Here is a 121896-nt window from a genome sequence, read left to right on the forward strand (position 1 = left end):
TAAAATAAAAATAGATATAATTCTAAAATTCATATATGTCTAAAAATAATTAGAATTGTAAAAATAAAAATATAAAAAATAAGGAAACTAAATAATAAAATAAATATAAAATTAAAAATAAATATAAAATTAAAAACGAATATAAATATAAAAATAAATATAAAATAAAAATAAAATAAATATAATTCTAGAATTCATATACATATAAAAATAATTAGAATTGTAAAAGTAAAAATGAGGAAACTAAATAATAAAATAAATATAAAATTAAAAATAAATATAAAATTAAAAACAAATAGAAATATAAAAATAAATATAAAAAAATAAAATAAATATAATTCTAAAATTCATATATGTCTAAAATAATTAGATATGTAAAAGTAAAAATATAAAAATAAGGAAACTAAATAATAAAATAAATATAAAATTAAAAATAAATATAACATTGAAAACATATAAAAATAAATATAAAATAAAAATAAATATAAAAATAAATGTAATTCTCAAAATAAATTTAGATATAAAAATACAGATATAAAAATAAAGAAACTAAATACTGAAAAGAAATATAAAATTAAAAACAAATATAAAATAAATATAAAATTAAAAATAAAGGTAAAAATAAAAATAAATATAAAAAATAAGGAAAACTGATAAAAAGGAAAGTCACCTGCTGATGTTGGCAGAGTCTTCCACCTGAAAGTAGCTTTCTTGGACTCTTTCCTGATCATGAGCAGGAATCAGAGAGGGAAGCCTTGTCCTTCCAGGACTCCCATTCCTGCAGCTACAAATAGCAGGATTTTGAGGCTGAGAGCAATGCCAGCATTCCCATGACAGTGTAGGGTCTGGACAGCCCAAAGGGCCACGGGAAAGCTCCTCGGAGGGGCTGGGGGGTGATGGAACCTCAGGAGAGCACCCCTGGCTTGGCAGGAGCTCCACAACAGCCCCTCTGCTCTGGGGACAGGCTGGGAGAGCTGGAAATGGTCACCTGGAGAAGGGAAGGGTCCAGGGAGACCTGAGAGCTCCTTCCAGGACCTAAAGGGGCTCCAGGAGAGCTGGAGAGGGACTGGGGACAAGGGATGGAGGGACAGGACAAGGGGGAATGGCTTCCCAGCGCCAGGGGGCAGGGAGAGGTGGGATATTGGGAAGGAATTCTTGGCTGTGAGGGTGGGGAGGCCCTGGCACAGGTTGCCCAGAGAAGCTGTGGCTGCCCCTGGATCCCTGGAAGTGTCCAAGGCCAGGTTGGAGCCACCTGGTAGCCACCTCTCGTGGTAGGTGTCCCTGCCCATGGCAGGGGTGGAACAAGATGGGTTTTAAGGTCCCTCCCAACCCAAACCATCCTGGCTTGTTTGATTCTCCAGACTCCCACCGTTGGATCTTCTTCCATCCCTTGAGATCAGCACCATCCATGGGCTGCCCTGGGGGAGGACCAGCCCAGCATCATCACCTTTCCTCCTGCACCCCATCAGGCTCCTCCAGAGAAATAAAACCAGCTGGCTTTGCCTGTTCCCAGAGAAATCTGGGCTGTGCCGTGACACAAAAACAGGATGAGCTCGGGAAATAAAACCTTCTTCCCTCAGAGTAAAAAGGTCAGTCAAGGCCAAATGTAGCCCAGGCTCCCTGATGGCCAAAGACAGGTGGAGACAAGGCTCAGCTGTAGACTCCTAGGCCTGCTAATCCTCTGGATTTTTTGGGAATGGCTGTGAGTGGTCTGATCCCCTCTCCCTCATTCCTACCATCCCAATTGTACATCCCAAAATGTCACTACCAGCAACGAAGCCTCAAATGGTACTTCCCCCACTGGGATTATAACTCTGCCACCCACTGACGAATCCAGAGGGAAGAAGGTGGTGATGATGGCTCAATGTGTGGGAAAACCTCTGGGCACCAAAGGGTTAAAATATCTGGAGGGGGGGATTCAATCCCATGTCTTCCTTGGGCCATCCTTGGGGCATCTGGCTCCGTATCTGCTCCTTCACTCGGGCACTTACAGAGCTTTGCAGCAGGTGAAACTAAGCCCAATTTCCTCAATCCTCTGCAAGTGTGGCTAAAGAAAGAGCCCTAAATTAGGTCCCAAATTCCTGTGATCCTCAGAACACTGCAAGGGGATGAATAGCTTTCGATAACAGCCCTGGATTTGGTGGTGTGGGGAGATTTATTCCCTGATCTTTTGCCCGTCAAAATCTTTTTCTGATCTTAATTGTCAATCACATTGTGTGATTTCTCCAGAGAAATGAAAATAGCAGCTATTTGTCTTGAAAATCCACCCCTTTGATGTCAGAATTCCAGGAAATAAAACACCTTTATAGTTATGGGATCCAGACCTGTCTGACCAGGATGCATTTCCATCAGGGCTTGTTGCATTTGTTGACTCAGGATTTAAGACGTTCTGCCCCTTTTATGGTGATTCACAGGGAGCTTTTCAGGGCACATTCGCTTTTGCAAGAACAGAAAGAGCCCTTTTCCTTCAAAAGAGTCATTTTCCTTCAGGGATCCCACATCTGGAGTGTGCCAGTTCTTCCCGACCTGAACTGTGCTTCCAGGGCATCGATATCCAGCCTGAACTAATCCAGCCCTCACTGTGCTGCTGGAATAACGACCTGGACATCCAGGCCTGCTCATAGGAGGGCATTGTCCACATCTCCACCATCTCAGACCAGCCTTGGATCAAGGCTTAGCCACAAACAACCTCTTCTCCGATCTCCTGGAAATGGCAGCATCCACTGAGCTCTTCCGGCTGAGCTCCAGAGGAGGAAAACCTCCCTTTCCCACAGCTCCATCCTTTGGATTGACTCTCCTCGGACCACCAGCTCAGCCACTGCATGTCCACCTCCACCTGGAGAAGCTATTTCTAAAAAAAAGCCAATTTTTTGGGGTAAAGATCAGGGAAGTGTGGGAAAGACTAAGTGAAATTTGGTTGCTTCAGCCTCATTACTTTTCCACTGGTTTTAAGGAGCTCTGTAGATTTTGGCTGCACACTTTGGGATTAAATGTGTGCCATGACCCGGGGGAAGGATCCTTGTTGGTCTTGCTCCTAAAAACTGCTTCCCAAGGATGTTGGCTGGGTGGGAGTGTGGATCTGACACAGCAAGGGCACTTGTATATCTATAGATAGATATAGATATATATTATATATGAATAATCCATGTATATATATAATATATATAATTTCCAAGTGAACTCGGAAAACCAGGTTCTGGAGATTCCAATCTGGAGCTTTGAATGCTGGAGAAGGTTTCGGTTGGAAAGAAAAAGAAAACCCCCAACCTGTGTTTTCCCTTGGTGGCTCAGCCTGGGAAAATGCATTTGAGACTGGAAGGGGGATGGAAGGGGTACATGGGACATGTCCCCCCTTGAAAGCCTAGGATCTCCTCCCTAGAAACCCCCAGCTCCTCATTTTGATGGAAATCACACAAATTCACCCCAGCACCAAAGGTGCCTTTCCCAGGTGAGCCCTTGGCCATCTGAGGACCTGCCAGACCAGGTAAATCCTGGCTGAGATCCCTGCCGGGACAGGCCCGGAGGTTCAGGACTCAGATTCCCTGTGGGTGTCTCGGTATCTCAGCTTTTTGGGTTCCCATTTTTCTTTGCAGCCACCAAAACCGTGTGAAACTTTGACCCTCAAGTGGAGCAACCACATTTTTCTCTCTCAGGAAACCCTTTGCACTCTACACTGCTCCAAAAACATTTCCCACTTGATTCCACCAGCTTGAAATTAGAGTTAAAATAACAATAAACAGAAGTTGAAAGGTTTGGGTCCAGCACTGAGCTTTCCTGAAGTCTTCAGTGTGTTGTGCCCTGGAATTTTGGTTCAGCCCATTGCAGAGGGATGAGCTGGGAGTGGGATAATCTTGGAGCTGAGGGCACTGCAGGTCCAGAGCTGGGGCTGGGCACGAATCTGGACCACAAACCATAAATCCCCTTTTTTGTGTTAAAAGGCACTTAAACTAAAATAGTGAGGAGGTTCAGTGCTGTGCCTGCAGCTGCACAGGGAGTGATGCCAGCATTTGAAATCTGGGAATAATTGCTTCAGGTTTCCAGAATGATTCTTACTGAAGTAGGGGAAAAAGAAAAAGAGAGAGATTGAGAGAGAGGTCATTGTTAAAAATGGAAATCCCTGGGATCTGAGCATCTGGTTGTACCCCTGTGTGAGCTGCCCTGCAATGCCACCAGCACTCCCAGAAATGGGATGAACTGGGCACTTGTGGCCAGCCAGAGGGATGCCAGAGGAATCAAGGATGCAGCTGAGAAAGCTTCCAAACAGTTTAATGCTTCCGACCAACCTCCCAAAGGTGGGAAACGCACCCAAATTAGGCAAAGTGCCAACCCACCGTGATGGGAAACGCGGCACACAGGGGGTTACACGGAGAGCTGGGCTCCAAGAGAGGTTAAACAGTCCCAGCCTGCTGCCTCCAGCCGGGATCAGGAGTGGGAATGGGCGGCAGAGCTGGCAGGCTGCTCGGGACAAGATCAAAGGAGCCATGCAGGTCTGGGAGCGGATGCCAGAATTCCTGGAAGCATTGGAATCGGGCACTGCGAGTTGTCTGCGGGGAGGGATGCGAGGCAGGCCGTCCTCTCCAACACCTCCCGGCCCACTGGAGGCCGCATGGAGCAGGGATTTCCCACTGGATTAGCGGGAGAACAGGTGGAGTGCTGGAGAAAGATGGCTTTTTGTTTGTTCTTACCAGACTTGCTGAAAATTGAAGTGTTTTCCATCCAAAGAGGTGCTGGATACCTGGTATCTCACCTTTCCCAACTGCTGAGCTGCTCTCTTTTAAATTTTAAAAAGGCTTATTCCAGGTTGCCTTAGAAGGGGAGAGAATTGTATTTTTATTGAGGATGGAGGATGTTAAAAACAATGAAATGAAGCAGCAGAATTTCTCTGAAACAGGCTTTTTTTCCCTCACCTGCAGATTTCAGCTGGTGGGTTTTGGTAGATTCTAATTTGATTTGACTTTGATGCCACATCAAAATGGGATTTTTTTGGTGGTTGTTGTTGACTTCCTTGTTCTCAAAAAAGCACCAGCAGAGGTAGGAAGGCTGTTTGCTGTTCAGCCTTCTCCGAGACCCAGAGATCCTTTCTATCCCAGCCTCCCAAACCTTCCCTTTCCAAACCTTCCCAAACCTTCCCTTCCCAAATCTTCCCTTCCTAAACCTTCCCAAACATTCCCAAACCTTCCCTTCCCAAATCTTCCCTTCCTAAACCTTCCCAAACCTTCCCAAACCTTCCCTGAAGCATCATTATGGAAAGCAGACGAGGACACAAGTCCCAGAAGGTCCTGGCTGAAGGAACAATCAGCTGGGAATGAGTCATGTTGGCAGCCCAATCCCAGGAATCCCAGCCAGATCCCTGTGCACAGGCCTGGAATAGATTCTACTTGATGGATTCCAGGCCCTGGCCAATCCTGGTGCCTTGGAGTGGTTTGCAGGGGGATCCAAGGATCAGAGCTATTATTAGCACTGCTATTTATTATCTGGGATTGCCTGGAGTGCTCTTGGAATTGTCGGCAAGAGAGTTCCTGTCCTGAGCACACGGGATCGTCAGGATCCAAGGGTGTGACTGGAGATGAGCCGTGGGATGGACCTGCTCCCAGTTGTGTGGCACCAAGAGGGGAAGGGACCATCAGTTCTTCCAGACTGGAGACAGGAATTCCTACCAGTTCCTCCATACTGGAGACAGGAATTGCCATCGGTTCCTCCAGACTGCAGACAGGAATTGCAGACCAAAGTGGCAGAAACTGGAGCGAACCATCTCACCCAGGACAAATTTTGGAAGCCCCTGGAGCAGCGGGAGGGGTGTGTGCCCCTGGAGCACCCTGGGAAAGGCTGTCCCCGGTTGGATCTGTGCCCCAGAGCCGGAGGGCAGGGGAGCATCTCTCTTACCCCGGGACCTTTTGCTCTGTGGCCACCAGGAGAGTTGGGTGCTGCCACCCAAATCCATGTTCTCCTGCAGGAACCTCAGCTTCCCGCTGCCGGGAACACGGAAAACATGACCCCGGCGCAGCCCAAAAAGGAACACCACAGAGGCTTATTTTTAGGAATCTCATGGCTCACAGGCTGGATTTTCCTTCAAGTCTCAGGCTTGGAGAGACTCTCCAGGGGGAGGAGGACACATCCCAGCTCCTGGGATGAGCCCTGATATCCCTTGGTGGTGGAGACGTGTCTAGACACTCTGGGAAGCATTCAATCGGGAGCAGTGGGAATGGGTCCTGCTGTCAGCAACAATGGAAGAGGAACAAACCAGCCTGGTTTTATTCCCTGCAGCTGCCTTTTAAAAGGATTATTGGGTCACTGGAAGTTTTATTTGCAGCAAAAAATAACTCAGAGGGGAAAAAAAAAACGCAAGAAAAAATTAGGAATGAAGCTGTGTTAAAAAAAAAAGAAAAAAAACTGGGAATGAAGGTGTATAAAAAAAGAATGAAAAAAAATTGGGAATGAAACTGTATTACAAAAAAAAGTGGGAAAAAATTGGGAATGAAGCTGTATAAAAAAAAGCAGGAAAAAATTGGAAACAAAGCTGTATAAAAAAAAAGCACAAAAAATATTGAGAATGAAGCTGTATTAAAAAATTGGGAATGAAGCTCCATAAAAAAAAGTGGGAAAAAAATTGGGAATGAAATTGTATGAAAAAATTTGGAATGAAGTTGTATAAGAAAAAAGAAAAAATCAGAAATGAAGGTGTAAAAAAAAAGCAGGAAAAAGAATTGGAAATGAAGCTGTATAAAAAAAAGAAAAAAGAAAAAATTGGGAATGAAGCTGTATTAAAAAAAAGAAAAAATGGAAATGAAGTTATATAAAAAAAAAAAAAACAAAAAAATGGGAATGAAGGTGTATTTAAAAAAAAGAAAAAATTGGAAATGAAGCTGTATAAAAAAAGAAAAAAGAAAAAATTGGGAATGAAGCTGTATAAAAAAAGAAAAAAGAAAAAATTGGGAATGAAGCTGTATAAAAAAAGAAAAAAGAAAAAATTGGGAATGAAGCTGTATAAAAAAAAAGCATGAAAAACATTGGGAATGAAGCTGTATAAAAAAAATAGCAGGAAAAAATTAGAAATGAAGCTGTATTAAAAAAAAGCACCCAAAAAATTGGAAACAAAGCTGTATATATTTTGGGGAAATTGCTTTTTTTATTTGAATAGGTTTTCCCTTTCATCTCTCCTCCACCTGATTTTTTTTCTCTGCTTTGAGCTGGATGATTACGAATGGTTGGAGCACTTCATGGCCTTGGAAAAAGCTCCTTGGAGACCATGTTTTTTGGATTAGAAAATATCTGAGAGAGATTTTGCTTTTCTCCAGCCAACAATTGCCCGGATTTCCCAAGCAGGCTTTATTCCGTGCCACGGCATCGGATACAGGGGACCAAAACTTGGCTTTGGAGATGAGTGGGAAAAGCAGTGTGGTCATGGAGCTCTCTTTATGTCCATGTGTGGGGAGAAGGGAATCCAAGGATTCCAGAGGCCTGGATAACTCCCTTCCACTCACTGGGGGTTTTCTGATGTCCCTAAAAAAACCCAAACTGAAAAAAAGTGGAATCCAGGAGTTGTGGGAAGAACTGTGGATAGACATGGATGTGGTTTGTCCATGTTTGGAGAAGGGAATACAGGAATTCCATGGTCCTGGAGGACTCCCTTCCACTCTCTGGCACATTGAGGATTTTCTGGTGTCCCTAAAAAAACCCAAACTGAAAAAAAGTGGAATCCAAGGGTTGTGGAAAGAGCCGTGGATAGACATGGATGTGGTTTGTCTGTGTTGTGGTGACTGAGATTTCCAGGGATTCCCAGCCAGGTCCAAGGAGGTGTCAGCCAAAATGTCCTTCCAGCCCTGTCCACATCCTCCCTGGAGGGATGTGGAGCTGGTTCCACACAATGTCACCTCAACAAGGAAACCACAACCAACACGGAGCCTGATCACCCAGGAAGGGATGTTGGAGCTTTTTAACACCCACATTAGACAACCCTGTGCTTCCCTGGGTCCCATTCCCGCCCAGCTCCAGGAGATGCCAACCATGCTCCATTCCTCAGTTTAGGTGTGTCCTGGTGGCTCCAAACTGGGAAATTCAACTGGAATATGCTACAGGTTGATGTTACCCAAGGGCCTCGGCTTCATTTTCACCAAAGGAAGCTCAAAACAAAATTCTCAACTCTGCTGTGATACACTCAGTAGGAACAGTAGTCCAAAGGCAGACTCCCATCATTCCAGCTGTCGAGAGGAGATGCCTAGGAAAAGAACTTTATAAGCAGACAAAGAAGGAAGGCAGCTGTTTCCTGGCAGATCTCGCAGTTTTTAGCAAACTTCTACCTCGGAGCCAAATCCTGGGATGTTGTGGATGTGCCCCCAACATCTGCCAACTGCCTGCAGTACTACCTGAGTGGCTCTTCCTGATGGAGCAGGAGTGAAGCTCCATGGTACAGGTCCTGCCAACCCCATGCCAGTGGAAGGAGGGACACGGATTTCCCAATCCCAGCAGTTTTCCTGCCCCTTTCAGGTAGCCTCCTGGCCCTTTAGGGTGCACCAATGGTCTCTTACACGTGCCCAAGTGTCTGCTTTCCAGAGTGATCCAGGAACAGCTCTCAAGGTCCTGCTCAAGTGAAGGGGACCAGGAGCTCAAGCCTGTTTGAGTCCAACTCTGCCATTTGGAATTTATAACCTCCTCACCCAGAGCAAGAATTCACAGAATCATGGAATCAGCTGGGTTGGAAGGGACCTCTGAGATCATCCAGTCCAACCCTTGATCCAACTCCGCCGTGGTTCCCAGCCCATGGCACTGATGCCACATCCAGTCTGTCCTTAAACACCTCCAGGGACGGGGACTCCACCCCTCCCTGGGCAGCCCATTCCAAGGGCTGATCCCTCTCTCTGGGAAGAATTTCTTCCCAATGTCCAACCTAAACCTCCCCTGGTGCAGCTCAAGGCTGTGCCCTCTTGTTCTACTGCTGGTTCCTGGGAGAAGAGCCTGACCCCCCCAGCTCCCCCCTCCTGTCAGGGAGTTGTAGAGAGTGAGGAGGTCTCCCCTCAGCCTCCTCTTCTCCAGGCTGAACAGCCCCAGCTCCCTCAGCCTCTCCTCATAGGATTTGTGCTCCAGTCCCCTCACCAGCCTTGTTGCTCTTCCCTGGACCTGCTCCAGCCCCTCCATGTCCTTCCTGATCTGAAGGCCCAGAGCTGGACACAGCACTCGAGGTGAGGCCTCACCAGTGCCCAGTCCTGGGGCAGAGTCACCTCCCTGGTCCTGCTGCCACACTCTTCCTGATCCAGGCCAGGATGCCATGGAATGATGCCAAGAATCATCTCCCTAGTTCTGCTGCCACACTCTTCCTGATCCAGGCCAGGATGCCATGGAATGATGCCAAGAATCATCTCCCTAGTTCTGCTGCCACACTCTTCCTGATCCAGGCCAGGATGCCATGGAATGATGCCAAGAATCACCTCCCTGGTCCTGCTGCCACACTGTTCCTGACCCAGGCCAGTATCCATTGGTGCCATTCAATGTACACTTTAATGAAAACTAGTGAAACCAAAGCTTCCTAAGGAAGAGGTTGAAATTCCAGCTGTAATGGGACTATTTCTGTTTAAAATGCTAAAAACGTGGTGGATGAGCAGAAGGGTGACAACAGAGTCTTTGAGGGAGCTCCTCTCAGTTCCTGGAGGGATCCTACAAGAAAGATGGAGAAAGTCTATTTACAAGTGCCAGGACAAGGGGGAATGGCTGCAAACTGAAAGCTAGCAGGGATAGATGGGATGCTGGGGAGGAATTCTTCTCTAAGAGGGTGGTGAGAGGCTGGGATGGAATTCCTGGAGAAGCTGTGGCTGCCCCTGGATCCCTGGAAGTGTCCAAGGCCAGGTTAGAGCAACCTGGAATAGTGGGAGGTGTCCCTGCCCATGGCAGGGGGTGGCATTGGATGAGCTTTAAGATCCCTCCCAACCCAAACTATTCTGTGATTTTATGATTCTGTTTAGCCCTCATCACCCATCATCTCTTGGAGGCAGATTGGAGAAGTCTGGGAGTCCTTCCCAGCGAGGGCAAGGAGACAGAACAGCAGTTGATGATTCTTTGACCATTCCTTTTGGATGGTCCTTTCTTACAGTGGAGAAGTTCATGGACGAGGTAATCCCAACTAGCTCCACATGGACACCCGAAGCTGTGGAGAGCAGGGGTTTGCATCCCTAGGGAATGAGTGCAGGTAGGGCTCATCTTCCAGTGGTTTCCCATAGCAAGAGTTCAACCAACATTTCCCATCTGTCTCCGTTTTCTCGGGGCCCCGGGAAGTTCAGCCCTCCACTAAAAATAACCTCTGCCTTTTACTGCTGGGAAAGAATCCCAGTGTTCACAGGAACAGGGTTTCTAATCTTCACAGAGGCAGATGCTGGAATACCCCAAAAGCCCAGAAACAGCCAGGCAAAATTAATGAGACTTTCCCACTTATTGTTAAAAAAAGAATTTCTCCTGTGAGTTTATAGCAGTTGCAGAGCCAAAGGCCCTTTTGCTCTCCAAATAAACTGTACTTTCCACAGTTTCAGGGTTGGCTGTGCTGTGCCGTGAACTTCAGAAATAGGAATGGATGAGGTCTCTGGCAGAAAAATCCAAAAGAAGTGGGCAAAGACCCCAGCCCTGCTCCGTGTGCTCTGCTGGGGCTTGTTCTTTAAAACACATGGATCTTCCGAGCAGTGGGATGGAGCTGTGGCTTCTTCCCAAACTTCTCGAAAGCTTTGTAGCCTGCAGACATCATTAGGAGAGGGCAATTAGCCCAAATCAGTCCTGCTGCCCAGGGGAGGAGTGGAAGCTGTCCATGCCTTGGCACCCCCTCCAGGGATTTCTCATGGAGCCCTGGAGAGGTTCAGAAATAGGAAGCCCTTTTCCAAAACTGGGAATTTTGGAAAGTCTTTCATCCATTTAGGTCTCCCCTTCCTTCCCAACTTTGTGTGTTTTGTCAGAGGGGGCAAAAAAAGGGAAGCCAAAAAAATTCTGGGGTCTGTCCTTGGGTTTCCTGAGGAATTTCAGGAAGAAAATCCCAACTGTTTCCCAGCTACCGGGAAAGGCTGGTGGTGAGCATTGCATGGAGCATGAGGTCAGACAGGCTGTGAGGTCAGAGGCCTTAAAAAGTGTTTCCTTGGACTTTTCTTTCTGAGGCTGGAGTAAGATAACCCTTTAGAAGAGTGTTTTGGGAACAGTTCTGTGCTCCCAAACTTCTGCTAAACGTCGAAGGGAGGGAGAACCCAGAAGGAAGCAGAACCAGGAAGGATCAGCCCAGTGCCATGTGAGGAACACGCTGCAACGCCAAGGGCAGAGCTGAGCCTTTCCAGGTCTCATCCCAGATATTTAACTGGAAAACCATCCTTCCACTCCTCATTCCAGCTTCTGGAAGTGCCTGCTGTGCTCACTGCTCCAGCTGGCATTGAGGCCAGAACGCTGCTCCCTGGTGCAGGAATTAATTCTTCCTTCCTCTCTCTTAACAAAAAAAAATAATAACAGCAGATACCATGGAGAGGTTAATAGGGAAGGACTATTTTTAGACCTCAAGGTATTGGATCATCCTTTGTTATGGCAACGAAACTTGTTATTCCTGGTTTCCCCCGGTCTTTTTTATGCATCAGAGTCATCGAGGCTTCCATCCAGCTCCCAGCAAACATGCAGAAACCTCGGGAGCCGAGAACTGCTTTGACTGGTAAGGACATTCAAAAGAGAGGTAAGAAGGAAGCCTGGCAAGGAAGAGTCTCACAAGGAAGGAGGAGGAGAAGCCTTGTGCCCCTGGAGAAATCCCCCCTGAGGCTTTGGGTGGGGAAGGGAGAGCAGATGACTCCTGGGGGGCCCTTCCAGCCCAGGAGGCTGCAGCAGCCCAGCCACGGGGGCAGCTGGGGGGCTCTGAGAGGCCGGAATGGTGCCTGGTTTGGGGCCAGAGCCATCAATCTCTCCTCACAGAGGTTACTCCACACTTGGGCCAGGTTTGCAGGAACCTTTGCCAAGGTTCAGCAAGGAGAGCAAATGCTGAAAGCAGGTGTGCTGTGCCTTTTTGGGGGTTGGTGCAAAGCCAAGTGCACGGACCGATTTCTTCCCTGCTGCTCCCAGATGGGACAGAGGCAAACCAGGAGCGTGTGCTGCCCTTTCTCCTCCCAGATTCATGAAGTAAAACATGCAGGGGAGCTTCATGTCTCCAGCTCCCTCTTTGGCACCACGGAAACTCTGGAAATGCACACAGAGAGCAAAACTTGGGGAGGGAAATGATCTTTCCCGCTGTGCCCAAGGCTCCCGGACAAAACATTCCTCAATCCCAGGAAAACCTCATGATTTCCTCTTTTTTTATTTTAATTTGCTTTAACTAGCATCATTAGTAGCTACATTTAAACAGCATCCTCTCAGCTGTTTGTACTACAAAAAAAACCCCGTGCATTTGAAAACAAACGGGGTTCCAGCATCTTTTAGGACAAGAGAATTCCGCTTCCAACCACGCCAGTTTTAGTTTTCTCAAAATGTGAGCAGCAAAAAAGACCACCTGCTCTGTTTGAGCTGAGCTGTAAATTCTAGTGAGGAAAACAGAACCATTTTGGAGAAAGCAACGGGAGAAATTTGGAGAGAAAAGATGGGAAAAAAAAAGAACCAAACAACAAAAAACAGCCTCTTCGAAATGGTGATCCCTGAGCTCTTCAGCACAAAGATATGGGCAACTAATGGCTTACACCAGCTTTTCTTTGTCTTCCTTACCTCAGCTAGGAAGTTTCATGCCCAGATATTAATTGGAAGGAACCAACACCGGGAGCTGCTGTCCCTGGGGAGCGTTCGTGCTTCAAAAAGGGCACGGGTTGAAATTCCAAATGAGGCTCCAGGTCTGTTGATGAGAAAAAAATTAAGATATTCTACAGAAATGTCACAACTGTTGAGACCTGGGCACAGTTTCAAGTGCTGAAGAGCAGAACAGGGGCTGAATGGTTTGCAAAATGCTTCTTTTCGAGGAGCTGAACCTAATTTGCCTGTCTGGTGGAGAGAACACGGGATCTCCACCTTGCTGTTGGCTCTCAGGGTCTCAGGGTAGTTTCCCCTCTTTATCACACTCCTTCGTGGAGCCCTTGAGAGGAATTAGGGGCTAGATGGGCTGGTTTCTGTCTTCCTGCTCTTCCTGGGGCCGTGCAGCCGTGCCCCTGGATTAACACATCCCCATGGACCCAGCCTGCACAGACTCCTGGCCTCTTGGGCATCCAGATCCTCCCAGGAGCACATCCATCATGTGGAGAAAGAGATGGAGCTGCATTTTCCCCAAGGAAAGTCGAAGCCTATTCTGACTTGATTTGAAACCAATCCAATCAGAAGAAGGAAATATTCCCCAGTCAGGTCAAACTGACCAAAATGAAGTGTTTCATTTCAGGTTTGTCTCCCCCAGCCCTTCAGAATAAAATAGGAGGGGAAAAAAAAAAAATATATATATATAAAAAGAAGGACTGCAAGTTTTCAGTCCAATCATATTTTTCCCTCATGGGAAACAGCAACTCTGTGAAGTGGCAAGTTTCCTTGGAAAAGTCTGTCTCATTAGCACTTCTCCATCGTGCACAACCTCCAAAAAGCCCATTGCTCTGATCTGGGGGCTTTCTCAGGATTTATGGCTCTTGTATTTGTCCCTAAATCCATCTCCCTGCTCAGATGATGTTTTCAAAAAAAAAAAAAACAACATGGATGGACATCCTTGGACATCAGGAGGCTGAGACCTAAAATAGGATTATAGCAGACATTGAACCCTCTAGTCCATACCATGCCATGCCATGCCATGCCATCCCATCCCACTCCTTTTCTTGTCCTTCTGTTTCTGTAAAAAGTCATGTAATCCTAGACACACATTCCAGGTGTTTATTTGTGTGAGTGTGGAAAATCCCATTTCTTTATAGCCAGAAATACATTTACTTATCTAAGATATATGAGAATATAAACCATTCCATCCTAGGGGAATATTGCTGCCTAACAAGGCAGGACTTCCACAGCATCCAGACCTTTTCCCTGCTCCACAGGTCCACGGCTGAGTGCTGAAGTGCAGCCATCTGACATGACACCAGCACAGGAGACTCCTGGAAAAGAGGAGGAAAGCCCGAGGAGTTTCCCCTTTCTCCTGACTGCACAGTACCACCTTAATATCTTTCCCATCCTCGCTCTGGCTGGAAAACAGCAAGCTGAAAACACTCAATTCGATTTTCAGGGTAGTTTTTTAGGAGCCGGAGGCACAGATTGCTCAAGGCCTTTCCGAGAGGGCTGGCACATGGGAGGGGGGCGGCTGTCAGCGCTCGCCCACCAAAGCACCTTTTCTCCTCCATAAAAGCCTTGCAACAGAGCCCTTCCTGCACTTTCCGTGGTGTCCCAGCTTGCCAAGGAGTTGTGCAATCAGCTGTCAGACACGTTTGGAGAGCACAGCGTGGCAAAGGGGCTTAATACAACCCTACGTGTTTATTTGGGAACAGGAACCCCAACCAAACCCTCTCCACGAGAGGAATAAAATCCGCCAGCTTCAAACCTCTTGCTGTGTTTCTTCTCTCTCCCGTCTCCCACTAAAGAACCTGGATGAAATGTTTTTAATAAAAACCTCTTTTTTCTTCCCCCCCCCCTTTTTTTTTATACATATATATATCAAAGTGCAAATAAATCTCGCCCGTAATCAGAAGAATGCAGAGAACTGTAAAAGTTTCGAAGGGGTCACTCCTGCCTGGCCCCCAGCACGTAAAGAGCAGTTTGATGTCCTGTAGTTTATGGCTGTACAAAGCCCAGCTCTTCTGCTTTCAGATTGGCTGTTAATGTTGTAATGATGTTTAAGTGCTGACAAATGGATCACAGGTGGGGAGAGTGTTGCCCTGGTAAGACAACGTTGCCCATTTAAGCAAAAAAATCTGTCATTTTTATTTACTTGCCTTTTTTTTGGGGGGGGTGTGTTGGTTTGGGGAGGTTTTTTGTTGTTGTTTTGGTTGTTTGTGGTTTTTTTCTGTTCCCCCAATGTTTCTTTTTAATTCCCTCGAGCAAACAGATTAAGGAACATCCCAGCCTGTCAAGTAATATATGTTTGTAAAAACCCCACATCCCTTTGAGGAGCCCGGAGAGAAGAGAGAGGGGTTTTCTTTCACTTGCAACGAAGCTTCTCTTTTCGTTTTTGCCACTAATTATGGAATTTCTCATTAAAATAACGAGGAGCATGTCTGGCTGGGGCTCCCAGCACATGTTTTCACTTTGGGAAACCAATGGGAACCTTATGCTTTCTCCCTCTCTCCGTGGCCCATGGCAGTGAGGAGGTCAGCGGTGCTTCCATGCCCCACTCCGGCAGTTCCCAGACCGGATGTGGGGAGAAGACCCTCTCCCAAAAGCTCACACCTGACACGGGGTTGATGCTGATTTTAAACCTTTAAAATTCATGCCATTCCCCAGGTTTTGGACTTGGGGTATTTTTTTTAATTCCTTTCCCCTCTTCTTCCTCTCCCTCCTGGTTCCGTCGCGTTTTTCCTGGTGGCAAAAACCGACTCCCGCAAACCTGAGGGGGATATTTATAAGCTGCCCTCCAACGCCAGAGTGTCATGAACAATCATTTCCCTCCGGTTTACAGGAACATTCAAAGTGCTCCGAAACATATTTTCAACATAACTCATTGCTTTGAAGATGCTTCCAAGCTTTTGTTCCTGTTTATTGACAGGAAGTTGTTCTCCATGGCTCAGGAGGGGGATGAGGGAGGCAGCTGCCAAGTGGTTTGTTGTACCCTGCAAAACCCGACCCTGCATTCCTGGCTTCCCCCAACCAACCTTTGCCAAGGGGGGAAAAAACATGCTCGGAGCTTGAAAAGGAGGGAATTTGAGCGGGGAGGGGCATGGGCAGGTGAGAGGGGAGGAGAACCCACGGTTATCCATCGTGGCTGTGGAAAGAGAGGGGGTTTTTGGGGCCCTGGAGAGCAGGGGTGAGGCACAAGCCCCCCGTTTCTCCTGCAGCGAGGATGTGCTGGGGAACGGGCCAGCACAGTGGGATCATCCCCTTTCCCAACCCATGGATTAGGGAAATCATGACTCATGGAAAGGGGAAGAACGGGAAAGGGCGAACTGGCTCAGTCACCCTCTGGGGTGGGCCCCTCCATCCCCAGCTTTGGGGGCTCACAGAGGGGTCTGGGGGGCTGCTCTCCCAAGGAAAAGGTCTGGAGGGTGGCCAGTTGAGGATGGGAGACCTTCTGGGCTGGGTCAAAGGGTGGGGGAGGAACTGGGAGAGCTGGGAAGGTGGTGATGGGAGAGGAGCAACACAAGTACCTCCTCTTGCTGCATGTCAGGAGAGAGACACATGGTGGGGCTCTTGGGATTGTCCTGTGCAGGGCAAGAGCTGGACTTCATGATCCTTGTGGGTCCCTTCCAGCTCAGGGAAGGTCAAGTGTTTCTGGTTCCCACCTCGAGTCCCAGGAAATGTGTCTGGGGCGTACCCTCTGCTGGTTTCAACCACCCTGAGCTCCATCCAGAGCAGCATCCCTTCCTGAAGGGCAGGGTGGTATCATCTGCTGCTCCACAGGTCGGTCCTAGGGGAGGAATCCAGCAGAGGAGCAGGACAAGCCCCCGGGGTGCACAGGGAAGTGGCAGCAGAGCCCAAGATGAGGATCTCAGCCACCACAAGGAAGCACCAGACCCGCTGGTCTTGACCTCCTGGACACATCCCAAACCACTCAGCCCAAAGCCCTGCCACGCTCCGTCTGACAGGGAGAAGGGAGGTTTTCAATGAGGTCCTGTCAAGGTTTTTATGTTGACAATGGGACTGTTACACACTCGGTGCCTGAGGTTCTTCCACTGCAAGGGCCGTAATGCAGCACTGGGGGCAGCTCTTGATTCCACTCACTCCCAATAATTACGATTTCTTGGCTTGTTGTTACACTATATAGTGTAAAGTTATTGCTTGGAATGGCATGTTAACTCAGTTTTTACTGGGACCATGTGTTCCCCCTCTTTTATCCCAGTAGTGTGTCAAGAACTGTTTTCCTGAGGACGGTCAAGGGAATATGACTGGAATATTACTGGGGATGATATAAAAACTTTTATGGACACTGTTCCACGTTTGAACTGGGAGCCCAGAATTCAGTCACAAGGGCCTTCATCAGGCACTGGAATTGCAGCTTTTGGAGGCTCAGGATTGGCCAGGGAGGTGGAAAAGGCACTTGTTGGATTCCAGGCGGTTTGAAAGCCAGGATGTGAGACCTGTACAGAACAAAAAACTCTAAAAGTCTGGTTTAAAACATGCAATTTCAGGCACCATTTGACCCCAGAAGCCTCCTGAAAAATACCCAAGGACACCTTGAGTGCTGAGTCGTTCCCATGAGTGGAGCCATAAAACTGGAGCTCTTATTGTGACGATCCCTGGCTTTGTTGGCAGAGCTGGGGGAACACAGAGGTCCCCAAAAGTCACAACAGAAGCTGCAAAAGGAGCTACAGACCAAGGAGGGTCTTTGATTCTCTCTGGCTTGGCAACAAAAGCTGCTTGAAGAAGGGGTTTGGGGTTTTTTTTAAGGTAAAGATGTGCAAGGGAAGGACTGGGACATGAGTCCCTGCTTGTTCGGTGAGATAGGAGAGCTTGGAATAGCTCTGCACAGCCCTGTGGTTCCCAGACAATGTGCAGAGCCTTGGACACTCAGGAGAAGGAGATCCAGGGGGTGGTCAGTCACTCCCAGCGCTCGGAGCGGTGCTTGGGGTGGGGAAGCAGAGTGGAGCTAGGCTGTTGGAAATTCTCCAGGGAGCAGAGCACAAGGATTTGTTCCTCTCATTTCTCTGCTTCATAGCAGCATTTCCAGAGCCGTTTCTGTCCCAGGCCTGCACCTACCTTTTGTGGTTTCTCCACCAGCTCAGCCCCAGGGAGCAACTGCAGCAACTGGAGCCTCGGCACAACCCTCGCTGCTGCTTTTGGGTGTCTGTGGTGACAAACCCCCTGTTGGCTCACCCAGGCATTCCTTGGGATGTTTGCAGGGAGAACAGGTCCGAACAGAAGGGGGTCTGAAGGCAGACAGCAACGGCAGGCCGAGTTTTCCAACCCGGCCAGGCTTTTACGAGCACTTCCGTAATGGCATTTCCATAATGGCATTTCCATAATGGCATTTCCATAATGGCATTTCCATAATGGCATTCCCAACGCCTGGGCTGCGGGGACAGTTGACGCCTCATCCATCACAACCTGTTTTCTGCTGGAAAAACAAGGGCTCTGGTTTATTGATTGCAGGCCGTTCCCTTCGGATTGCAGCCCGTTCCCTTCCCAGGCAGGAAGGGGCCGGGATATTCCAACACTTTTGCCTTGAAATAGAATAGAAGAGTTTGGGTTGGAAGGAACTTAAAGCTCATCCAGTCTCACCCCCTGCTGTGGGCAGGGACACCTTCCACTAGCCCAAGTGGCTCCAACCTGACCTTGGACACTTCCAGGGTTCCAGGGGCAGCCACAGCTTCTCTGGGCAACCTGTGCCAGGGCCTCCCCACCTCAGGGGGAAGGTTCCTTCCCAGTATCCCACCTAACCCTGCCCTCTGGCACGAAGCCATTATCTTGTCCTGACACTCCAGGCCTTTGTCCAAAGCCCTCTCCAGCTCTTCTGGAGCCTCTTTAGGCCCTGGAAGGGGCTCTAAGAGCCCTCTTTGCTGCAGGCTGAACACCCCCAGTTCTCCCTATCCGGCTCCAGAGCAGAGGGGCTCCAGCCCTCGGAGCACCTTGGTGATCAACACTCCACACCTGCTACTGGTACGACTTCTGGAGCTTCAGAGTTTTCCTTGGGGGTTTTGACACCCTTTTTTTTTGTGTGTGTGTGGTTAGGGAGCAAAGATCTCCTCCCAGGCAAAGAGTCAGACTCCATGATCCTGATGGGTCCCTTCCAACTTGGGATTCTATGAAAGAGAGCTGGAATTGGTGACTGCAGAGGGTGAGCCAAGGTGGCAGCTGGAAGGAGAAAACCAGGAGGTGCCCAGCAGATCACCAGGAGGGAGCTGAGGTAGACGGACACCAAATCCAGCAACTGCCACCTATGCAGCGTGGCAACACTGAAACAGTGAAAAACAGGGAAAAAGTCTCTACTCAGCAGCTCCTCTGGCTCTCCTCGCTCTGAAAACTACTAAGGCAAAGCTTTGGAGCTCAAGGCAAGCTGGGCTGAGCACATCTTGGACGGAAGGTTGGCTTCAGTGAAGTCATCTGTTGGCAGCTTCAGCCAAGTCACCGGCTCTGCAGAGCACAGCTGGGCTCAAAGCAGGACAAACACCTGCTCTGGAGACCTTCCAAAGCTCCCACAACTGTCCAACGCTGAGCAGAACTGCCCAAATTAGATCCAAGCATCCCCAATCCCTCCTTTTCACCCTCATGTTTGAATAACAGCCTCTCAGTTCCAAAGGACACATCCAGGCTGCCTGATCCAAACAAGGAAGGTCGCTCCCGTGAACCTTAGTTTGACATTCTGAACACCTCCTCGTGTCCCCTGAGGCTTTATCTGCCAAGCTTAGGGCACCCAAGCCTTTGAAAACCCGACAAAAATTTCTGCCTATGGCTTGCAGCCTGGTCAGGTCAACCCACCTGTGCCTCAGCGTGGCCTGAAAAAGAAATCCCCACGGAAAGAGGTTCCCTTTCCTTTTGGTGGCAACAAAGCTCTGCTTTGGCCCAGCTCCACCAGAGCACAGAGAGCCCATTGGAAAGGAAATGTTATCTGTGGAATCCACCTGGAAATGACCTAAAGGATCCTTTACCAGCTGCAAGTGAACCCCTTGGGCCACAGACATGGCACAACTCCCTTCCACGTGACGTCTCGTGATGGTGGGAGAGCCCTGCTGCATTCCAGACCTTCCCTGATGGGATTTCGTGGCAAAGGATCTTACCTGAGGCCACTGGGAGCCTTGTTTAACTCCTCCAAGAAGTCATTTCCTTCCCAGTGTTTCCCTGAATCCTCACTGGGAAGCCCTTGGTCCTGGTTTCAGGCTATTTTACTTCACGCTCTCCACTTCCCCATTCCCTGTAACTCTCTTTTTCCCTCTGCAAAATCCAGGTAATGCTCCAAAACTCCTTCACAGCTGCCTCAGCTTCCTGAAAGAGAAGCCCAAGGCATTATTATTCCATAGGAGTGGTTGGTCCACACCTTTATAAACCTCACAAGAAATTTAGGACAGCTGAGTGTTAAGAACCGCCAGGTTACAGCTACCGCTCCTGCTTTCCCTCTCACGCAGCAGAAAACTGGGATTCATTGGGAATGGCTTGCAAATGAGTCACTGCTCCTTAATGAGGGCAAAAGGAAAAATAATCTGCACGTGTGTCCACAGCAAACTGTGCAGGGAGAGCCTGAGGGAGGCTCTGGAGGGCTGGGATGCATGTGGCACATCCCACCGAGGAAATGCTGGCAAAGATGGCTCTGCTGGGTGCATTTTTTTGCCCAAAAAAACCTGACCTGGAAAGCATCAACATTGTTCCAGCATGAGGAGGCTTTTATTTGTTCCTTTTGGGACTGACATGCAAACTTCTGAGGCTGAAATTGGAATTTCGTGCTTCTGAAGGCTCGGGACATCTTTTAGGGATCAAACTCATCTCCAGAGATGAGTAATGAGGCCAAACGTTGGTTTGGGTTTTTCGGGGGGGGGGGGGGGGGCAGGGGGTGTGGAATTAGCACAAAAAGACACTGTGCTGCAGAACTGGATGTTTAAAGAATAAACTGGGATTGTTTTGTTCCGGTTTGGGGCAGTTGTGGGGTGGGGGAGCTGGTGGGGTGGGGGTTCATCCTCATATTGATCTGGAAAATCCATCATCCGAACACAATCTGCTCCAGCGAACGGGGGGATGAAGGAAACCACATTAAAAACCTGCTGAAAGTTGCCTCAAGGCTCCTTCTGTCACACTTGGGCTTGGGGCACTTGTTTTGTATTTTTTTTATTTATTTCTTTCCTTTTTCTTCATTTAATAAACCCAAACCCAGTACTTTGGTGTTAAGGGCTGAGAAGACCCCCTTGGCTTCACCCCCCAAACACTCACTTGCAGCCGGGGGTGAAAGCCATTCAAAGCTCACAGACAAGAGGGATTTGGGTTCCTTGGCTCCCTCTGGAATTTTCCAGGCCTTTCAGCAGCTGCCCTGCCTCCTTGGGCGAAGAAAAAGCAATTTTAATCCTAAATAAATAGTGGTTTAGGCCAAACTGGACAGTTCCTGTGGATACCAGGGTCCCTTGGCATCTCCCAGCAGCTCTTTTGGTGAAGGAAAAGCAATTTGAATCCTAAATAGTCAGATTGGTCTAGGCCTAACTGGACAATTCCTGTTGACATCCTCAGCATCTCCCAGTGGCTCCTCCAAGGGGTTCAAGCAGCAGAGAGGGAAGGGACAATGAGAGGGGAGGACCCACCTGGTTCACAGTGCTGGAGAAGGTAGGGAAAGATAACCCCCCCTCCCAAATCCCAAATAATAAATAAATAAAACCCACATACGGTTTATTTTTTGATTATTCCCTCCCCCACACACACTCCAGTCCACTCCCAAATGGATTTATGGGGCTGTTTTTCCTAACACACCAAACCCTCTAAGCTCTGCACTCCCTCCCTGCTCCTTCCATCACACAGGTGGAACTGCTGGGGAAAAAAAAAAAAAGAGGGAGAGGAAGGAGAGGGAGGAAGGAAACAGAAGAGAAAACGAGGGGGGAAAAGCAGAGCAAACATCTGCTTTGTGACTAATCCCGGCCATGGCACCCCCTTTTTATTGCTAACATTCCTTCTTAGTTAGAAACACTTTTTTTTTTTACCACCCCCTTCCCTTCCCCTCCGAACTTCAGATGTCCCAGAGGGATGTTTAAATTATTATGGAATCCCAGAGGGGTTTGTTGCTTCCCTTTTTAATTTGTTCCATGTTACTTGCCGGGTTTTTAAAGCAGTGCCCAGTTTACTCTTTCCTAAAGTCAAGCCCGGGGCTCCTTGTTCCGGCTCTGGCACGGGATTCCTTGGGACTTTGTTCCCCAAATCCCCGTGGGTTTATAGCCTGGCTGTAAGAATTGAACTCAAGGCTGAACTTTATGACTACCTGCCTTGATTTCTGAGCTTACATTTAAATAGAAATGCTAAAACCACTGACTTAAGTCAATCAAAAAAGGCATTTTTGGCCTTTTTCAGTCAGCTTTCACAGGGGAGCCGCAACCCTGCAAGGCCAATGAAATGCTTGGTGTTACCCAGACAGGAAAAAAATCAATGTGTAGGAAAAAGGAGAAGGATGGAGCTGGGATTTGACCTTCCTGGTCCAGGGCGAGTGGGAAATTGGGGGTACAGGAGCTCCTCAGCCTTCTTTGCCCCCTGAGGTGCCAGAAATTGGCTCAGGATTGTCTAGAAAATGTGCAGCAGGAAAATAAATTCCATATATTCTTCTCAAAATCCTGCCTGCAGCTGCTGGCCTTCAAATTTTTACTGATTTTGCTTCCCCCACCCCCCCCCATCACGAGTGTAACACAGGCTGATTGTACCTGGATTTGGTTTCCCTGTAATCCCTTTGTCCAAAGGAAAACCATTATGGATGCTCCTTAGCAACAGTTTCTTCCAAACCAAGGGCGGGAAAGCCTCAGAGTCGGAGCAGTCCTGAGGTGACTGCGCTGGGAAAGGACATTTTTACAAGTGCAAAGTGTTTTCTGAGGAGCCTTTTCTAAATATGGCTCAAAGAAAGAAATAAAAAAAGGAGGTGTCCAAAGAGTTTGGGAGGGAGGCACATCTCGCCCTTCATTCCCCCTCCTCCTCCCCTTTTCCTCAAATAATCTGGGCAAACACCAGGGGCAAAACTGGTTTTTCCCCAAACTCCTGGTTTTTTCCTGCAGCTCTGACCTTGTAAAGCAGAGAAAATTAGGGATGCTCCATCCCTGGAAGTGTCCAAGGCCAGGCTGGATGGGGCTTGGAGCAATCCAGGATAATGGGAGGTGTCCCTGCCATGCCAAGGGGGGACTGATCCCAAAATAATTCTCCTTCTGAGAGTGAATGTTTTATCCTCAATCCCTACTCTGTGACAGGCAGGACCACCGGGAAGTTGAGCTGATTCCTGATATGCTGAGGCATGGAATTGTCACTGCTTTTTCCATGGAATTGTCTCTGCTGTCCATGGAATTGTCACTGCTCTTTCCATGGAATTGTCACTGTTGTCCATGGAATTGTCCCTGCTATCCATGGAATTGTCACTGTTGTATCTGGAATTGTCATTGCTTTTTCCATGGAATTGTCCCTGTTGTTCATGGAATTGTCCCTGCTTTTTCCATGGAATTGTCACAGTTGCATGGAATTGTCCCTGCTGTCTGTGGAATTGTCCCTGTTGTCCATGGAATTGTCACTGCTTTTTCCATGGAATTGTCCCTGTTGTTCATGGAATTGTCACAGTTGCATGGAATTGTCCCTGCTGTCCATGGAATTGTCCCTGCTTTTTCCATGGAATTGTCCCTGCTGTCCATGGAATTGTCACAGTTGCATGGAATTGTCCCTGCTGTCCATGGAATTGTCACTGTTGTATCTGGAATTGTCATTGCTTTTTCCATGGAATTGTCCCTGTTGTATCTGGAATTGTCATTGCTTTTTCCATGGAATTGTCCCTGTTGTTCATGGAATTGTCCCTGCTTTTTCCATGGAATTGTCACAGTTGCATGGAATTGTCCCTGCTGTCTATGGAATTGTCCCTGCTGTCCATGGAATTGTCACTGCTTTTTCCATGGAATTGTCCCTGTTGTTCATGGAATTGTCACAGTTGCATGGAATTGTCCCTGCTGTCCATGGAATTGTCCCTGCTTTTTCCATGGAATTGTCCCTGCTGTCTATGGAATTGTCCCTGCTGTCCATGGAATTGTCACAGTTGCATGGAATTGTCCCTGCTGTTTCAGACTTGCTCCAAGTCTCTGCTGTGTCTCTTGTCTCAGTTGCTCTATATTTTTCCTACATTTTCCATGGTCCAGCTGGTCCTTTTTTCTCTGTTTTCCCTGCCCAGGGCTGTGGACTGTGCTACTGGTGTTGCCCTTGGAATGCCGTGCCTTTGCTCCCTCAGCCCTCCTGCTCTGGATCACTGGTGCTCTGGGGCAGAGGGAGTTGTTTTCCCCCCCTGGATGTCATTGTGGAAAATCCCAACCTCTGATGATTGGTAGTTCATCATTTGTTCTCAGTCTGGAAAGGCTGAGGGGAAGGAATGTGCGAAACCTCCCACCCCGAGAAATCCAGGGAGGCAGGACATGGATTTACACAAATAAAGACAGGAATTGCCCCCAGCATTCACGGATCACTAGGGAGCAAAGCCACAGCCTAGAAATCATCCCTTCAGCCTCAATATGTGCCTCTCCTTTCCTCTCTTCTCCTCTCCTCTCCGAACCTCTTCGAACCTCTCCTTTCCTTTCCTTTCCTTTCCCTTCCCAAACCTTCTCTTCCCAAACCTTCCCTTCCCAAACCTTCCCTTCCCTTCCCAAACCTTCCCTTTCCTTTCCAAACCTTCCCTTTCTGAACCTTCCCTTTCCTTCCCAAACCTTCCCAAACCTTCCCTTTCCAAACTTTCCCAAACCTTCCCTTCCCTTTCCCAAACCTTCCCAAAGGACAACATTTGATCCAACAGGAACTGTTTACAAGGGCCTGGAGGGACAGGCCACAGGGAATGGCTTCCCACTGCCAGAGGGCAGGGTTAGATGGGACACTGGGAAGGAATTCTTCCCTGGGAGGGTGAGGAGGGGCTGGGATGGAATTCCCAGAGGAGCTGTGGCTGCCTCATCCCTGGAAGTGTCCAAGGTCAGGTTGGATGGGGCTTGGAGCAACCTGGGCTAGTGGAAGGTGTTCCCGGACTTTAAAGTCCCTTCCAACCCAAACCCTGCTGTGATTCCATGATTCCATGATTACCTTACTGCAGGAAGCAGGAGATGCAAGAAGTTTGTGCACACCCCCAGAAAGGAAGACATCTGCCACACACAGATCCTTGGATCTTTTCAGCTCCTAAAAAGAAAAGCCAAACCAAAAAGCTGGGAATTTCTGAGCCGTCACCTCGGGGATCCTCCTCCCTTAACAACCCATCTCTCCTCTCCTGGGCCATCCAAGCCTTTGCAGCAGTACCCATTTGCACCTGCTGCCCACAGAGGAGATCTTAAATTGGAGTTTTAATCTGAAGTCAAGGAGCCTGAATTTTCCTGAGGCGAATGGAAGAGCTCTGCACATGGATGAGATTATCCTGTCCACCAGGAGCCATCGTTTTGAGCTGAGGGGGAGGTTTGCACGGAGAGCTCTCCCTGCAGCTCCTGCGAGCCAGATGTGGATGAGAGCGTGTGCAGCGGAAAAGAAGTGGGGTAGTTGGGTGAAAAGATTGGATATTCCAACAAGAATCTTCCCTGGAAGGGCGGTCAGGCCTTGGACCAGGCCGTCCAGGGAGGGGGGTGAGTCACCAACCCCGGGGGTGTTCAAAGACATGTGGGATAGGGATTAGTGGTGCTGAGTGAGTGTTTGGATTCCATGATACTACAAATGAAGGGGAAAAGGGGACAAAGGGACAATGATGGCCATGGGACAGGTCCCAGCCCAGGCACCAGCAGCTGTGCCAGTGACATCATTCCCAGGAGCTGTTCCAAGGGGCAGGTTTGGAGACTGTGTGATCCTGAAATGTCCTCTTTGCCCTCCATGGAGTTGAAGCTGGGGAGAATTAATGACTTTTAGCCTCTCATTCCAGATTTCCAAGCTTCCACTGGTCCCATCCCAGGCATAGCTGCTCCCAGACATCTGTCAGGCTCCTAAACATCCCAGACTTGGATGCAACATCTGTGCACAGGGCGCTCCAGCATGACAACCTCCAACAGGCGGTATTCCCAAAGATTCCCTCGTCCACGGCAGCAGATTCAAAGGCAAGCAGGACCACGAGTCCCAGGCATGCCCAGCTGCTCCCTCCCCTCCTCAACACAGCCAAAGGAAAGCAGGACACTCCTGGTTGCACACAATAGTGAGAAAACGAGGAAAACCCAGCTCTGACGGGGACCAACATTTTTGGGAGCTGTCCCGACACCGAGAAAACCCACTCTGAAGTCACAAAGAGCTTCGAGATAAGAGACAGAGTATTTCCATTTGTAGGTAGAGAGCCATAGCTGCACGTGAGGAGTGGGATTTTGGAAGGACTCAGCTGCGGCAATCTGGCTAGGAAGGGGTTGGAAAATCCCTCTCTGCCTGGACTGCAGTCACACAAGAAGGCAGGAGCACGGCAGGGACTTGCTTTGCTACCTCCTCACCCCACTTTGCCTGTGGGATCCTCCTCGGCCGGTGTGTGCACTGAGCACACATGGACCTCTCCTGGGGACAGTGGGAAGCTGGAGGTCAGGACACAAACCCTAGAGAACATTTGGATCAAGAGCCCTCGAGTTTAGGAAAAAGAAAGAGAGAAGAAACTGCAGCCCAGACCCCCTGGCCCAGGTCAGAGGCCATCCTGCCCTGCCTCTGCTCCCGTCCATGCTCCCCAGAACCGCAGCGCCCCTGCTCTGATTCCTGAGTTTGTCTTTCCAGAGGTGAAGGAGGCTGAAGGCAAACTCACAGCCTCCCTGTGTCCTGTGCCCCGTGAAAAGAGAAGCTGTGCCTTTCTCAGGCTCCGTGGTCAGTCCCATCACAGCCTTTCCAGCTGTCCCAGTGCCCTCCCCTCTCCCAGACGCTGACTCCTGCTTTTTCCTGGGCCTTGGTTTGTCCTCAGCCACATCACTTGAAAGGATCACTCAAAAGAATCCCAGAATATCCTGAGTTGGAAGGATCACCGAGTCCTGGCCCTGCACAGGACAACTACAGTCAAATCCAAACAACCTCTCCTGTTTCCTCTCAAAGATTTTCTCCAGGCACCTCCCTGGATCAGAACAACAGGGAACCAAAATACTTGCTGCAAGTGTCCCAAACTGCAACCACTTCTCAAAAGTTTAGGTTAAAGCCCCTGGAAATGCACCAAAAACATCTTTTCATCCCAAAAATCACTGTGGCTCCTGAGGACAAGGAGGCTGCCCATCATTGTAAGCATTTTCCCCAGGGCAGATGCTTTTTTCCCAGGGGAGGCCATGAAAGAGAACTGTGGGGGAAGCTGACATGCTGACAGCCTAATTAATTAATCCTGTCCCAGAACAAATTCCTGGGAAGTGCTGTAATGAGCCAGCCAAGCCTGTTGTCTGCAGAGGAAACAATAAAAGATGAAAAGTTACAAACCAGATCCTCTTGCGAAATCGGCATCCCAGAACTCCAAACCTGCAGGAATCTTGGGCTCACACCTCAAGGAAAGGTACCTCTGGCTTCATCTTTCACCCAACACTTCCCTCACTGCCAAATCCTCTAAATATGCCTCCCGTGTCTCCCAGACTGCCCCAGGCTGGGGGGATGTGGAGGGGAAGCTGGGAAGTGAAGCAATTAAAGCAGCAGATGCCTAAATGCCATTTGCTCAATGTCCCTCAAGCACAGCCAGGTTTCATCCCTGGAGCAAAGCTCCCTCTGGCAGCTTCTCCAGCTGTTTGCACCTTAGAATTCCCCAATGGAGAAAGCAGGTGTCCCACCCCAGTGCTCCCACCACTCTCCTAAAAACTGAGTGTAAAACCAAACCAAGGGACCAAACCCAGCCCAGCAGGTTCCTCCACCTCATCACCTTGGGAACGTGGCTCCAGCCTGTGCCATGATGGTGGAGCTGCCCGTTCCCGAGCTCTCCCTGCTCAGAGCCTCTCCAAAGTGCCCCACTCCCTTTTCAACTGCCAAAAAAAGGGATGTGCCCAGTTTGAGTCACTTCACCAGTTGTTTCACTGCCACTGGAAGGGACTGGCAGAGCTGGGGCTGCAAGGGGCACTTGCCAAGGAGCCAAACTGGAACCAGAGGGATGGAGCAGGAGAGAAACTTGGGGGACAAGTTTCCTGGCTGTTCAAGCCTGACCCTTCACCCCTGCTTTCATTTCTCGCAGTCCTGCTGTGCTCCAGATCACCCTTCCAGCATCATTTTCCATGTGCTCCAGGTCACCCTTCCATCATCTCCTTCCTTCTTGCACCAGGTCACTGTTCACTGGAACTCTGCCCTGGAACTTCATGGAATAACTGACCTTGCAGAGGGTGGTGATCCTTGGGGGTTGGAAGAAAACAAGAGGATAAGTGGCTGAATTATTTTCCTTTTTTTTTTTTTTTTTTTTTTTGGTGCTTAAAACCCCTCAAAAGCAGCTGGGGAAGTGGTGGGGGAGGCAACACATTGCATCACTGCAGCCCATCCATCCATCCATCCATCCATCCATCCCTGAGGATGGATGATATGGACATGGACAGTGCAAGCTAAACCCAATGCAGATACCGGCACTGATATTAATGAGGGGTAAATCAAGCCCTAATTTACATTTTATGAGGGATGACCACATAAAACCTACAGAGATTTACCTCTCTCCTGCTCTCTGCTTCCTTCAGTTTAGATCCACCAGGATACCTAAAGGAAAATCCCCACTAAGGATGCTGTTACCAAAACCCCTTGCAGGTACAGAAGGCAATTCTTGATATAATCAGGAGGAAAATGAGTGTCCAAAACATGCTGGAACGACCCAAATACCAGATTAATTGTTAGTCTAAGCTTAAAACAAGAGGCAGATGGATGGACTCTCTTCAAGCGTCCAACACCTTTTTACATCCAAGCTGGAAAAGCACAGCAGTGGATCACACCCAGGCTCTCTCACTGGACCCTTTCAGCCACCACTTTCCAGGGCTGCCTGAAACATTTGAAGGGGAAGCAAAGCAGTAAAAACAATTCTAAAAGTCACCAGAGACTGAAAGCCTGGAAATTTCCTGTCCCTGCTGAGTCTTTATTTTCTCTTGCTTTTCTTTTCACGAGTTGAAGGGACCCAGCAGAGCAGACTCCTCTGGTGAGCTGGGGGTGACCCTGGGTGCAAGTTAGTGGTGTGAACAATCTTTGGCTGCTCGTCATGGCTTGGATACCAGCCCAAATTCACACTGAAAGAGCCAAAAAGTGACCTGTGATCTCCCAAACCCCGAACCAGCTTCACGGGATCATTGCCCTTACTTGGAGCTCATGTTCCTTTATTCCCACAACACGAATGGGCCAACCTGCCCATTCCTTCCCCAGCCCAGCAGAAGATCTGATCAGGGTGACAGGGTCTCTCCAACTTCAAGCCCTTTACATCAGTCTCTTTCAAACTATAAATCAGATATTTACCACACAGTTTCGTACTCTGTCATGGGCATTCACGGGGACAATATGGTTGGGGACAAACATGGGGTTTCAACTTCATTTAAGAGAATATTTTATAAATTTTTAGGGTGGAGCAGGAGAAAGAACTTCAGGATTCTTTTGATCCCCTGGCCTTGAAAGGTGTGTTAATAAAGAATCCCAGAATCCCAGACTGCTTTGGGTTGGAAGGGACCTTAAAGACCATCTCATTCCAATGCCTTCCATGGGCAGGAACTCCCAACACAGTAGGGAGTTTGTTCCTAGTACAAATTTCCCTCCTCTTCTCCATCAGGCTCCTGATGGGTGTCACAGAGCCATAAAGCCCCAGACTAGGGTTGGAGGTGCCTGCTCTGTGTCCTAAACACATGCCTTGGTTTTCCATCCACAGATCTAGCAGTTCTTACAGGGGAAGAAAAAAGAGGAGAGTTCCAGCAAAGAGGGCAGGAATGAAAAGATCAGTAGGAAGGGCTTGGGGCAGCTTCTTATTCTGAAAAACCAAAGCAAATTTAAAATTAACCTGGTTTTACTCTTTCCTTTCTGCCATTTTAGCTTCCAGGAGTTTTCTAAGCAGTGAAAAGGGAATACAAGGACTCCATGTGAAAACTGGGAAGGATCAGGAGTGGGAATTGTGGAGCTCTAGTTTTTCAGGGCAAAGATGGGTCCAACCTGCACATGAAAGTCGTTTTCCTGAACTTTATGTGTGGACCAGCCCCAGAAGAATGGCCAAACCAGCTCAGCTGCCCTGTAAGAGTCCCCTTCTGTGGGGGATCTACAGGACTTACACTCAGCTCCTGTGGGCCTGAGACAAATCCCAGGCCAATGATGGGCTGGAGCTCAAAGAACCACGACTGTATGAGCTGTAAAACCCCCTGGTCAAATCCCAGCTCCCAGCCTCCAGCAAAGATGGAAAGCAGTTCCTGGCAGAGGATATTCGGTGCCTTGGACAAGATCTGGGAGGCTTTTTCCCTCCAGCTCAACACAGTCGTGTCCTAAGTTTCCCAAATCCCAGCAGGCAACTCCAAGGCTCCAGTACCTGGCTAAGAAGGAATCCTCATCTTGGAAGGGATTGCTGGAAGCATCTGGAATGGTTGTGCACCCAAACACAGTCCTGCAGGACAACAGGGACATTTCAGAAGACTTCGAAGGCTTCACTTATCACAAAGGCACCTCTGAAGAAGATCCCTTCTCCAGGGAATACTGTCTCCTGCCCAAACCAGGATCCAGGAAGATGTAGAAGAAGCCAAGGTATCAGTTGGCACCTCACAAGGTGCCTCATTGCATATTTTTATATGCTGATACTTGGATATGAGGTGCATCAGAGCACTTCATTCCTTTCTTTAACTGGGGTAGAATTCCCATCACATTTTTTCATCTGTTCTCTTTTTTATCACCTGCTTTTTATTTTATTTCTGGCTCTTTCTGGCCTCCTTTTCCAGCTGCTGACTATTATCACCTCCAATTCTAATCCCTCCTTAACTGCTCCCATAATCACCCCTAGATTTGGGAACCTGGATTCCTACCCTTCCATCCACAGGTTATCCTTGGATTTCCCGATCTCAGTTTCTTCCAGTGTCCTGGAGCCCTCATTTCCTTTGGCCTGTCAGTGTTTGCATGGGAATGAAGGGAATAATTAGCTGGAGCACGTGGAATTTTGGTGTTGGGAAGGAGTTTGATGGCTCCATGCACCAAGATTTCCTTTCCCTGCTCCTCCTGGCCCATGGCACCACTCCTGCCCTTGGAATTTGGATAAACAGCTGTGCTGACCCCACTAAATCCCAGCTGCATTCCAGACTTGAATTTTGCTTCCTGACTCATTTTGATGGAGCATTTCCTCTCCATTTCCATGTTTTACCCATTGTCCACCACATGCTTCTCCTCTCCAAGATCTCAAAGATGCCAGGGAACAAGGACTTCTGTTATCTCCCTTTTGGGCCAAAAAATTCCCACTGTCCACTCCTTTTGTTGAGGAGATTCCTCTGTTTCAGAGCTCACCAGTGGGGTAACCTCCCCTGGCCTGGGGCATCACACAAACCACAGGAATTCCCTGGATCAGGCCCAATGTGCATCCAACTGTGGATGTAAACCCAGGAAGACACCAGGGATACAACACCACCAGTGTGAGCCCAGCAGTTCGTTTCTGAATTCCAGGCAAATGGATCTCAGGGAAAAAATCCCCCCATGATGCTGCAATGAAAATATTGCAGTGGCTGATTCAACTCCTCAGTTAACACTGATGGTTCCAGTGACTCCAGCCCCTCTAGAGCACATCAGTTTGAAATTTCCATTTTCTTGATGGCAGCTTCTCTCTGGAACTGCTTCCAAAGTCATAGTCCAATCCAATTTAATATTGGATATTAATCTTTCATATTAATACACTCTCCCTCCTGTTTTCTCTCCCCATCCAGTGCTAAAGTGCACTAAGATGAGTCTGAAAAACAACAAGGGATTTGTTTCCCACGTGCGAAGTGCTCACAGTGCAATCCAGGAGCAGCATGGGAATGGTGAGAATGGGAATTACCTTCCTTGCTGTAGAATCGTGGATTTCTGACAGCCTTGTCCTGAGCTGATACATCCCCACATCTTCACCTTCTGCATAAAACTCTCTCCTATCCAAAACTGTCTCCCCAGAGAGGTATTTACAGATTGAAAGTGAGTCAACACTTGCTTTTCTTCCAAGGAAAGTCTGTTTTCATCTGTCTTCCCGTACCTTCTCCTTTTTGTTGCTTCTTCAACTGAGAGGACTCTCACTGCTGAGAGACAATTAGGAATATGAAAGGATCCTCTGAAAGAATTAGTCAAGGGCACCAGTGTTAAATACCAGACATGAATCTTCCAGCGTGTCCTGAACTGGATCCCACTTAAAAGGAAACTCTTTGTAACTAAATCATTGACAAAGACCAAGAAAATTCTGAATTCAGGGAACTTCTTTTTCAGGGATCTTCTTAACTGGGAATCTCCAAACCTTTGAATTTTGCAACTTGCAGCTGTTTTCTTGAAGAGGGGAATTTCTATTAGTCACTTCTGTGAAGATTTTTGCGTGATTAGGTCAAGCACACAATTTTTCAGCCTTCAGATCTGGGACAACACCAGGTCAGACCAGTTCCAACTGCTCTCCTGACAGCATGCTTCAAATGGCCAGTTTCTGAAGGCAACTGAACTGTGCTTGGACAGCTCTCTGAGGAATTTCCGATGAATCCATCTGATTCACTTCCATGCCCAGCTCCCTGAGCTACTCAGCTCATTCCTCCTCTCCAGAGATGTGTCATTTTTCCTGGCGAAGGCCATGAATCCACTCGGCTCTTCGGGCTTGTGGCTTCTACCCCGAGCTCCTGCAGCAAGTCCCTGCGGCTCTGAGGGAAGTTCACCTCAGGTTTGGAAGCCCAGAGTGACCCCACACCACCCTGGCACCCCATCCAATGTTTTTCTTACTAAGCAGCTCCATGAGTTGGTTCAGAGTTGTCTCTTGCCAAGCCAAGGGGTGGGATCTGTTTTAAAGTCACTGCAGGGACGAAGCTGCTCGTGGAGCATCTCAGCACAAGATTTTCCCCATTTTCTAGACAAAACCCTCTGTGGATGGACAAAAGTTTTGCAGAAGGAAGGAAGGAAGGAACTGAAGCCATCAAGAGGAAAAAAAAGGGTCCTTTTCTTTCTTTCTGCTTTGCAGAGGATTTCCAAGAGTGGTGAGAAAAGAAGTTATCCCAAAAATATTCCTCACACTGCCTCCCAGGCCACATTCTGCACAGCTACTGTAGAAACACCTGGATTCAGGACATACAGTTTTTAGCAAAGTACATTTAGCAAAAGGTCAATTATCTGCAGCAATGTGTGAAGAAGAAAGAACCCAACTCAATTAAGACATGCAAAGGTGTGCAAAGACCCATTTGGACACAAAAGCAACAAAAATACAAGATACAGAGGAGGAATTTTTTTTCTTTTCACGGAGAAATGCGAGAGGGATGAAAAGCAACACTGTCTGACCATGAAGAGCAGCAGCTGAGAAGGCATATAAAATGAGGCATTTCCCAGAGTTTCAAGGCTTGACTTCACCTACAAAAACTTAACCAGTTTCCTAAGCTTCCTTTGGGGTGGGGGGGAGCAGAATTTAATGAGGAAAAGCCACAGTGAGCTGCAAGATCATCTCACCAGCAATGCATGGATTCCACCTGGCCTCCCCTGGCGTTCCTCATGCTCCAAGCTCCGTAGGACACAGCTGCTGTTGCCCAGAGGAAGCAGGATCTGTGTCCAGGTTCTTCATTGTGGTCCAACAGACCCCAGAGGAGACAGACCCCCCCTGAAGTCAAAGCTCTCCCACACCTCCAACCCCACTGTTCCTAAACGATGCCAACATGGAGTCGTTTCCACAGGCTTTCCAAATCCTTTGGAGAGCTGCAAAGCAGAGGTGGGGAGTGGCAGGATTTGGTGGTTAACTGGTGCTGCACTGCTGATGGGCTGAGGAGCCCCAGGTCACAGCCCTGCTGAACACACAGAACCTGCTCCCAGGGAGGGCTGGGAGCTGCTGGCAGCTTTGACCTCCGCCCACAAGCTGGGAAGACACAGGTCCAAGGAGATGGTAACAAGAGCCAGTCCCAAGCTCCTGCCGTCACGTCCAAGCAGCTTCTCAACCCTTGAATTCCTACAATGACTTTTCCAGCACCTCCCAGTAGCGCCGAGGCAGAGCTACTTCTGTCACACCACAGTCAGCTTAACTCCACCAGCCTGGAGCTAATGAAACAACCCCCCACCTCTCCGTCATTTAAAAAACCCCGAAACATGCCCCCCACAGTGCCTGCTGTGCCCAGATGACCATTTCCATGTGCCTTGCAAGAGCTCCTTCCTCCTCTGGCCCTGGATCCCAGAGCTGAGGGCTGGGGCTGGCCCAGGCCCGTCTCACAGGGGCAACATTCTCATTTCCTGAGGCAGAATCCACAGTAAACTGCTCCATCATGGACTGGCTCCTCCAAAAAGTCCCAATTGGATGTGCATGGAGGAGCAACAGTTCCCTCCTGAGGAAGCCCTGAGTGGAGCTGGAAGAGGAGAAATGCTCCTGAGGGAGCATCTCTGGGGGAGCTCCTGAGAGTGGCTGGGATTTGATTTTTAAGTGACAAGGGTTGTTTTAGGACAATGCCTTTGGGGTTTTCACACTTCTGCCTTGTGCCAAGCACACCACTCCCGTTTTTCCTGCAGAGTTCTGGATATCAGGCCGCAATTCCCAGCGAACCTGGCTCCGACTCCCTGTTGTTGGCATCAGCTCCAATCCAGAAGTGTCCAGCACTCGGTGTTTGCTCACTCACCTCCCCAAAACTAATGTGGTCAGAAACCCTTTTCCTCAGAGCTGGAATTTGCTGGAGCAGTGAAATTAAGTGTTCATAATGCATCTACTCCCATTCCCATCCTGCCAGTACTTCATCACTCCAGGCCAGGCCAACGCCTCTTCTCCCTCACTCCCCAGAGGCACTTTTCCTGCCTGAAAATGGAAACTAATTCTGATGGTCACCCCTGCTTTGGGTTAGAAGGAATTAACCACCAAAGGAAAAAAATCATGCCATGAAATAGCTCCAACCACTGCCAGGTGAATTTGTTCCCGAGAGAGAAAAAAATAAAGGAGGAATTAAAAAAAAAAAAAAAAAAAAAAAAGTTATACTTTGGGATGTTTTCCAGTGGGGCAAGGAATCAGGTGCAGCCTGGCTCTAGCTGGGAGCAGGTCCTTAGTTTTCCCAGATCTAGGTTTCTGTAAGAAATACAATGTTTCAGCTCCCCATGGTTGTTTTTGGGGCATTCACTGAGAGCAAGGGACATTCCAGCTGGTTTTGGGTGTGTTCTGCTGACACGAGGGAACAAGCCAAGGTCAGAGAATGGTTTATTCCCTGCTGTGGGGTGGGGTGGGATTGGCATCTCCCACCACGGAAGAGTACAAATGGAGAGCAGAGTGGATCAATACTTGTGATCCTTCGGGCTTCTTCCCAGCCCCTTGACCTCCAGAAGCCTCTGTTCCAGGTGGCTCCACAGGAACTGCTCCCCTCGCGTGTGCTCCCTGTGGATTGAATCACGTCGGGTCTCCCACAGGGAACAAACCAGGATTGTAAGGGAAGGACACCAGAAAGGGTTGGAAGTTTGCTGGGCACACCCAACGGCACAAGAGGGAGAGAGATGGTCCAAACACCATCTCAGCTTTTCATATTCACTCTGCTTCTCTTGCCCCACACTCCTTTTCCCTCCCACCCCAAAACACGGGAGCCGGAGGCAAATCACTGCCCAATTGACCTTGATTTTCCATGAAATTCGGGCACCTTCCTGCTCTGCCTCCTTTGAACACTCCCCCTCTCACCTGGCCGTGGCCCTGGTGGACAGTTCCATTATCCTGAGGGAATTCCAGCTGATCCAGCTCCGTCCTGCTCCCCCTCTGCTCTCCTGGCCCCATCCAAGTGAACAACCAGGAGAAGGATTTTTAACCCCCTTAAGGGAATCCCCCAGAGTTTTATGGGGCTCTGGTTTTCCAGCTGGGAAGAGCCTGCATTTGATGTGGGATATCCACCCTGTAGGCATCTTTTCCAAAGCCTTCACCTTTCCCCCCACATTCCCAAGCCAGTTGTTGCTTATCCTGCTTGGCTTTGATCACTCTCGTGTGGAAAAATTCTCCAGGGATGCTCCATTATGGAAACAACACCCTGATGTCTTCAGATCATAAACATCCTAAGGGGAACAGGGAAATTTTCCAGCTTCAAGGGCTCTCTGGCTTCCCTATTTTTCAGCTCTCCAGTTCCATCCAGGAGCAATTTGCAGCAGTAATGGTATATTTTCCCTGAGCTGTGCAAAGCTAAAGGCTAATTATTTCTCCTCCATTCCTCTGGATTGCTGAAAAATAAAAGGATATGAAGGAAAATGAAGGAAGAAGGCAAAGCTTTTTGACCAAGTAACAAATCAGTGTCATTCCTGAAAGTCCATAAAAAATAAATTCAAATATAAGCAAGGAAATTCAAGATAGAAGCAAGTTTATGCTGCCACTGGTTTTAGGAGGGAAAGAGCTAAACTGATGCCTTCATAATCCCCAAATGTTGATATCCCTAGAATTTAACTTTCCTTTTATAAAATGTATATAAAATTTGGGAATTTATATTAAAAATAAATTTTATATAAAATAAATTTTATATAAAATAAATTTTATATAAATATTAAAATAATATAGACTTCAAAATGATATAAAAATTAAAATTGTGTGGAAATGAAAATGTATATAAATCTATACATTTCTTCTAACAAAAATACGCTTCCATCCCTTGCAGGATTAGCTCAGATATCCACCCCATTCCAAAGCTTGACGTTTGAGGAAGACTATCCCGAGTTTTTACACTAAACTCCTTAATTTGGGCAAAATGTCCAGGTCTGCTTTAAGAGAAGAACTGGAATTTTAATCCTCGCATCTAAGTGATGGAGAAGGGAGTGGGAAATGTTTGGAACATCTCACAGCTCTACCATCAGGTTTGGGAACTGATGTCTCCCAAACTCAGTTCCAGCTGCACCAAATGTCCTGAATTGTCTGATTTGCAGCCAAAACCGGTTTAATGGATTTTGATGAATGGCATAAAAATGTGGAAGGTTGTCCTGGAACACCTTTTTTTCAAGGTTGGCTGATGTAGAAACTAAGGAAAACATGTGGAATAGGCTGCCATGTGCACATGGCTCTTTCCCACGCTGTCCCAGAAAATTCCTGACTCCCTTGGGCACAGGAAAACACACACAGAGCCCTGTTTTCACCATAGGATATTACTGGAATGCTGTCCCATCACAAGCAGACGGTGGTTCTAGTGACAGGCAAACTAACTCCCCCAGGGGTCCTAAAGGACAATATAATGTAAATGTCATAATTAACATGTCCTGTATTAATTAATATGAAATCTGGTGAACAAAAAATTCTACAAAACCTCACCCTCCCCAAGCCCACACTGTGCCTACAACCTTTAGTGCATTAACAACCCCAAATCCAAGTCAATCAGCCTTCCCCCAGACACTCAGAACTGCAAAGACCAAGGCTCAGCACCAAATTATCCCGATTTTCCTTCTAGAGGAGAAGGATCTGACCCCAAGAGCTTGTTACCTCACCTGGGACAGGGGAACTCCTCCCATTGCCACCACGTTCACAGCCACCCGTTGCTTCCAAGCTTGGGGCCCCAGCAGAACAGAGACCAAAACAGGACATCTCTGGGAGTGCCTGTCCCCTCATCCCCCCCAGGATTTCCACTGGGATGACCTCTCCAGGCTTGAGGATTAGATTCCCTTGAGGATCAGCTTCCCTGGCTACAGGTGCAGTTGAATGCAGCGATGCCACACCAACAAGCCCTGGAAATTCCTCACCCAAGACCCCAAATCCATTGCTCCTCCACTGTGATGACTCTCTCTGAAAAACCAGCAGCCAGCCAAGTCCAGAGGAATGGTTTGGAGGTGAAAAGCTCCTCAACTTCTTTCAAAAACTCCACAACCTTCAACTGCACCCTTGGAGAGACAACATTGGTGTCCAGCCTGTGGATCACAATGAAAGCAAAGAGGCCAAAGAGCTCTCAGCATTTTTTTAATGTATATTTGGCGAGCTTACAAGGCAACAATTTGCTTCCCAGGGACCTTTTACTTCCCTGGAAATTCCAAGAGCAGCGTTTAAAAGGGAACTGACAGATGCTATTATTATTATTATTATTATTATTATTACTATTATTATTATTATAGTTGTTGTTGTAAGGAAATTTGTTTTGTTCCAACAAGACAAAACTCTTCAGTCAGGGAGGGGAGTTTTCCACCAAGGCCAGTTTTAGCAGGGTAGTGAGATCTTCCTGCAGAAAGAAAACATGGGCTGTGTGATGAACGACAAAGATCATCTGCAAAAAGAGGAATAACACTTTCTGTCCAGAAACCTGGAATTGCAGGCTCTCGTGGAAGGCTTTGGAATGTGTTAGGAGTTGTAATCCTCCCAGCAGAACCTCAAAAGCCTTGGCCTGTCCTGCCTTTTTAAATCCAGGACTTGACAGCTATTTAAGCAGAACCACAAGTGTTAGAGGTGGGAGAGGCCTGGGGATCATCTAATCCCTTCCATGACTGAAACAGGGAACAGCAACACTCCAACCGTGCTGCAAAGGGGGCGTGGAAATTCCTGCAGAGGGAATAATCAGCAAAAGTGGGGCTGGAAGTCCAAGGAAGCACATCCCCTTTGGTTTTCCACTCGTTAATGAATTAATCTCCGAGCTCGTGGCGCTGCTTCCAAGCAGAAGGATGATGACACAACAATCTGTGCTGCTCCAAGGCTGCCCACACAGGAAGAACTCCTCTTTCCAAGTGGTGTTCACCCACCCAGCAGGTTCTCCAGGAGGGGAAAAAAAGGCAGTGGCCTTCATCCTCTACCAAAATGCACATCTCTGATGCTTTTACAGCCATGTTGTTTTGAGTCTTAAGAAACAAACTCTCCATAAATCACATCATAAAATATATCCAGCCTGCTGGTTTACAGGAAAGCTCAGCAATGGCAGGTTTTTGAGGTGGTTTTGGGGTTTTTTTTGGTGATAATCCACCTTAAAAAAAGGCAGCTTTCTTCTGATGCTGGATGTAGGACAGTTTATGGTGTGGGGCTTAAAAGCCTTGCTCACAGTTGAATTATTTGAAGGTCAATCAGCCACTGGCAACTGAATTCCACCACCCCCACCCCCCCTCCTTGTTTTATTGGGATTAATATTTGTGCTTTTCAGCTCTGCTGTAAAATGGATTGTGGTTTTCCTGAACTTTTCACCCTACTTTTTCCACAGGCTTGGGAGTTTGCAGGGGGACAGCTCAGTTATTTGTGTCCTGCTTTAGAAGGGAAGGTAATTCAGGCCTTGACCCGGGATTTGCTGAGTCTTTTGAATGGTGCCTTAAAAAAAGCAGTCCCTGGGAATGCAGGTAGCAGGAGGGTTGGACAGCAGAGGGATGAAGTCAGGCAGGAGTCCAAGCCCGGTAGAGGGAATAAGAGATGGAGAAACTCCCCCCCAAACCCCTACTTTTAAGGACAGAGCTCCTCTCTCAGCTTACACAAAACCCTCTTTAGAAGAACCGTGCTGGGCCCCCAGCCAAGGAAGGGCCTGAAAGGAGATGGTGGCAACAGGGAATGGAGGGACACCAAGAAAAGTTGGAAACTCAGTCAGCTCCTGGCTGCCCTCAGCAACAGGTCACAGCAGCTGGTGGGCACAAGGAGGCTGTGATTTCTTGTGTCCCAGAGAAGACCAGGTTGTCACCAACTTCGAGTCTCCCCAGTGTCTTCCTCCCAGGATACACAAACCACATATCAAATCTCATCTCTTGGGAGATGCTTTTAAGTTCTCAGTGGTCTGAAGCAGATTTTTTTTCCATGCAGGATCACTTTGTGATGCCACAGTTTGAAACTCCTTCATCTGCAGGATGCCCTTCCCACCCACCAGAGTGACACGGACACCAAGGCAAGAGCAGAGATCTGCTTGGTTTTGGCATGTGAGATGTTAAATTCAAGCTGGTCCCACCCATGTGCCCCAGGTGGAAATCCAAGGCCTTCTGTGACCACCTACATGGGACTGCAAGAAAATTTAGTTCTTCTCCATGTTGTGCCTCTCTGATGGGAAATTTGGTACCTCAGCACAACAGCAGCTCAGCCACAAGTCTCCTGGAAGGACTCAGTGCCTATCTGGGAACAAGGGGGCTTAACTCCAGTCTGGAAGCCCATGAAGGCAGCATCAAATTTGGGTTTTGGGTCACCCCTATTCCTCAGGTCAAAGGGGGAGTGAGGCTTTGCTTTCAAAGCAGCCTCTGGGTGTGGGGAAACCTTCTGGTCAGGTGGCAGAGGGGTCTTGGGTAAGACCAGCCACCACATCGCAAAGGTAGCCCAGCACTGAAGCCCGTGGTGCCACTAAAGTGGCCCAAAATGTGGATCTGGAGGCTTTGACTCAAAGATCTGCACTGGCTTTCACTCCAGGAGCAGATTTCTCCTGAGACTCCTGCACTGCTCCTTCCAACTATGGCCGGCAACTCCAAGGGAAATGACTCTCTCTTATGTTTTGGCACTTCCAGTGTTGGCAGGAGGGAGGATGGAAGAAAACAAACCTGAGGCTCCCAGAAACTCCATAAACAAACCAAGATTTCTTTTCGATGTGGTTCTGGAGAGAGCCAGAGCTCTGGAGAGCAGAAGGAGGGGGATTTCAGCCTCAGCATTGGCCAATGCTTCTTTCAAGCACGGAACAAAACGAAGCCTGCACCTCTTCTGCACCTCACACCATCACTTCATTCAGCTTAGACAATGAGGTGATCCAATTGTGAGGGATTCACCCCTTGGAAAGCACATGGAATGTGTTTGCTTGGTGGTCTGCCTCCCTCAGGGGCCTTAGGGAGTGCTGGCAACCAGAGGAAAGGTGCTGCTTCAGCCACAAGAATCATGGAATGTCCTGAGCTGGAAGGGAACCACAAGGACCATCCAGTCCAACTCCTGGCCCTGCCCAGGACACCCCAACAATCCCACTCTGTCCCTGAGGGTGTTGTCCAAACCCTCCTGGAGCTCTGGCAGCCTTGGTGCTGTGCCCACTGCCCTGGGGAGCCTGGTCAGTGCCCAACCACCCTCTGGGGGAAGAACCTTTGCCTGAGATCCAACCTGAACCCCTCTAAACTCCATGTCATTAGGAAGGATGGACAGACTTGGATACGTTAGAGCAGATCAGCCATGTGGTTTTCCAGGTGTGGAGGTACATCCAACATCCCTGCTGGGTCACGGGTGAAACGGAGCAAGTTGGACTCTTGTGCAGGAGCTCCTCTAGAAGGGACTTTTTCTCTACTCCCTCTGCAGACTGAGGTGTTCCAGACAACATCTGCTCTTCCTTGAGCATGTTAATTGTGTCCCTGAGCCCAGTGGGCGGCACAAGGAGTGTCCGTGGTGCTCCACATGCCTGTGACACTGAAGCTGTAAGTCAGAGAGGGGCATCTCTGCTGGCATGAGTTGAGCATGCAAAGAGCAGGTTTCTTTGCCCCCAGTTGCCTCCTGGAGGCATCCCCTGGGTCCCTTATGGGTCCCCAGGAGCTCCTTGATGCTCTCTGGGATGTTCTCCCAGAGAGGTTTCCCAAGGAGGAGCTCTCCTCTCTCTCCAAGGCTCAGCCCAGCAAGTCCTCCTCAGCTTTTGGTAGAAACTTCTGCACCCAGGGTTACCTTCAACATGAATTCAGTGCCCCAAAATCTCCTTCATTTGGGTCCCACTTCAGCACAGCCTCCTGTCCACCAGGATCCTGATGTGGGATCATGGGCAGCTACTCAGGAGGTGAGGGCTGACCTTGTGCTGGTAAGGCAAGGAAAATAGGAGAGGGCTGATGGAAGCCTTTCTTTGTGAGAGCTCCAGTGCCTGTGTGAGGCAAGTTTTCCCTGCTGGAAACTCTACACAAGCTACCAGATGGTCAGGAAGAAAGAGTTTCCTCCTTTTCTTCCTTCTGGAAGCTGTTGGGATTGTTGCTGCTGTCAGAGCATCCTCAGTGCCCTTATCCAGCCTTCTGCCACTCTGCAACCACACTCCCAGCTTATTTTTCCAGGGATTTCAGTGTAATTTTGTCCAGGGCTGTGCTCCTTGGGCAGTTTTACTCACAGATTAGTCCATGTCATGCTCACAAGCACAGAGCTGCATGATTTTAGTGAGTTTACTGGTGAGCAGCTGCTGGTCCTAAGCCTGGTCCTAACCCTAATCCTGACCTGACTGATTTTCTTACAAATCCAAACCACTGATTCACTGTCACATACTGCCCATATGGCCCAAGGAGGTGTTTCTGGATAACATAAATATACCTGATTTCTTTCTCCCCCCCCCAGCTGGTTGCACCTGACAGAACCAGTTGTTAAAACATGGTTTGTCCATGATGATGATTTAAGTCAGAGTAAGGTCAGGCAGCCACAATATCAGGCACCCAGGTTTAATACAACTCTGCCTCCTGGACAAACAGGCTGTTTGGCTGTGGAGGCACCACTGGACAGATGTGATCTGAAAAAAACCCCAGTTGGTCAGATAACAAGAGCTCAGCTCTTAATCCCGTCATTAATGAACAAGTAAGTCACAAATGAGTCACTTCTACCTCTCTGGCTTAGTTGCCTTACTGATAAAAATGAATAAACTTTGCTTTTTTCTGCTCTTTTTAAATTTATCTGCTCTACTGTGATGTTCTGCAGACTGATTAATTAGGTGTTTTTGTGTGAAACAAGGCAAAAGGACGCTGGTGCTGGGAACAGCCTGCAGGAGATGCTGCTGAAGAAATGCATATTTTGTCAGGGGTGATAGAGCAGAGAGGCCAGAGAGTCAACTCACTGCCCTGCAACCTCAGGGCTAGTTTGCTGGTTCCCGCTCCTTAATCTTCTCTTTTTGGATTGATTTGATCAAAAAACCTCGGGATGCTTCAGTGAGGCCACTCTTGCAATGTAATGAAAATGCTGTTTAATAAAACTCTTGAAGTTGCCATTTTCTCCCTTGAGATCTCGGTGAAGGACAGTGTGCTGCTCCCTTGTTTCAGAATGCATTTTCCACGAGGTGGATGCATGTATTTGTAAGTGCATACATAGTCATTTCAGCATTAGCTTCCCTCTGCTCTGACTCCAAGTACAACAGCTCAGCTGCCCTTGGAAGGACTTCACACAACAGCACGACGGGAATATTGCGAACTTCCACGAGAGCTTCGCACGACCAGCGGTAGGAAGGGAGAGCACACATGTCCCCAAGCCTTCTGAAGGTTCTCTGCCGTGATTTCTGAGCCCCAGGCCCGGGTCCTGAAACAAATTAAGATTTTCCATTCCCAGATGTTTGTTCCGCCTTGTTGCGACACCTCTTACCTACTTCAGGGCTGACCTTGCGCTGGGCCCGGGACTGTTCACGAGTTTTTTAGTCATTGTTAAGAACAAGGAAAGAGAAACAAACATCTGGTCAGCAGAGCTGCCAAGAGCGCATTCCTTCCTTGTTTTTCAACCTTTCAATCCTTTTGTTTTCTGCCTGAAATTCCATTTGATAAATGCACGGAGAGCCACAGGGCACTGATCAGATGCAACTCCTGGCCTGACCTGTGGCACCACAGACATCCACAGAGCCCAGAATGAGACTAAGGCCCTGGTAGAACCATCCTAACTGTGCATGGGGGGGCTGATCCTACTCCCACTGAGGTCAATGGGAGCTTTGCCCCCAACTTCAGTGGGAACAGGATGGGGCTTTAGTGCTGTTGCTGCAATGAGATGGTGCTTGAGCCCATCCCCTGCCCAGTTGGGGCCTTCAAAGTTTCTGCAGCTCTCAGGGAGGTTTTTTAATTGGAAACAACAACTTTATTGAATGTTGGCCTGAGGTGCTGGCACAGCCTGCCCAGACCAGGTGGGGCTGGTCCAACAAAGGCTCATGAAATGTCAAACACAAGAGGGGCCACATGACAAGAGCTTCACCCTCTGGACCTTGGCTGAACAAGTTTCAGCATCCTGCACCTCGGCACAGCTCCATCCTCAAGCAGCACAAAAGCTGAGACCTGCAGGTAGCTGGGAGCTGACCCTGGGTCCATCCTCCCCAGCTATAGGTGCCTCTCCACAACAGGCAAGTTAGGAGAAGCTGAAGAGTTAAGAAGCAGCAGGAGAAGCTGCCTTAGATTTCATCTGTCCAAAGAGAGACTCCCCCAGGGGTTAAGCCAGAGCTTAGGGGGGCTGCACCACCTTCCAGAGACACCTGTCTTTTGAAGAACCCTGCTAAAGCAGGACTACATCTTAACCTGAAACCAGGACCAAGAGCTCAGGGGAGCTCAGAGGAGCTTTGCATCCCTTCAGAGATGTCCTAGGGAAAAGGTAAGGCACAAAAGGCCCGCTATGTTCCCGCTCGATGGGATGTCTTCCCAAGGCTGTTGCTGGGAATACCAAGCATCTGAGTCTCTTAAAAAGCTTCCCTCTGTTTTTTATTTACGTGTGAGTGAGCCTGTGTGCCTGAAAACCAGATTGGAAGATCATTAATCTGAGACAAGAAAGTGCCAGACTCGTAGAATGCTGTCCCTCCCAGTTGTCAGTCCTCTCCGACCCCAACCTACGCAACAACTGACGCTGTGGAGCGGGATTGTACCGGCCTGGAAAGCCTCCCTTTTCCATCAGAGACGCCAAATCTGCGGTGTGGCTCGACGATCCAAGTTGACACCAGCCATGAGAACAATCCCTGCTGGTCACTTCCATCAAAGCCAAGTTTTGGGCAACGCAATGTTCGGCATTTCCAGCAAACCGCTCTCGTCGAGCTCGTTTGCGTTGCCAGATTTCTTTTCTTCTTTTTTTTTAAATTTTTTTTCTTAAATGCTTTTTTTTTTTTTCCTTTCAGCCATACATTTTAGATTAAAAAATAATAATCATGCAATCTCGCAGGAAATTGGGCTTTCAAAATCGGGCTGCAGGGAAGTACGGGCCGGTGGAGATTTGATCAGGCAGACTTTACAGCCCTGCGGCTCCTTGGATACCCTTTTTCATTAAGATTAGTTTCAGTTTCTGGCCCCTGTTCTCCCATCAAGAATCAACCTTTTCAAGGGAGCTGCAAACTCAACAGCCAGTTATTAATTTCGCTTGTGAATGTAAAGGCCTCACCGAGCCCCGATGCTGATTTAAAGTGGTTTCTGAGTGAGGATATTACAGCCCAAAGGAGAGTTGTTGCCTGCCCAGTTCCTGCACACAGGAGGTCTGAATATTATCAGTGAGGTTGCTCAGAGAGATTTCCATCTCCTGGCTCAGAAGAAAATACTCTCAGGCACATGGTGTGACACTTGGGGATGGTCCTGTGCAGGGCTGAGAGTTGGGCTGAATGATCTTTGTGAGGCCCTTCCAACTCAGCATATTCTGGGATTCTGTGAAAAAGGATTTGGGGTGAGCCTGAGAGTATAAATGCAGAAGGACCTTGGCATAGTGGATCTGTCCTGGCATTTCCTGAGCCCTTTTATCAGCTGGAAGGAGGAACAATGCCACTCACACCTGGAAATTACACAATATTTGTATTGAGAAACTTGGACAAGTCTGATGGAAACTACTAGGAAGTTCATCTTTTGGGGAAAGAAAATTGTTACAACTTTCCTAAGCTTCCCATCAGTTCCATCTATTGGGTCCTACCAATTCAGAGTGGCTTAAGAGCCCCTGCAAACCAGTCAAAAGCCTTCATAAAATCTTTAATAAAGAAAATGTTTTGGAAAGCCAGCTTGACCAGGCCTTCTCCAAATGGAGGGACTACACTCAAGCTTTGGAAATTCTTCCTCTGTGCTGTACAGATGCCCTCTCACTGACCCATAACTTCCTTTAACTCTCCTCAGGAGGAAGAAAGGAATCCCTGCTAAAATTATTGGCTTTCACTGAGAGTATTTGCTTTGAGGGCAAGGCCAGCACACGTGCTTGGCTTTCTCAAAGCACTTCCATGAACGCAGCACAAACTCTGGGCTCCTGCAGCTTGGAGATGCCTTTTTTTTCCCACAGGCAGACACATATTGGTGTCTTGTAACACTCCCATCTTTTGCACAGTCCATGGAAACTCCATGGAGAGCTCAGGACATGGACCTCCCTTGGTGTTCATGCCCTATATTTGGGGTCCCTTGGTCCAGTATTTCACTTCTTTCCAAACACGGTCCACAGTGGCAAAGCAAAGACTGTTTGATGGGGAGCAAAGGTCACAGAATCCCAGGATATGCTGAGCTGGGAGGGACCCACAAGGATCATCCAGTCCAACCCTCAGCCCTGCACAGGCCCATCCCCAAGAGTCACCCCCTGTGCCCCAGAGGATCATCCAAACCCTCCTAGAGCTCTGGCAGCCTTGGGGCTGTGCCCACTGCCCTGGGGAGCCTGGGCAGTGCCAACCACCCTCTGGGGGAAGAACCTTTGCCTGAGATCCAACCTGACCCTGCCCTGACACAACATCAGGCCGTTCCCTCCGTCCTGTCCCTGGTCCCCCCAGAGCAGAGCTCAGTCCCTGCCCCTCCTCTGCCCCTCCCCAGGAAGGTGGAACTGCAGTGAGGTCTCCCCTCAGTCTCCTCAGCTCCAGCTGAACACACCAAGTGCCCTCAGTGTCCTCCCATGGCTTCCTCTCAGGACCCTTCCCCATCTCTGTTCCCTCCTTCAGACACTCTCTAATGGCTTAAATCTCCCTTGTGTTGTGTCCCCCAGAGTTCCCCACTATTGCAGGGGAGGGGCCCCAGGGCAGAGCAGGGCAGGACAATCCCCTCCCTGGTGCCCCCAGGACAGGGATGGCCCTCCTGGCTGCCAGGGCACTGCTGGTTCATGGCCAACACGAGCAGCTTTCATTCCCTTTTTCAGCGTCATCAGCTGGAAGGTTTGGGCCTGAAAGGCATCTCAGGGCCGTGAGCTGGAACCCCACCACAGCCACCAAGACAACATCTGCCCTCTCCCTGAGAGGAGAAAACCGAACCAGAACGAGTTTGTGCAACACATAATCGAACCCAGTTGTTCTCCAAGGCAAGGAAGGAGATGTTTGTGCCATCCCCCAAACATCCATCCAGGGCTCCAAGTCCCCACACTCCACCCAGAGCGATCCTGCTCAGCTTCTTGGTCATATTTTTTACACGTAGCTGAAGGAGTTTTCATGGAGGTTTTCTGACCAAAGAGCCCAGGAATATTAAGAGCAGTTGACAGAAGAGCTCTGGGGAGATCCAAAGGCTCCTGGCTTACCACGCCACGTAGAGGCCCTCAGGATAAAGTATATCATTATATTGTTATAATTATTCTTACTTTCATTAAAGGAGAGGAGATGATGAGAGATCCAGGAGGGGAGGAGAGCTGAAATCACGCATACCTTTTTTATGAGACCCAATCCAAACTGGGGGCCCAGTCCCAACCCTCAGACAGCCCATCTCATCAAATCCAGCAGCAGTAGTGAAAAGAGACCTCTAAATTACTGGCTAAAATGCCATGGTATGAGGTATTGGACATGGGGCACTTCAAAGCTACTCCCACCATGGCTCTTATGCAGAGTTGATGGGAACTCAGAGGCTGGGGAGGCCCTGGCCCAGGTTGCCCAGAGAAGCTGTGGCTGCCCCATCCCTGGAAGTGTCCAAGGCCAGGTTGGAGCAACCTGGAATTGTGGACGGTGTCCCTGCCAATGGCAGGGGGTGGGACTGGTTGAGCTTTAAGGTGCCTTCCAACCCAAACCATTCTGAGATTCTGTGATCTCAGGCTGTGTTCAGCTTGTTGTTTCAGAGCACTCAGGGGTGCTCTCCAAGCTCACAGCACACTAAATTTCCTTTTTGATCAAGTCCAGATCAAAACTCCCCTCAGCTCTTCATTCCCTCCCGGCTTTGCACTGTGACCTCAGTTCATTCAGATATTCCACCCCAGAAGTGAATCCTTTTTCAGCTGGTGTATCTATTACACTAAACAAAGCCCACAGCTGCTGAAATGATGCCCAAAGCACACCAAAGCCGCTCTGCTTTGCTCCAGCAGACGGATTTTGCAGAGATGGGGGTGTGGGAGAGGTGATCCCTGCCTTCTGCTGCAATGAGAGGAGTCAGGGTAAGCAGCAGGAACATCTGCCCATGGCTGGAGAGGCACAGGAAAAACATAACTTGTCGTACTCCAAGGAAGCCCCAGATTTCTCAGGCTGCTTCCATATGGATTCCAGCGCTGTTTCAGTCTCTCACATCCCCCAGCCAACACAGGACAAAGTGTCCCTGTTTCCTGGTGTAGCCATGTGGAAGCTGAGATGATCACATCTTGTTGTACCTTCCCTTCATGCTTCAGACCCAACACCAGGATAAGCCACAGGTTCCTCGGATGGGAGGATGTTCCTTCACACTGTTGTCATCTCAGGCATCACAAAACCACAGAACCCCAGAATGGTTTGGGTTAGAAGAGACATTAAAGATCATGTTGTTCCAACCCCCTGCCATGGGTAGGGACACCTTCCACTAGCCCAGGTGAATCCAAGCCCCCTCCAACCTGGTCTTGGACACTTCCAGGGATCCAGGGGCAGCCACAGCTTCTCTGGGCAACCTGGGCCAGGGCCTCCCCACCCTCCCAGGGAAGAATTCCTTCCCAACATCCCATCTAACCCTGCTCTCTGTTAGTTGGAAGAGATTCCCTCTTGTCCTGTTACTCCAGGTCCTCATAAAAAGTCCCTCTCCCTTTAGATCCTGAACCTTCTCACTTCTTCCCAACGCTCTGTGAGCACCATCACCCCCAAAGCAGCTGTTTCTCCATCTGCCAAACCTTCCTCACACCCTCTTGGCAGCCTCACTCAGAGAACCCACACACATGGAACCGACCCTGAGCAGGACACAGTGTCACCTCCAGAGCTGTGGCCACCCCACATTCTCCAGCTCTGAGGCGAAAGGTCTCGGAATCTGCAACAACGGAGAGAAACTTATTAACCTTCCTGATCCATCTTTAATCAGCCAAGGAGTGTCCTATAATTTGTGACTGATGGCTTCCTCCCAGAACACATTAATCACTTTGAGACATAATAAACCTTTCTAGTGAAGAACAAACCACAGCTGTTAAGAAAAAGCAAACTCTGCTTTTTCATGGTCATATCTCGTAGTAGCACTGCCCAAGGGGTGAACTGCCCATTTTCATGCAATTAATGGACATTAATTAGCACAAACAGAAGGTTTATTATGGCCTTTATTCACTACTAATTCAATATTTTCATTTTGTTTGATGCACTTGGTACACCAGAGCTAAAAATGATGCACTTGGGGAAAGCTCCACTGGAGTCAGTTGGGAATTGAATTGTCCCAAACATGCCTTGCCTTCACCTGTCTCAGTTGTCTCCAGAAGACATGGCCAAGAACTATAGAGATACCCCTTTTTACCTCAGCAAAGGTGAGGTCATGTCTATATGACCCCTTGGTCCAAAATGTAGCCGAGGAAAGAGAATTCTAGAAGGTTGAGAGCCTTGGGAAGAAGTCCAAAGTTAAGCCCTTCAACTAAGTAAAAGGCAAAGGTGAAGACACAACAGGGAGGCAGACTGTGGAGTCACAGATCCCAGCAGAAACAAGGGAAAAAGCCCTTTGATTATTAGGAAATGTCTTCTATTAGCAAGGATGAGACTGGGAAGGTGCCACTGGTCACATGTCAGGGAAAGAAGAGGGGTTGTATGGCTTCCTACATGGATCATCTAAAACAAGTTAAAACAAGCACCATTTATTCCCATTCTGCTCCCCAGATCTTCCATACTTCAGCTTTTCCCCCGTGTCTCTGCACACACAGGGTTTTGCAGGAAATGCTGTCCTAAAGGTCAAAGGAATTGGAGAAATATAACATCTTCCACACAGAGGAGGCAGTTCTTCCACGTTCCCCCTGGCACTCCTTCATCACCCATTTTCGAGCCGTGAAACTCCCACAGCTTGAGAGTGAAAGGGGGCAAAGAAACCCGACCACAGAGTTTCCGAGGCTTCACTAAGGATAACCAAGGAATACTCATGCTTGGATACACAGAGGGCAGATGAAGAGCCAGGTTTTCCATGTGTGCGTGGACACAGGGAAGTTTATTCTCCTAATTTGTGGGTTTCACTGGTATTTCCACCAAAAAGGAGAATGCTTTGGAGCTGGTGGCTGGGCATGTTCCTTAAGAACTGGGGGTGATTCCAGAATGCAATTATACTATTAGGACAAATGAAACATGACATGCCTTACTACAGCACATCTAGAAGGAATTTTACGTAGTTTTGAAGACTCCACTTGAGCCCGAAGCAGGCAGCCACTCTGGAATACCAGCTGCTCAGGAGAACAAACACAAATTAAAAGGATGAAGTGTTTAAATTCTCATTTTTTTTTCCTAGAAGTGGCTTTCCTTTGTCTTGCTTCACTGCTTTTCAGTGAGCTGAACAGATTAAGTTACTGCACCGCGAGCGCGAGCTGAATTACGATCACAAACACACCTTCCTTTGGTGAGGCTTGTAGAGAAAATTAATTCCATTTTTCCACATACCTGAGGAACAAAAGCACTTTTGGAGAGGGATCTCTCCCACAGGGAACGCTTGTGTACTTTGCAGTAGTATTTTATTAAGAGCTGCAGAGTTCAAGGGTCTCACAAATGTAAGTTTTCAATTAGCTTTCCATTGTGTCCCAAACAGCCTCTAAATACTCAACTAAACTTTAATCCAATCACTTGATTTGACTCCAAGCATGATTTATCTTTTAATCATCATCTGTTCAATGAAGGGGAAAAGAAAGCAAACTTGTTCTTGGCCCCTCATGACTCACACATGATTTTACTGCCATCCCAGTTGTGTTTTCCTTTTGGCTGATGTCTTGGCAATTGCGAGCATTGGCTTTGGCTTTCTCTTTAGCTCTGATCATTCCTGCTCATTTCCCCACCTCCCAAAATGCTGAACAGCACTGAATGTTTGTCCTTTGCACCTTTTCCCACCGAGGCAGGAGTTTTTTTGGGTTTTTTTTTAATTTTTTTTCTTTTTTTTTTTGCAACCTCTCGGTGTCGTCACATTGATCCAAAGGTTCTGCCGCTTGAGCTGAGCTCAAAACACAAATCAGGCCTTAAAATGGGGCTCACTGTGTCAAAGAAATGGCATTTTCCTGGAAGGACCTGTCACACAGAGAGCACAACACCAACACACAAACCAGCCAGGGCCTGCTGGGAGCTTACCAAGAGCTCAGCTCTAGAGATGGAGTGATGGCATTTCCTCTCAGACAGAGCCTGAGGAGGTTTAATCCTTCCTTCTCATGGTCTCTATCCACGGTGTGCCTCAGTTTCTCCATCTGAAAATGAGATTTGCATGCAGCACCTTTAAGATATCATTCTCCATGAGAGGAGTTCTCCACGAGGTTGAACGTCCCATGGCCACCGCAGCACGGTGCCCCTCTGGGAGCTGCAGAACTCTGCTCACCAGACCCAAGGGCATCATTTAATGACCTACTCACCAAAAATACCCCAGCCACGTGTTTCTGCCTTCGTGCAGCAGCATTTCAATACATCTCTCCAGCGAAAATAAGGACCCAACCATTGCCTATGAATGGCACAAGCTGCAGAGCCTTTAAAACATGTTAAAATGTGGTGCAACATCTCCCCAGGCATCATTTTTCATGTCAGTGGCTGTTCAACTCCCAGTTCCAGCTGACAGCGCTGCTCTCATCACAATTCTCTGGCTGCCCAGATCCATGAAGTAGCAGAAGTCCTGGAGCACACAGGTTTCTCCAGAGATTTCCTGTTTCAGTCTCCCTCACTACTGCTAGAAAATTCAAATGCCTTGAAAGCTGACTCAAAAGTCAGTGCAGGACTAACAGTTTTTGATAGTACTCTCTGAGTGCCAAGTTTTGGAAGCTGAAGATTTCATGAAAAGCGCAGGTTTCTTTTTTCCCCCTTTTTTTTTGATGGGAAAACCAGGACCCACAACCCCTACAGAGTACAGACAACCAGCCTCTCCCAAATGCACTCAGATGGAAGAGAGAGGAAATGTTTTGAAGTCAAATCAGCACCTCATTGACCAGTTCTGCTCACCACTAAAAGCTACTTATCTCTGAGTTTCACAGGAGCATTCACGCTGTGCCTGGCCAGGAATCCACACTCTCCCAGCACTGGATGATCGTGGGAAGAGCACAACAATCTGCTCTTGGTAATAATTTCCCTGGCATCCCCCTTCAGCTTCCATCAACCAATTTAGGGCTTTCTGGAGCTGTGGCTGGTTTATGCTGAGGTTGCAACTACTGATGGTGGCGAGGTGGGGGTCAGCCCCTTCTCCCAGGACAAGGAAAAATCCTTTCAAGTTGAACCAGGAGAAGCTCAGGTTGGATATGAGGAAAAATTTGAGCACTGAAAGAGTGGTCAAGCATTGGAACAGGTGCCCAGGGAAGTGGTGGAGTCACCATCCCTGGATGTGTTCCAATAACGAGCAGAGGTGGCACTTTATGATCTGGTCTAGAGGGCACAATATATTCAGTCCAAGGTTGGACTTGATGACCTTGGAGGTCTTTTCCAACCTTAAAGATTCCACGATTCCACTTGGAATGTCAGAGTTTCTTTCCACATGGGTTCAGGATGCAGCCTGAATATCACCAGGCTACCAACATCTGCAGATCCTTTGCTGGTCCATCACTCAGGGACTTTGAGTCAAGGTTGGATGTATTCTTTTAAAAAATATCCAACTACAGCAAGAAGATCCCCCCACCGGGCTTGGCACCAACAACCCAAAGCATGTGTTATCACAGCCATCAGACCAGAGGGGCTTAATGATTCCCTTCTGGCTTGAAATCCTAGGAAAACTTGCTTCTTGTTGATGCTGAGCTCGTAGAGCAGGAATTCATGTGGGACCTTATCAAAGATGACTGGCAGACTCCACAGTGGATCCAAACACCTCAATCTCTTTTTATGGTAGGAGACTGTGCTGGTCCTGCTGGGAATGACTCTCAGGGCTTTGCTTTGATGCTGGAAAAAGAAGGAAACACTGAAAAATAGAGTGGGATCATCACCAGCTCCTGTGTCCCCATCACGACAACACAGTGGGACAGCTCTCCATGAGAAACAGCTTCGTGCTGCTCCATCCTGCCACCGTGTCCACGGAGCCAACCAAGGCCAAGAGGAACTGAATCCTATCCAAAGCACATCTAAGGTGGTTGGAAGTCACCAGGAAAAACCACCTCCCAGATGGAGAGCGGGCCTGAAGGATTTCACGCAGATGGAACTTTTCCCAAGCTGTTGTTCCTGGTTTATGGTGGAAACATGTGCTGGCTCCCCATAAAGTGGGAACAGCCGTCACTCAAGCAGACACCACTCTGTAAAGCTGCCTGGGTGACTCTGGTTTCCAACCTGAGGTCTCCAGGCAGGTTTATGAGGTGCCACCCGTGTGATTAACAAGTCCCAGGGATGGCAGCGCAGGTGCAGGGAGCAGGAGGGAGCAGGGATGGGGGGAGCTGGAAGTGGGTGTCCATTCCAGACTCTGGTGCACAGTAACAACCCCAGACTCCCAAATCCCACACATTAATGGGAAAAATCATGAGATTTCTGGCAGAGGTGCGAGTTGGAGCTGCACAAGCACAGGTCTCCCCTTTGTCTCACCTTTTTTGGCTGTGTCTCCTCATCCACTCTCTCCTTGGGGAAAGCAGAAAGGCTAAAGAAAAAAACCTTAGTACAGCTATGGAAGACAGTGGATTGTTTTTGTTTTGTTTTGTTTTGTTTCTTGTTTTGGGTTGTTTTGGTCTCTTTTTTCATTAAATCCTGATGACAAACAGATATCCAGGGTTTCTTGTACCAAGAGAAAGGGCACCTGTGGTTTCGTGGATGGAAACCCCACCTCTTTAAAAACTGCACATGCACCTTGCAGAAAACATATTGTCTACCCTGGCTTTGCAAAACCAAACCCAAACTTTCCTGTTTTCCTCAAAAAGGAAGGCTCAGAAGGATTTTCTCAGTTCCTGATGGCCAAATCACCATCCCATGACTTGGAGCAAGTCACCACTTGGAGATATCCAAATAAACCCTCTAATTACATCATAAGATGTCACGTGAGTGACAGTTTTTCCTCTCCCTAGAGGTATTTCTCGTTGGATATGGAGACAGATTTATCCATGGGAACTGCCTGCAATCCCTGGATGCAGCACTATGTTAACCTTGCCAGGGGATGTTCCAGATGGTTCAAGAATTGTAGAATCATGGAATGGTTTGCGTTGGGAGGGACCTTAAATCCCATCTCATCCCGCCTCCTGCTGTGGGCAGAGACACCTCCCACTATCCCAGGTTGCTCCAAGCCCCGTCCAACCTGGTCTTGGACACTTCAGGGATGGAAGAGTGAACAACCAGCCACAGAGAAGCACAGAAGCAGCATTCCCAAAGCCACTGCCCAAGGAACACCACATTCCTTCAGGAGTCCCCAGGAGCGCTTCCATCCAGCACAGGCTGACGTCCACATTGTCTCCCAAAGATGACCATTCACTCATCCAAGCAGCCACAGGGCAGTGATGTGGATTAGGAATTATTTGGCAGCAAGAGCCCAGAGATCACCCCCCAATCCATAAAAAGCTCTGTGAGAAAGGGGAAACCACCAGTTAGTGTTTTTATTAGAGAAAATCCCCCCCTTGTCCCAGAGACTGGGGTTGATCTGGTGTGACTCTGCAAACACCCTGCAGGAAGGGTAAAGTGACTGTGTTCACTTCTAAACACCAAAGAGTTTAAAGCCAAGACTACCTTGACTAGTTTATAGGAATAATCAACTAAATCAAAGCTGTATTAACAACTATCCACTGGTGCCTTCCCTCCCAAACTTTGACATCTGATCACACAATTGATGTTTCTACCCTGGGAATAATAAAGGTCCTGTTACCTTCTTTACTTAAATCAACATCCTACAAAGGTTTTGTTTCACAGTTATTCCAGCAGCTCAGAAATGGCCATTAGCCCTTTGAAATCCTCTTGCCCTGGGAATCCTTCAGCTGCTTTTCATTAGGCCCTTCCCTTTGCAATTGTTTTAGGTTAAAAAGAAGCACATTCCATTGTTAAATGATAATACTTGCACTTTTCTTGCCCCCAGAACTTCACTGAAAAATGTGCCTACTAATCCAGGTGTCCCAGGGATGGGACCAAAGGAGGTGCAGGATCTATAGGATAAAGGGTGGTGACTCAGGTCCTGGAGGTCCCTCTCACACCTTATTTTGGCAGAGCCTCTGCTACCACATGTTAAAAGGGAGCCACCCCACCAGGAGCTGCACTGTCCCACCGGGATAAAACATTCCCCAACACTTTTAGCATCTTTCCTCTGGTCTTCTCTGTCCATCTGGGATGCAGCTCCCCGAGCTGCACAGTGTAATGTTGGATTAGCAGCTATGACACGATGCACTTGTGCTTTGGAGTCATCTCACTTGAAAGTAAAGCATCTGGTCCTTTCTCTGTCTGTTCTTTGTCCAGGTCAAGGACTGACCCCCTTTATTAAGGCATTAAAGGTGATGGAAACATATTCAGACTAAATTCCCAGCGAAGAAAAAGAGAAGATATTATTAATAATAATAATGCCATTTTGTCAGCACTGGGAGGTTTCTCAATGTCATTGAGAAGGTTCCCGAACTGTGTCTGAAATAAGGCAAATGGGACAAGAAGAGGAGAGAAAAATCTTAATCCCAAATAGCCTCAGGTCACCCTGGGTTTTTTTGGGATACAGGTACAGGGAAACAGCTTTTAGCTGCTAAGGCACTGTAAAGAGAACAATCTGTAGTGGAAACATTCCCTAAAAGAAGATTTGTACCCAAAATCTATGAAATGGGGAAAGTCACAGAGACTGCCGTGGGTGGATTTGTGCAGGTGACAGAGGAAGTGGGACAGGGCTGAGGAAGGTGGTTCCCAACATGAATAGGGCAAATGTTAAAGGGAGATGTTGCTATCTAGATCTGGAAAATCCAAACCCCAACAGTGATGGCTCCGTTGCTTATCGTGGACAATAATCCTGGGCAAAGTTTCTCAATCAATAATTTGCTTTCATCAGACCCTACTGATTAAAAATGACCAGCAGTCAAATGCTATTTCTGGATCCCACTGGATCTGAATATACTTGGGAGGAAATAACACTTGAGCAGATCTGGAAATATCAGGCACATGTCATAACCAACAGCCGCCCCACTGAGGGTGGTACCCTTGGTACCTCATTCCCTGGGGCAGATTCCCTCACCAGCAGCTTCCAGACAAGTGCAAAATTAGCCCAATTAGTGGTACATTCCCTCTGTCTCTGATGAACAAAGTTGCAGAAATACTGGGAGCACAAAGTTGTGGAAGGGTGAGGAATGGGAACCTCATCCTCTCTCCTGAGCCCTGGGCTGGCTTTCTAAGGGGAAACCTTTCCTTATTTTCCCTCTTTCTTCCCCTCCTCCCCTTCTGCTTTGTCCAGAGTATCTCTGACAGAGCCAAATTGCCCGTGAACATGCTAAAAGGAGCTTTGCTGGAACATCTGCTCTCCATCTGTGGAGCCAGACATATCCCCAGGCAACATTAGCACTGATGGCTCTGGAAGGGAACATTCAGCGCTGAGGAAGCATCTGCTGAGGAGGAGGAACCCGGCACTTAAAACTCACCTTGTCTCCTCCAGAGCCCTGCTCAGGAGAAGACCTGCTGTTCTCCTGCTGATTTGGGGGTTTTCAAGTGTCTTAGGTTTGACCCAAGCACGTGCTGAGTTAAGCAGCGAGCAGGGAGCTGTGGGAGAGCCCCATAAAGAACAGGCAGTGAGTTGTTCCTTTTGGGAACTGAAAAATACAGGGATCAGGTTTGGGCTGGGTGGACTCTTGGACGTGGTGAACTTAAAGGTCTTGTCCAGCTTTAAGGATTCTATGGCTTAAAATAAACCACTGCAGAGTGAACTGCAAGTTCCACCCTCAGTTTTTCTCCCTGGTCATTCCTTTCACCCATCCTGCATCCCTTCCTTGTCCCTCGTTGGGCTTCACTGAGAGCAGAAGCTGTCCATCACTACAGACTTTCACAATACCAACATTTGGTTGTTGGCATCATGACAAATAATTCACTTTTGTACAAAACCATCAAAAAATTCATGCCCCGAGCTGAGCAGAGGAGGCAAAACACTCTAATTCTTTAACAGCTCTTTGCCCTCTGTTGTCCAACCCTGAGGATTCTGTGACTGTCACACTTGGTATTTCCCTTTCTTAAGTAGATTTACAGTTAAATGGATTTCTTGTTCAATTTGCACAAGAAGAGAGTCCAAGGGTTTCATAAACTGTCACCCTCTCACAACTACTCTGCCAAAATCTTTCCTGCAGCCTGTTTTCCATTGCCTTAAACTTCCTGGAGCAGGTAGAATTGCCACAAGGCCAAATCCCAGGTCACTAAGAAGAGGCATCGGTAGCCTCTGCCTTACCTTAGAATCAATCCATCCCTTCCCAGGGCAAAGCTACCGGGAGTGCTCCCACTGTTAGATGGAGAACCTGATCATCCTTTGGGATCCATGGAAAACACAGGTCTTTTTCTGCTTCCTAGCTCTTTATCTGAAGCTACTGAGCTTTGTCCTGTCAGCAGCTGCCTGGGGCTCCCAAACTTCACAGGAGACATCTCCTAAAATTTTAAGCAGCAGCAGGACACGAGTCTGTGCATGAACTCAAGGATGTGATTAAGTATCTTTATAAAAGTTCTTTACGAGATGCTTCAGGAAAAGCATTTAGGTCTGCTCTAACTTAAAACATGTTTCTGTTTATTTAAGTCCTTAAAATACGACTTAAACTATTTCTGAATTCATTTAAATCTTGGCTTAAACATTGTGGAAATCGGAGAGAGTGAAGAACACACTCATATCCTGCACTTGCTTTAAAGTTCTGGTGGTGCTTTGCACCTCTCACCTGCCACTCTCCCAGTTTCCAGCTCTTCTCTCCCAGCTGGTCCACTGATCTAGGGCTGTGTCTATTGTGGTTATTCCAGCTGCTCTCATTTCCTGGTCTGAGACAGCCCCAAATGTTGCATAGGCCACAAAATGTGTCTTGTCAGTGCAAATGAGGACATGCAGTAAGCAAATGAGGTGGTGGTGATTATTAAATGAGGTACCCCTGTGTTCCAATGTTACCCTGCAGTACATCCCACACCTCCTCTGGCTGGAAGAGCAGAAGATGCCTTGGGCTCCTGCTGCCAGAGAGGGCAGAATCAGGTGTTTCTGACAGCACTACAATACCATGTTTTTTGTCCAGCCATGGGAGGGGGGGTATTAACACTTCACCAGAAAGATAAAGGACTCTATTTACTTGCTTCCCAACCAAACCCAACAACAATAACAACAAAACCCCCTGTGTGAGCCCTGCTCTGAACAGCAAGTGGACAGACTGGACTTGGGCAAGAGCTTCAATGGATTTTCCAGGAGAAAGCTAATAAAAACCTCATTCTGCCTTCGATTCATTCACATTGTTTTGCAGTCAACAGCTGATAAAAAGAGAAGCACATGGATTAATTAGTTTGCAGTGGAGAAGAATGGGATCATTCCCCTGCTGGGGAGCCATCAAGTATTTAAATCATGAGTCCCGCTTGGATTTGCATCTTTCGAGGATGTTCTTCCTCAAGGACACAACCAGGACTCCCCAACAATTAGAGATTAGAACCTCACAGAGCCCTTGAAGCTCCAAGCATTTCTTGAGGTCGGTTGAGACCGGTGGGTCCTCATGGAGGAGCTTTGCTACGGCTTAGAGTGGGAAGACCCCACTGAATTCCTCTTGTGGGACCAGGCAGATCCTGAGGCCCAGCTGGAGAACTTCCTGCTGGACTGGCCGTGCCTGGAGGACCCGTCCTGCGTGGGAACAGCCCAGGGGGGAGCAGAGGGTGCCCCCAGCCCGGCACAGCCCCCCGGGCACGGCCGGCAGCGCCGCGCCGCCAACCTGCGCGAGAGGAGGAGGATGCTCAGCATCAACGCGGCCTTCGAGCGGCTGCGGGGCCACGTGCCCACCTTCCCCTACGAGCGGCGCCTGTCCAAGATCGACACGCTGCGCTTGGCCATCGCCTACATCGCGCTGCTCCGCGACATCCTGCTCTCCGGCTGCCACCCCAGGGCCTACGTGGAGCAGTGCCTGAGGAAGGGCTGGCAGAGCCAAGCGCCCGCAGCCTGGAACACGAGCGGTGAGTGACGGGCGAGGGGGGTTTTGGAGGAGCAGAATCAAGTGGAATCACAGGATATCCGGAGCTGGAAGGGACCCACAAGGATTTCAGAGCCCAACTCCTGGCCCTGCCCAGGACATCCCAACAATTCACCCTGTCCCTGAGGGCCTTGTCCAAACCCTCCCAGAGCTCTGGCAGCCTTGGGGTCGTGCCCACTGCCCCGGGGAACTTGGGCAGTGCCAACCACCCTCTGGGGGACGAAACTTTTCCTGAGATCCACCAAAACCTCCCCTGACACAGCTCCAGCCGCTCCCTCGGGTCCTGTCAGACAATGCTTTGGGCTGCCAGTGGAAGAGCATCAAATTGCTTTTGAACCCCCACTTGTCACATCCAAGTGGCTCTGACAGCAGAGAAATCACCTGTAAAAAAAAGGAGCTGAGTAAACTCACAATCAAAATTAAAATAATTCAAGTTTTCCTTCTGACTTTCTTTGGAGAAGGATTTGTTCTTAAAAAAATTAAACCCCCCTCAAAACAACTTACTAAGCTCATGGAAATGGCTCCTTTGACAAACATGATTTTTATTCTCTGAATATATTTTTAGACTTTTTTTTATCAATTCTGTGCAAAATTTATCTTTTATGATGCAAGCTGAGGGAGCCTGTAGAGATTTTCTTTGGTTTTTTATAAGTCTTTTTCAGGCTGTACTTGACTGAGAAAAACACCTGTCTGTGAACACAGACAGCATTTAATTTCTTAAATATTTAATGAAATATTTAATTTCTTAAAATAGATATGTTCTAGTAACCAAGAGTTACAGAAGCAGGATACACAAAACAGAGCATTCAAATTTCAGGTTATTTCCAAAGTATAGGGGAGCAAACACCTATTTGCAATTTTTATTCTTAGTTAAATATTTCTTTTTTAAAGTGAAGGGCTGTTATTCTGGTTTTATTTGTTTTCTACTCAATCCTGACTTAGGTGGGATGGATTTAGTCCTCTCTTCCTCCAGAATATATTGTTTCATCAGTATGTGAAGATGGGAAATTGCCCAAGTGCCCAACACGGTGTTTGTGCTGCCGAGAGCAGGGAGGAGCAGAGGGGGATTTTCAGTAGTTCTTGGCACTTTGCATTATAAGTTAATTAACTCCCTTTCTATCCCTGTCCCTTTGGAGTTTGTCACATCTTGGAAACAGGCCTTGTACCATATTGAGCCTTCAAAAGTGCAGCACAAAACCCAAGAAAAGTCACTGAATAAAAACATTCCCCTTTCACTTCCCAGTGAAGTGTCCAAGGGACAGAGCCTGAAGGGAAAAAGCAATAATCTAGTTTAAAAGAAAAGTTAATTGAGTCTTTTTCTCCTTTCCTATTCATTCCCATCAGCTACATGACTGGGAAAATGACTCCTGATATACCACTGACCACAACTCTCTTGACTACAGAGAATATTTATATTTTATTGTCCCCCTTCTCCAGCTTTTAATAGATAAACAGGTTTTTAAACAACACATTGGGATCACCTCTGTTGTCAGGCTTCTGGTTAACTTGGAAAGAGCCAAATGAACGAGGCTCCTCTTCTGGAGAGGCTGAAGAGTTGACTCGTTCAATGCTGATTTAAATGGATTTGAAGTGTTTCCTGTGTTTTCCTTTCTCCCTTGTTCCCTGCAGATCTCACAGCCCGCCTGTCCTGGGTAAAGTGGGATTAAGGGCACCCAAAAGGAAGACCTCTGAAGGCAGCAGATTACAGAAACTTGATGAGGACCTGCCTGCTGGGGACCGGCTGTTCCGCTCTCGGGGCTGCGAGCGCAGCCAGTTCTCAGCCCTGAAATGACAAATTGCAAATAAACCCGTGGCACTTACGACTCAGTTATTGTCCCACATCGCTTGCTCGCCTCATGTCCAGCACCCAGCCCCTTTGGGTGTTAAGTCAGCACTGTTTAGGGCCTTCTGCTTCTCTTTCTTCCAGTTTCTCACCCTCTGATAAAGCTCCTCTAGCATGGAAACAACAAACCATTAAAAATCAGTGTCAGCACAGTCACAGCAACAATAGTTTCTCTTCTGCTGGGTGAGAACTGTGCCCAAATCACAGTTCCAGCATGTGGGAAAACATCCCCCTGGGCAGAAGAGAAAAAGAAGCAACCCCCATTGCTTGGCTGCAGATGTCCAGGGGCACCACTGTCAAAGCCACCAGGAGGGGACAGGGGGCTCTTTCTGTGTGTTTATCCAGCATTTCCCACGTCTTCAGAGGATCACGGAATGGTTTGGGTTGGAAGGGACCTAAAAGGTCACCCAGTTCCAACCCCAGGGACCTTCTTCATCCTCAGGTTGCTTCCTCCCAATGAGGCAACTTTGGGAGGTCTGAGGAAGAGGCATTTTGGTATGGAAAGGTCCAGCCCCCACTTGGGCACCATTTCCTCCTCTCCTTTCCTCCATAGCACCTCAAATGCTTATGGAAAAACAGCCTTTGGCTTTTGATCTTTTTACAGTAATTTGTAACATTTTTGAGCTAATTTTTAAAGGAAATAGCACCTGAAAAGATGAAAAAAATCTTTAAAAAAACCCCGAAAACACATTTTTCTACATTTACCTCCTTCTCGACTCGTTTTGGTTTTAAAATAAAAACAAACCCAAAAACTTACCGTAAAAATACCTGTGAATACTTATGTGAATAAGTGAATAATATAAATCTCCACGACCTGTAAAATATGAAATCATTGGTTCTTCCAAATCCTCTCCTCTTCTGTGCTAGAAAGGCAGCAGGGCCTGTAAGCACAGACCTGGCTGGGCTGAGGTTGAGCTCATCTCACAGTCTGAGCTTAGTGAGGCTCCGCAGGGAAGGTGGGAAGTACCTTAAATCCTGACTCAGGACAAAAATTCCTGGGATGGCTCCCAGAGGTCATTCCTTCCCACCTGGCTCTGGGAATGCTGATCCTCTGTGTCACCCACGTGTCACAGGTTCATCAGAGATGACCTGGTGCTTGGTCCAGGTTGCCCAAGGACCTCTGTGCATCCTAAAGGACCATCCAGTCCCTCATCCCTCAGCCCTGCAGCACCACTGGGAGCAGCTGTCACATTGTCACCTTCCTGGTGACATCAAGGCTCAGTCCCAGCCATGGGATCACAGGGCAGAGAGAGCTCCACAGCCACCTCAGTCACACTGGGAAGTGTCCAAATAGACCCAGCAGGGTTTTCCATAGGTGTTGTCATGGTTGGGGGTGGAATAGCCTCCAACAGGGCCTGATGACCTGCCACCAGTGGGGTTCTACAGGGCTCCTTCCTGGGTCCTGTGCTCTCCAACACCTCCATAAATCACTTGGACACGGGACCGGGAGGGACACTGAGCAGATTTGCAGATGACACAACACTGGGAGGAGCTGCTGAGTCCCTGGAAGGCAGGGAGGCCCTGCTGAGAGACAGATCCGAGGGCTGGGAATCACCAACCAGGGGAAGTTCAACCAGGGGAAGTGCCAGATTCTGCCCCTGGGATGGGGCAACCACGGATGGATGGACAGACTGGGAATGTGATGCTGGAAAGTGGCCACGAGCCAGCAGTGCCCTGGCAGCCAGGAGGGCCATCCCTGTCCTGGGGGCACCAGGGAGGGGATTGTCCTGCCCTGCTCTGCCCTGGGGCCCCTCCCCTGCAATAGTGGGGAACTCTGGGGGACACAACACAAGGGAGATTTAAGCCATTAGAGAGTGTCTGAAGGAGGGAACAGAGATGGGGAAGGGTCCTGAGAGGAAGCCATGGGAGGACACTGAGGGCACTTGGTGTGTTCAGCTGGAGCTGAGGAGACTGAGGGGAGACCTCACTGCAGTTCCACCTTCCTGGGGAGGGGCAGAGGAGGGGCAGGGACTGAGCTCTGCTCTGGGGGGACCAGGGACAGCAGCCAGGGAGTGACCTGAAGCTGTGTCAGGGCAGGGTCAGGTTGGCTCTCAGGCAAAGGTTCTTCTCCCAGAGGGTGGTTGGGCACTGCCCAGGCTCCCCAGGGCAGTGGGCACAGCCCCAAGGCTGCCAGAGCTCCAGGAGGGTTTGGATGATCCTCTGGGGCACAGGGGGTGACTCTTGGGGATGGGCCTGTGCAGGGCTGAGGGTTAGACTGGATGATCCTTGTGGGTCCCTTTCAGCTCAGCATATCCTGGGATTCTGCGTAATGACAGGAGTGGGAAGAACTGCCTGGAATGGGGATTTTCCTCAATGTGGTGACTCCAGTTGAGGAAGGAAGCCAGAGCTGAAGTCCTCCCATGAGGGGCAAACACCCACCACTGGTGCTCCACATTCAAACAGTGACACCAGCACAGACAGAAATATCTGCTGCGCTTTCCACAGCCCAGTTCCACCAGCACCACCATGGAGTTCCTACAGGATTTGCCAGCTGGCCTGTGGTCTGCAGGCTGGCAAGCTCTGCCCCCTATGGAGGCACACCCACCTATACCTGTTGCTCTCAAGGAATCCTTGCACAAGGCAAGACTTCGAGGAATAGGCTGCTGTTGGAATTTGATGATGGCTCTAAGCTAGGAAAAACTGTAGCAAATAAATCCTGCAGCAGGATATGCAAGGACTGGAGTTTGGGTTGAAGTCAAAAGCAGGAATAAAAATGTTCCTTTTGGAGTTAAGACTCTAATCTTGGGCTCTGCAGTCAGTAATTAGGAGTCAAGGCATTTATTGCCCCAACAGAACTGATGAAGCTGCTGCTTTGACACTGGTGTCATTCCATCACCTTCAGTGCAGCCACATTGGGTTTATCCTGATTTCTGCTGGCTGGAGGGGACTGTCCTCCTCTTCCTGCTCTCCCCAAGCTACCTGGAGTCTGACAGGCTCTCACAGCTGATGCTCCAGCCAGAGGTGCTAAGCCAAAGGATGCTTTTTGGGTGATGGGTCATTAAATCATCTGGCTGCCAAAATGGTGAGCGTGTCACAGCACTAGATCAGCCTCTGGTGATCCCTTTAATTTCAGACAAATCAAAGTCAATAAGGAGGGTATCAGCTCTCTCTGGCTGAAGGAAGCCAAGCCTATGGCACTTTTCCTGCTAATCAGTACCAAAAAAAATTGGCTCTTCAAGGATTTTTTTCCAGGAAAGCTGTTCCTCAATAGCTCCAGGGCTGGGCATATTTGTCCTTGAACAATCCTGCCTTTTTCTGACAGAACTCCAGCTTCTGGGAGTGGACTATAAGGCAGAAAGGCCCAGGGGCAATGATTTCTGTGCAATCCATGCTCCACATCCACACATCCTGTCTCCTGTCAGTTCTGGCTCATTCCCTGTGTCACACTTGGTGGCAGATTTGTGCTCTCCTATTCACAGGCCTGACTGCCAGCACAGTGGGATTCTCTGTCAGGGAACTACTCCTGCTATTTACCCTCATTTCTCCATTTCTTCATCTCACCTCTTGACCCCTGAAATTTTATTCCAGCTATAGGGTTCCCATAAATCATACAAATTCCATGATACACAGCCTGAGTGTAGAGCAGCCCCCATCACACTCTAGCCCAGACCAAGATTTTAAATGACTTTACAAAGACCTGTGTGAGGCTCCCTGTTCCACCAGCACATTCCCAAATAGGGAATCCCAATGACCAGTCTGGTTTGAGTCAGGCTCCACCTTCCTGGTGTTTTCAGCTCTTCTTCCTCTGCACCACAGCACAGACCAGCTCTGATTTTTCTTTGTTGTCTAACAAAGCAGCAGGACCCTTTCACCAGAAATTCCACAGCCAAACCTCCTGTGGAAGGATGCCAGGAGGTGCTGAAGAATGGTACCCTCCTATTCCAGCCCCCGAGGAGCAGCTCAGGGGCCCATGGGCAGCAGGAGAATTGTTCACTTGAAACACAGGCCCTGCTTCCAACTCACCACAGTCCCTGCCAAGAAAAGTGAGAATTATTTGTTACACCTTCCTTCTTCCAAAACTGAACTCCTGCCCCTTTCTGAAACAATACACCGTGGTTCTCCAGCAGCTTGGAAACTCTGGAACAAAAGAAATCCCATCCCCATTGTGAGCTGCTCTTTTGAGAAGGCGTTGGGAGTTTTTTCGAGGACAGAGTTGGGGCAGAAGGGACAATTTGGTTTTCTATTTTTTTATTTGGCCACAGACCCACAGCAGCAATTTCTAAACAACCAGGGATAGTGGAAGGTGTCCTTGCCCATGGCAGGGGGTTGGAATTAGTAGAGCTTTAAGTCTCTTCCAACCCAAACCGTTCTGGGATTCTGTAATTGCCAAGAGCCAGCATGGAAAATGGTCTTTCATGTTTCACCTGAAACAAGACTGGGCAAGTTGGACAAAACCGAATTGCTCCTTAAATGTTGCCACTGAAGATCTTGTGATTCACAAGCTGCTCGAGCTCTGGTGGCCAAGATTTGAAAGGCAAATTATTATAGATTATTGAGGCAGACCTGCCACTCACAGCCCTAATTTAAAGAGACCCCTCTGGGTCACTCCCCTGTTGCCTGTACAGAAGTTGGACACTTTGCACGGTGCTCCTCGAGTGCAGTTTCCATGTGGAGAACCATCCCTGAGGGTCAGAGGTGGCTCCACAGCCGCTGTCACCATGGTGGGTGACCCCAGGCTGGGCTGTCTGTGCTCCTGCAACCACACACGTCCTGCTGAGGGGGAAGGAGGAGGCTGAACTGCAGGGAAGGGGGGTGTGGAAACTCTGGCCTGAGCCAAACATCAAACACTGTGTCTTCACCCCAGGCCCTTTTTTGGATGCTGAGCATCAGTCAGTCGGGAAACACAATGTTTTTCCTCAAGTAATAGAATCCCAGAATGGTTTGGGTTGGAAGAGACCTTAAAGATCATCTCATTCCAACCCCTCCCACTAGCCCAGGTTGCTCCAAATCCCCTCCAACCTGGCCTTGGACACTTCCAGGGATGAGGCAGCCACAGCTTCTCTGGGCAACCTGTGCCAGGGCCTCCCCACCCTCCCAGGGAAGGGATGTAATCGGAATAATTAGTTCCTTGGGAACATTGCAGCCCACAAAGGAGCTCCCAGGTGTTCTTTTCTTCACTGCCTTCCTGAGAGAAGAATAAAGTTCCTCTGTATCTCTCATGCTCCAAATCCCTCACCTTGAGGGTGACACCACCACGGTGCAGCCTGGTCCCATTTGCAGGTGGGATGGCAGCCAGGGCTGGGGAGGGTGAGGGTGGGTGGTGGCAGCTCCTACAGCTCTTCAGGTCTCTGCAATTAATCTCAGGCCACGTGAGACCACCTGGAGAAGCAGAAGCAGCAGCAATTTGTGGTTATTACCTGGCTCCACATCCACTTTCTTGGCCCAAAAGCTGATGTGTGGTTGATTTTACAGGCACTTCATCACAACCTTCCTTCACCTTCAAACTCAATAATGGTTTTTTTGGGCAGGATTTCCTGGGCTGGGGGCTAGGTTCTCACTGTGTTGGGATATCACCCAGGAAACTTGTCCAGGGAAACAGCAGGAGGAGGTGCAAGAGCCTGAGGCTTGGTTTTAGCTCCTGTTGTCCTGCGGGACCTTGGGATCTAGGGCAGAAGGTGTTTGCTCCTGGGTCAGACTCTGGGAGGGAAGCAATGAACCTGTTCCCTGAACGGCCCTGGGGTCAAAGCTGGACCTTGGACTCTTCCCATGGACACTCCTTGGAGCAGGATAGTCGGTTTGCACAGGTAGGAAAGGAGGCAAACAGGCAGGCTGGGTGGTTTCAAGAGAAACTTCAGCATCCTAAAAACCTTGTGCAAGTCCTCTTCCAACAATCCAGCACAGTGCTCCCCCTTCCCAGCTGTATATCCTCAATAAATCCACGTGGAGGCACCCAGAATATTCCATAGGGGTTACCAGTGAGCCCTGACCTCGAGAAGAGCCTCCCAGGCCACATCAGCTCCTTTTGTGGGATCGAAGTGCAATTACCACCACGATGCCTAATTTTAGATGACTCCCACCCAGTCTGTTTGCTCAAGTCATCTGAACAGGGAAACTCCAGCGCCAAAGCCATTCCAATCTCCCAAATAATTCCTTGCCAGGAGAGGGGGGGAAAAGGGGGCGGGAATAAGAGCAGATAATGTTATTTTGGATTGGCAATCCCAGCCGATGAGCCGGGAGGGTCTTGGAGCAGAGGGAAATCCAGCTGCAGGCACTGCCCTCTCGTGGTCCAGGATTCAAATCTCGCCCTTCCAAAAGCAAGGGATGATCCCTGCGACCATCCCTGCCCCGGCTCAGCCTCAGGAAAATGGGATCATGGGCAACAGAACACAAAAAATACATATAAAGGGGATGCACAGCCATCCAGCTCTGCAACTCGATGATTTTGATGCCTTTTCACCCCAAATTCTTGCGGTTTATCTTTCTGAAGCCATTTTTATGCATCTTTTGCCCCCCTCTCCATGTCCTTGTTTACACAAGGGCTCCAGAGAGAGCCTGGAATGTTATTTAGCCTCACAACGCTCCCCTCTGCAGCTCCCGAATGCTCTGAAATATCGGGGTAGGGGAGCCAAGATGCCGTGAGCTGGCACACAAAGCTCCTGGGAAAAGCATCCACTGATCCTGAACAGCCTCAGGAAGCAGCCCAGCATTCCCTCTGCACCCTGCTCTCCTCCTGGAAGCTGCTGTGCTGCAGCGAGACACCTCTTCCTCTCATCCCAGTCTCCTGGATGGCCAAGCCATCTCCTCCAAAAGCACTTTCCAAAAATAATCAAGCTGAGGCAGACACTGAGCATGGAAAATGTGAGCCCGAGCCGTTCCCGTTGGACACTGCTGTGCACAGAGGGAATGGAGCAATGGGAAGGGCCATCCCAGGTCTGGCTCTTCGGAGTGTGTGACTGCCTCCCTCTCTCTTGGAAATGTGGGATAGGGAAAGAGGGAATGATCAAACCTCACCCACAGAGAACAGCAGTCGTTATCAGTCACAAAGTGACATCAGCCTGCTGGGCCTTTCCCCACAGCCAGTGTTTTCCCAGCTCTTCCTCTCTCCTGCCTTTCCAGTGACAAGCCACACTCACAGAGGAGTCTTATCAAACCCCCATTTCCCAGGTCATGGATTTCAGGTGGCATTCCCAAAGAGGCACTTTTGCTAAATGACCACAAAGCTCCTCAGAAGGGAACCTGATCCCGGCAGCCCTGACACCGAGCGGCAGGAGAGATTCCCAAGCTCCCAGTTACACCGTTCTCCAGAGGGTAATAAAGTTATATGAACTGGAACAACCATCACTGGATGTTATAGCACTAGACCCAGCCAGGGAGTTAAGCCCAGACCTGGTTTTCAACAAACATCAAGTTCTCTTGTTATCCAGATACCTGCATTCCAGCCCCGCGATTCCCAAGGTTTTCCACTTGCAAACACCCCCCTCCTCATGCTGCCTAAAACACACCAGACACTTCTATTACTTCCCTTACTTCCTCCATCCCATGGTTTCCTCCTCACACACCAACCCCCCAAAAGTCACCACCATGGTTAAGTGTCTTGGGTGACACAAGCTCCTACCAGGAAAGTAGAATTTCTCAGCCAGCAGAAGCTTTTTCCCTGATTTTTGCCCACTGAACAGGCTGATTTGCAGCATTTCTGCTCCTTAATCCCACTTTATCAGCCCAGGAAAGCGACAAAGCACATGTTTAAACATAAGCATGGCTTGTGTTTAAATTAGGCTGAGCTGACAGGAGGCTGAGATTAGCAGGAAGGATAAACTCCTGTGTTGGGATGGATCAACACCTCCCAGCGAGGAGCTTCTCAGTTTTCCTTTCTGCTCTTGGAATATGTGCTGGACTCTTAAATCCCCCTTTTCCAGGAAGGCAATTCCATATTATCGGTCCATTTCCAACAGGCACTATCCGACTCTCCTCCTGACACCACAGGGTAGGATTTCTGCCGCATCCCGACAGGAATTGCAGGCTCAGAAACACTACCCTGCCCCGGCAGAATGATGGATCTGCTTCCAGGGGGTGCGAAATCCCCGAGCCAAACAAAAACCAGGAAAAAAAAAAAAAAGGGCTTTCAATAACTTGGTTTTCCTTTTCCACCTTATATTTTCCTTACATCTTTGCGAACCGCTCCCGGTGTGGCTCCTCAACAGTTCTCCTTGGGGGAAAACCTCGGGAAAACACGGGATTCTGAGCCAGAGCTGAAACTCAACCGCTCTGCAAAATGAAAGCAATCCGTGCTTGGTGCCTTCCCAGGGAATTAATAATGTTAAAAATCGATAGCAACTTAACAATCCCATAAAACTGCAACATTAATTCGGCAGGAGGAGCTGGCGAAGCCCTGCAGGTTTTGCTGAGAGGAAAAATAATTAGGAATTATCAGTTTTCGAGATATCTTAAATAATGGGAGGGGTGGGGGAAAAGAATTGCACCCTACCAAAATAACATTCTGCAGTGATGTTATTATTCGAGGTTAAAATGTGCTGCCCTGATCTTTGGAGGGGGTTCATAAAATTCCATATTAGCCATGGAAGCAGCCTCCCTTCTAGAGGTGTTCAGCATAAATAGGGAGATCAAATTCATAACAATATAAATACTGATCTTTTCCAAGCTAGAAGAAGCAGGTAAAAAAAAAGGCATTAAAAAAGTCTTCAGGGAATTCCTTTTCATTCCTCACTAACACGTGAACACAAAATCCCCACTTGTTAAAAATATTCTTAAAAATAAATTTGAGCCCCAGCAATGGAAGTGATTTTTGCCTTATTTGAATTTATTTTTTTTCCCCCACACTTTCTTCCTTTCTGATTTCTGTTACCTTGCTACCTATTCCCAGCTCAAGTTCACAGCTGCAGGGAGGGCTTTTCCTTTTTTAAGTCCCTGCTTTGCGAGCGGATCAGCTCGAATCCGGAGGGGAATCTCGGGGCTGGGGCTGGGGCTCAGCCTCCAGAGCTGAGGAGAAAAATCTGCCTAAACTGCCTTCGACCCAACCCGTGCGGGAGCAGCTCGGTGCTTTTGAATCTCCAACTAAAAAGAAAAACAACCAAGAAAACCCCCCCACCCCAAACCCCCAGATTTCATAAAATCAACCAGATGCCACAGAAGGGCAAATATCTCGTTCCTCTTTAATTAAAAGGTATAGCAAATAAAAATGTGGGTTTAATTAAACAGCAGGAATAGAAGATGTTATCTCCTCAAGCCACTCTGCCGTGGTGAATTAACTTCTGCCACGATTATTTCTCTTTCAAACCCCCACCTTTCAGTCTAAACCCAGCACGCAGAAGGAGAATTTCTTTTCTAGGAGAATACTTATGTGCTCCAAGATTAAGGCAGCAGCTCTTGAGGATAAACTCCTGGAGCAGTGGTTTGTAGTGGTTTAGGCTAAGACTAAAAATGGGTCCTGTAGAGCCAGTTGACATTGATGAACACACATTTAAGCACATTTAGGCTTTGCTCATAATGGATAGGATATGATGAGTTTAATTCGAGTGTTTAATCAATTCCCAATTTTCAATCCTGACCTGACCGGTCCCTCCAGGATTGGCCTCCACTCCACAACTCCCAGAATGCTGGAAAAACCCCTACTTTGGATGAAGCCATCCCCAAAGAGGGTTAAGTCCTGGCTTTTCCATCCTAAGCCTGCTTGTAAAATCCTGCAGGTGTGTTTATTGCAATCAGCTCTGACTAAAAGGAACCAGGTCCAGGGGGTTTAAATATAATTAGCATGAGCTCCACGCCTGCCTTTAATCACTACCTTGCTGGTTAATATAATCAAGAAGGTAAACAAACAAGGATTAAATTCATTAAATTCAAAAAATAGAGATTTTACTGGGAAGCTCACAGAGGAATTTTGTTTTGTTCCGCTGCTGGGGAGCATCGTTTGATTTCTGTGCAGCAAATTGGGTTTAACATAGAAAATACTTGTCTGGGAGAAGACCTTTCCAGAAAGGAAGAGCCCAAATAAAACACCTTTTATTCTTCTCTCATATTTAACGCTTTGCCCTTTTCCGACGTCTCGCACTAGAAGACACCCTTTCAAATGTAATTGTGCACCAAATTAAAGGAGAGAGCTGGAGTAACACACCTGCTGATCCGAGAATTCAGCCAGGATGATTTGGGAGACGCAAACCCGGGGTTCAGTCCCAAGGATTGGGGGTCCCAAAGGTCCAGGTTGGAAAGCCTGCGGCTGGACCCGCTTGTTTGAGCCCGAAAAACGCCCGAATCCGGAACTGACTTTTGCCTGTTTGAACATGGGACAGGATCTTTTGCTTTATCACGACATAGGATTCGTTTCCCAGGGAAATAAGCCTTTATTTCACATGGAAAGCTCCGTTTAAGCCATGCCTAAACACAGGAAACGCTCTTATCAGCGGAGTTAGGGGCTTAAGGCTTTAACGCACGGCTCGCTGCGATCCTGAAGTTTCACATTCACAAGGAAAAGCCTGGATAAATCCAGGCACGTGGATATAAAGCTGTTTGGATGTGTCCATATTGTGCATCTCCTTGCAGAGACAACAAACAGCCAAGACTCTCTCCTCCCTTTCCTACCTCCACCGTAAACCAGCCCTCAGGATCTTCCGTGGATGTCTCACACAACCCCTCCAGCTCTCCCGGAGAAGGGGAAGCCAGTTCATTGGAATCTTTATTGATCCAGGATGTGCAGTACCTGACTGAGCAGCTTTCCCTTAGAATAAAGCCACTTTTTGTGCAAATTTTCTGGAATGCAGCAGGCTGGAGTTGAGAGGAAAATGGGAGCTTGTCCCGGGAGCGGCACAAGAGGGGGTGCCGTGGGGAGGGGTCCCCGTGAGAGCCACGCCAGCAGAATTTTAAACCTTTGGCACTGTTTTGACTGATTTTTCTTTTAAAGCACATCACAGCTGTGCCAAAAAAACACCTGGAGGAAAAAAAAAAAAAAAAGGAAAGAGAAAACACCCCTGTGCAAATAAACATTGACCTTCCCACTCCGAAACTCCAAGGAGGAAGAAAACGTGAGGAGGAAATATTCCTCCCCAAATCCCACATTTTAAAAGCAACACCAGAGTCCAAACAGGTTAAAAAGGTGCTCGGTGGTAGCTGAGACCACAAGCCTGGAAAGCATTAAAGCTTAGCACTGAGCTTTACCCAGTTCCGCGGCCGTTTGGCTGATGAGGCAGCGCTTTACTCCCTCGGAGCAGCTCCCCGAGCCCAGGGAGTGTCGTGGTGCAGAGTTAGGGATCAAACCCTCAGCCAGGTCCCTGCCACCCCGGCCCACGGGGGCTTAACACCCGCCACGCTCAGCGTGGGATTAAGCGGGACCCTAAATAAAGCCAGGCTCAAATACATCCCTTCACTAGGTCAGAGGTGAAGTTGCAGCTTGAGAAGTGCCCCGACCTGCCTGAAAAGCGCAGCCTTCGCACGGGAAATGCCGAGCCCCTCTCCTACTCCAACGGCTGCTTAGGATGTTAGTTTGAAGTCTAATTAGAATTTTAGGTCTAATTAGAATTCTAAGTCCAACTATAATTATGATTCTATGTGCAAGGCTAATCAGAATTCTAAGTAGAATTCTAATTCCAAGTCCAGGTATAATTATAATTCTATGTTCAATTCTAATCAGACATCTAAGTCTAATCAGAATTCTAATTCAAATTCTAATTCTGAGTCCAGGTGTAATTATAATTCTATGTCCAAGTCTAATTATAATTCTATGTCCAAGTCTAGTCAGAATTCTAAGTCTAATCAGAATTCTAATTCTAAGTCCAGGTATAATTATAATTCTATATCCAAGTCTAATCAGAATTCTAAGTCTAGTTAGAATTCTAATTCTAAGTCCAGGTGTAATTATAATTCTATGTCCAAGTCTAATTATAATTCTATGTCCAAGTCTAGTCAGAATTCTAAGTCTAATTAAAATTCTAATTCTAAGTCCAGAAGTAATTATAACTCTATGTCAAAGTCTAATCAGAATTCTAAATCTAATTTGAATTTTAATTCTAAATCCAAGTATAATTATAATTCTATGTCCAAGTCTTACAAGAACTTTAATCAGAATTCTAAGTCTAATTGGAATTCTAAATCCAAGTGTAATTATAATTCCATTTCCAATCAAAATTCTAATCAGAATTCTATGTCTAATTTGAAGTGTAGTTAGATTTCTAATTCTAGTTCTAAAAAATGAAGCTGGAGGCACCCATCCCAAAAATAAATGTGACTTTTTCCTGCCCAATCTCTGGATTTCCAGAAGCCAAACCCTGATTTTCCACCACTCTAAAAGCGCTTCGTAAAACCTGAGGTTAGTTTTGTTTACAACCAACAGTGTTTTCTGATATCATGGCCCCGATTTTGGACTGAAAATGCGGGGGGGAAAAAAAAACCACAAAACTAAAAAGCCCTTTTTTTCCATAGAAAATTTAGTTTCGTTGAAAAAAATAAATAAGTCTTTAAAAGTGACCATTTTAAGAGCAACAGGGAGAGGACAAAATATTGAAGGAGGCAGAAACGTGGGTCCTGTTTCAGCCTCTCGACATTTCTTACCTTATCTATGGAAGTCAGGCCCTGGAAGCTCATCTGCTCAGACAGACAAAAAGGTGATTTTTAACCCCATCTGTCCAAAAGCAAATCCTCCCTGAGGAAATTCTGCCTCCCAGGTGAGGATTTTTCATTGTAAATCTGTTGTGTGGGGGACAACTTAAAGACACTCAAGGCAAGAACGGGACGTGGCCAAGCTCGGCGTTGAGGAGAAGAAAATCCACGCCCTGCGTGGGTTCTGATTTAATTTTTTTAAATAAAAACCTGCTCAAAATTCAAATCATATTTAAATGACAGGCTGATCACTGGCAATAAATTCCAGCACCATCAGTTTCTGCACCTGCCCCTGGAAAAGGATCGGAGGTGTCGCCGAGGTTTGCTCCTTCCTGGGGCGCTTTGGAGCGGGTATGGGAGGGTCAGAGCTTCTGGACTCGAGTCTATCCACAGGGGACATGCCTCCCACTACTCATCAGCTGCACAGCAATCCCCCAGTGTGACTCCAGGGGGGCAAAATGGGTTTTTTCCGCTCGTTTTTAGGGTGTTTGTTGGAACAAAAGCTGGAGTTTTCCAAAGCAGTGATTCCAACAGGAGCAGAGACAGATTGTGAAACGTTTGCAAACTCCTGCTGTCCTGACACCTGGCAAAGCTCAAGGCTTTCCACCAGGCCCAGCAGGGGCTTCCAAACCCTGGTAAAACAGGGGATGAGATTATCTGTAAGACTAAACCCAACTCCTTGTTGATCCAGTCGTGTCACTGAGTCTCAACAGCCAATTACCTGCCTTCCCACAGCTCCCTGGAACACCCCACAACGCTTTCCCAAAAACTGCTGAGGCCCTGGAAGCCACGAGCCATCCCCAATGCGTCGTGGATGGTGATAAGGGCAGGGAGAGCCAAAGAGATGGTTGGAGAATATTCCATCAAGAGAAGAGTCGGATTGATTTGGAAGTTGGGATCACAGGGTTGCTGTCGCCACTTGATGATGGTGGGGACCAAAATGTCCTTTGAAACACCAGGATCACTCCCCAGCTCCAATTCAGCAAGGAGCTGGAATCAGTGGAAGAATGTGGCAAGGAACAGTAATTTCTGGAGCTCTGAAAATTCATGGAACTGAGATAAATTAAGATAAATTAAGAGTCAGAGAAGAGTCATGTCCTTTCCATCCCCATAAAGCATCAAAACAAACCCCTCCATTAAGACTATCTCAGTGAAAGGGCATGAATCTGCCCCTGTTGAGGCTCAAATAACCCACTAATATTTTTCCCACTTATTTCCCTCCCCCATTCCAGAAAATGTTCCCTTTTTAAGACTTTTTTTAAAATTTTTGAAAGCATCCTTCTACAGTCCCTAATCTAATAGGTCACCCTCACAGGGGCCCCAAAGCAGAAAACCCAAAAGTAAGCAAAAATAAGAATTAAATAAAATGTAGAAAAAAGAATTAGTTGAATGGATTAAAATTCTGATTTTTAAAAGCTGTGTTGTAACCAAAGAAAATGTTGTTTAGTTCGGCAGAGTGTAAAACAGGGAATCAACAAAATTCTCCTGTGCTTTCACAGGTGCTTCAGCAAGAGTTTTATAAAGCGTTCGTTGTGGGGTTTGGTGTTGACCCCACCTCTTTCTTCCCAAGAAAAAATCCAAAAAATGGTAAATATTGCTTGAGTTAACTGAAATTTCTTTTTTTCCCCTTTATTCCTTCAGCCAGAAAACAGTAGGAAAAGAACAGTTCAGATCAAACACGACATTTCATTGTATCTGAAACAAAACCTTTCAGTTTTGGCTTGGGGTGAATTTTACACTATTTATAAACACAACATTTAACCAAATTTCGCCTCACAATATCCTGTTGAAATCCAAATATTTCCCTTCTAAAGCTTCCGAAATAAACCCAGTTTTAATTAGGGAAAGCCCCACCCTTTCCCCTTCGATTTAACTTATTCTCAACACCAACTCACAAGTTGTTTGTGTCAAACTGAAAAATGCCCAGTTTGGGCACGTCAGCTCAACGTCTTTGGAGCTCTGCTTTGAGTAGAAGCCACGCAGGGGCCCCGAGGGGCATTTTGGGGGCTTGGCTTGGGCTGCCTCGTGCCAGGTGCTGTAGGAAGGCACTGGGAAAAATACAATGGCCTGTGTTATTGTTAATAATATCATTATTATTAATATTATTTATATTATTTATATTATTATGGGAGCCTCAGTGCTGCTGGTTTGGACATTTAACCACCAAAAAAAAAAAAAAATGCAGGGGACAAAACATTCACCCCTTGTTTCCCTTTATCTTTGGGTTAAGAGATCTTTCCTTTGGCCTCCTCGTTCCCCGGGGTCTCGGTAGGAAGACGCTGAGAAAAATACAATGAGCAGTGTTATTACTATTATTCTTAAGATTAATAGTAATATTATTATGGGAGCCTGAGCGCTGTTGGTTTGGACATTTCACCATCAAAAAAATACAGAGGACAAAAGCTTCACCCCTTGATTCTTTTTATCTTTGGGTTAAGAGATCTTCCCTTTGACCTCCTTGTTCCCTGGTGTCTCCGCAGCTCTTGCTGCACTTGAGGTTTGACTTTGTGCACTACAGTCGATCCCTAAAAGCAGCAGAAATGGATGATCATCCCCTCAGGATCAGAATATCTGCTTTGGCTCTGAAAAAAACGTGCAAGGATGGTTGGGGAGATGGAAAATAATATGAAACACTCACTACCAGCATGGAGCGGAGAAACTTCGGAACCCACTGTAGTCATTGACTCCCAGATGGTCAAATGAACAACATGTTTCTATTCCTGTATTTAATTAAATCCTAATTATGCCACCAACAGGGTTCAAAACAGCATTATGAAACAGCTTGCATGAATCCCAAAATACTATTGGCTGAGGGCACTTTGAACTCGGGTAATTATCTCCCCCAAAAAAGCGCTCACGGTGGGGCTGTAAAGCCTCTGTGCCAGGCAGCCCAAAGACCCAGCTGAAGATTAAAAGTGAATTCATGGAGAAAATACTGGGCTCAAGATATGGAGGTGATAAACCGAGATTTCAAATCACCAGTGAGAGCAGCTGGAAGATGCTGGGAGCTGGGGGGAGACTTGCCAAGCCTCCAGGACGCCCCAGGACCCTCCATGGAGGCTTTGCCTCTTCCCATCGTTGGCCCGTAGGTAAACTGGACCCAGAATAAAACCAACTAGCTCTAATTTAATTCTTCCCCTGGCCGATCACATGAGTTAATTAAAAGCAGCTGCCTGAAATATTCCTTTGAATTGTCTTGTTGTTGTTGTTGTTGTTGTTGTTGTTGACAGAAGGCCCTTTATTGCTAAGAAATATTTTGGAGGATCTTTCTCTTTCGTTTTTAATATCGCAGCAAAAACAACTTGGAAGGGCACTTGCCCGAGGAGTTTAGGGGTTTGCAGAACTTCCCTGAGAAGAGCTGGGAAGGCCCATCCTAAAATCATCTTCTTCCACCTTTTAATGTCATTTCAAGTTTCTTTTCAATTTGATATTCAGAGCAGGCATCACCTGCCTCTTTCCCACTTACAAGCATCACACAGACACATCTCAGAACATCAGCCAAGGTTCACCACCCTACAAGCCACAGGTACAAGGAAAAGCACAAAGGACATTTAAAATAAACCATTACCAGATTCAACTTTCGTTAAAGTTTTCCTATTTTGCAATATTTTCTCTGGTGGACCCTCACAACACCTGACAACCAGCCTCGGTCTGAGAAGACCCCTCTTCTGTGCAGATCAGCACAGGGCAAAAGAAGGAAGAGGAAGAAACATTCTATAGTTGTATTTTTAATTTTCTCCTTTGAGGTATTAAAATTTAAGCCATTCAATTTAAAATCCTTAGAAAAAAGGATGCAGTGCTCTTTTCATGCCTGGCTACATGAATTCTCTGTTTTCTTTATGAAAGTGGTCAGAGGAAATAAGGCAGAGCTTTTATGTGGGTTTACAATTTAAAATCTAAAAAGAAAAAAAAAACACTAAGAAAAAAGAGAAAATAAATAAGAAAAGGAAACAGAAAGAGAGAAAGAGAAAGGAAAGAAAAAAAACCCAGTCAAAGTTTTCTGTCCCAAATCCATCATTTGTGAGGATTAGATTTTCAGTGAAAATTCTAAACTTGCAAGGGAAGGTTTTATATTTGAAAAAATTTTACCTCCTCCCATCACCTTTGGAGGTATTTTTCAAGATGATCTCAAATTTCAAAGGAAAGCAGATCACTTTCAGGAAAAAAAAAGGTGCAAAAAGAACCAGTTGGGTGAAGGGAATTAAATTCCCTGGAAAACCTAAACATCGTTGGGTTGGATCGGCTGCATTTAGAAAAAATCCCGACTGAAAATCCCAATGTTCTTCAGGAAAACGGAGAATGGAAAACCCCTGGATGGAAGAAATCCTGGCTGAGGACAACTCTGTGTGTGTTTAGCAGACAGGAGGAGACCAGAGAAGCCTCCAAAGTATCCTAAATGCTGGGAGCAACCAGGAATCTCCTGTCGGGGTGTCCCCACTCAGGGATGGAAGGTCCCTCTGCCACCACCTTGCTAAGGTACCAAAAATCCTGGGAGAAGTGAGCATGGAAGCCTCAGCTCCCTTGAATATTCACTATGGCAATATTTTGAAATTAAATATGACAAGGGAACCTTCACTCCCTGGGATTTCCATTTGGAAATGAAACACCCAGTGCTCCCACTTCCCACCGGATTTGCCAAGACAAGAACATTTCTCACACCCCTGACTCTCAGCCTTTTATCTGCAACCTCATTTCCAGTGATTCATCTGAAAAAGAGAGCAGAGTTTGCCTCGGTCTTTCCTTTTTTTTCCCCAGTGAGGCCTCCTGCTCCCTGAAATCCCCAAAAATCGCTGACACAGTGCGCTCCTCCAGGAATCCAGAGCCTTTCCCACTGAGTTACAGGCTGCCAAGGAGGCTATATTATAACAAAAGGAGTTTTTTATATCCTCCTGTAGGCTGAAACACTGGAAACTACCATGAAATGTGCATTATCTGAAGGGGATTTGTTGGTGGTTGGAATCAACTTATTAGGAGATTTCCACCGGAGGACAGAGACAACAACACTGGTGCAGGCGGTGTCTGAACCCTCTTGGCCCCAGTCCTGGGACATAATATCTTAAGAACTTGTCCTTCTGAGTCACTGCAGGGGAGGACACAGGATTGCTCTTGTCATGTTGGGTGAGTGGCCTGAAACGTAGTCGTGGCTCAAGAGGGGGCCAGGTGAGACATCTCCACCACCACAGGCATGCCATCATTTCCCAGGGACCTTGCAGAGGGGTCGTGTTTAAAAATTAAAAGGGAAAATAATTGAGGGGGGGAATAAAAATGGGTGAAGTTGAAAAGGAAAGATGAAAGAGTGGGAAATTTCAGGGAAATTTTAGCGGACTCGACACAGGTGTCTGGCTAAGCCTGCCATAAACAGGTCAAAGCCATCAAACAGTCCCTTCTGGCATTAAATTGTGCATTAAACCACTGAAGAGCACTAATGGCTCCCAGAGGCCAGCCTGAATTTTCACTGGATTGGCATGGTTTGGCCAGTCCTGTATTTCCTCAACTTGGCTCAAAAAAACAGGCCCTGAAGAAGTGCCCACAAATTCTGCCTCGTGGTGCTTTCTGCACCTGTGGTGTGAAATGCAAGTTATCACAGCAAAGAGGACACCAAATGATCAAGCTGAGCTGCCCAACTAAAAATCAGGGTAAAAATCAGGGCGAGGATGATTTTTGTCTCCATTTTGGTTCTGCATTGCCGAAAACACAGGCTTTGCAGGCAAAGCCACTCCGGCCACTGCCCTGCACTGCTTTCCCTGAGCAGAAGTTGAGGAGAAAAGAAGAAAAGACCCAGGGAAACAGCAAATCTTTGCATCTCTGAACTCAGACTTCAACCACGAGTGAGTCCTGCAGGTCCCAATGGCACCAAAGCCAAGCAAACTTGAAAACAAACGGGTTTCTCGAGGCAAAACAACGCAGTTTACGTCCAGGGTTTCACAGGGAAAATCCAAACCCTCAGTGACTTTGTAGCCAACAAAGTGTCCATGAAAACAGCACCTTGTGAGTCATCGGCTGCGATCCTCACGCGCGGCTCTGCCAACTCCAGCAGCATTCCCAGCTCTTGGAGCTGCAGAGCCAGGCCGACTCTGAGAGAGGGAGCTCCATCCCCCCCCCAGCTCCCATATTCCCAGGACACGTTATCCAAAATCCTCCCGCCGAGGCCGATTCCTGGCACGGACGTGGGAACAGGAAGGAGCCCTGCGAGATCTTCAGGTCCCAGCCCACATCTTGTAAAGAAACACCAGGGCTGCCCAGGCAAGGGAGCTGATTTTTCCCACCCCAAAAAATTCCCCATCATGGTGCTTTCATTTCCAGCTCGCCATGAACTCCATTTCCCTGCCAAGGGTGGGGGTAAGAGGGGAAAGGACCTGTCAGGCCCTGCTTCTCTCACAAGATCATTCATCCTTCTTTCCCTCAAAGAGAAAAAAGGGAAAGAATCAGGAATTGCTTGATAATATAATTAAAAAATATATATTCTCCACTCCCTGTTTTTTTCTGCTTTCTGCTGACAGGGAGACCCTCCCAAAGGAAAAGCAATAAGGAGCAAAGTAAAGGAGTGAGTGAACATGTCCCCAGAAATATTTCTCTGGTTTTCTCAAAAATCTTTATGTGAACATTTCAAAAGGAAGCTTTGGATTGGGTTCACTTCTTTTTAAGTAGTAAGAAATCAAAATACAAGAATTAAGATTTCTTCCATATTTAATTGTTCCCTGAAAAAAATGTGGGAGATCCGCAAAGAATTTTACGTTAATTCCCGAATTAAAGCATAGACATGTCAGCATTTCATTACTCCCCCTTACCGAGGGTGGAAATATGGAAAACTGCAACTTGCAAAAAACAATGATCCTGATTTTTGTGCAAGACGCGTTTTCCAGCAAAAACAACCACAAAATAAAAAAAAAAAAAAAAAAAAAAAAGAAAAAAGAACAAATCTTATCAGCGAGATGTTTTGGTCCCTACTGTCCAACAGCCTCTTGATTTCCAACCCCAGAGATTTGTATCTGGGTCAAGAGTCCACCCGCCCGCCCTCCTCCCCCCAGCGCAAGGCCCAGCCTATCGTTCCTCAGGTTAGAAATGCTTTTTGCAAAACTCTCCTTGGGTCAGCACTTAGACCGAGCTCAAGGCCAATTCATATTCCATATGAAGTGGTTGGTCCAGTCCAGGATATCAAATATACGCCCAACCTGGCCTGTTCAGTGATATTTAAAACATCTGGCACAGCAACGGCCTCCGCGTTTGCAGAGCTCCACGCGTGCGTGTCACTGAGACGCTGGGCTTTGGAATGAAAATATTAGGACACGTTGGATTGCCATCCCCCTCCCCCTTCCCAGGCCAGGAAGGATTTCATCATGTGTCTGCTGGGCTCTGATTTAGTTATTTATCTCTGCCGAGTGCCTGACAGATGTTGGCTTGGAAATTTCTGCTTTGCTCCGTGCCGGCCTCGCTTTGCTCCTGCTGCACTCACCGGGAGCTGGTCCTACCCCACCGCCTACGGGGGGCAGTGCTCCTGGGAATGGAGCTGGGAACAAGGCTGGGAACACACACTGGGAGTTAAAAACCCATCCCATCTCACTCCTCTGCGTTGTGCCACACAGCAGAGCAAAGGTGTCAACGCAGAGATGTGCCCAAGGTCTGGGGGTGATGGGGTTCAACAGTGGCCCTTCAGCACTGAGTTGGTTGGTTGTCCCAGAATTGTCCCAGAAAAAGGCCATTCTCCTGCTGGCAGGCTCATGTCAGCACAAGAAAGCACCTGAGAACCATCTCCTCATGCGTCCCTCAACTGCACGTTACATTCCCAAGGCAACACCAACCTTGCAAGGATTTCTGGACAAAACGTCCCTCAATCCTCATCTCCAGAAGTGTTTTTGCACAGAGCAAGGAGACTGTAATAAAAGAGCAGCTACACTTTCCAAATTGTTGTGTCAGCAAGGTCCGGCTGGAGATTGATCTTTTGCAAGACTTGCAGCAAGAACTGCAGCACTGAACTTCTGCTTTCCCCCAAATCAGACTCTTCATGCCTGTGGAAAACTTCCTTTAGGAAGTTCTCAACTTCCTTGGAAACAAGCTGTGTATTTTCAAACCATTATTTTTTTTTCTATTTGCTTTCTGAATCAGTTTTGCAGCTTTGAAAAAAATCAGACCCCAGTGAAAAAAAACAAAACAAAACAAAACCAAAACCAAAACCAAAACAAACAAACAAACAAAACAAAAAAAAAACCCAAACAACCCAAAACACAAAAACCAACCAGGGAGCAGCTCTAATGACAAAACATCAGAGCTCTAGTTGCACAACATGCCGTGAGACGCTGACGTTTCTAGGTTTTAATTTAGGCTGTGCCTCGTAAGCGAGAAGGTATTTGTCCCACTAAGGTTTGGAAAGAGCTCTTTCCAAGGAACTGGAGGCCTTGGCTCTTTCTCAGCCCCCCAGATCTCACAGCTCCCAAGGTGAGGCCAGCCCAGAGCCGAGGAGACCTTCCCAGTGGAGAACACAGTTCTGCGGGGATGAGCTCTGGGTAGCTTGGTGCTTGCAGAGGACTTTGCATGGAAATCAGATGGTTTTATTGGAATTTCTCAGAAATGCCCCGCCCGCCTCACAGAAAGGCCTCAAAAATAGTGACTGAAAGTACTTCCCCAGTTTCACTGTGGATTTGTGCTGTTGCCAGGATGTCAGTCTAGAGCAGCTCTTTGAGGTGAGCAGGAGGTAAAGGGACCCTCTAAACTGTTTTTCACCTCCCCAGTCCTTCCAGCAGTTAACGGATCCTCTGTCCTCCTCCTGGGATGTGAGTTTCCACCCAGAATGAGTTGCTTCTCCCACTTTATTCTCTACCATCCTCAAACACATGTTTTATCCCACTGCTTTACTCTTCCCTCTCCACCAGCTGAGCAATGAGAATCATTCAGGTTGGAGAAGACCTCTGAGATCAGCCTTATCCCAACCCATCTACCTCCCAACGAGGGCAGAACTACAGAAGAGCTGCCTTAAAACCCACCAGACACATCTGTTTTCAGAACTCACGGTGACTCCTCCACCTTGGTGCTTCCAAAATTCCCCCTAAATGAAAGGCTGCCCAGCAGCATCCCAAAAATCAAGGCTTTGAAGCCACCTCCCACCTCCCTGGCCTGTTTTTGCTTTGTCAGACTCCATCAAAATCACACAGATGGTCCTGTCATGAGCTCAAAGACATTTCGGTGTCTTCCCCGCACCCAAAATCTAAGCCAGCTCACACAAAGGATCTTCCAGCTCCATTTCCTCCATGTGTTATTTTTATGCATCTTCCAGGGAAATGCAACTGGAGAATTTGAATTTAATAAGTGCGGGATATGGGGCTCTCTGAAGGCTTCAAAGCACAACCGGGGCACCTGCGATGGATCAAAGGGCTACAGGAATATCGCAGGGAATTACTGGCCCTTCAGGAGAGCGAGACCCCACAAATGCCTACTGGATCCATGCTCCAGCCCCCTTGGGAGGGCAGAATTGTTAAAGGTCCACAGAAAAGCAACAGAAAGCTTTTCTGCTAACTCTGCAAGTTGTGGCTCAGACTCGGAGTCACCTGACAGCGGGACCCACAGTAAACTCGATCCAAGAGCGCTGAAGAGAAGGAAATGAAACATCACAGGAGGATTGAGGCCAGAAGAAAAAATAAATGGCAAAGCTCAGCTGATAATGAAAAAGCTGGGGGAGGTTCAGGCTGAGGACAGCTATGGTTTAGAGCTCACAGAACATTTGGAGTCGGAAGAGACTTCCAAGGATCATCAAGTCTGGCTCCTACTTTAAAATCTAAATGCAAGTTAAAAGCCCTTTTGAGCTAAAACACACAAAAATGCAACACTTTGCAGTCCACTACAGGTTGTGGTTCTCGTCCTCCTGGCAAAGAGAGCTACAAGGCAGTGGTTTTGGTTTAATTCAAGGATGGAAGCTAGACCATCTCCTTAGGCTGCAGCTGCTGCCCAGCTCACCTCCCAAATTGGGGTCCTCCTGGAGAAGGTTTGAGCATGTGCATCCCCCTTCATTTCAGTGCAATAATTTATTGCACTTTTGAAGACCAAAAGGGTGTTCTTCTCTACTGCAGAGATCAAAATGCACCCACGTTTTAGCTTCACCCCCAGGAGTCTTTCTCCAGCCCACCTCTCCTCGGTGGTGCTGCAGGATGGGGGCAGCTGGCACAGAAATTAGAGCCTGGATTCTCACAGCTCTGCTGGAGCTCTGCTTCCCACCATCCAATCCCACTGACATGGCAAGGTTTGGGAGCCCTGAGGATACCCCATCCCTGGAAATGTCCAAGGCCAGGTTGGACAGGGCTTGGAGCAACCTGGGCTAGTGGCAGGGGGTGGCACTGGATGGGACCTTGAAGGACCTTTCCAACCCAAACCAGTCCGTGATTCTAAGATAACACTGAGCAATCAATGTGTTCTTGTCCAAACAAGAACACCAGGAATGTTCTGGAGCAAGGTATCAATGGAAGGAGGAAGGATACCCTGGCTCCTAGAGGCAGCAGGCTTGGGAAGTTCCTCCCTTCTCCCTCATCCCAACACACATCTTCCCTGATGCTGCATGTGCAAATCCACGGCTGTTTTGCAGGAATGCTCTTCCTGTGCCTTTGAGGGTTGCAGCTGCTTCCCTGATAATTTCATCTCCATGCTCCAGCTACCACACACGTTCCTTTACGGCAGTTTGGGGTCTGGACATCCAGAACTACATCCCGAAGGCTCGTGCTGTGGTTCGGGATTCCCAACAGACAGTCCAACATAGGCAAAGGTTGTTGCTCTTGAGGAAACAACATTATTTCTGGAACACCTATCCAAACCCAGTTGTACTCATTTATGATTTTTAGGGTTGTTTCCTTTAAATTCAACCATCCTTAAGTTTTGAGGATTTGTTTGTTTGGCTTGGGGCTTTTTCACCTGATAGTTTTTGAAAGCAATGATGGACCTTTCCTGCTTTTTCTCACCAGATCTCACTAGGAATGTCAAAGCCTCCTTTCCCCTGGATTTGCCAAGGGTCCCAGAAGTGGAATTTGATCTTTTGGGGGTCCAATTGAGCCTTTAACAAAACTATCTTTTCTCCCCTCCAAGTTTATTCAGGTGCTTGAGTTAAACAGGTGTTGGTAAAGACAAAGAGAAAAGCAGAAGTTTTAATCAGTCTAAGAAAAATCATTTCCTCTCTCAGTTGAGCAGGTTTGGCTCTCCCTTCTGATGTTGTGTGTGGAGCTGCTAAGCAACTCATATTTTTCTTCCTTAAATGAAAGATTTCACCCTTTCAGCATCAAATTAAATACCAAAGTGAAACCAAATCACAAGAAATATGATCGGAAGGTACCAGCCCATTGCTGCAGCAGACACCTAAACAGGAGGTAAAGGACTCACACTTGGAGTGCCTGGTTTGCCAAAAGGGCTCCTATTTTCCAAGGAATGTTGGCAGGTTTCACAGAATGTTGTCCTATTTAGAAAACAAACATTTTTGCCCTCCATAACTAATCCTGCCGGGTGTTTCCTCATCTCCCTGCAGAGAAGCTCAGCAGCCACCCAGGGGTTCTCCAAGGTGACACCCCTTCCCTCTTCAGGCCACTTAAACACATGACAGGAAGGCACAAAGGACCCAAACCTGGAGGCAGAGGGTGGAGCTCCCTGTTTTAAGCAGAGGAATATTTGGGGGGGTTGAGCCCAATTGCTTGAGTTTATCCAGTGATGACAATGACCAAAGCAGTTGAACTCTTCCTTTCTGCTACAGGGAACTCAGGTCCCATCTCTAGGATCCCATTGGTTCAGAGCTGGCCAAAGACCCTATAAATCACTGATTTTAACTGACTCCATCTTCCTCTCCTGGGAAATTCAGTTTTTCTCGCTTCAGAAACCTTAACAAACCTCCCCTTGTTTTGCCCTGGCGTTCAAAATTGTGATTTCTTCAAATCCTGACAATTCCCAAAAGCCCAGTGGGCTCCAGCACAGCCGTTCTGGTGCCATCAGCAGATGCATCCAACTCCTGGGAGGGATTTTCCTTCTCCAGGCAGAGTTATCCTTGTCCTGGTTCATTTTGGCTTCCCTCCACCTGACACCTGAGCTGCCAAATGCTGCACCTTGGTGGGTAAATTCTGGAGTCAACAGTTCAGTTCCATCCTCAACAGCTGAAACTTTGCTTTGAGAAAGATTCTTCTGTGGATTTATGGGGAAAACCATTTATTTCAACGACAGTAAAATTACACCAGGGCTTTAATTTTGCACTGCCTTGTTGCTCTCTTTTCACCTCAAAACTTAATAAAGTTCTGAAAATCAAGGCCGATTTACCTCCAGGGTCCTGGTTAATCCTCAAAATTAATGAAAAGCAGGAATAGAAGACACAGAACTTTGGGTTTTTTCTTGGTGGGTTTTCCAGCCACACAAATTCACACTGACTATGGGTTTCAAGAGGTGTAAAAGGAAGGAGAACAAAATGTTTCCCGTGCTTTGATTTCCCAGGTCATGAAACAATATTTGCACTTTTCCCAGCCCAGGTTTTAAGCTACTACTTCAGTCACAATTAATATTCCACCTTCCAAAGAGAGGAAAAAAAAATAACTCTGCCTTCCCCGTGGATTCCCAGGGAGACATTCCACTCCGATCTGCAATTAGTGGTGGCCTCAGGCAAATGATCTAAAATAGAAATGTTATTTTTGGAATTGTGATAGCTGCTACTTTTTACTCTCCCCAAAGCCAGTTCTTTTTGCCTTGTACTGTCATTAAAAATAGAACCAATAGAATCCACAGCTACCACGGTGCTGCCTCGTGGTTTCTTCCTGCAGCAGGACACACACTGTCGTTCCAATGCTCCCAAAGGGAAATTTCCTGGATTTCTAACCTTGCCAGCAATCAATGATCAGATCTGAAATACTGCACCCAGGTAGAGCTGTGGCTGGTCTCAATTACCCTTGTCCTGCTGGCAAGAGCTGGGATGTGCAGATGGGAACAGGTCCTCCAACAGCTGAATGCCTGAGATCCCAACCCAACAGCTGCTGGAGCCACCGGAGATCTTTCCTAATTCAGAGGGGGTTCAGGTCAGAAATTCAGGCCTGATTTTAGTGTATCCATAACTTTAAATGCCTCCCTGTGTTTCCCACAGGAGTGGACAGGACTCAGAAGCGCCTCTCCTCTCCAAGATATGCTCCAGTGGGATATCCACAGTTGCTCTGGGCAACCTGTGCCAGGGCCTCCCCACCTTCACAGCCAACAATTCCTTTCCAATATCTCATCTAACTCTGCCCTCTGGCAGTGGGAAGCCATTCCCCCTTGTCCTGTCCCTCCATCCCTCCATCCCTTGTCCCCAGTCCCTCTCCAACTCCCTTGGAGCCCCTTTAGGCCCTGGAAGAGGTTCCAAGGTCTCCCCAGAGTTGGGGGAGACCCACTTCGCTTGGTCAAAACCTGGATGGAGCTGCCATGGACAAAGGACCTGTGGGGCTTTCTCAGGAGGAAGAGATGTCCACTGGGAAAATCAGAATTTTCTGGGCTGGAAGGGACCCACAGGGATCATCGAGTACAGCTCTGCAGTGAATGGCCCCTGCAGGGATCGAACCTCTGACCTTCCTTCCCTTCCCTTTTTTATTGTCATTACCCTGTAAAGTCTTGCCTAAAATTCCCAACCTCCTCAAGCACCAAGCTGAGGGAGCCTGGTGGATCCACCAAACCAAGGAGAGAGAAGCCATCTTGCTCCTCACCTTGGAAATCCAAAGCACACCTTGCCCTTGGCTGCATTTATTGCCAGGATTATCCCGCAGTGGGAATTGCAGCCTCTCCCTGTCTGGTGTCTGCTGCTCCAAGGGTTGGGAAGAGAGGAAGTAGAAGGGAAGAGCGGGCACATCAGCTGGTAACAGTTCAGAACCAGATGTACATTCCTGCACAAAACTCCGACGTTCCCGTATCCGATTACTTTGGAAAAGTGCGTTGCTCCAACCCTCTCATCCCTAAAGCCTCTCCTCCCTCTCTCCTGCCTCTTATCTCTGCTGCTCCTTTGCTTTTGATTATAAACTTGTCACTGCAGGGCGAGTGCCTTGGGAATATCCGGCTGAGAGACACGAGGGATGAGGGAACAAAGCCCACAGGGAGCAGGCAGCACGTGGAAAATGCACACACGGGATCATTTTTAGTGGTTGCTGCACAAGCACTAAGGAATCAACCCCTAAAAAGTGTATGTGTGGGGGGAAATTAGACCTGGCTACAGGTTCAGTGCTTGATGTAATTTGGAACTGGGATGTTTCTGAAAGGAGAAAGGATGTTTTTCTCTGTAGCAGGTAGAGGAGGGGGAAGGCAGTGAACACAAGAGCATCTTTTTTTTTCTTCCAGTTTGCTCCAAAAATTGGCATTCCAGGCAGCTTCCCCAGCAGAGGGGAACTGGAAGAGCTCTGAATTCCCTTTGCTATCAGGGCACCTTTGCCTGCTTCCCACAGCAAGCACAAGGAAGGGTGGCAGGAGGCAGAAATCCAAACCTTCTCCTCTGCAGCACAGAGGGATCCAAGGGTGATTTACTGGCCGAGCCCTGCCACGGGGACAGCAGGACCACAGGCTTCCTATGGAGAACAAGTGCTGCCCCTAAATCCCAACCCGGATTCATTACTTCCCTCTAACAAAAAATTGCAGGAGCCTGATCGTGGCACTCAAACAAGGCACTAAACTTGCACCAAAACCATACTTTACATCCCAGTTTTTCTTTCCCGACCTCCTCCCCAGCAGGGGAAGGTAGCGGGAAGGATGCGCCCACCCCACCCTCCTTCGCCGGCGGTACCTCCGCGCTCCTGCCTCCCCCACAAACCTCCCCGAATTCCCTGTTCCTCCAGGAGGGCCGGCTCACGTTTCAGCCGGGGCTGCGCACACGTGGCCCGTGCCTTTGCTCTGCTCCGGGGAAGATATTTGCACTTTTGTCAACACGGCGCTCGGCTCTGGCACCGAGCTCTGCTGGGGGACTCGGACACACACACACACGGCCCCGGGCTCCGAGGCTCCAGAATCACACCCCAGCCAAGTCCCACCATAAATTTCCCCTTAATGAATCCTGCCTGATACTAAAAACTAAAAAGCTTTGCACTTGCAGAGGTTACACAGCAACAAGCCCCCGAGGGGGAAATCCTGCCTCGCTCCATCGTGCAACCCCCCCTTCGGTGTCGTTTGCAGGAGCTGGGCAGGGTTTCTTTGATGTGTTTATTTATTTCGTTTATTTCTTTCATTCATTTGTCTCATTCCTTCATTTCATTGATTAATTTAATAGTATTTATTCAGTGTAGAGGATACTCAGCCCAGAGAGGCGCGTCCCAGAGCTCCAGGAGCGGTAGGCGCTCGGCTGGACCGGGATCACGCCACGTGGCCACGTCCTTTTCCCATCAGCTCCAGGGTGATGTCCCGGAGCTCTGTGTGTCCTGCTTACATGGGATGGGCCCAGTGCTTATCCCAAAGGCACAACCCGTGTTCCAGCTGAGAACGGGGCGCTCTGAGGTCCATGCCCACAGTCCACCTCCGTCTCCAACCCCTGGAAGGGTCAATCCCACCCCATGGAAGCGCCTCACTCCCTGGGAAATCAAACCCTGTTTTTGGTGGTTGTGGCAGGGCCTTAAAAAGATGCAGAATGTTGGCAGAGCAGAGGGAGAGGAGAGGCAGCAACAGCAGCTCTCCCAAACTGAGATCTGCTTCCCTTGCTCCTGGTGCTCTCAAACAGCTCAACAAATCCCTGCTTCCTTCCCGAGCAGCCTCTTCCAGGCACCTCGTTGGGGCAGGGCACTCAGGTGCTCAGCCCCACATCCCACTTGTCCTCCCGTGCTCACATATCCCTGCAAACCCACCAGAAACACAGTCCTGGAAACCTGTTTGCTGGGAAAACCGGGCTCCTTGCAGTCGAAAAGGTGCCCCTCCGGCTTTCCTTAAGGCTTGGAAATGATTCCGCGCACTGGGGAGACTCCTAAATACCTCTGGCACAAAGCAAATACCCCTCACAACGGGTCATATCTGCCTTGGGGCCCGGGGGGCTGGTGGACACCATCCCAGCCCACTGGTACTCATGGAATTCCAGCTCTTGGATGCAGGGTCACCCCTCGGACTCGTCCAGCAGCCCCAAACCCTCTGGAAAGCGGGATTTGGGGAGTGACACCCGTCCTGCCTGACTCACTGGGGTCTTAAATTGGATTAGGATCTATTTGCAGAACTGCCTCGCTTTCTGACTTCTGTGCTGCACCTGAAAACCTTTCCTCTGGAAAGCAAACACAGCCTGTCCCTGGGGGCTGCCTGGGGAAGTCTTTCCACTATAAACATTACCTACAGTAGTGGAGTCAGCCCCAGGCAAGCCAAAAATTCCTTCTCCTACCGAGGAACACTTTCCAATCAAACCACACATTATTTTTTCCATTAATGAGTGTTGATACCTACTGGAAAACTTTGCAAAAGAAAGCCACTCCAAACTAACTCTTCTGATACAACAGCTCCGTTTTACGAGTTTCTTTTGTCTTGTTCCTTTTTATTATTATTGGGTTATTTTATTTCCCTGCTCCGGGTTGAAAACATGATCTTTGCTGCTCAGGAATGCGCCTGTTCCTGCAATTTGGGCTGTGACTGAAATCAGGGGTCCAAATCTGATTTTGCTCTGCCTTAATTCCACAGAAGGAAGCAGAGTTTTCCCACATTTTCCCCCCACGGTGTGATGGAGAGGGAAAACAGACCCGTCGTCTTCTTTTTTGATGGATCAAAAATCCCGCTCCCATGATTTTTATGCTCTGGGATATCACAAATACAACAGCAGGATATTCTGGAGGAAAAAATGTCCTCCTACCTACCTCGGCTCCTGATTCCCTAAAATTCCCTATTTAGCATTTAATGAAGGGGGGGAAAACTGGGGAGAAAAGGGAGATGGGGTGCAGGGTCAGCATCGCCTCTCCAAGGGACTCTCCGTGGGGTTTTCCACAAGCCATTTCCAGCTGATCCATATTTTGAGTTGGGTTAGTCCAGGAGGATCTTTTCTTGCCCCCCACAAGTAGGGCCTTGAAGGGGTTTTGCCCACCTGGCCCCAAACTTCCACCCTTTTCACAGCCCAGAGCACGTGTCCGGGGAGATTTTGCCACTCCGAGGTCACCCTGTGGGACCCGGAGGCAGATCCTCACCCCATCCCCACAGGACAGGGGGTTTGCAAGACCCCCAGCACCCAGGGGTGCAAAATAGGGCCCCTAAGGGTGCAAAATAGGACCCCATTCTGTAAAAATGGGGCCCCGTCCTGCAAAAATGGGGCACTCTGCACCCTGATTTGGGCAAGGAACCGCTGCAGCCTGGCCACAGATCTGGGAATGGGACCCTTGGGAGAACAAGGAGGCAGATCAGCACCCCAAAAACCCTTTTGGGGGGGGAGGCTGTGCTGGAGGGGTCCTGCAGATTCAGCATCTCTGGGGGCAGGGGGTGGCACAGGCCAGCTATCTTTTATTCGAGGTGCATTCCCAAGATTTTAGTTAAGTGTAACATAAAACTGTGAAAGTTTAGCAGGGGAAAAGCCTTCCTCCCACCGACCTGAGTGGCCAATCAGGAGGGAGCCCCGCACCTCCCTCACTTCTGACAACTATTTAGCAACTGAGCTCAGCTAAAGTTTCCAAAAAGTTAGAATAACTTCCTCTCTCCGAGACCTCAATTTTTTTGCACAACCCTGGTCCTTGAAATAAGAGCCCTTCAAGCAACCTGGAAAACGTTTGGTCAGCAAAAAAAAAAAAAAAAAAAAAAAAAAAAGGGGGAAAAAAAGAGAGAGAAAAAGAGTCCTCCTGTTTTTCCAAAGGATCTGTCTCAGGAATTTAAAGCACATTTAAGACACACACACACTCACATAACATAAGGAGGGGGGGAAAAGCTCTTCCCCTCCTCTTCTTGCAGAAAGCATGGAAGAAAGCTCCAGTTCTCCTGTTTCCCCAGTGGATAGCTTGGGGACCAGTGAAGAGGAGCTGGAAAGGCAGCCAAAGAGATTTGGCAGGAAGAGAAGATACAGTAAGAAGTCCAGCGAAGATGGCAGCCCCAACCCAGGCAAGAGGGGGAAGAAGTCCAGTCCCAGCTCCCAATCCTACGAAGAACTGCAGAGCCAGAGGATCCTGGCCAACGTCAGAGAGAGGCAGAGGACTCAGTCGCTCAACGAAGCGTTTGCCGCCTTGAGGAAAATCATCCCCACGCTGCCCTCGGACAAACTGAGTAAAATCCAGACCCTCAAGCTGGCAGCAAGGTACATAGACTTCCTCTACCAGGTGCTACAGAGCGACGAGATGGACAGTAAGATGACGAGCTGCAGTTACGTGGCTCACGAGAGGCTCAGTTATGCCTTCTCCGTGTGGAGGATGGAGGGAGCGTGGTCCATGTCGGCCTCCCACTAGCCACCGGCTGCCCCCGGGGTAGGTACCTGTTTCTCTTCTCCTGGATGATGCTCTGTGTGGTTTTGGCCCTTCCCCAGCCCTGGGGATGGCTGGCGTGGATGGTGTGGCACAGGGATGCCGGGGGGGCGAAGGGGTTGGTTTGTGTCGGTCCCTCCCGCTCCCCCCTGCACCCGGGAAACTTCCAGGCGGGCAAAAATGAAACCTGCCCCGTTTGGGGGGGGAGAAAAGTAAATTAAAATCGGCATGGTTTTGCTCTGTGGGGATGGGGAAGCGAGAGGGGACCGGCGTGGAGATGATGAGGGACAGAGGGGGAAAACGTCGCCGCGTGAGATTTGCCAGAAAGCGCTGCCTCGGGGAAGGGTTTGGAGAGGGAAAGGTGATCAGCACGAGAGGCTGACGAGGGGACGGATCTGAAACAGCTGCTGCCACATTCCAGGGGTGCCTGCACCCCAAAATACCCGGTGTTGAGTCCTGCAGTGGCCACATCCTCTCCTGGCTGGGGGCACCAGGAGCCACGCGGGGCTCGGCAATGAGTTTGCCCTAGGTTGCGTTTCTCTTAAAAGAAACGAGTAGCAGATGTCAGCTGCAACCCCGGGCTGTGCCCCTTCCCCCTCACACAACAAAAAGCAACCAAAGATAGAAGAAACTTTGTTAAATTTTTGGATTTGTCCGGTTTCCCTTCCCCAAAGTGCCCCAGTGAAGTGACGGCTGGTGTTGGACGAAGTTTCTTATTTACTCTCCTCGCTAAATTCTTCCTCGTGGTTTTCCATTAGCAGAAAACTACTTCCTCTTCAGCTGCCTTTGTAATATTCAGGGAGGGAGGAATAAACAGTAAGAAAGGAGGGGGGGGGAAAAGGCTTTTAATAACACCGTCATCTCCAGCTAATTAAGCAGAGCAGCTCTGCCTTGTGTCAGCCAGGCTTTGCTGTCTGGGCTCGGAACATAAACCAGAGCCCACGAGCCCATTTCACCAAGCAAACACTCCAAAGGGAAATTTCCCCCGCCACCCTGGCAATGCAAAAATGAAATAATTTCATCCTGTGGAGAACTGAAGAAGGAAAAGTTTATCCCAGCCCATTGGTGGGGCTTTTTTTAAAGGGACAAATCCATCGTTGTTTAAACAGCAGTAAACGGCCAGTTTAAATAAACACAAAATAAACCCCGGGCAAAAAAACTTGATGCAACTGCAGTACCTGCTTTAAAAAGGCTGAAAAAAGACGTTCAGCCAGGACTTAGGGGTGTAAAACAGCCTTCAAACCATTCGAGAAACCACTGCAAGTAAATGTTTCACTCACATCCCGAGATGGCTTGGGATTTGCCGCAGTTAAGGTGTCCACCTTATGGTGGACCTTTGGGGCCCCCAAAATGTTAGTCTGTCTCAAAATTAGTTATTCTACCCACTGCACAAGCTGCCTGTGGATAAGTTTTATCTAAAGAGGTGACTCTGCTGCCGTGGGGTTTATGGCTATTGCCGGGTTCTTATTTTTTGCCCGCCGTGCCCTCGTTTCATCTGCAAAAAGCCCAAGTTGAGTGGGTTTTTATCAAGCTAAGCCTGGTTTATAAACCAGAGTGCCTTTTCCCGTGCTAATCTGGCTAAAAAAACTGCAGCAACCAGATTTAAAAAAAAAAAAAAAAAACCAAAAAAAAACAACCAAAAAAACCCCACACGCAAAAACCCAGGCTTCTTGTCAAAAACAGATGTAAAATGTCCCAAACACATATTTCTTCAGCAGTTTAGATTGGCTGAGTAGCAAAGTGCTGGGCTGGGACAATGCATTTATTCTGTTGTTTCCCAAATGATGTGTTGCCATTAAGCCAAGGATGGCTTGAAAAATCTGTTATCTAATGTCCAACCACTCCTGTCACACAGGACAGAGCAAAACCTGCTTTTGAAAACTAGATTTAAAAAGAATCATGGCCTCGATGATTGTTGAGATCGTTCTGATGGGGCAGATTTTAGATGAGAGCGAAAGCACGAACCGAGCAAAAAACCCCACGAATTAGAACCAAACCCTGTCACGTTCTGGGGTCGATTTTGAGGGAAGGGGAACCCGCCATAACCCAGCTTCCAGCTTGGTGTTCCGAGGCGGTTTTTGCTCCAGGGGTCGTTTTCCCAAGCTGCCGAAGTTCCCCCCTCTCCCGTGGCTGTGTGAGCGGGAACACGCGTGCGGTTGAACTGTTGAAAACGCTGTTGACAAATGGCCTGGTGCGGAGCGGTGTCAAATTCGAGCACTTGTGGCCACATGAACCCCCTCTGCCAGCAGGGCCAAAAGCACTCCAAGAGCCTCCAGGAGTGCCCTGAAATGGGGAAACTCGGTTGGGTGGGGGGACAGGGACTTTGGCACGGGGCTGTCCTGGTCAGAGGAGTTTTCACAGATAACGCGGGAGCAAACGCAGCTCCATCAGGCAAAATTCCTGTCTGAATCTAGGATCAGCTCCTGCCTTTCCTGGGGAATAGGGAGCATGAATGAGCTGTCTGAATTCAGGATCTGCTGTCTGAATTCAAGACCTGCTGTCTGAATTCAAGATCTGCTGTCTGAATTCAGGATCAGCTCCTGCCTTTCCTAGGGAGTAAGGAGCATGAATGAGCACCGGTCAGACTGGGTTGCCACCCTCCCTTTTCCCTTGGTTTTGGGGAGACATAAGCAAGGAAAAGTTTTCTCCTTGGAGGAACAGTCATTCCTCTTGGGCTGTGAGTGAAATAAAAAGCAGAGGAGCTTTTTGATTGGAAAATCAGAGCCTTGGGAACTGGGAAAATGCCACCTGGCCCCTGCGAGCGCCAGCAGGTCGCTCCTCTGGCCACGAGAGCTTTTCCTGTTCTACTCCACGGAATTCCAGACAGCTCACTCCTGGAGTTTCAGGAGAAACAGGCGCAGCTTTGCACTTCAAGGGCTGCAATGGGATGTTTGAGCTGAGCCTTCCTCCCCCCCCTCCAAACCTGCCCATCCTCCTGGCGGCACCTGCACCCCTTCCCCTCGCAGCAACTTCCCTCTTTCGCTTTCAAAACGTTTGAGATGTTCTAAACTGAAAAAAAAAAACACCCACTCGGAAAAAAAGACATAGTAGGGAAAAGCTGGGATGTCAGGACCATGAGCAAAGCGTAAAGGGCAACGAAGCTCTAACCGCCGCACCAGTAAGACCAGTTTGCCAACACCCCCCTCACTGGGGATGAACACTCTGCCTCCCCTGGGCTGGCATCGGCACTAATAACACCTTTCCCATCTTTTCCCTGCCGGAGAAGCCACATGCAACGTGTATGCTCGATCCGCAGCCCCTTCAGGCTTCCAGGGCTGCTTCCAGTATAAAACACCAGCATCCTATTTCATTTTCTCCTTAAAGAAGCAAACAGATGTTATCTCTGCTGGCCCTGGGAACAAAACCTAATTCTAGAGTATCTGAGAGCAGCACAGTGAGCTGGGGGTGTAGTGACACTGGAACTAAGCCCTTTTTGTCCCAAAAGCCCTATTTTTTTTTCGACGCATCCTTCAAAAAATGTAAATAAGTTTCCTTGACAGGAAGGATTGTAAAGTTTGGTATTTACATTAATGGGCTTGTAGCGGGGGGTTTTCATCTCAGCGCATTTAAAAGCCCAGCAAAAGGCATTTTGGAGCCTCTGTTTACGTTCGTGTCGTTCCCTGGGAAAGGATAAATCTGTTACCCAGCAGACACCAACCACGCTGCGAGTCAGCCAAAAAAACGCTCAGGCTCAGGGATCTCTGAAAAACAGGGTGCAAGGAAAATGCTCCGGAGAAGGAGACACGCAAAAAGACAAATCGGCCTTGGCCCGGACACAAATAAATGAATTACCATCAGAAAGAGCTGGAGACACGCACGGGGAAGGGAAAAAGTTGAATCAAAACCAAAGGACCGCTTAGAAAAAGCGGTAAAAACATGTTGTTGCTTAATTTGCCCGAGGCAGGGTTGCGGTAGAAAGTCCTATCGGGAGAGATGTGCGTTGAAGGGTCATTAAGGGAACATTCAAGGCAGACATTCGGGCTAAGTAGACCTAATTTGTCTCCAAATTAGTCATCCTCGCACCCGCTCGGCTCCGCAGAGGAGCTCTGCTTTTCAAAGCATCCTCGTGAAAACAAAGGGAAAGATCGAAACGCTTCTCCTTTGCAACCTCCCTTCACATTCCTGCCTTTAGTGCTTTTTGGGGGGCATATTTCGTGGAGTTCTAGGTAGCGATGATAAACGAGCCCTGGAGATCACAGCGAGCTCTTACAGAGCTGGGACAGATCCTGGAACCGCCGCCGAAATCTCTTGTGGGGACATTTCATGTCACTTTCCCCCCCCCCAGCAATATAATTAATTTTATAGCTGTAGCCCTGAGAATATCATTTCCATGTGGTTCAGCACGACTTTGAAACCTCCAAGCCCGAAATCTCTAGAATTTATGTCCTGCTTTGGAGCCGTAGGAATGGTGGGATGAAGCCACGAACGTGGAAAGGGACGGCACCACAACCCCGAAACACGGCGAGCTCGACATGTCATCAGGGGACTGGGGGAAGCAGATATTCCAGGGAGCTTTTTAACCCCCTCCTCAGGCTTTGTAGAAAATTGGGAAGGGGAAAAAAAGCTGTTCCTTGCTCTCTGCTGATCCCACCAAACACCTCAGCGGGCTGGGGAGTCCCCACTGCTCCTCATTTACTTCTTTAGGCAAATTTGGAAGCGAGGAAAACCCAAGAAACCCTCCAGCAGCCTCGTGCTAATTAATGATTAGTTCTCAAGAATTAAAACAGCAGAAATATTTGCCAGCGATTTAAAAATAATTAAAATAAATAAATAAATAAAAAGATAAAATAAAATCAGACCCAAGAGCAGACAGCCCGGAGTTTAATTAGATTTGTAGCTGGGGAAGATGACCACTCAGCAACAACAACTAATCACACAGAAATAGCAAATTAACTCAGCCAGCCAATAAATCAAAGCGGGGCAGCCTTTACCCATCACTTTAACCACTTCCATGCTGGACCCGGGAACCACTGGGATGGAAAACAGCGGGATGAGGTGCCTGCTGGTGGGGTTTTTACCCGGTGGCAGTTGCGCAGTTCCCTTGTCCTCCTCCTGCAAAGAGGTGGGAGTCGGGGCTCTGGCAGCCCTTCGGGATGTGCTTCTCCTCCTGCCTGAAAGCAGGGAATTTTGTGGGCTTGACTGGTAAAATAGAAGATCCCCCTGTGAATTTTATCCGTGACCTGTCACCCTGAGAGTGCGAGGTTTTGGGGTTTTAGCAATAAGGAGGGTTTTCCCTTGGGAAAGGGAGTAAAAATAACTCAGTCTTTATCACACCAAGGGAAGCAGCAGCAGGAACCTGGAGACAGGTTTGTGCTGGAGGAGGGTGTAAATGGGGCAGGGAGGTTTTTGTTTCCACTTCCATAAAAATATTCAATAAGCACCAACAACTGCTCAGTCCTTTTGCTGACAGAGTGGCCTTTAGATCCCTGACTTGTCCCGATAATCCTCCCCGAGGTCTGAGCCTTTCGGGCGGGAGGGGGGGGGGGGGGGGGAGGGAAGTTGTTTAGATTTAACCCTCCAAAACGAAACCGGGAAAGGTGGCGTGGATTCCTCACCGGGATCCACCTGGGAAAGGGGCACTGGGCACCCCCAGACCTCTGCCATGAGCTTCCTTTGTGAGCCTTGGGTGATCTGGGCTTTCTTTTGCAGGCAAACCCGTTGTCCCACAGATCTCAAGAGTGGTCAGACACCCAAACAGAAAATAACCCTCCTGCCCTGCATGGGGAACTCAAAGCTCCCTCTTCTCCCAGCTTTTCTTCTCCATCCTTTAACCACAGCTTGGAAAAGAGAAAAAGGAGGAGGGTGGGGGGAAGAGAAGAGACAGATGTCCACTGGTTCAGCTTGATATATATTTACTGGAAGAGGTCCAGTGAGCCTAGACTAGCTTTAATTGAATTCCTAGTAAGATAGTTTTGCTGCCACCCCCAAGAAGCAGCTTCACCATTTCCTTTAGAGATATTAGACCTGCCAGACACACACTTCAAAATGTATGAATTAGCTTTGGGATGAATTTAGCCACCAAAACCCCTCCTGCAGTAATTTATCTGATTATGCTTTTGGTTTTAGCTGTTGAGGTCTCCTTTAAAAATCATGTGTTTGTGCTTAAATGTAAATAAACTTAATTGCTCTGCTGAGAGAGAGAGGGGGGGAATCAGGGCTGCACTGAGGCTAAAAAAAATCAGTGAATCCAGCTTGGAAAATCTGGTAGGGTGGGAGAGAGTGGCTTTCATGCAGAAAGCAGCATTTTGGGTGGCTGGGGCGGTTCCCTGATACATCCACATCCAGTGTCCCCAACAGCAAGCTCTTAATAAAATTAATATGCCAGAGGGACCTTGCAGAGCCACAAAAATGCACATTTCAGACTGATCCTTATGCCATGTTTTATGCCCATTGTGCTGAAATCTCACTGTGTGAAAAGGTTGGATACAAGGAATTCCTGGCTGGGAGGGGGAGCTCAGAAAATCCCAGGGATGGTAGGGAAAAAAAATAGGATTGTAGGCTCAGAAGAAAAATGAACAGGCAGATGTTTCCCAGCAAAGAACTTGTCACTGGTAATTAAAAATAATCAACCACCTTGTTGAGGGCAGGAAAGGAGTTCGATCCTTCTAAACTGCAGCATCCTGGTACCCCTGTGCCATCGCCCTCCGGATGCTCGTCCTGCAGCACAGAAATCCCACCCTGGACACGCTCAGGATGGAAATTCAACAAAACACATCAGTGAGCCAAGAATTAAAGGGTTTGAGATGGGGAAAAGAGGTTTGTGATATGTTCAAACTGAGCACCTGCCTCCTTGTCCCTCGTGGGAGTGTCCCACGCTGTCTCCAAGCCACACAGCCCCCAAATTACATCCCACAGGCCCTTTTGGGGTCAAATCATGTGATTTCAAGTCTTTTTTCCTCCTAAATACACAAGCAAGCTCGCCCAACAGGCACCAGTGGGTTCCACAGCGTGGGGTGGGTGGGAATGGAGCCTGTGCAGGAATATCTGCCTGGAAGCAGAGCGTTTTCACCCCACGGAAACTTCCCAGTTACCGGGGCACAAAACCACACGATAAAAACAGGCCAGATGAGATAAAAAAGAGTCTTTAAAAAAAACACTGTGCACGCAACATATCAATCAGTATTTTTACACATTAGATAGGATGGCTCTTGTGCCTATTTTTCTGCATTTTGCCGAATTATTTGGCCTGATGAACTCGGGAAATTTCTGAGCTCACCAAGTTCCTTTTTGCCGGCCACGAATCGTCCCTGCGATCTCCGCGTTCCCTTTCCACTCCAGGGGGGTGTTTAGACACTGAACAACCTGGTATTTTACAGTTTTTTCATCTTTTGCCACGAGAAGTTGTTTCATAGATCCCTGTGACCACCAGCACTAAATAATCTATTTTGTCCTGCCTGGCTTTGAAAGGTTGGCTGTAAGGAGGGAGCTGGAGTGTCCGCGTCCTCCTCGCCTTCCCCGCTGGGATGAGCTGAGTTTTCACTTGGATTTTGGGGCAGAGAAGTGGTTCAGGCTTTTGGAATTCTTCAAATCGCCATTTGTGCCTCAAAGCAAGGGAAATAAAAGCATCCCTTTGCTTTTCCCCTTGGAAATTTAAAACACAACCAACCCAGTGAGTGAGTTGTAAGGAGTACGCGGCTTTATGTGTTCATGCCAGGGAAATTAGTAGTGGAAAGCACCACAAAAGGACCCAAAAATATAACTCCATGCACCCCCAGAGTGCTCAGAGGGCTGGGGATGCAGGGGAGCATTTTCAGCATTGAATGGGGAGCTCAAAACACGCTGATTTTCACTAGTTAATCCCAAAGTTTTTCTCCCTAGCGCTGTTGTTTTGTAAACCAGGCGATACTTTCACTCTCAACGAGTGGCAAAAGGTAAATATTTTTCTTTCACTCTCTACTAGTGGCAAAAGGTAAATATTTTTAAGTTGTTGAGGGAACAGACATGGCTTGGAAAACTGTAGCTATTCCTTAGCTAGGAATAATCTTAGAATCATCCGATTTTCAGGATAATCATGTCGGAATCAGGGATAAAAATGCCCAGCTTTAAATGCAGATCTACCCCCTTTTTCATATTGGTTTGTTGTTCTCATCTCTGTCATTAATGGCTCATTTTCTGCTGTAATTAGAAAGGTTTCCCCACACACCCCAATGCCTGAGGTCCATGGGCAAGTCCCAAGTACATTTATTAGATGAGCCCACTCATCCCTGCTCCTACAGAGAATAAACCTCCTGTTTTATAACACATTCAGAGCCATTTCCTAACTCCATTATTTCACCATCTGGGCAGTGTATTTTTGTTTCCCAGTGCTGGTTTTCCTTCATCTTTCCTTGAAATGCTGCTACCCAACCTTTCACATAACTACAGCCACATTTGCATTATTTTTAAGATCCAAACCCTCTTTCTGGATGGGAGATCCATAGGCTCACCTCCTGGAATTACTCACCCACTGCAGCGCTCAGGCTGCCTTGCAGCTCTTCTCTAGTTCAGACACATCCTTCAAGTGGCCCACATGGTGAAAATGTTTCAAAACAAGGGGGGTTTCAGTCATTTCTGAAAGAGGGCGGTGAGGAGAGGAAGGTTTCCTGGAGCTTCTGCAGAGAGCCCAGGCATCTGGGAAGCTTTTCAGGGGAGTTGGTTGCTGGGACAATTTGGGACTTGGAGTCGCTCTGTTAAGCACTCTGAGGTGTAAACACGGCTGGTGAGGCACCTCCAGCTCCAGGGGTTTGGCGCAACCAGGGAAGAGACTCTAGAATAAATTGCTGGCCCGGTGGTACAACAAAGAGCAATGTCCACATGAACCAGCCATGTCCTGGGAATGCCCACAGTGGGAATGCCAAACCACCCCTGGGTAGGCTCCAGCCCAACCAGGCACTGCTGGGACCCCAACCCTAAACCCTGATCCCCCCCACCAGCACCTCCCAGCAGGACAGAAGCCCTGGAATGCCCTGGGCTCTCCATCTCCCTGGCTGCCAACATCCTGGCACCACACAGGGATGTAGCACAGCCAGCCCTGGCTCCTGCAGGTCCAGGAGGCATCACACGGGGCTGGGAGGCAGAGGAGGCTGCTCCACTCCCAGTCTTTTAGGAAACTAAGCATTTATTATATATTAAAAAAAAAAAAAAAGAAAGAAAAAAAAACGAAAGAGAGGATTTGGCAGCGAGCAGAGGGTGGGGATCCCTGCCAAGGCCTGGACAGCTGGACCTTCTTCACTAGCAAGTTGTGTGATCAGCAAGGGCTGTGCTGAAAGCCAAGAGGAGTTACCAGAGCTGCCACATCACATCGGGCTGATCCTCCCTCTGGGAGACACCTTAAAGAGACAAAGCCACCCCAAAACCTGCCCCAGAGTGCTCCCAGCAGAACCAGGGGCGACCTCTGGGGCTTTGTGGGTTGTGGTGTTTCCCCCCCGCCCCCTTCCCCAACTTCTGATCCAAGATGAGGGGACAGGGAGGAGACTTGTACAAGGCTGTTTTTCTGTTTTCTGCAGCCTTGCTTTCAGCCCAAAAAGGCTGGGTTTGCCCCTCCCGTCCAGGGCTGGGCGCTCCCCAGAGCTTGGAATAACCCAGGAAATTGGGCAAAAGCTCCAGCAGGTCCGAGGACAGAGGGGATCAAGGGGTGGCCTGGCACTGCAAATCCTAAAACTCTTGTCTGGGGGAGTCTTAAAAAGAGCAGGAGAAGCACAGCAGGAGGAGGGAGGGAGTTGTGACGAGATTGGAGGAGATTTGAGGAGCTGCAGACCCCAGGGAATGGCTGGAGGATGTTCCTCTCCCTCCCAGCAAAGGGTAACAAAGCAAAAGGCTCCCAGATACCTTTTGAAACAGCAAATTATCCTCCTTTTCTTCAGGAGCAAAGCAAGAGACCTGTTTCCAGGTGTTATCCCTGCCCTATCCATCCCCTACCTCTCCAAGCACTCCTCAGGCTTCAAGGTTTAATTTTAAGCTCATCACCGAAAAAACCTCCTGACCTCCCAAAATCCTTCCTTCACATCCCTGCCATGTGGATTCCCATTTCCCTTAGGAAGCTCATTTTTCTTGCAAACATCTCCCAAAGATCCTTTTTTGCTCCAAGGCTGCACTGAGGTACCCAGTCCCCAAACATCCCATATTTAGCAGCTCTCCCCATCCTGGCAGCAGATTCCCAGGCTTAGGGAGAACTGGTTGATGGAAAAGGTGGAAAACCACAGGAGCTCCTGCTGACTCAGCATCTGCTGGCACTAGAGGGCAGGATAAACTATATCAAATAAAGAATAAGGTGGGTTTGAGGTCACATCCAAGGGGTGTGTGTCTCACAGGGAGCACAGGGAATATCTGGGAGCAGCCAGGAGCTGCCTCACTGCCTGGTGCAAGGAATTTTGCTCTGAGTACATCCCACATTAATGATCATCAGGACAACAGGTTATTTAATTTAGGGCCAGAGCACGGCATCAGAGGTGCTCCCACCACATTGCAGTCACAGTGCCTTTCTATAGAGAAAAACTCTTTTTTTATATAGAAAAACTCTCTTTTTTTTTAATAAAGAAACCTCATGATTTTCTCTGCTGTGTTTATGTAGGAATATGATTAAAGCTGCACTGCCCTCATCTTAATAGGAGACGTTAGATGAGCTCCAAACACAACAAGCACAGGTTTACTCTGTTCCTTTATCAACAGCCACTTCAATAAACAACCCAAATTTGAAATGATGACTCCAAGTGGGTCAGGCAGCCCAGTCCTTTCATTAGGGAAAACCTCAGGAGCTGGCAGGCTCGGAGAGCAAGGTAATTTGTGGTCTAAACATCAGAAAGACTCTCAGGCCTCCCAGGTCAGGTCTAACCCTGCAGGCACAGGAGGTGCTGAGTTGCTGGGTCTGCCAGAAAGTGCCTTCACTGAGGGACTGGATTCCTCTAAAATTCCTTTAAAATCTAAAGGTTGGGGCACAGGAGAAAAACCTGAGCCCCCCAGAGGTGCTGTCCCCACAGGGTTTCAGCGCTGCAGCACCTCAGTTTAGGACTAGACCCAGTTGTGGCCCAGCCTTGGAGCTGAGACACCCAAAAACTGCACAGGAGAGCTGTGAGGAGCATAATGAAGGTATTGGGGTTAGTGACAAAAAGGGCCAACCCCTAAAACATGGTTGATTCCACAGACTCCTTAGAAGGGAATCACTAAATGCTGCTGAATAGGAGAAATGCAGGGGCTCGGGTGCGGTTTGGGAGTGGAAATGTCTCAGCCCTGCTTTGCTGTGAGGGAAAAGGGAGGTCTGTAGTGATAGGCTACAAAAAGGGGGGTTTGAAGGACAGCAAACTGAGAGGTGATGCTTCATGAAGGATCCCATCCCCTCTGTCCATCTCCAGCCTGTTTTCCACTGCTGGTTTTTGGCGGGAAGCAAAAGTGCCGCAGGATGTGGGGGCTGGCCCTGCCCTTCCCAGCTCCTTCCAGCCCGTGTCCCTTGTGGGGACACTTTATCCCAGAACCTCTGGGCTAATTTTAAGGCTGCCACCTCTTTTGTACCATCTGATGTGATGGGGCCAGTGGGCTTTGCTCTCCTTGCACCCCCAGCCCACCCTGGGCACACTCATCTCCAGCCGAACGAAGGGACCAGGCGGAACCTTCTCCCAGCTCCCACCCAAAACCTTCCCGTGCAAACTCGGTGCCTCAGTTTCTCCTCCAAAAAGCAAATTGTAATACTTTGAGTGCCCACCCTGTCACCTCCCCACCAGACAGGACTCTCCTACACATTGAGAAGGGATTCACACACAACCAGACTGGATTTTTGCCTGCCCAGCCAGACCCTCCTCCTTGGTGGTCGTCTCCCCACAGCTCCTCAAAATCCAGGGTGCCCAGGGGATCTTTGATCCCAGAGGGGTCCAGGCACTGCCAGATGGGAGCCAGCTCTGCACCAGGGCCAGGCTGAGCACCCACATTTATATTCCTTTCACAGCCTCTCATTCCAGAGATCTAAATTGCAGATGTTGCCCTTCAGATGTGGAGAGAGACAAAAACGGAAGGAAAAAGGTTAAAGCAGCTCTGTGAGTCACTCCAATCTACTGTTGATTTAGAAACCTACCTCAGCTGTAAATAAGCTTCTCCAAAGTGTTTAACCTTTTGTATCCTGGCCAGGAAAACTAATAAATGAGAACAAAACATCCCTCCTGAGCCACAGAAGCAACAAATCTGGAAAACCCCACGGTGGGGTTAGAACTGAGAATAAAGTGACCCAAAACAAGTGACCTGGAGAGGGGGAAAAATAAAAAGAAGGCATTAGTGGGGCAGATAATGAAAGGAGCAGGATGTGCTGCTCTCTGGGATCTGCTCCAGGCAGCAAAGGGGAGGAACAACTTCCCAAACAAGCAGCAAGAGGCTGTGCAGTGAAAAAACAAAGCAGAGCTCAAACCAATAGCAAGACTCCGGTTCAACAGGCACCAGCCCCCACTCGGTGCACCCAGACACTCCCTGGAGTTCCATTACATCCCAAATTATTTCTCCACAGGCAGTTTGGGTGCTGCTCTTTTGGGGCTAGAAGCCCCAGGTTGAAGGCAAGGGGCATCTCAGCTGTGGGGCAGAGCTCGGAGCAGGATCGCAGACAGGAGCATTCCCGGGAGGATGAGCTTGGCTGCAGGTCTGCCTATGGATCAACGGCAAGGAAACTCTGGAGAGGGCTGGCATTGCAGACACTGCAGGGAATAACAGCTTTGGGAAGCCCTGGGAATTTTGGAAGGCAGCTGAACCATCCCACCCTCTCTAAAAATCCTGTTGAATCCTTTTTTTGCCTTCAAAGCCGAGGGTGTAGCAGCGGAAGGGGAGCTTTCCCTGGGATTTGAGGCACTGAGTGGGAGTTGAGAGAAAGGCCGGATCTGCTGATCTCAGGGCACCACCAGGAGAATTCTGCACCAGGATCTCGAGGAGTTCACTTGGGCCAGAGCCATCCCAAGGTCTCTGGTTAAAGCACAATCCTGCAAAGTGGCCAAGGGGGCTTTGGAGTCCCAAAAGCTGCAATGATTAAAAGGAAAACTGCTGAGCAAGCACTTCCTGCCCACATCGGACTTGCCTTAAATATTTAGGCATGCTTTAAATCACAAAGCACCAAGGGTTTTGTAGAGATGGGGATGCTTTAAAAAAAACCCCAAAGTCACCCTTCTGGTCAGCATACAAATGCAAAACTCAGGGCAGAGGGAGCTGGTGGATAATTCAGACCCAAACACCTCTTGGAGTGATTTTCCCTCAGTTCCTCCCCATTCCCAGGCAGTTTCCAGCCCCACAACATTAGACATGAAGTGAGACAGGACTGTGCTCCAAGTTCATGTGTTCAAGTTTTCCACCTAAAATCCAAATAGTGGAAACCTATTTAAAAAAAAAAATCCAACCTGTTAAAAATAAAACCTATTAAAAATACTACATTAATTGATGAAATAAGGCATTACACTGAAACTGTGTGTGAGGAGGGGCCTCTATAAGAGTCATAAGTGATATTTTAGAGAGCTGCTCACATCTCCCTGTCCTTGCTGGTGTTGAGTTCAGCCTGATGGACACTGAGGAGCCTAAAACAGGGAGAAGGTACAGCTCAAAGCTGAGGGAATCTGATCCAAGAGCTGGGATCATCATCCCAGCAGAGACAAGCAATGGAGCACAGCACCAGAGAGAACAAAGGGAGCTGAGGGGGAGGAAGCAGGAGAAGGAGCCCAGGAGACCAACAGCAGAGGAAGTAAAAGGCCTTGGAGACTGGGAAATGAGCAGCTCGGGCTGGGATTTATCCCAAAGCCTGCCCAGGCACCAGGATAACATGAGGAGCCTGTTCACAGGGGGAATTTTTTGCTGGGCAGATCACAGAGCACTGCATCCCCCAGAGGCTGTGGGAATGATGATGGGGTGAAGGGGAGCACCAGGGTCAAGACAGAGCCAGGCTGGAAGCAGAAAGCCTCCCAGCAAGGGGCCAGCAACACCCTTTTCACACAGCACATCCCTCCAGGGATACAAAAGAGAGGGAAGGAGGAAAGGCTTTGGGGTCCTGGGAAGGTTTCCCCACTTTCCCTGGTCCCAACCTTAACCCAAAGCCGAGCTGAAGTAGCCCAAGGTCTCCCACAGGAGGTTCGTAGCTCTCAGCTGCCACCAAACCCCAGGGAGGTCAGAATTGCCCCAGATGGTTTCCCAGCTCCTCTTCCAGGGCTTTGTCTGATCCTGACCGACACGGTCTGACCCCTCTGAGCCAAAGCATCATAAAACTATCGAGCCCTCACTGTGTCCAGTGCCCACTTCCCACCACAGCATGACACTGGACTCGGCATCCAACAGCCAGGACCACCTTCCTCTGACCTGTTTTTAGGGAAGGGACAGACTGGAGCTGAGGGGTGAAGCCCAAGACATTTAGGGCCCCTCCAGAGCTGAGATTTTTCTGAAAGGCACCAAGTTTTCTTGATCCTTTTGAGAATTCCAGCCTACACTCATCTCCAAGAGCCTTCAGCATTTAGTTCCTCTTTGAATCTCTTGGAAAAACTTAAATCCATAATATACAAGACCAACATAAGTAGGGATAAAGCAACATTTTTCAGGTTTGAAATGCACAGCTGGAAGTCCAAGAGAGGACATGAGCTGGGGCAGAGCTGTCCCTGCATGGCCTGGGCCATCTCCAGAGGCTTGTCTGATCCTTAGACTAGACCACAGGCATTCCCTTGGCTCTCCTGTGCCTGGGGCATCCATCCTGAACCTCAAGATGACTTGGCTGGGTCTCATCAGAGGTGACGCCCTGGCCAGGCAGGGAGTCCCCAAAAACTAAGTATCCCATCCTAGCCCATGCAGACATGGAAAAGGGGACCAGATTCCCCCAGAGCAGTTGGGGAACCACCAATTCCTGAAGTCAGCCTGGAACAGCTCCTGTGAAAGGAATAAACTCAGTTGTTTTCATGGAGCTCAAAGATCTTTCAGGTCCCTTCCAAGCCAAACCATTTCATGATTAATGGGGCAGAGATGGAAATGGTTTGGATGTCCAACACTGGAGAAGTCAGAGAGCCTCCTCCTCTGGATTTAGGGCCCAAAACAGAGATGAAACAGCCAAGTGAGGTGATGGGAGCAGAATAAGGATATCCCTGGATGGAGAAGCAATGCCAGGAGTTCTCCTTAGTCTCTGGAGCTGCTGGGACGTGGCACACTTGTGCCAGCTTCCTTATTCCAGCCCTACCCAGCTGGGGAGCAGCTTGCAAACACTTGGAAGGGAAGGCAGAAAGTCTTTAATGAGCCCCAAACCATTCCTGAAAAATCCATTAGCTATTATTTCAGCTGTGTGACCTCCTGAAGGGACTTTCTAGAGGGCCAGATTATGCAGGCAACTGAAAATATAAATAAGTACAGAAAGGGCAGAGATCACTTTGTTCAGCCAAAGCGTGTGGGATGTCAGGTTAAGCTTCCTGTTGGGCTCATCCCTGCACTTCCAGGAGAGGAGGGTGGCTCAGCATTCCCATTTCGCCTTCCAACTTCAGGGAAATTGTCCCACAAGATTGAAAATCGAGCCACAAGAACCAGCCCCTCTCCTGGAGTCCTTTGGCTAAAGCTGCATTTCATTCCCTCATTTATTGATGTTGATTTAAGTAACTGCTGGTTTTAGAGAGCCTTTAATTCAAGGAACCCATTTACCTTTCAGGTGAGGATGTGGTAAAAACACATCTACTGGAGCATTTCCTAAGAACTGAGGGTCAGGGGGAAGAGGAGCCTCTCTCCAAATCTCTCTGGATCATCCCTAATGGATGAGCACCAGCTTTACAATATTCCATGTATGTCTACACATGCACACCTATATTTAGTGATTTACTGCTGCGTGACAGGTGTACATGGATAGAGAACTTCCTCATCCCTGGAAGTGTCCAAGGCCAGGCTGAACAGGACTTGGAGCAACCTGGGCTAGTGGGAGGTGTCCCTGCCCATGGCAGGGGCGTGGATTAGATCCCCTTTAAAAGTCTCTTCCAGCCCAAACCATCCTGGGATTTTAATCCACACACTTCTCTAGACAGGACAGACCAAAACTCCCCTTTTCCTTCCCTGCATTCCATTGGATTCCCTAATTAGCCTTTAAACCTTCCTTTTCAATCAAGAGTGTACCACCCAGCCCCAAACATCACACGTAGAGAAACACTTTGCTGTGCTGCAAACACAAGCCCACGTGTAACGCTCGGTTGGACAGAGCAGAGGAGCAGGTTGGCATCAATCAGATGTTTCCATCGCCCCTGGAAACATTCCAGGCCAGGTTGGACCGCGTTTGGAGCTGGTTTAGTGGGATGTGTCCCTGCCCATGGCAGGGGGGCGTGGATTAGATGCTGTTTAAAGGTCCCTTCCAACCCAAACCATTGTGGGATTTATTGCAAACCCAAGCAGAGAAACCCAGCAACAACTTCCGAGCAAGCCCCTGATTCCCAGGAGCACCAGCTCAGCTCAGATCTGCCCATCCCAGACAGCTCGTGACATTCCCAGAGGAGCAGCACTGCCAAAGGCAAAGCAAAAGCCTTTGTTTGGAGCAGATGCTACAAAGAGAGCTCCTCTTCCTCCCCCCAGAGCAGGGATTGCATCAGTCCCGCAGTAACTCAGGTTATTATCTCAGTGGGAACCTCCCGGAGTTCAGGCTCAGAGGTTCAAACGAGTCCAGCCTGCAGCTGGCAAACCTAAACAAGACCAGCCAGCTGGTGCTGAGCTGAGTCACTGGCTTGAAAATCTCCACTTAACCCGCTCCTTTCATCCCTGAAGCCCCAAAAACCTGAAGACACACGTCTGCCTGTGGCAGGATGGCAAGGCTCCCAAGGCCCGTGCACAGCAATTTTCCAGAGCTTTTTTCCGGGCTGCTGTGCGAGTGCTGCACACAAATCATCTTCCTGGGAGCCACTTGCTGGGCTTTGGGGATTCAGCAGAGCATGTGCTAAATCCCACCAAAGCCACGTTTGGACATGAGGCATGTGATTAAATACCCCACTAAACACAGAGGAGCAAAGGACACAATGACTTATCTGCTCCTTGAGCAGAGGCATTCCATCTCTGCCTGTTCCTTCCTCCAAGAGTTTGAACTTGGAGTGAGACTGTTTGTCCCCTTTGAAAAGCAGCAGCGAGGGTGTGGTCAGCTTCATTTTACCCCTTGTGAAGCCATAAAATCCAGCAGTGGGATGGGAAAGTGTGAAGGGGGTCATTTATTTATGGGAAAGCAGCACAGAAAACTGGGGGAGAATGAAAGCAGAATAAAATAAGATTTTCAAACTGATTAGATAGTCGTTGCACTGGGAATTAAAAGCTGCAGGGGGGTGGTTTATAGAAGTGGAGGCTCTTGGAGCAGAGCAGTGGGTTGGGAAACTCATCCTGGGGAGCTCAGAGCACCATCCCAGCTGGAAATGTGTTGCTGAAAAGGTTGTGAGTAAGGGCTGGATCCCTCTCCCACTCCCCTGCCCGGCATCAGCCCCAGAATACTTTCAGGAAAGCCCATAAAGCAGCTGGCCAAGCTCACGCTGATGGTTGATGAGTCTTGGAAAAAGGAGTGATTCAGGGTTGCTCAGAGCCTGCACAGGGACCTGTGGGATATTCCCATCTCCTCAGGAGACCAGGATCCTGATGGCAACATCCAAACCCACAAAAATCCAGACCAAATGTCTCAGCCATGGCCAGCTCAGCCCCTCTGCTGTTGCCTTCCTCTCCCCCCACCCCCAGGAGCCACCACAGCCCAAGGTGCCCTAGCAGAACTGCAAACCAACACAAACATCCAAGCACTTGTTCAGTCAGAGCCTGCCGAGGAATTTCCCACAATCACAGGATCCTTTAGGCTGGAAAAGACCTCTGAGATCATCAAGTCCAGCCTTTGGCTAGTCACTAGATCAGAGCACTGAGGGCACTTCCAGTTGTTTCATGAACACCTCCAGGGATGGGGACTCCACCCCCATGGCCCCTTGGTAGCCCATTCTAAAGCCTGACAACCCTTTCCATGATGAAATTCCTCCTGATGTCCAGCCTAAACCTCCCCTGGTGCAGCTTGAGGCCATGTCCTCTTGTCCTGGATGTCATAACACACACCAGAGCTTGGCCAGAAGCACATTTTTTCCCAACGTTGGCTCCTCTCCATCAGTTTTGCTCAAGAAAAAGCCAACTCTCAGAAGGTTGGAGCAGGGAACGAACTGCTCCACCTTCACATGGAACTGTCAAACCCAGAGCCAGCCGGGTGACCCTTCTGGAAGGTCAAGCCTAAGTTCTCTTCTGTGGGAAAGTATTAAATAATTCTGATATCAAATACGTGCAGATCCTTGACTGAGCCCAGAATCCTGATGGATTTGAAGCAAAACGAACAAAACCAGTCTGAAGAACAGCATAATCAAACAAAACAACAACAAAACCAGTGTTCTGCACACTCCAAAACCTCTGCCAGCCTCTCCTTGTCCTGCCGAGGGCTCCTGAGGCAAAGCTGCGTGCAGAGAACACCTGGAGCTGGAAGGATCATCAAGTCCAACCCCTGGCCCGGCACAGGAGGTGCTTGGACACCCCCAGGAAGCAGAGGCAGCCTCGGGAAAAGGCTGGTGAGGGAAGGAGGAGAGGAAGGAAAGAGGAGGGAGAGCTGCTCACAAACACCAAGGTGGGGCAGGAAGGGGCTCATTACCCTGAACAACAACTGAAAGGGCTGAGGCTGAAATCTAAAGGCCTGGCTTTAAGGAGCTTGGTTTAAGGTTTTGAAACCTGGTTTAAGGCTCAGGTTGGATCTCAGGGAAAGGTTCTTTCCCCAGAGGGTGGTCGGGCACTGACCAGGCTCCCCAGGGCAGCGGTGCCAGAGCTCAGGGAGTGTTTGGACAATGCTCTGATGGACAGGGTGGGATTGTTGGGGTGTCCTGGGCAGGGCCAGGAGCTGGACTGGATGATCCTTGGGAGTCCCTTCCAGCTCAGGATAGCCTGTGATTCTAAGCATGGCCATTCCATCTGCATGGGTGGGGAGTTCTCTAAGTTTCCTGAGAAGGGTATGTGGTACTTGGAGTAAAGGCTGGAAGAAATGGCCCAGGAGAGATGCAGGACCCAGGATGGCTTTTGCCAGGCTTGTGTCCTGCTGATGTGGCTGCCAGGGCATGGAAAACAGAGGGAAAGAGCCCCAGGGCACTACCAGGCAACCAGTGCAAACCTATTCAAATTCCAAGTCACCAGCAGCATTCCCAGAGACAAGGTCTGGCATCAGTCCCATCCAGGGTGCCCAAAGTGCCGGTGGAGATGACCTGAGATGCTCTCCCCAGCCCCACACACCCCAGAGAGCCTCACTCCATACCGAGTGCTCCTTATCCCAGCAGGATTGTTCATCCTATAAAAATATAAATCCCTGTGCACGAGGGCAATCCCACATATTTTAAAGAGTTGGGCTCCTCTTGTCCTAAAACAGGATCAGAGCAGCTTTATTGACCGTAGCAGATAGAAGGTGGGTTATTCCAAGTGGGAATTTGGCCCTCTGACTTTAATGATGCTGTGGTGATTAATCCCAGAGGGAGACATGGCCTGGTCCAATCCCTTCCCAAAGTCCTGGGAGATTAAACACCACCCTTACTCAGAGCCTGGGGGGTATCCTAAAAAAACCATCACCTGCTGTCATAGGAAATGAGGATGCATTGGGATCAAGGACTTCGAGGCACTTCAGGGGCATGTTTTTCAAAGACTGCTGGGATGATGCTGGAGTAACATCCTTTCCTCAGCTAACACCTGGGAATGTCACCTGGGATGGGAATCCAAAACCTGGGCACAGTGACACTGGGCAAGGAGATAGGGAATCCAGGGAGTTCTTCCCACTGAGGAAGATGTGATGCTCTGTGAAGCTCCATACCTGTAAAAGCAGGATTAAATCCATCCGTGCCTCAGGGAAGCTGCCCCAGAGGCTCTTTGCCACAGCAACAAAGGGAAAACTTTCCTTCCTACTCCAAATGCCCACAAAAAGGGTCTTTTTTTTCAGCAGTCATCTCCAAGGCTCACTCAGCATTTTGCTTCCCAGAGTCCTGTCCTCAAGGACCACATGTTTTGCAGGGAATGAATCTGCTGAAAACTAAAATCCCTTGAGCTCCTTTACACGGAGAGAGACAGTGAAGCTGCACCATGAGGAGAAATCCCAAAATAAACCAATTCCAAGGTGGGTGCTGGTGGGTTTTTTGGGGTCTCAGGTGGTACAAACACAGAGTGGAAGGGACCTACCTCATCTTCCCATCAGGTCAGTCATGCAGAGGAATTATTCCTGGCTATGGGATACCAATGTCTCTCCCCAGATTTGCTCTGAGAGTCTCTATCTCCAAATTTGCTCTGGGGATCTCACTCCCCAGATTTATTCTGGGATTCTCTCTCCCTAGATTTGCTCTGGGAGTCTCTCTCTCCAAATTTGCTCAGGGGGGGCTCTCTCCCCGAATTTGGCACCGCACAGGCCAAGAGGACTATGAGGGCTAGGTGTTGCATGCAGAGGAGACATGGGGAAGAAATCCCTGGATTTGCACTTCCCTGGCTCCAGGATGCCAGTATCTCTCCCCAGATTTGCTCTGGGGGTGTCTCTCCCAAAATTTGGCATCAAACAGGTCAAGGGGACTGTGAGGGCTGGTGTTGCAAGCAGAGGGGACATGACATTTCCATGGGGAAGAAACCCCTGGGCTTGCACTTCCCTGGCTCCAGCCCGGCCTTCCAAGTGTTCCTGAAGTCCAGCACCTGGAATGTGATGTAATCTGAGGCTTGATGGGCAGCAGCAGCCCACGTCCAGCTGTGCACATCTGGCCTCCAGGTGTTCCAGCTGCTCTTTGTCAGGGACTGTGTGGAACATGAAAAAGCCCCCCAAGTTCGGGAGGCAATCCTACCTGTCCCAGGGATTGTTCCCAGAAGCCCTCAACATTCCATGGATTTTATGGCTCTGCTTGTTAGTGGGTGGCCCCAAGGTTTTTTGTTCAGTTTCTTTAAATCATTATTTTATTTAAATTGAGCAGTTTAAACCATAAATTCTGTTAAAAGCAGGATTTTTCCTTGTTATTAATTCCACTAGCGTTAATCCACTGAGTCACTGGTATCATCCTCTCCCTGATTTACTCCCAGGATCAGATGTTACTACAGAGTCTTTGTGCTGCCCAGATGAAAATTAGGCAGATTTGGAATTTTGGATAATTGAAAATTAGCTGGAGATGAAAATTGTTCCTCCTTGTGCTCCTCCTATGTCTGGACAGAGCAAGACTTGCTCCTAAAGAATTTAATCTATCCAGGGATTGGTAAAATGGGGAAATCCAAGTCTCATCCATGGTGCAGGTCCAGTCCTGGAGCATCCCACAGGGATTCTGCTGCTCCTGAGGTTTGCTGCACCCAGGAAAACTGGGAGAGCAGGGAAGCTTCTGGCTAAGCAGGCCAGAGACAAGGAGTTCCCTTGGAAAAAGAATATAGCCCCAGATGGATAGATTTATTTTCAGGGAAGGTGTTTGTCTCAGAATTTGTGTTAGTTTGGCAGGAAGGCAGAGGGGGAGGAGGTTTGCCTTTGGAAAACTCCCTGCTCTTCCCAAAGGGGTGTTTTTAGAGTCCACTTCTTATCCCGGTTGTGTTTATCCCCGGAAGGACAGGCCAGGACCTCGGGCACATTTCACATCCTAAACTAAACCCCCCTCAGCTTAATCTGTCTTTGTGCAGGATGAGATCTGAAGGAGGCTTTTCCTAGGAAGTGTCAGGCCCACCCAGAACCTTGATTTGAGTGCCCTCATCCTTGGCCTGAGCCTCCTCAGCCCCAGAGCCTCCCTTTAGGGCCACCTCTGTGTCACAGCAGGTTCTCCACCTCAACCCCGTGTACTTCCCAAGAAGAACATCCCGTTCCCTGCCTTTTTTTCCACTCCCTGCTGCTTATTCCACACCTTCTGTGCCTGGTGTTTGTTTGGCTCAGGGGGTGGAGATGAGCCAAGGGGAGACATTATGAGCTCTTTTAGCCAGGAGGGCTGGTGGTGGCTCTCCCTGTCCCCTCACCCTCCCGTGGCTCAGGAGATGCTGGTGGTTGCTCCCGTGAGGCAGCCGGAGCTTCCACAGTCCTTCCAAACTGCTTTTTCCTGCCTTTTTCCAACTTCTCGTTAGCAGCTTCCTCCTCTTGGCAGTTCCTTGCTTTTCCAGTCATGTGCTGCCAAGGTTTTAACAAGGGGCTCCCACTAACCTGCCTCCTCCCCTCCCAGCTGCCCCCAGCCCCCCTCAGGCTGTGGAGGAGTGTTGGGATGAGGGAAATTTGCCTTTGGAGGAGGGTCCTTCCTGTCTAAAGCTCCCCCCCCCCCCCCCCCCCCCCCCCCCCGGCAGTTTAGAGCTGGTTTTGTATTTGTTTGAATTCTCTGGCGAGGGAGGGACACCTTGGAGCAAACATTCCTGACTGTCCAGAGGTTGTGCAGGGGGGAAGGACACAACACAGGAACTCAGAGCATCCCAGCAGCAAAATACTTCCTTACTCAGCATTCCCTCCTCCTCTCCAGCTCCGTGTGACTGATTTGAGCTGGAATGGGGAAGAACTGGCCTTTTCTAGGGGTTTTGGGTCCCAAAATGTAAGTTTTTCTGTGGGAAGTGTTTGGCAGGTCCCTGGGCATGATGGAGGCCACCTTGGCTTTCTCCTCCTGATGTCTTCTTCTCAAGGGTTCATTCCATCCATCCATCCATCCATCCATCCATCCATTCATTCCAGACCAGGTTGGAGAAACCTAGGCTAGTGGAAGGTGTCCCTGCCCATGGCAGGGAGTGGAATGAGATGAGCTGTAGGGTCTCTCTCAGCCCAAACCATCCTGGAATTCTCTGGCTGGCTGTGGGCACCAGTAACTTTTTCTGCAGCAGTAGAAGGAAAGAAAAAAAGAAAGATTTAAAGCAGTATTATTGAGTCATTTCAGTCAATATTGGTTGCTTCCTGATATTGGACTTATTTGGGAAAAAAAAAAAGGAATCACAGGATCAACTAGGTTGGAAAAGACCTCTGAGTTGGAGTCCAGTCACTCCACTTCTCCCTGCTCTGGGTGTTATTTAGGAGAAGAGCACTCCCACGTGCCCTGGATTTCTTTCAGGGTGGGTGAGGCACTTTTCGGTCAGTCCCAACCTCGTGGCTCTGCTCCAGCAGCCTGGGCTCCATCCTGCTCCAAAGGCTGGGATCACACATGGGCAGGAGGCACCAGGATCCTTCGTTGCCTCAATTTTCCCCAGACTGTGAGGTCTGACCTTCCTCAAGGATGCACAAGATGTTCTGGAGGGGGAGAAACAGTCTCAGGGCAAGAGGGAAAGGCCTCAATCTCCAGTTCCTTATTCCACATCCCCAGAGAGGAGGAATCCCAATAAAAACTGAGGAGCTGCTGGATGCAGGGAGGATGTTTTACCTCCAGCCATCCACCAAGCTCCTAAAAGCCTTGATTTCAATGAGAAACACCCAAAAAATGCAGGGATTTCTGCTGGGTTTAGCCTTCTGTGGGGGAAATACCCCAGAAATCCAGTGTGGGGGGGAACCCCCCAAAAATCCAGGGATTTCTGTTGGGTTTAGCCTTTCATGAAGGGAAACACCCCAAAAATCCTGGGATTTCTCCTGGGTTTAGTGTTTTATAAGGGGAAAACCCCCCAAAATCCAGGGATTTCTGCTGAGTTTAGCCTTTTGTGGGAGAAACACCCCAAAAATCCAGAGATTTCTGCTGGGTTTAGCCTTTTGGGAGGGGAAACCTCCCAAAAATCCTAGGATTTCTGCTGAGTTTAGTGTTTTATGAGGGGAAACACCCCAAAAATTCAGGGATTTCATCTTGGTATAGCCTTTTGTGATGGGAAACCCCCAAAAAATCAAGGTCCTGCTGCTGAGCAAGGTGGTATTTTTCCTAAAAAGTTGCATTTTTTTACCATCCAACTCACAGAAATATTTTAAATTTAAAAAAGGCCAGTCTTAAATTTAAACGAATGTATATTTCAATTAAACAAGCTCCAATTTAAACAAATTTGATCAATTTAAATTTAAACAATGCCAAGCTGGACAGGGCTTGGTCCTAGACCAGGACCTGGTCTAGTGGAAGGTGTCTCTGCCCATGGAATGAGATGGGCTTTAAGATCCTTTCCAACCTAAACCAGTCTGGAATTCTGGAATATCCCTTTGGTGATCCTGCAGCAATCCACAGACCAGCACATCCCTTCTTCCTTCAACTTTGCTATAAAAATCTCTGGGAATACATCAAAACATTAAACAGGAATACAGCACCTGCAGATGGGGTTTTCCCAGCCTTAAACACAACAGAGCCCCGTGTTTCCATCCCCATGGAATCCATGGGGGATTCAGCTGAAGTTCTCCATGTGGTTTAGGTCGGGTTGGAGCCCTTTTTGGCGGGGGGGGTTGGAATTAGGTGATCCCTAAGGTCCCTTCCAGCCCAAACCACTCCATGATTCCATGATCCTGTGATTCCAGCTCCTGCCAGCCACCACCTCTCCTCCATCCTAACACATCCCTGCTGCTTCCCAGAGATAAAAGCCAAGCCAAAGCAAGTCCCTGTGACTCCTGCCTTCGGTTTGGATCGTCCAGCTCCCAGGAGCACTCAGCCCCGTGCAGAGCTGGAAAGGAGATTTTGGGAGGCTCACAGTTAGGTCAAAACGACCTTAATTCCCTCCAGGTCGAGATGGGATTCTGCTTTGCAAACTTGGAATGCTGCCTTCCAGCTTTCCAGCCTCCAACACCCAGTCCCGGGGATGCCATCGGTGTTTTCGGAGCACGGCTCTTTTCCACTCTTCCCATACACCAAAACAGCTGGAACGTTTTTTTTTTACCCAGCTCCACAAAACAAAAACAATGGCAAAAAAAGAGGAATCATTGTCGGGCATGGAAGATTTTCAGCTGGAGCAGCATGAGTTTCAGGAGGTTTTGGAGCGGATCAGAACACCCCGGGATGCTGGAAGGGAAAGTGGACAAACCTGAGTGGGGATATTCCCACTGGTCCATGCCATGTGCTTTTTTAGAGCAGTCATTCCCAAAACAGCTGGGAATGCTGGTCTCTGCTTCATGGGCATGGGATGAAGGGCTGAATTAGGGGGGTTTGGCAGGGAGCACCTCCTGTAGGTGAGGAAAACCTGGGGATTAGGGGATTTCTGTGTCCCCGGCAAGACCCTCCTGGGGATCCCAGACCTCTGCACTTCAAGCTGCCACAAAGGTCTGCATGTCCATCCTTTGGCTGGCAAACCTGGGAATGGGTTGGATCACTGAGGGGGGGGAGAGAGGAGGATGGGATGGTTATGGAGAGAGAGGAGGATGGGATGGTTATGGAGAGAGGAGGATGGGATGGTTATGGAGAGAGGAGGATGGGATGGTTATGGAGAGAGGAGGATGGGATGGTTATGGAGAGAGGAGGATGGGATGGTTATGGAGAGAGGAGGATGGGATGGCTGAAGGAGCCCGGAACCTGCAGTGGTTCCACCCATCCCACTCTCCCAGGTGACACAGGGCTCTCCCGCTCACCATGACCCAAACTCAGACTTCCAGCCTGGGAGACAAGACACAGAGATCCATCCTCCTCTCCAGCTTGGCATTTCCAAGCTTAAGAAAGCACAATCCTCTTCTGGAGCCTCTTGCTTTGGCATTTCAGGGTTCCATGCCAGCCCTTTTCCCTGGGAAGGCCCACATGTGTCCCCCAAGTCATGCTCCACATTGTTCCCTGTGGTTTTAGCCTGTCCCTGTGCCCACAGGGAAGGAGGCACCAGGGGGGTGACATCATGCAATAACTGAACTGCTCCTATTTATTCATTTATTTTGAAAAATAATATTACAGGCAGCTGCTGCTTAGCACAGAATGAAAGATTGAGCTGATTTTCTACAGCAGGAGAGTCCCCTTCTGTGTCCTAACCCAGCACTGCTCGGGCTATTCCAGAATAAATTTTTAAACTAAAAGAGGAGAGATTTGGATGGGATATTAGGAAGAAAGTCTTGGCTGTGAGGGTGGGGAAGGGCTGGGATGGAATTCCCAGAGAAGCTGTGGCTGCCCCATCCCTGAAGTGTCTAAGGTCAGGTGGAGCAACCTGGGCTAGTGGAAGGTGTCCCTGGATGAGCTTTAAGGTCCTTCCAACCCAAACCAATCTGGGGTTCCATGAGCTCCTCTCTATTCCATTTTCCTCATCTCGATGACTAAGTAGATTCTCTCCAGCCCTGGGTGACACCCAGAGAGGTCACTGCCTGAGGCACTTGCTCTGCCTTGTCCAGGCATTATTTCCAAGCAGAAATAACACGGGACTTCTCCTTCCCCATTCACCCTATCACAGGTTTGGAATATCTTACCAGTTTTTATGCAGCACCTGGAGCACTAAATCCTTCTGAATTAACAGCACGGATGAGGGCCAGTAACCTCAATGCTTATGGCAACTCCAGAGGTTCCCAAAGGCAGCTCCCATGGGAAGTGCCCTGTGCTGTCCCACTGAGCAGGGCTGGGCTAAACCACACTGGTTTTTCCTTCCCCAAGGTGAAGGGAAAGGGAGGAGGAAACGGTTTATAAACTTCTCAGTGACTGCTGAAATCCTCCCCGTTGCTGTGCTCACACCCCTCAACCCCCCACCACCCCCTGAGCCCCTCCCCACCCCCCAAAAACAGGGCAGGAAGGTGGACCAGAACCTTCCTGGGAGGGATTTGGGCTGGAAGAAGCCCCCATGGAAGGAGAGAGGCTGAGCCCTGGGGGCAGAACCTTTGTTTTACATTCTCAACTTTCAAAGAAGCTGAAAAACCTTAAAAAAAACCCAAACTAAAAACAAAAACAAAACACAACAACAACAAAACCACACCAAATCCCACCAAAACCAACTAACAAACTCCAACAGTTTCCCTGCATTTCCCATTTCATTTGCACTCTTGGTCACGTCATGGAAATGATTTCACTCCTTTTGTAACCCAAACCACCCCAATCCTATATAAGCAAAGGCCTTGGGGACTTGTTGTGAAATTTCCTGCAACTAGGGCTGTGTTTTGCTGCCACCTTCCATCAAGCCAGAAGCCCTTGGGATTTCCAGGCTGTGGAATACTCCTTATGTGGTTGGGAAGTGCTCCTAAAGCAGGGAAAACTAGAGCAGGAAGCCCTCCATTCAAGGGAGCTGCATCGGGTCTGAGCAAGCTACAGGGTGGGAGAAATGCTTGGAAAGCCCGAAGAAATGCTTGGAAATCCCTGAGAAATGTTTGGAAATCCCAGGAGAAAGTAGTTCCCATCCCTGGAAGTGTTCTAGGCCGGGTTGGACAGGGCTCAGAGCAACCTGGGCTAGTGGAAGGTGTCCCTGCCCATGGCAATGAGATGGGCTTTAATGTCCCTTCCAATCCATCCTGGAATTCTGTGAGATGTGTTTTCAGCAGAGGCTGTCACTGTACATCACCTCTCAGTCCAGATACTGCAATCTTACATTACTATAATATGGAATTATGGCATCCAGCTATGCCTTGGAGGATCCCAAGGTGCCTTACAGGCTCAAATCCCACAGGCACTGGGAGACGGGAAGGGGTGAACTGGGGTTTCCCAGCCAGAGAAACTGAGGCACACACAGGGAGGGCAATCCCAGCTGTGCATGAGCTGGGATTAAAACCAAGCTCTGGAAAGCTCTGCTACCACACCAGCTTAGCGCTGGGAAAAAACTCTGCCCCCTCCTTGGAAAATCCACAGCTGCTTCTTTCCAGAGTAAGCCCCATGAAATCTTTTGGGTTGGAAAAGACCTTTAAGATCTTCGAGTCCAACCCTTAACCCAGCACTGCCAGGTCCCACCCCATGTCCCCAGGTGCCACATCTCCATTGATCTCTGTAAAATTAAAGAGGGGAAGGAGCCAGGAGGGTCCTGTTGCCTCGTTTTCCAGCTCCAGAAGGCAACTGGGGTCGTGCTTCCCCTGCTGGTGTGTGAGGAGTGGGGGATCAGGGCCAGCAGAAGGCACTGGGTTTACTGGGACACTTCCAGATGGGCTCTCCAGGACCAAGGGGCAGGAAGAGGGAGCCTCCAGGAAGCCTTTGGCTGCGGTGTGGTGGGGACAAGAGGAGGAAAGAGCAGCCCACAGATGGTTTGGGGGCATTTTCCCTCTTCCTCAGCCAGGAGGTTCTCCCTGACGGGACTCAAGGAGCAGATTCCTGACGTGAGGATCTCAAGCCAGAGTCAGAGGATAATGTCACAGAACCACAGAGTGTTTTGGGTTGGAAAGGACCTCCAAGACAACCCCCTGGGAGCACGGGAGGGGACATGGCAGAGTCATTCCAGAGCTCGGGGGCCACTGCCCACAGGGTGGAGCATCACCACACCAGAACAGGGAAGCCACAACACCTCCTAGCTCTGAACTGCTGGGAAATTCCCAATTCTCCGGATGTCCAGAGCCAAGAGAGCTGCTGGGAACCAGAAAGAACCATTGGAAACGAGATGCCTCAGGGCAGCAGCAGCAGAACAAGGTGTTTGTCCCGGGGTTCAAATCATCAGCTCCCACATCACAGCTCTGCTCCAAGGGCAGCTTTGTCATCACCTCTGCAGCCCTGGGTGGGATTGAAAAAATCCATGGGAATAGAGCAGCCCAGGATTGCTTTTTACCTCATTTTTCACAGCTCAGAGAAGAGCAGGGCACAGCAAAGCCTCATGTAGCTGGTAGGGCTCACCCTCCCTCTGCCTGCTGGAGAAAATCATCGCAAAAACAAAAAAGCCCATCAGAAAATTGCTCTGTGGTATCTTCCTCCTCCCTGGATTTTATTTTCCTGCCCTGAATCCCTCCCTGGCCAGCCTTAGGAAAGGGCCAGCCTGTCATCTGCCAGACTGGGCATCCCCAACCCACCACCCCAAGCAGTTGAGCTCAGCAGTTGAGCTCAGTTCTAAGTGGTCCTGGGCAGCCTGTCAGGTCCCTGAGCTCGTCTGCAGAATGTAATTAGATAATTAATGACTTGGAGATGGAAGGGGGGGTTTGGGAAGGTTTGGGAAAAAGAAAGGAAGGGAAGGGAAATGGAAATCAGCTAAATGGAAGCTTTCCTCAGTGGGTGGAAATTATTATATTTGGTTTTTGACTCTAAACTTGGGCTGCACATCCCAAAGCCAAAGGAATTGGGTACTTTATGCTGTTCTTTCATTGTTGCTTTTGAGTTTGGATATTGCATGGAAAGAAAACACTCCTTTCCAGCAGGATTTGCCTGATTGTGCAGGAAGAGCTGTGGATGGGCTTTCTAAAGCCCACCTCAGGAGGCTGAGCATCCCATCTCCCCATTCCTTAAGGCATTTCCCATCCCCAGACTTAGGGGATGCTCCTGGTGAACTGGATCTCTCCCAGCACGGATTCACCACATTCTGGGATGAGGGGCAGGATTGAACAGGTGGATATGAACCACAGCTGGATTTCTAGGGGAAAAGAACTTCCCAGACAACACATCTCAGAAAGATGTCCAGTGTGTTTATTTTTCTTCTCTTCTTTTTTCCCTTCTCTCCAGAGTGTCCAGCGTCTGCAACTGAAGTGGAATTGGGATTTATCCAAGTTTGTAGCTTCTGAAACCTTAAAAACCTCAAGTCAACTGGTCCAAAAGACCCCTCTTGACCTCCCTGGCTCTGAACCCTCGGTGGAGCACTTGGACTGAGCAGAAAACAGCACCAAACGGGCTGAAAGTTTGCAACCTCTCCCCCCAAAGCCGCTGACCAGCGAGAAGAGGAGAAGTGACATTCCTGGCTGTCCGTTGCCGTCGGGTTTCGTGTCTGTCTGTCCCCGGCTTTGGGGTTTTAGTGCCAATTTTTACTTTTTTTTTTTCTGAAAAAAGCAAACCAAGAGAAATCTTAATTCAGGAACGCATTGATGAGACATCTTTGGGTTTGGTTTTACTCCCCTGAACTGTAGCGGGTTTGGGTTGTTTTGGTTTTTTTTTTTCTTTTTTTTTTTTGAGCGATTTTTTGAAAGTCAAACCCTGATTTCTTGTACAGTCGTGGCAAAACCGGACCAAGGCTCTCAGAAAAAATAGGAGAAGAAGGACAAAAGCCCACGGTGTGCCCAGCTCCCTGCATGATTTGTGACAATAAAGCCTGGATCACAGACTGCCCTCCACACTCTGCCACCTCTCCCTTATTGCTCCATGATTTGCTACAGCTCATCCTGCTCCCTTTTTTTGTTTTGTTTTTATTTTTATTATTTTTCTTTTTTTTTTTCAGTTCCAGTGTATATGTGGCTTATTTGTTTTATTTATTGAGATATTTTTAACGAGCTAAGAGACTGCAATGTTGCTGTGTATACTGCTTCTCTTGCCAATAAAAATAAAGATGTCATGCAGCTACCAGGGGTCTGACATTTCTATTTTTAATATGTGTAGTATCTTTATATTTAATTCTATATTTATATTCTATTTATATTTTATTTATATTTTATTTATTTTATTTATATAATATATAATATCTGTATTTTATTTTTATTTTATATATTTTATTTATTTTAAATAGTTTTATTTTTGTTTTATTTTTACTTTTATATTTTATTTATATTCTATTATATAAATATAAATAATTATATAATATTTATAATTATTTATATTTATTTACATTTATATTTATATTTAAATTTTAACTATAATTCTATCATACATAATATTTTACTTTTATTTTATATG

At 48.4% G+C, this 121896-nt stretch overlaps 2 protein-coding genes and 2 long non-coding RNA genes across 4 annotated transcripts; 3 read left to right on the top strand and 1 right to left on the bottom strand.

The window, feature by feature from the left end:
• The first annotated feature begins 8691 nt into the window (after positions 1-8691).
• On the top strand, positions 8692-14564 carry LOC135416914 (uncharacterized). The gene is made up of 2 exons (XR_010431810.1): positions 8692-11659; positions 13986-14564. It is a non-coding gene; the product is annotated as an uncharacterized LOC135416914 (long non-coding RNA).
• Positions 14565-58063: 43499 nt separating this feature from the next.
• On the top strand, positions 58064-60484 carry LOC135416915 (helix-loop-helix protein 13-like). The gene is made up of 2 exons (XM_064660243.1): positions 58064-58640; positions 60287-60484. Exons 1-2 carry the CDS (start codon positions 58190-58192, stop codon positions 60322-60324), a joined length of 489 nt encoding a protein of 162 aa, XP_064516313.1. The 5' UTR covers positions 58064-58189; the 3' UTR covers positions 60325-60484.
• Positions 60485-60536: 52 nt separating this feature from the next.
• Positions 60537-99974, bottom strand: LOC135416917 (uncharacterized). The gene is made up of 3 exons (XR_010431811.1): positions 99834-99974; positions 64138-65819; positions 60537-60607 (listed from the first exon to the last, which is right to left on the bottom strand). It is a non-coding gene; the product is annotated as an uncharacterized LOC135416917 (long non-coding RNA).
• TWIST2 (twist family bHLH transcription factor 2) lies at positions 90546-121566 on the top strand. The gene is made up of 2 exons (XM_064660244.1): positions 90546-91393; positions 120739-121566. Exon 1 carries the CDS (start codon positions 90893-90895, stop codon positions 91373-91375), a length of 483 nt encoding a protein of 160 aa, XP_064516314.1. The 5' UTR covers positions 90546-90892; the 3' UTR covers positions 91376-91393; positions 120739-121566.
• The last annotated feature ends 330 nt before the right edge of the window (positions 121567-121896 follow it).

The sequence above is a fragment of the Pseudopipra pipra genome, chromosome 7, assembly GCF_036250125.1.
Source record: "Pseudopipra pipra isolate bDixPip1 chromosome 7, bDixPip1.hap1, whole genome shotgun sequence".
In the NCBI taxonomy this organism is placed as follows: Eukaryota; Metazoa; Chordata; class Aves; order Passeriformes; family Pipridae; genus Pseudopipra; species Pseudopipra pipra.

Bases quoted from the DNA above. Each gene is read 5' to 3' on its own strand.
- TWIST2 (XM_064660244.1), top strand. From the start codon at position 90,893: ATGGAAGAAAGCTCCAGTTCTCCTGTTTCCCCAGTGGATAGCTTGGGG.
- LOC135416915 (XM_064660243.1), top strand. From the start codon at position 58,190: ATGGAGGAGCTTTGCTACGGCTTAGAGTGGGAAGACCCCACTGAATTC. The intron at 58,641-60,286 runs GTGAGTGACGGG...TGTTCCCTGCAG, and splicing joins CGCAGCCTGGAACACGAGCG to ATCTCACAGCCCGCCTGTCC.